Source organism: Cyanistes caeruleus, unplaced genomic scaffold (assembly GCF_971803275.1).
Source record: "Cyanistes caeruleus unplaced genomic scaffold, bCyaCae1.hap1.1 HAP1_SCAFFOLD_119, whole genome shotgun sequence".
Classification (NCBI taxonomy): Eukaryota; Metazoa; Chordata; class Aves; order Passeriformes; family Paridae; genus Cyanistes; species Cyanistes caeruleus.
The window spans coordinates 562,876-693,000 of NW_028255918.1; the positions used below are offsets into that span (position 1 = coordinate 562,876).

Genomic DNA, 130,125 nt, shown 5'->3' on the forward strand with positions numbered 1-130,125 from the left:
AATCCAGAAAAAATCCCACAAAATACTTTACATTTTCTCAAAATCCCACAAAATTCCAGAAAAAATCCACAAAATTCCAAAAAAGTCCCAAGAAATTCCAGAGAAATTCCAAAAACTTCCAAAAATACCACAGAATATCCTACATTTTCTCAAAATCCCACGTCTGATGGACTGACATTTCAAAAAACAAACACCTAAGGAAATTGAAGCTGCTGGAGGCTGAGAGGAGTTTTTCTCCTGGCCCATAAGAGGCCATTTCTGAGAAGTGCCAGCAGTTTTGCCCATTGCAAAGTGCCATCAAGCTGGGAACAGCACTTGAAGCCCTAAGGCCGGCAATTTCTCTTGGCTCTCTTTGCTTTGCGCCTTTTGAAGAGGTAGCAGGGCTCGGCTTCAGCCTCCTTCCCCCCAGGCCAGCCAAGGCCACGGGAGGGGAGCGGGGCTGGCCGCAGCTCTGCGCTTCCCGGGGAGGATGGAGACTGGCAAGTGCCAGGAGCCCCTTCTCAGAGGCTTGGCTGGGCCTTGCACAGCGGGGCTGCCGGGCCAGGCCGCTCCCTGCCTGGCCTGCACTTTGTGCCGCTGCTCAGTTTCACCACAGGCTGCCACTAAAGGCAGGGAAAGATAGCAGCTTGCAGCTTTGTGCTCAGATAATGGCCACACTCCCCACAGCAGCCATGGGGAAAAATCATCTGTGTTCCTGAATGCCAACAATTTCAGCAGATTTTACTGGAATTTTGTGGGATTCTCTGGAATTCTGTGGGATTTTGAGAAGGGTTGAAGAATTTTGACGGACTTTTCTTAGATTTTGTGGAAATTTGTTGAGATTTTGTGAGATGTTTCTGGAATTTGTTTGATGTTTTCTGGAATTTTGTAGGATATTGAGTAGATTTTGTGGGATATTTATGGAATTTTGTGGAAATTTCTGTGGGATTTCTGGGATTTTGAGGAGACTTGAAAAATTTTGAGGGATTTTTCTTAGATTTTGTGGAAATTTGTGGACATTTTGTGGAATTTTGAGAAAAATTAGTGAATTTTGTGGGATTTTTCTGGAATTTTGTAGGAATTGGTGGAGAATTGGTGGTATGTCTCTGGAATTTGGTAGGGACTTCAGAACATTTAGTGAATAGTGTGGGATTTTTCTTCAATTTTCTGGAATTTTCTTAGATTTTTTGGAAATTGGAGGAGATTTTGTGGGATGTTTCTGGAATTTTGTGGGATTTTTCTGGAATTTTGTGGGATTTTGAGAAAATTTAAAGAATTTTCTGGGATGCTTCTGGAATTTGTTGGGGTTTTTTTGGAATTTTGGGAAATTTTCTGGAATTTTGTAAGATTTTGAGGAAATTTGAAAAATTTTGAGGGATGTTTCTTAGATTTTGGGGGAATTGGTGGAGATTTTGTGAGATGTTTCTGGACTTTTTGAGATTTTTAAGGAAATTTTAAGAATTCTGTGGTATGTTTCTGGAATTTTGTGGGATTTGTGAAGAGACTTGAAGAATTTTGTGAGACTTTTCTTAGATTTAGTGAGAATTTCTGGGGATTTTGTGGGATTTTTCTGGAATTTAGTGCGATTGTGAGGAAATTTGAAAAAAATTTTGAGGGATTTTTCTTAGATTTTGAGGAATTTTTTGTGGATTTTGTGGGATGTTTATGGAATTTGGTAGAATTTTGAGGGAATTGGAGATTTTGTGAGATGTTTCTGGAATTTTTGGTATTTTAAGAAAATTTTAAGAATTCTGTGGTATGTTTCTGGAATTTTGTGGGATTTTTTTTGGAATTTTGTGAAATTTTCTGGAATTTTGTAGGATTTTGAGGAAATTTGAAGAATTTGGAGGGATTTTTCTTAGATTTTGAGGGAATTGGTGGAGATTTTGCGAGATTTATGGAGAGTCAGTTTGATGTTTTAGGAATTTTGTGGGATATTGAGTAGATTTTGTGGGATATTTTCAGAATTTTGTGAGATTTTTGTGGGATTTGTGGCATTTTGAGGAGACTTGAAGAATTTTGAGCGATTTTTCTTAGATTTTGCAGAAATCTGTGGGATTTTTCTGGAATTTTGTGGGGCTTTTAAAGAATTTTGTGGAATTTTGAGGAGACTTGAAAAATTTTGAAGGACTTTTCTTAGATTTTGTGGGAGTTGGTTTAGATTTTTTGGGATGTCTCTGGAATTTGGTAGGGTTTTGAGAAGATTTAGGGGATTTTGTGGGAATTTGAGGAGATTTTGTTGTATATTTCAGGAATTTTGTGAAATAATGAGAAGATTTAGTGAATTTTGTGGGATTTTTCTTGAATTTGGTGGTCATTTGAGGACATTTTGTGGGATATTTCTGGAGTTTCGTAAGGTTTTGAGAAGATTTATTAAATTTTGTGGGATTTTCCTGGAATTTTGTGGGGCTTTTTAAGAATTTTGTGGGGTTTTGAGGAGACTTGAAGCATTCTGAGGGATTTTTATAGAATTTTTTGGAAATGTGTGGAGATTTTCTGGGATGTTTCTGGAATTTGGTAGAATTTTGAGAAGATTTAGGGAATATTGTGGGATGTTTCTGGAATTTTGTGGGATACTGAGAAAATTTTAAAAATTTTGTGGGATGGTTTTTGAATTTTTGTGGAGATTTGTGTAGATTTTGTGGGATGTTTCTGGAATTTGGTAGTGTTGTGAGAAAATTTAGGGAATTTTGTGGGATTTACCGGGAATTTTGTGGGGCTTTTCAAGAATTTTGTGGGATTTAGAGGAAATGAAGAATTTTGACAGATTTTTCTGGAATTTTGTGGAAATTTGTGGAGATTTTGTGAGATGTTTCAGGAATCTGGTAGGGTTTTGAGAAAATTTAGGGAATTTTATGGGATTTTTCTGTAATTTTCTGTGGCGTTTCAAGATTTTAGTTTGATTTTTCCATAATTTTGTGGACATTTGTGGACATTTTGTGGGATGTTGCTGGAATTTGGTAGGATTTTGACAAGACTTAGTAAATTTTTTGGGATGTTTCAGGAATTATTTGGGATATTGAGATTTAGGGAAATTTGAGGGATTTTTCTGTTTGATTTTGTGGGAATTGGTAGACATTTTATGAGATGTTGCTGGAATTTTGTGGGATATTGAGGAGATGTGAGGAAATTTGTGGGATTTTTTCCATAATTGTGTGGACATTTTTGGACATTTTGTGGGATGTTGCTGGAATTTGGAAGGGTTTTGAGAAGATTTAGGGAATTTTGAGGGATTTTTCTGGATTTTTGTGTGGCTTTTCAAGAATTTTGAGCGATTTTTCTTAGATTGTGTGAAAATTGGTGGAATTTTTGTGAGATGTTTCTAGAATTTTGAGGGATATTGAAAAGATTTAGGGAAATTTGTGGGATTTTTCCGAAATTGTGTGGACATTTGTGGACGTTTGTGGACATTTTGTGGGATGTTGCTGGAATTCGGCAGGGTTTTGAGAAGATTTAGGGAGTTTTGTGGGATATTTTTTGTACTTTTGTGGGTCTTTTTAAGAATTTTGAGGGTTATTGTGGAAATTTGTGGACATTTTGTGAGAAATTGCAGGAATTCGGTAGGGTTTTGAGAAGATTTCCAGAATTTTGTGCTATTTTTTTAGCATGTTGTGGAATTTTCAGGAATCCTGTGGGATTTTGAGGAGATTTGAAGAATTTGAGGGATTCTTCTTAGTTTTTGTGGAAATTGGTGGAGATTTTCTGGGATGTTTGCAGAATTTTGTGGATTTTTGTGGAATTTTGTGGGATTTTGATGAGACATTGACATGGTTTTAAAGCTGAAATTAAATAACTACTAGAAAACGTAGTTACTTTTTGCTGTGAGATAGGGATTAGAACAAGAGCAAAACAGGCTTAAAACTTCAAAGGAATAAAGAAAGTTTATTAACAAATCTACAAGAATAAGAACACCAGAATAAACCTCCAGAAAACCCCTTTATCCCCCACTACCCAACCATTCTCTTGTTCACATGATAACATAGGGACAAAAAACTTTGGAGCTTTGGTGTTTAAAACACTCCCAATTCCTGTTAGAGTCTTTTCATCAGACTTCGTAGAGAAACAGAAGTCTTTTTCTGCTAATCTATGGAGTTTTTCACACAAAAACCATTTCTGTTACAGTTTTCTATTTTCCTGATGCCAGCTGCCCAGAAATCCTGTCAGCAGTTCACTCCTCCCATTTCACATCACTCTGAGGTGTGTATGGGTCAATGAGTCTAGGGGTGTCATTTTAAGGATGAGTTATTCAAAGGCAGAAGTTCTCTGCATCTGTCTCTGTGAGCTTCCCTGGAAACAGAAGTTTTCTCTTTGCCTCTCAAGGCCGCAAATCTTCAACTATTACTTCTCCCCGCTCTGTTCCAGCACCTCACTGTATCACAATTACTCCACCTCTTGCTGAAAATCCACACTTTGAACACTCCATTCCTCCCAATATATCCTGTCATGAATTAAAGGAGTTTTTTCAGGACCTTATTATCCATCCCCGTAGCTTTAACAGAAAAATATTTCAGCTTAATTAAAGCATCTCCTTATTCTCTACCTCTTCTGAAGCTTAATTCTTTTCTTTACTGTCTCTAATAGTTTATAAAGTCTCTTTACATGTTGATTCCTCTCTTTTTCTCTCTCTGGGTAAAAGGATTAATCTGCAAGTCTCATCTGGGTAATGAAAAGGTTAAAATCTTGCCCAGGCTTTGTAGATGGTTCTGTGATCTCTGCCGGAGCAGCGGCTGGAGCTGTGTGCGCTGGAAGATTGTTCATGGCTGCTCTGGAGAGTGTGGTCACTGTCTCGGCCCGCCGCAGCTCAGGAGCTTTTTCTTTCTTTCCTGGGCAGTCTGTGGTGAATTCAGTCGCAGCAAAAAGTGCAGCCGAGCCAGGGAGCGGCCTGGCCCGGCCAGAGCCCGGGGCAAGCCCCGCAGGCCCCATCTCCCGGCCGGGAGCCGCGGCAGGCCCAGCCCAGCCCCTGCCCGGGCCGCATGGGCTGGGCCGGGGACGGGAAGCCAGCTGGAGCTCAGTTACCTTTCACAGCCAGCAAACCAAGAGACAAAGAAATTCCCAGCCTTAGGGCTTAAGTGCTGTTCCCAGCTTGATGGCACTTTGCAGTGCTTAAAACTGCTGTCAATTCTTAGAAATGGCCAGCTGTTGGCGAGGACACAAACTCCCATCAGCCGCCAGCAGTTTGAACTTCCTTAGGTGTTTCTCTTTGTTTTCTTCATTGCCAATCAATCACAAAACCCTACCAAATTCCAGAAACATCCCACAAAATCCCCACAAATGCCACAAAATGCCAGAAAAATCCCTCAAAATTCTTCAGCTCTCCTCAAAATCCCACAAAATCCCATAAAAATCCCACAAAATTCCCTAAATCTTCTCAAAAGTCTACCAAATTCCAGCAACATCCACCAAAATGTCCTCAAATGTCAAAAAAATTCAACAAAAATGCCCTAAAATTCCCTAAATATCCTCAAAATCCCACAAAATTCATGAAACATCTCACAAAAACTCCTCAATTTTCCACAAAATTCCAGAAAAATCTCTTAAAATTCTTGAAAAATCCCACAAAATTCCCAAAGAATCCCAAAAAATTACCTAAATCTTTTCAAAACCCTTCCACATTCCAGAGACATCCCACAAAACCTACACAAAAATCCACAAAATTTCAGAAAAATCCTGCAAAATTCCCTAAATTTTCCCAATACCCTAACAAATTCCAAAAACATCCCACAAAATCTACAGAAATGCCAATATTTTTGAAAAATCGTACAAAATTACCGCAGCTACTCAAAATCCCAAGAAATTCTTGAAAAGCTTTAGAATATTCCAGAAAAAATCCTACAAAATTCCCTAAATCATCTCAATATCCCAGAAAATTCTAGAAACAACCCAGAAAATCTCCACAAATGTCAAAAAAATTCAAGAAAAATCCCACAAAATTCCCTAAATCTTCCCAGAACCATACCAAACTCCAGAAACGTCCCACAAAATCTAAACCAACTCCCACCAAATCTAAGAAAAATGCCTCAAAATTCTTCAAGTCTCCTCAAAATCTCACAAAATTCTTGAAAAGCCCCCAAAAATTCCAGAAACATCCCACAAAACTCCCTAAATCATCGCAAAACCCAACCAAATTCCAGAAACATCCCACCCAATCTCCACAAATTTCCACAAAATCTAAGAAAATAGCACAAAATTCTTCATGTCTCCTCAAAATCCCTGAAAATTCCAGAAAAAGTCCCACAAAATTCCCTAAATCTTCTCAAAAACCTACCAAATTCCAGAAACATCCCACAAATTTCCACATTATTCAACAAAAATCCCACAAAATTTTTCAAGTCTCCTCAAAATTCCAGAAAATAGCAGAAAATTGCACATTACAAAAAAAATCCCACAAAATTCCTGCAACATCTCACAAAACCTCCACCAATTTCCACAAAATTCAAGAAAAATCCCTCAAATTCTTCAAGTCTCCTCAAAATCCTACAAAATTTTGGAAAAGTCCCACAAAATTCCAGAAACATCCCACAAAACTCTCGAAATCTTCTCAAAACCCAACCAAATTCCAGAACCATCCCACCCAATCTCCACAAATTTCCACAAAATCTAAGAAAATACCTCAAAATTCTTCATGTCTCTCCAAAATCCCTGAAAATTGCAGAAACATCCCACAAAATCTCCACACATTTCCAAAAAATCTAAGAAAATCCTACAAAATTGAAGAAAAATCCCACACTATTCTCTAAATGTTCTGAAGTCCCTACCAAATTCCAGAGACATCCCACAAAATCCCCACAAATTTCCACCAAATCTAAGAAAAATCCCACAAAATGCTTCAAGTCTCCTCAAAATGTTTCAAGATTCCAGAAAAAGTCCCACAAAATTCCCTAAATCTTCTCAAAGCCCTACCAAATTGCAAAAACATCCCACAAAATCTCCACAAATCTCCAGAAAATTCAAGGTAATCCATCAAAAATCTTCACGTCTCCTCAAAATCCCACAAACATCCCACCAAAATCCCACAAAATCTCCTCAGTATCCCACAAAATTTTAGAAAAATTCCACAAAATTCCAGAAAAATCCCACAAAATTCCCTCAATCTTCTCAAAACCCAACCAAATTCCTGCAACATCTCACAAAATCTCCACCAGTTTCCACAAAATTCAAGAAAAATCAATCAAAATTCTTCACATCTCCTCCAAATTCCACAAAATTAAAAAGAAATTCCGCAAAATCTAAGAAAAATCCCACAGAATTCTTCAAGTCTCCTCAAAATCTCACAAAATAGCAGAAAATTCCACAACATTAGAATAAAATATCACACAAAATTCAAGAAACATCCCACCAGCACTCCACAAAATTCCACAAAATCTAAGAAAAATCCCACAAAATTCTTCGTCTCCACAAAATCCTTCAAGATTCCAGAAAATTCACACAAAATTTTCTAAATCTTCTCAAAACCCTTCCAAATTTTAGGAACATCCCACCAAATCCCCACAAATTTCCACAAAATTCAAGGAAAATTCATCAAAATTCTTAAAGTCTCCTCAAAATCCCACAAACATCCCAAAAACATCCTACCAAAATCTGACAAAATATATCCAATAACCCACAAAATTTTTTCCTGCAATCTTCTCAAAACCCTACCAAATTCCAGAAACGTCCCACAAAATTTCCTCCAATTTCCAAAAAATCTAAGAAAATTCCAGAAAATTGAAGAAGAAAAACCCCACACTATTCCCTAAATGTTCTGAAGTCCCTAGCAAATTCCAGAAACATCCCACAAAATCCCCACAAATCTCCACAAAATTCACAGAAAATCCATCAAAATTCTTCACATCTCCTCCAAATCGCACAAAATAGCAGAAAATTGCACAGCATTACAAAAAAAAATCCCACAAAATTCCAGAGACATCCCACAAAATCTCCACAAAATCTAAGAAAATAGCACAAAATTCTTCATGTCTCCCCAAAATCCCAGAAAATTCCAGAAACATCCCACAAAATCTCCTCCAATTTCCAAAAAATCTAAGAAAATTCCAGAAAATTGAAGAAAAATCCCACACTATTCCCTAAATGTTCTGAAGTCCCTACCAAATTCCAGAGTCATCCCACAAAATCTCCACCAATTCCTACAAAATTCCAGAAAAATCCCACAAAATTCACTAATTCTTCTCAAAATTCCTCAAAATGTCCACAAATTTCCACAAAATCTAAGAAAAATCCCCCAAAATTTTTCAAGTCTCCTCCAAATCCCACAAAATTCCAGAAAATCCCACAGAATTTCAGAAAATCCCACAAAATTCCAGTAAAATCTGCTGAAATGGTTGGCATTCAGGAACACAGATGATTTTTCCCCATGGCTGCTGTGGGGAGTGTGGCCATTATCTGAGCACAAAGCTGCAAGCTGCTATCTTTCCCTGCCTTTAGTGGCAGCCTGTGGTGAAACTGAGCAGCGGCACAAAGTGCAGGCCAGGCAGGGAGCGGCCTGGCCCGGCAGCCCCGCTGTGCAAGGCCCAGCCAAGCCTCTGAGAAGGGGCTCCTGGCACTTGCCAGTCTCCATCCTCCCCGGGAAGCGCAGAGCTGCGGCCAGCCCCGCTCCCCTCCCGTGGCCTTGGCTGGCCTGGGGGGAAGGAGGCTGAAGCCGAGCCCTGCTACCTCTTCAAAAGGCGCAAAGCAAAGAGAGCCAAGAGAAATTGCCGGCCTTAGGGCTTCAAGTGCTGTTCCCAGCTTGATGGCACTTTGCAATGGGCAAAACTGCTGGCACTTCTCAGCAATGGCCTCTTATGGGCCAGGAGAAAAACTCCTCTCAGCCTCCAGCAGCTTCAACTTCCTTAGGTGCTTCTCTTTGTTTTCTGAAATGTCAACCCATCAGACGTGGGATTTTGAGAAAATGTAGGATATTCTGTGGGATTTTTGTGGAGGTTTCTGGAATTTCTCTGGAATTTTTGGGGATTTTGATGAGATTTAGGTAATTTTGTGGAATTTTTCTGGAATTCTAGAGGATTTTGAGGAGATTTAAATAATTGTGTGGGATTATTCGGGAATTTTCTGGAATTTTGAGGAGGTGTATGGCATTTTTTAGAATTTTTGTGGAATTTTGTGGGATTCATCTGGAATTTTGCAGGATTTTGGGGAGATTTAAATAATTTTGTGTGATTTTGAAGAGGTTTATGGAATTTTGTAAGATTTTTGTGGAATCTTATGGGATTTTGAGGAAATGTATGGAATTTTTGAAACTTTTCTAGAATTTTGTGGAAATTTTCTAGATTTTTGTGGAAATTTTGAGGAGATTTAAATGATTTTGTGGGATTTTGATGAGATTTAGGTTATTTTGTAGAATATTTCTGGAATTCTAGAGGATTTTGAGGAGATTTAAATAATTTTGTGGGATTATTTGGGAATTTTCTGGAATTTTGAGGAGATGTATTGCATTTTTTAGAATTTTTGTGGAATTTTGTGCGATTCATCTGGAATTCTGCAGGATTTTGGGGAGATTTAAATAATTTTGTGGGATTTTGAAGAGGTTTAGGGAATTTTGTAAGATTTTTGGGGAATCTTATGGGATTTTGAGGAAATGTATGTAATTTTTGGAATTTTTCTAGAATTTTGTGGAAATTTTCTAGATTTTTTGTAAAATTTTGAGGATATTTGAATGATTTTGTGGGATTTTTGTGGAATTTTGTGGAATTTCTCTAGAATTATTTTGGATTTTGATGGAATTTTGTGGATTTTTTCTGGAATTTTGTGGGATATTGAGAAAATATAAAGTATTTTGTGGGATTTTTTCTGTATTTTTGTAGATTTTATGAAAATCTGAAGAATTCTGTGGGATTTTTGTAGAATTACGTGGGATCTTTGTGGAATTCTTGGGATTTTTGTGTCATTTTATCAGAGTTTACTGCAATTTTGTGGAATTTTTCTTGAATTCTGTGAGATTTTTGTAGAATTTTATCAGATTTTACTGGAGTTTTGTGAATTTTTGGTGGAATTTTGAACATTTTTTGTGGAATTTTGTGGGATTTTGAAGAGACTTAAGGAATTCTGTGAGATTTTCCTGGATTTTTGTGAACTTTTGTGGGATTTTTGTGGAATTTTTCTGGAATTTTGTGGAATTTTGAGAGAATTTCAATATTTTTGTGGAATTCTTTTGGAATTTTGTAGGGTTTTTTTGAATTTTATGCAATTCTGAGAAAATTTAGGGAATAACAAGGAATTTTGAGGTGATTTGGGAAACCGTGAGATTTTTCTGAAATTTTGTGAGGACTTTGAGGAGATTTAGGGAATTTCATGGAATTTTTTCTGGAATTTTGTGGGATTTTGTAAAGATTTGGGGAATTTTGTGGGATTTTTGTGGGATTTTTGTGGAACTTTGAAGGATTTTTCTGGAATTTTGTGGTTTTTTTCTGGAATTTTGAGGGTTATTTCTGGCCGTCTGTGGAAACTGGAGGAGATTTTGTGGTATAGTTCTGGAATTTGCTGGGATTTTGAATAGATTTAGGGAATTTTGTGGAGTTTTTCTGGAATTCTGTGGTATTTTGAGGAGATTTCAAGAATTTTGAGGGATTTTGGTTCGATTTTGTGGGAATTTGAGGAGATTTACGGAATTTTCTTGGGTTTTTTGTGGAATTTTGTGGAGTTTTTCTAGAATGTTGAGGAATTTAAAGAAAAATTAGAGAATTGTGGGATTTTCCAGTACTTTTTGTGGAATTCTTCTGGAATTTTGTGGACTTTTTCTGCAGTTTTGTGTATTTTTTCTGCAATGTGTGGGATTTTTGTAGGAATTTTTTCAGATTTTACTGGAATTTTGTGGGATTTTTTTATTAATGGAGAAGACAGTGAATATTTTGCCAAACCTCCTTTCAAACAACAAAACTTGGGGCAGCACGACAGAAAAGAAGAAAAGAAAATCTTCCCCAGTTAGAACAGAGCCAGAGTCCCACCATTTCCCCCTCCACTTTCATTTCTTTTCTCCATTTAGAGGCAAACCTTCCATCTCCAAAAGCTTCCATCTCTCACTTCCTGATGCCGTTTGCCACCCTTTAGCCTCGACCCCCACGGATCTGAGTGCTGTCCATGTGGGGCTGGGGATGCTCAGCCTGGAAAGAGAAGGGGCTGGGGAGGCCTCCCTGCAGCTCTAGGAAAGATGGGCACAGAGAGGAGAAGGCTTTCAACTGCAGGAGTGAGATTGAAGTTGGATCTAATGCAGCTGCTCTTTTCCACTCCGGCTGCTGGGCCACTGGCCCAGGCTGGGCACAGAGGCTGGGGATGCTCCATCCTTGGCAACATCCAAGGCCAGCTGGGAGCAGGGCTCTGAGCAACCTGTTCTGGGGGAAGATTGCTCAGCTTGGAACAAGATGGTCTTTAGGGTCCCTTCCAAGCCCAAGCACCCAGGGATTCCATCATTCTAGCATCTCCCTTGTCCACTTCAGCCTGGGCCTGGGCTCCTGGCACTGATGTCACAGTGCACGCTCCAGCTAGAACTTCCAGCATCCAGCAACGGCCACAACACAACCCTTGGCTCCTTGTGTCAGCACGCTCTTCACCCTGCTCCAGGCCTACCCCTGTCACCTTGTTGTCACCTGCTCCCTCATACCCCCAGCAGTCCCAAAAGCTCCCCGTTGAGTGCATTTTGCTCTCCATCCCTGCAGGATGTCTGCATTTGCTCCAAAGAAGGTATGGTACTATTCCACGGAGGTGGACACCCCGCAGCTGCCTGGCTGGGCTGGAGCTCTGTGGGATAGTGTGGGAAAGGGACCCCACTGGGAGATTTTGCTACCTCTGCAGGCTGTCACAGACACAGAGGAGGAGATGGAGGTGGATACACAGATGGATACCGAAGAGAAAATGGAAGTGGATGGAGAGAACACCAGAGAGGAAGAGATGGATGTGGATGTGGATCAGACGGAAGTAGAAATGGAGGTGGACATGGAAGAGCACATTGAGGAGATGGATATTGATGTAGAAGACGAGGTGGAGGACATGGTGTTGGGATGAAGACCCATGCCAGCAGCAGAACAGGCAGGTGCTCCCCACAAGCAGAGTGGGTCCCCTGCTGCCAGCCTGGGGCTGGGCTGGGCACTCCCTGCTCAGGGACACGCTAGCCCATGCACTGGATTCTGCTGGCCATCCCTGGCCTGGCCTGGGCTTGCTTTGGGCCACACAAGCCCTGTTCCAGTGCCTGGGCCACAGCCCCCAGCCCCAGCCAGCCTCACTTCTGGCAGCAGAGTCCCACTGTGCCAGTGTCCCAGCCTGGCAGCACATGGAACACCCCTCCATGCCTGACTGCACTGACCGTGCTACTTGTTTTTCTTCCAGGACTGAGGCACATCCCGGACACAGATGCCACCCTGCTGTATATACGTTTTACAGTTGTTGTGTTCTGATAGACGTTTTAGGATTTGCTTAAGTGTTCTGTAAATACGTTTCATGTAGTTTTGTTAGATATGTTCTTAGGTAAATAGGTTCTATAGTTTATTGTTGTTGTTGTTACCAAGGCTTGGATGTCCCTGCGGGAGCTGGCACAGCCACCCCAGGAGTGGGCTCCCTGTGCACAGGGGGTCCCACTGACAGAGCTCACCCTCTCCTTGCAGTTTCTCTCACACACTTGGTAGCTGGAGGGGCAAATCCCAGTGGGCCCTGTCCCATGGCATCCCACATGGGAGCAGGGCTCAGCCTCATCCATGGCTCTTCCCTGGCTAGCCCCAGGGCTAAGGAGGCTGCACTGGGCTGTGGGCAGCCTGCTTCCTGGGCACCCTGAGGGGCTGGAGCCAGCCTGGAGGGAGCCTCAGCACAGGGGCCTCTGGCCCACATGCACCAAGATTTCCTTTGGAAACCCCCTCTGTCACCACACTCTGCTACAAGCACCACATCAATTGTTCCTCCTAGTTAAAGGGGAGACCTTAATTGGCACAAATTTGTCCCTTGGACTTTCTAGCAAAGCATATGTCAGCACTTGTAATCCCTGTTCTGCACTCCCTGCTCGGGCACCAAAACATTGGAACCTGCCAGAACATCTTGAATTAGCACCAACCTGCAGAGAGCTACAGGGGGAGAACAACCCCCAACCACACAGGGACATTGATGGGCTGGGGCAGAGCTGAAACTAAAGTATTTTAATGCCAAGAGACAGGATTTTTTATTGCTGAATTCATTCTCCCAGGACAAGAATGAAAGCTTTGTCTCCTCACCTGCCACACATGTCTATTGCCAAGTTTTGCTTCTGGGTTACGACTGATTTTTATTCATCTCTTCACAACTCTGATGCTCTTCCTGCCTAAGGTACAGAGATGATATTTCAGATATTTCAGAGCCAGGTGAGCTCAGCACAGCTTGTGCAACACGCAGAATTTCCAGACCCACAGATTCAGGCCATGCAAACTGATACTTTTTCATCTCTGTGCAAAGATCACTGCAAGGATGTCAGTGATGTACCACACACTGCTCAGAGCTGTCCCTTCTATCCAGCTCTCCCCAGTCACTTCACACACTTCACTCCAAGCACTTTCTGATAGAGTTCAGTAGCACATGGGATTTCATTCTGGCTTTTCTTCCTTTTCTCCTGAGCTGTCTCCAGACACAGTGTGTGGGCACTGCAGCAGCACGAACGTGGCACCTCCCTGACACAGAGATTCATGTCACAACTTTTCATCCAAAGCAGCAAAGAAATGATTCCCACTGGCTCCCACACGGCTCCCTGGCAACTTTGTGCTGCTGCAGCTCCAGCACCAGCCCTGGTGCACAGCAATTTCAGGAGGAGACACACCAAAGGAATCAGCCATTCCCAGAGAAGAAACATCTGTTTGCATGGCCCAAATCCCCACAACACTGCAGACTGTGCTGACCCTGCACACTCTGCATTTGCACTTCAGCCTCTGTGCCTCACTTTTCCTCTCACTAAAGTCCCCCCAGTTTCCCTCATGCTCACATTCCCAAGAGAATTCAAAGCAGCATTAGGAGCAGGGAGAGATGATGGGAGCTGTCCCAAGGCTCAACAAAATTTCTCAGGCCTGACAATTCTAGCCAAGGACAGAGGAAAAACCTGCATGGAAGAGGTGTGAAATCAAAGCAGTCATCAAATTTAGGTAGAATGAGAGAAGTTGAAGAGGTTTTCAATGTTTGCAACAAGATTAGCAGCTCCAGGCACAGGAGGGATGCGACATTTTCCCCACTGTAACAACTCTGGGATGCAAATTGCATCTCAAATCCTTCTCCCCAGCTCTGGGACTTGTTCAGCCACCACCATGGTGCTGAATTTTTCAAGCAAAGTGGAAGCTGGTCAGAGAGGTGGCTTGCAAATAAAAATCACAAAGGACAGCTTGGAAGCAGCAGCCAGAGCCAAGAGAGGCAGAGCCTGGCCCTGGGGTGCAGCACAATGTTGTGGTTTAGATTTGCTAATTTCGTTTCCCGGCCAACGCACCAAATAAATGTCATGGTTTTAAAGCAGTAGCTAAAAAATTACTAGAAAACTTACTTACTTCTTGCTGTGAGATGTGGATTAGAACAAGGTCAAAACAGGCTTAAAACTTAAAAGGAATAAAGAAAGTTTATTAACAGAACTACAAGAATAAGAACACCAGAAAAAACTTCCAGAAAACACTTTTAACCCCCACTACCCAACCATTCTCTTGTTTACATGACAACATAGAGACAAAAAACTTTGGAACTTTGGTGTTTAAAAGAGTCCCAATTCCTGTTAGAGTCTTTTCATCAGACTTTGTATAGTAAAAGAAGTCTTCTGCTAATCTATGGAGTTTTTCACACGAAAACCATTTCTGTTATAGTTTTCTATTTTCCTGATGCCAGCTGCCCAGAAATCTGTCACCGGTTAACTCCTCCCATTTCACATCACTCTGAGGTGTGTACGGGTCAATGAGTCGAGGGATGTCATTTTTAAGGATGAGTTATTCAAAGGCAAAAGTTCTCTTCATCTGTCTCTGTGAGCTTCCCTGCAAACAGAAGTTTTCTCTTTGCCTCTCAAAATGCATCAAATCTTCAACTATTACTTCTCCCCGCTCTGTTACAGCACCTCACTGTATCACAATTACTCCACCTCTTGCTCAAAATCCACCCTTTGAACACTCCATTCCTCCCAATATACTTTGTCATGAATTAAAGGAGTTTTTTCAGGACACTATTGTCCATCCCCATAGCTTTAACAGACAAATATTTCAGCTTATAAAGCATCTCCTTATTCTCTCTTCCCCATCTAAAACTTAACTCTTTTCTTCACTGTTTTCGATGGTTTTATCATGTCTTCTTCATGTTATCTCTCTCTCTCATCCTTCTCTCTCTCTCAGAAAAAGAGTAATCTGCAAGTCTCATCCAGGTAGTAAAAGAGTTAAAGTCTTGGAAAGCTGCAGATGTTGATGGTGTCAGGTTTCAGTTCAGCAGCAGAAACTGCAAACCAAGCCAGGCCGGCCGGCTCCGTTTCTCCCCCCCCGCCCTCTGCGGCCTTGTCCGGCCTGGAGGGGGGAGGAGGCCGAGACAGAGCCTGTTACCTCGTCAGAAGCCAGAAACCAAAGAGAACAAGAGAGCCCTGGCTTTACATCTCAAGGTGGTGTTCACAAGTTGATCTCACTTTTCAATGGTCAAAACTGCTGTCAGTTCTTAGAAATGACCAATAATTGGTCACAAGAAAAGACTCCCATCAGCCTCTCGCAGCTTCAACTTCCTCCCAGCTCCCAAAGCTGTCTTAAAGGTAAAGTCACCCCATGACACACCTGTCTTCCAAAACAAAGACAGATGGGGAGTTTCTCCATCTTCCTTACCTTTGCAGGGCCGGTAGAGGTCTTGGTTCCCCATGCTCTTTTTGTGGGGCTTTTTGTGTCTGTCCCCCTCCACTATGGGGGGGCTCGAGTTGTGTCTGTGCCCCTCCGACTTAGGGGGACAGGGGATATTTGCTGCCCCCTTTCTGCTTCTGGGAAGCCTGTGCGGGCTCTTTGTCCCCCTCTGATTTGGGGGGTGCCAGTGTTGTCACCATCCTGGCAGCCCCAAACCGCTCTTTGACCTTTTCCAGACCAAGGGTGTTCTCTGTCCCGTTGCAATTTGCGGGGCTGGCACAGGCACAATTCCCCTCCTCTTTGGGGGGGCTGGCAGTCTCCCCTTCCCACTCGCACTTGGGGGCTACTCTGGGCCCCATTAATCTCTTATTTTGGGGGGGCTGGGTATTTATCTCCCTTCAGTTTGGGGGGCCCAGGGATCGTCTCCATCCTCCTCCAGTTTTGAGGGGCCTGGGAGTAGTCTCTGCCTCTCACCGATTTGGGGGGACTGGTGCAGGCTCCACCCCCCTCTGATTTTGAGGGACAACCTGGAGGAAAGGCATCAAAAGCTTGACAAAGGCTGAAGGGAACGCTCTGATTACCCCTTTTGCCAAGAGGTTCCCTTAGCTGAAGTTGCTAACAAGGACCAGAATTGCCAGCCCGCAGTGGCTTTCGGGTTGTTTTATTTCCTGGGCCCTCAGTCCTGCGTGGGACACGGGAACTGGGTGCTGCAGAGGCTGCGGCAAGGCATCAGAAATGCCCGCCCAACACCCAAGGATGGTAGAAGATCTGCTGCAGCACTGGCCGATCCATGGGGTGCTTGGACAAACACCAGCGGATCAGATGCTGGCACTCTGGGGAGAGAAGGCAGAAAGCAGCACTCACTTGCAGAAGGCTCCTGCCCAGCTGCTCCCAGCGCCTGCAGAAGCCGGGCCACGCTGCGTGTGCTCGGAGCTGCCCTGGGCGGGAGAGCGGCACGGCAGGATAAGCCGTGGCCTTGATTGGGAGGTGGCCCCTGCCTGGACCCACCACCACTGTTTGGCATCCCCGGGCCCGCCGTGCTGGGCCTTGCACGCTGAGCCCACGCCCGCTGCCTGCGGCCATGTCCCACCCTCGGCCCCGGCCATATCCCTGCTTGCCACAGCCCGCTCTGTCCCACTGTCCCCACTCACTCACCAGCTCGTCCCACGGCAGGACCGTGTCCTGGGCCACGCACTTGATGGCCACCTGCAAGCCGTGGAGAGAGGGGGGCTGAGCTCAAGCCTGGCTCCAGGACACTTGCTGCTCCTCCACCTGCTCCTGAGATGGCTCCCCTGGATCGGGCTGGGCTCCCACTTCAACCTGTGGGCTTTCCCTGGCCATATCAGTGGTCAGGGCTGCACCTGTGCTGTTGAGGTCCAAGGGTCCAAGGGAGCTGGGAGACCTGTCCCTGGGCTCTGCACCTTCTGCAGGCTGACAGGTCTGGCTGAGCCTCTCCGAGGGATGGAGGCTGTCAGAGATAGCAGAGGCTCCGTGCACGATGGGCATTCTCTGACAGCCTGAGCTTCTTGCATGGGTGGCAGGTGTTTTCTGCTGTGCCATCCTTGCAAGGGTTGAGGCTCTCCCAGGGATGGTGAATCTTGCTGGGAGCAGCCTCCTGAAGGGATGGCGGCTTCTGGAGGAGCTGGGCGAGCCATAGCAGGGCACGTGGCCTCACTTCATCAGCTTCTCCAGTTCTTTCCACATCGCCTGCCACATCCCAAAGAAGAGCGGCACAAATGTCCCATTGTGTGCCCAGTGCTGGATCATCACTTCCTGCAGCTCTAGGGCCACTGCCACGCAGGGACTGCAGCTGCAGGAGCTCTCCAGAGGGCTTGCGGGAGCACCTGGCCACTTGTGAAGGGTCGCCCAAGGCCTGGAGAACCTGGGAGCTGCAGGGGCTGCTCAGTTCCTCCATGAGCCTCTGGGCCTAACCCTGGGGTGCTTCCATCTCCTCCTCATCTGCTGTCTCCGTGGTTTCCAGTGGCCAATGGCCCACCAGCCACAGCAACCAGCAGCAGGACAAGTGCAGGCATCGGGATGCCACCGTCACACATGGCTACGGCACGTCCCATGGTGACTGCACTGGCAGCTGCGGGGGCTGGCCCGGTTTATATAGGGCTGGCGTGGTGATGTCACAGTGCTGTGGCCAGGACAGCTGTGTGACATCATGGCCCTGCATCACCCCAGCGCTCAGCTCCTTTGTGACATCACGGCCCCACCCAATTCAGGGGTCACACAACCGGCTCATCCCTGAACATGAACATGGCCGGGAAAAGCCTGGAAATAAGAACCGGAGCTCAGCCCCTTGCAATGAATCCTTCCCTGGAGCAAGTGGCAGCACATCAGGAAGAGTGCTGCTGCCACCTGTGTCAAGCCCCAGCTCCCAGAATGCTGCAGCGGCACCAACTTCAAACAACCACTACCCTGTGCCAGAGAAGATCCCCCAGAGACAAAGGGAGGTGAAGTTCCTCTGTCTCTGGGGAGATCTCCTGAAATGGCTGGCGAGGACTGCAAGAGTTTTTTCTTAGCAGCTCACCAACTTCTGCAGAGCCTCTGTTGTAAATCAATCAGGATATTCCAAAGAGCACTCATTCTTGTCCCACTGCTCTGGTTTTGACTGCCATAGGGTTCCTTTCTTCCCAATAGCTGGCACATGCTGCGTTTGGATTCAAGATGGGAATGCTGTGGTTCAGTCAGGGGTGGTTTGTTTTCTGCTGAGGAGGGCTTGCCCTTTTCCAGGACTTTGCAGTGTCCCTTGGTATAATGCATGTTTTCCACTGGGAAGGGATGGGTGAGATGCAAAGAGGGATGGAAAGAATGCATTAGAAAACCTGTACAGTGTCTGTGTTTATCAGGTGACCATCCACATCCTGGAAGGGGATGATTTAATTTCTATATTTTTTAAATAAATGTATTTAACAAGTCAATTTTTATTGTGCCTCACATTTTTGGCCACCTTCGTCTCCAGCTGAGCTTTCACTGCACCAAATTTCTTGCTACAGTGGCAAGAAGCATCTCTGTATTCTTCTCCTGACCTTCATTCCTTGTCCTCTACCCGTCCCATCCCGCACCAGGGAGCGGGGACCTTCCTGGGGCAGATGCAGGAGGATATCCAGGACAGTCCTTGCCTGGGACGGGTGTCAAGGAGATCCAGGAGGGTTCAGTGTCCAGCTCTAAGTCCTGGGACACCCTGTGCCGTGCTCCCAACAGCCCCGATTTTCAGGAAGGAGCCACAGCAGCCTCCTGGCCATCCATGGATTTTTCTCCCAGGAATTCGCTGTGGAGCTTGTTTCTGTTTTCCTGCTCTTTGTGAGCTCCTGTCCACATGGCATGGAGCTGGAAGAGGTGGGAGGGGGCAGAACACACAGCTGGGGAACTCTTGAGGGCTGCTGTGTCACTGGCACCCTGCTTTCCTCCTCTCCTTTCGTGTAGCTGTGGGCCGGGACGGAGCATTTTTCTGGGGGAGCTCCCGGTGCCCTGGATCCCTGCCCTGAAAGGGGAGGGCCTAGAGCCGGCATCTCTGCCCTGCCCCACGCAGCCAGGCTGTCCCACAGAGCTCCTGCAAAGCCCTGCTCCTGCCCGCCAGGACATTAATTAGCGAGGTTTTAATGAGGGAGGAAGGAACGGCGTTCATTAGGGAGGGGATGGCGGGGAGCCGCTCCGAGCCGAGGGGGCGAGGCCTGAGCGGGGGGGGCGGGGCCAGCGCTGAGGGGAAAAAGGGCGGCAAAAGGCTCAGCCCTGCTGAGGGGAAACGTCGGGAAGGAGAAGACAGAGTGAAATTGTTGGGGAAAAGGGAGACACGCACCCCGAACGGTGGCTGGGGAAAGCTCCATACACTGCAGCCTGCATAGCCCAGCCCCAAACCCAGGGGAAGCCATGGCTAAAATCCAGGATAAACAGTGCTGAGGATCCAAGGAATCAGAGCCATGATCCGTGTGGAGAGTGTCCCTGACAGGAGGAACGTAAATGGAAGTGAGCGAGGCTGGGGCAGGAGGGTCAGAGCGAGCAGAGAAGGGGGAGCCTCTGTCCATGGCAAGGCCCAGGGCAGCCCTGTCCTGGCAGGTGGGCAGGGAGTGGATCCTTGAGCTGCTGCATGTTTGTGCTGCTTTCGCTGAACCGGGAACCCCCTCATTGCCCGGGGGGAGCTGGTGGCAGTGGGGAGTGGGAGAGGAAAGAAGCGGAACACAAGGATCTGTCCTACAGCCACATGGACTGCAATGTTCATGGGCTGTGCCAAATGGCTGCCCTGTTGGGAACAGAACCAGAAACCTCCACCTAATTTACTGCTCTAGGGAAAGAAAAAATTCCCAACTTTAATTCCAGGGAGGATAATTTAATATCTCCTTGGCATCTGGAGATCTATTACCTGAATCCAGTCATGAGTTTCCTTCAGGTCTTCACCCTCAGGACCAGTTAAAAGACAGTGGGGTTAAACTCTTTCCCACTTGTTAAATCTGGATCATCCCGTTCTGTGAGGGACTTTCTTGGTTGCCACAGCCTTAACTTGCTGTGAGGCTTTAAGGATTAGAGAGCCTCCTACTCTCCTCACTTACCATTAAAGCCGTGGCTGCACAAGTTTACAAACAATGGGGCCACCTCTTGCCAAGTGGTCTAACATTTTAGAAAAAGGGGCCATTGGTCTTCAAGAACTGCCCTGTGGTGTTCCTGCACTAGAACTCCTTTGGCCTGCTTCTGTTCAACACCCACATAAAATTCAAATTCTTTTTCCCTGTTTGGAAGGGCTAGGGCAGGTTCTTCAGTTCATCTGCTGTTTGAGACTTCAAAATTCTGACAGTAGTTTTGCCCATTGAAAAGTGACATCAACCTGTGAACACCACCCTTTAAAAGTTACTCCCGGGAATTTCTCTTTCTCTTTGGTTTCTGGCTTTTGAAGAGGTCACAGGGCTCTGGTTCATCCTCTCCCCGCCAGGCTGGACAAGGGCACGGGGGGAGCAGGGCTGGCCGGAGTTCTGTGGTTCCCGGCGGGGGATGGAGACTGTGAAGTGACAGGAGCCCCTTCCCAGAGGGAAGTACTCCCATCTGTACTACTGGACTGCCCTGACTGTCAATCGTTGACTTCTTCAAAGGGTCATTGCTAAACAAAACCTTGGTTTTGCCTGCTGACATTGCTGGTCAGGTGGTGTCCCAGGAGATGCTCTTGATGGTTTCCTCTTTTCCTGGTCATGGCACTGGAGGAGGTCCAGGCCCAGGTGATGCCACTGAAGGAAATGTGCCCTCATCCCAGGGACGCTCAACACGGACTCCCCCAGCCCCTCAGTGCCCCGCTGCTGGTCACAGCAGCCCCTGCCTGGCTCCTGCCACCCACACTCTGGTCAGCCCTGCCTGCTCCTGGACATGGGGCTCAGCCAGGGCTGGTGCTGTGTGGGCTTTGCTGGTGGTACCAGCTGGACACTGGGGTGAGAGCTCCATCTCTTTATTGGAACAGAAGAGCTGTGCTGGGCCCTGCCCTGGCAGGAGGGACCCACCTTCAGTCCAGGCCACAGAGCAGGGCGGGTCCCTTCAGGGACACAGGGCCTTGCTGTGGGTGGTGGCAGCATCTGCACAGCAGCAAGCTGGTAATGCAGCTGTGCCAGGGACATTGGGCGAGGGCATGGAGATGTGAAATGTGTGGTGCAGGTGTCCCTGAGGGAGGTGTTTGGCCTTTCTTGTGAAGCTGCAGAGGGGCACCTATTGAGAGAGGAGATGGCTGAGGTCCCAGCTGCAGCTGGCACACAGGGACCCTCCTGCACAGCGGGGGATTCTCACTGTGCTCAAAGATTCCCTCTGAAGCCTAAGAGGGGAGCTTGTCAGAAGTCCCAAAAAATATCTGGGGAAAGGTCTTAGGTTAGTTGTTGAGACTAGGTACAAATCTCCAGCGGGAAAAGAGCCTCTCCAGTAGGCTGGGTGTTTTGGGGTGTCTTAGTTCTTCCTAGAATAAAGATCACCAATTTAATGCAATTTCAGTTTTTATTCTAGAAGTGTAAAAATGTTCCAAGTTTTTCTGAATTCTAAAACTACCTTGAAAAATCCTGAACTACTATGGAAATAATCAAAAAAATATTTGTAGATTTCTTTCTACAAAAAATATTTCTAAATATTTCTAAAAGTTTCAAATTTCTAAGAATGAAAAGCAGAGACAAAACGTGGTTGCCTTTTCAGAATTCTAAAACTAATTTGAAAAATACTAAACAACTATGGAAATTGGGAAGAAATATTTGGGGTTTACTTTCTACCAATAATAATTCTAAAGAGTTCTAAAATTTCTAATTTCTACAAATGAAAAACAAAGATGACGTGGTACCCCATGCCCAGCTGCTGCCTGCCCAGCCAAGGCTGTGGCCAGCCAAGCAGCTGTGCCAGTGCTGGTGGTACCAGCCAGAGCCCAGAGCAGAAGCCCAAAGGTGTTGCTCAAGCCCTTCCCTGGCAGGAGGGGCCCACATTCAGGCCTGGCCAGGCACCAGGGCCAGCACCTGCAGGGACAGAGGGTCCTGTTCTGGGTGGTGGCGGCGCAGCAATAAACTGATAATGCAACTGTGGCAGGGACAACGGACACTGGCTTGCAGATGGAGGATGACAGGTGCAGGTCTCCCAGACTAACGTGTTTGGCAGGACATCTGGAGGTGCAGAGGTGCTCCTGTGGAGAGAGGAGGTGGCTGAGGCCCCCAGCTGCCGCTGGCACGCAGGGACCCTCCTGCACAGCAGGGCCCAGAGCGGCCAAGGCTCCCCAGCACGGCTGGAGCTGCTGGCACAGCTTGGCCCAGCTGGACAGCTGCCCCTCAAGGCCCTGGCGAGCAGGGGATGGCTCTGGGCAGGGTCCCTGGCCAGGAGCGGGCCCCAGAGCGCCTCTGCCTTTCAAGGGCAATCTCGTCCCCGCTCTTTCTCCTGCCCACCTTGCTTTGCCTCTGCCCGCTGCTCCTGGGGCTGCTCTTGGCCAGGCAGCCTCAGTGGCAGCCAGCACTGGCTGCAGCCCCAGCGGGCTCCCCAGGACAAGGCCCAGCAATTAAGAGGCCAATGAAAGGCCTGGGCAGCAGCAGAACTCTTGGCAGAGTTATTTGGACAACCACTGACTATCTACAGGTCCACAGCAGCCTCACTGGGAATGTTTCTATTCTACAATAGACTTTCAAAAGAAGCTGTTTGAGGGAAAGATGAACAAAACACTCACCGTTTTCTCTTCCAGCAATACCAGATTCCAACACCGCATAAAACGAGTACATGCACCAAACAAATCAGGCCTGCCATTACTTCTGGCCAACAGCGTGTTCCCTGACAGAAACCTCTTCTGATGTCCTTCTGGAAATTGGGAACACGTGTTGTGGTGCTGGCTGCATCTGTGGGAGCAATGGGCAGTGAGAGCCCGTGCTGTGCTGTGCTGCTGAGCTGGCAGCATGGTGGGAATGTCCAGGATGTTCTCTGTTTCCCCCAGAGCTGGGGCCTGCAGGCACCTTGTTGGCCCTTGGCACAGGCTGTGCCACCCAACAAAGACCAGAAGGCCGGGAGCAGAGCCCGGGGGACAGCACAGCCGCTTGGGCAGTGGCTCCTACCAGGGACACAGGCCAAACCCATCCCTGAGCAGCCACTGCCACCCCTGAGCCTCCCTTCTCCATGACATCTCCCCCAGCCCAAGGGGACAGAGCCAGGCCCTGTCAGGGACCAGTGCAGCCCCTGCCCAGTTGGGAGCCAGGGCTGGCTGTGGCCCTGGGCTCGTGGCAGGGCTCCCGCTCGGGGCTGCTCCTGTGCCTCGGGCCTCTGGGCGCTCACGGCTACCTCTGGGAGCAGCTGCACTGGGATAGATGTTGGTGCATGAGTCCCATTTCCCAGGAGCTGGAAACGAGCTCCAGAGGCCTGGAAGCCGAGGTGCCTCCAGCTTTGGCTGCTGCTGGGTCATGCAAGGGCCAGCCCTAGGGGAAGAGCTGCTGGCACACAGCCCCGCCAAGGACTGAGCCCAGCACAGCAATTACCTCCTGTGTCTGGGCCTGTGCCTGGCATCGCCTTCTTTCCTGCCAATGAGCCACTGCTTCCTCTGGGAACCGTCTCCACCTGCATGGTCTTTTGGTCCATCCCTTGAGAAAGGAAGAGGCACAGCTGAACCAGATGGAGAAGTTCTTGATTTGGGTGCTGGCATTTTCAGGACCTCATGCTTGTCAAATACGGGGATAAGGTTCAAAAAATGCCTTGGCTTTTGGGCCAGGGCCAGGGCCCTCCCTCCTCCAAAAAGCTGCCAATTCTGAGGAGTAGTGAGGGGATTGTGCAGGGTGAGGGCACACACGTGCACGGCTCTGTCCTGACACCTGCAGCGATGCTGCCCTGGCTGAGCTTTGGGCTCTGAGCTGGCAGCTCTCCCAGAGGGAAAGGCCTTCACCTACCCTCGCCATCTCCCAGAGCCTCAGTCCTGGACGTGGGTTGGGAAGCCAGATCACCTTCACCAGGAGGCTTGGCTGCAAGGAAAGGCAGGACAGAAGAGCTCCCGTGGCTCTGTAGGAGATCCTCAGGCTCCCTGGGGCTGGCAAAGGAGCTGCGCAAGGCACAGCCCTGGGCCCAGCCCCTTCCCTCTCTGCTCCTCTCCGTGGCTGCACAGAGCACATGGAAGGAGACACTGGCATTGCACACAGGTAGAAGATTGACAGCTAAATGCTCCTTCCTCCCACTGACAGCGATGCTGGGGGATCACTCAGGGCTCCAGAAGGGAGCAGGGCAAGGCTTCCAGAATCCTTCAGCCCTGAGATTATGTTAAGGGATATGGCATATGAGTGAACTCTTGCCACCTTGACATTATTCCATCAGGAAAAGCACATTGAGAACTTGCCTCGAGCATTCTCCAAGTCTTGCCAGCTGTCATCTAGCCGGGCTTCCAGATAATCCATGTCCTGATCCCAGTCTAGAAGCCAGTACAGATCAGAGCCACGTCCATGGTGCGCTGGGATCCACTTCTGCCTTGGGGTAGTGGGCACTGCAAGGGGTTTGGGTTAGATCGTGAGTACCAGATGTCGATGGACATGGCCAAAGCTGCAGAGGGGCCTGGGGAGCTCTGGGCTGGCTCTGATCACTCTCCACCCTCTTTGCAGGCCCTGTGCAACATCCCTGGTGGGGGGTGACAGGGCCAGAGCAGGGGTCCTGGCTGTTGAGTCTCAGGAGAAGGCTGAGGGACATGGACCCACCTTGTCCTCCCTGCAGCATTTCCTTCAGCATTTGCCTCATGGGTTTTGATGGCACATGGGGTTTCTGGTGTCCTGCAGCTTTGTTCTTTCCACTTGGAGGACCTTAAGAGAAAACAGTTCCCCTTTGCAGGAATGGATCCCAGAAAACCAGTGCTCAGCCTGTGGGGTCAGGAGGGACACACCACTCACCCCTGTGATGGGAGCCGGGCTTGCGTACAGTTACCAACCCAGGAGCTGGGAAAGTCCTTGCTGCAGACACACCTGTAGACACACACTCAACAGCCACAGAAGCTTCTGTCACCTCTGCTCATCTGCACAGGCAGCACTGAGCCATGGGAGAGGTGAGGGGAACGCGATGGGCGAGGGCACACACGTGTATGTCTCTGTCCTGACACCTGCAGTGGTGCCAGGACATTGAAACTGCTTATTCTGCCAGGAAAGGACCATTGAGAACTTACCTCCAGCATTTCTCAAGTGTTTCAAGCCATCATCCAGCAGGGCCTCTGGATAATGCAAGTTGTGATTCCAATCTAGAAGGGAGCCCAGATCAGAACCCTGCCATGGTGTGCTGAGATCCCCTTCTACTTTTGACAACTGGGCACTGCAAGGGTGTCGGGTAAGACCCTGGGTACCAAATGTTAGAGGACAATGGCCAAAGCTGCACAGGGGCCAGAGGACCTCTGGGTTGGTATCTTGTCACTCTCCAAGCTCTTTGCAGTCCCTGTGCAACATCCCTGGAAGAGATGTCTGTATGGATGCTAAATCTGAACCACAGTGCCTGTACAAATTGCAGGCCGCATGGCTCCTCCGGCTGCCTGAGAAAGTATCCTGGGAAAAATATGAGAAGGAATTAAGACAATTCTCAGGGACACTAAACAGCCTTGCAGGTGTTGTTTTGCAGTCTCTTGTTTTCCCTTGCAGGAGGGAGTCAGAGGGGTAGAGTGCCCCTGACCAATGATGGTGATGTAGCACTTTGTTAACCAATAAGAGTTTCCTTTCTGTACTTTCCACGTATCTGTCTATAAGACAGGCCTGAAGCAATAAACTAAGGAATTCTCATGTTGTGACTCCCCTGAGAGTCCCGTGTCGTTCTTTCTTGCCGTTCCCAATTGGAACGACATCTGGTGACCGCCGACGTGAAGTTGAACCGACCCCCGAGGTCCGGTAACCCGACATAAACTGCAGCCGACCCCCGAGGTCAGAAAGCAACCGACGTGACTTCTGCTAATCCCCTGAGGGTAAGCAGCGAGCGGGAAAAAGCCAGCCCTTCCCCCTAGAGGGGTAAGTGGAATTCTTCCGGGCTTTCCTAGAGGAAGCTGGTTCTGGAAACCAGCGGGATAGTGGAGACCTGCCGGTGAGCGGGCTTGGAACGGCCTGTCTTGGTGAAGCAGAGCTCAAAATCCCGGGTCTGAGCCGATAGCGTGTGCATAATTGCATTCGCGGAGCCGCCAAGATAAAGTCCTCATAATGGGGAACTGTACTTCAGCTGATGAACAGCTTGCCTACCTTGCATGGCAGGATGCCCTGCCCTGCATGGGACTCAGTGTTTCTGAAGATGCCATGCGTGCTTTATTTCAGTGGGTGAAAGAGCAAGGTTTTGATATAACTATGGACAATGCCTTTGATCTCGAGACTTGGTCGTCGATAGGTGACTATTTATGGTCGGAATTGACTAACGGAGATACCAGCGTGGGTGGCCTGGCGGCCACCTGGGGAGCGCTTTTTAAAGCGCTGAAACGGAGCCAGTCTGAGGACAGTGAAACTGGGAGGAGAAACTTTGATGCCGAACGTTCCTCCGTTGTACAAGATAAGGGACCGGGAGATGAAACCGTAGATGAGCTGCATAGTGCTCTTTTAGCTCTGCCCAGACCTTCAGATGACTTTAGCGGCGAGCGGGAGCAATCTACAGCCCGAAAATCTCCCTCTCCAGAGAGGTTTGAGCGGCCGCCATCCGCGGAGCTTGGCGCGCGAGCTTTGCCAACGGGAAAGCGGCAGGAAAGCAGAGACTGCCCGCCTCCGCCTGTGCCACCCGCAGAGCCTCCGCCGGCGCCAAAAGCGCCACCGCCAGCCACCGCAGAACCTCCTTTCTCCAGCCCCTCCACGCTGGCCGAGCTTCTTCCTTCTGTGCCGCGAACAGAAGCGCAGACATCCCCGCTGCGGCCCGTCAGCGCGGCGGGGGAGGGGGAGAGAGTCAGCGCTCAACTCCCCCGCGCCCGGCGCGCGGGGAGCCGCTGGAGAGTCCGAGCGCAGCTCCGAAACACGGCGGGCCGCCGCCGCCGCCGGGGGGGGGAGGGGCCCACCCAAACAGACCCCCCGTGTACCAACGCGGCGGGGCACGCAGCTCCCCCCGGCAGAAAAACGGCGGGGGGGACCGGCGGCTTCGCTCGCCCCGCACGTGCGCGAACCAATCCCCCCGGTACCAACGCGGCGGGGCGCGCGGCTTCCCCTGGCAGAGGAGCGGCGGGGGGAAGGAAAACAACAACCTCGCCTTCCCCCTGCGCCTGCCCGCTGCCGCCGGCCGCGAGAACCCCGAAAAACCCGAACTCAAGCCCAGATCTGGGGCCGGGGCCAGGCCCGTGGCAGGCATCGCCCCCCCCGCGCGTCCGAAGCACCGGCGAGAAAGCGCGGGGCGGGGGGCCGGCGAACCTCGCTCGCCCCGCGCGTGCGCAAGACGGCTCGCCCTCACGCTCCCCCCGCGCTCCAGCGGGGAGGCGCGGGAGAGAGAGAGAGCGCTTGCCGTGCTGCGCTCTCAATCTGAGCTCTAGCAGCGGCCCCCTTGCACCCATAAAGGTGGCGGGGGGAGAGAAAGACAACGGCGGGCCACTCCACCGGGACCTTCTGCATCGATCCGAGGAGATGCCTCAATGAGTCCGTCGGCTCCAGTGGCCTGAGCCGTGCCAGCATCCATTCAGTCCTGCAGTCCCTGCGGGACCCAAACTTACTCACTAATTTGTATCTTTTAAATTTTGTGTTTACAGAACTGACAAACAGCCGTGAAGAGATGGTAACTTCAAATTCCCTAAACCTTCCTGAAATTCATGAACTACTGTTCAAACCCGACGAACAACAGGAACAACAATAAAAACTTTATAAATCCCTCAAAAATCCCTCAATTGTATTTGAAAAAAGAAAATAAAAAAAAGCGGGATAAGAAGAGGGGATCAAAGCAGCATAAATTGCATATAAATTGCATTGTGCATTGTTTTTATCACTTTAGTGTTCTTTCAAACTACTCTATTGACATGTTAGACTGTCAATTCGAACAGACTAACAATGTTGTATATAGTTTTGTATAGTGTGTGTATTAATTCACTGAATTAGAAATATTAGACTCAACCATCAAGTCCTTGCAAAGAGAACAAATCCTAAATACCAAAACATAAACCAAAATTCTAAATTAATTCTACATCAGCATCCATTCAAAGTTCTAGCAAAAAACCTCTTGAGCTGTGTTTGTTCTTTATTCTACAAGGGCCCAGTAGAATATAGAACAAACACTGCTTTTTTATTTAACAGAAAAGGGTGAGTTATGGATGCTAAATTTGAACCAGAGTGCCTGTAGTTATTACAGGCCACATAGCTCTCAGGCCTGACTGAAGGCTAGCCTGAGAAATTCATGAGAAAGAATTAAAACAATTCTCAGAGATACTAAACAGCCTTGCAGGTGTTGTTTTGCAGCCTGTTGTTTCTCCTTGCAGGAGAGAGTCAGGGGGGGCAAAGTGCCCCTGACCAATGATGGTGATGTAGCACTTTGTTAACCAATAAGAGTTTCCTTTCTGTACTTTCCACGTATCTGTCTATAAGACAGGGCTGAAGCAATAAACTGGGAATTCTTATGTCGTGACTCCCTTGAGAGTCCATTGTCGTTCTTTAAAGCCGTTCCCAATCGGAACGACAGTTTTGAGAAAATTGAGAGAATTTTGTGAATTTTTTCTGGAATATTCTAAGGATTTTCATGAATTGTGTATGATTTTGAAGAGCTGTGGGAATTTTGTGTGATTTTTCTTCAATATTATGGGCATCTGTGGAGATTTTATGGGATGTTGCTGGAATTTGGTAGGGGTTTGGGAAAATGTAGGGAATTCTGTGAGATTTTCCTGGATTTTTGTGGGGCTTTTCAAGAATTTTGTGAGATTTTGAGGAGACTTGAAGATTTTCGAGGCATTTTTCTTAGATTTAGTGGGAGTTAGTTTAGATTTTGTGGGATGCTTCTGGAGTTTGGTATGGTTCTGGGAAGATTTAAGGAATTTTGTAGGATTTTTCTTGAATTTTTTTGACATTTGTGGAGATTTTCTGGGTTGTTTCTAGAATTTTCTGGGATATTGAGATGATTTAGGGAATTTTGTAGGATTTTTTCTGGAATATTCTAAAGCTTTTCAAGAATTTCTTGGGATTTTGAGGAGCTGTGGGAATTTTGTAGGATTTTTCAAAAATATTGGCATTTCTGTAGATTTTGTGGGATGTTTTCGGAATTTGTTAGGGTATTGGGAAAATTTAGGGAATGTTCTAGGATTTTTCTGAAATTTTGTGGATTTTTGTGTAGGTTTTGTGGAATGTCTCTGGAATTTGGAAGGGTTTTGAAAAGATTTAGGTAATTTTTTGGGATTCTTTAGGAATTTTGTGGGATGTTTCAAGAATTTTGTGGGATTTTTCTGGAATTTTATGGAAAATTGAGGAGTTTTTGTGAGATGTTTCATGAATTTTGGGGGATAAGGAGGATATTTAGGGAATTTTAGGGCATTTTTGTTGAATTTTTTTGACATTTGAGGACATTTTGGTGGATGTTGCTGGAATTTGGTAGACTTTTGAGAAGATTTAGGGAATTTTGTGGGATTTTTATGGGATTTTGTGGGATTTTGAGGAGAGCTGAAGAATTTTGAGGGATTTTTCTGGCATTTTGTGGCATTTGTGGGGATTTTGTGGGATGTTTCTGGAATTCGGTAGGGTTTTGTGATTGATTGGCAATGAAGAAAACAAAGAGAAACACCTAAGGAAGTTAAAACTGCTGGCGGCTGATGGGAGTTTGTCTCCTCGCCAACAGCTGGCCATTTCTAAGAATTGACAGCAGTTTTAAGCACTGCAAAGTGAGATCAAGCTGTGAACAGCACTTAAGCCCTAAGGCTGGGAATTTCTTTGTCTCTTGGTTTGCTGGCTGTGAAAGGTAACTGAGCTCCAGCTGGCTTCCCGTCCCCGGCCCAGCCCATGCGGCCCGGGCAGGGGCTGGGCTGGGCCTGCCGCGGCTCCCGGCCGGGAGATGGGGCCTGCGGGGCTTGCCCCGGGCTCTGGCCGGGCCAGGCCGCTCCCTGGCTCGGCTGCACTTTTTGCTGCGACTGAATTCACCACAGACTGCCCAGGAAAGAAAGAAAAAGCTCTTGAGCTGCGGCGGGCTGAGACAGTGACCACACTCTCCAGAGCAGCCATGAAGAATCTTCCAGCGCACACAGCTCCAGCCGCTGCTCCGGCAGAGATCACAGAACCATCTACAAAGCCTGGGCAAGATTTTAACCTTTTCATTACCCAGATGAGACTTTCAGATTAATCCTTTTACCCAGAGAGAGAAAAAGAGAGGAATCAACATGTAGAGAGACTTCATAAACTATAAGAGGCAGTAAAGAAAAGAATTAAGCTTCTGAAGAGGTGGAGAATAAGGAGATGCTTTATAAGCTGAAATATTTTTCTGTTAAAGCTATGGAGATGGAGAATAGTGTTCTGAAAAAAACTCCTTTAATTCATGACAGAGTATATTGGGAGGAATGGAGTGTTCAAAGGGTGGATTTTGAGCAAAAGGTGGAGTAATTATGATATAGTGAGGTGCTGGAACACAGAGGGGAGAAGTAATAGTTGAAGATTTGAGGCCTTGAGAGGCAAAGAGCAAACTTCTGTTTCCAGGGAAGCTCACAGAGACAGATGAAGAGAACTTTTGCCTTTGAATAACTCATCCTTAAAAATGACACCCCTAGACTCATTGACCCATACACACCTCAGAGTGATGTGAAATGGGAGGAGTGAACTGTGACAGATTTTTTTCCAGGCAGCTGGCATCAGAGAAATAGAAAGCTGTAACAGAAATGATTTCTTGTGGAAAAACTCCATAGATTAGCATAAGAAGACTTCTGTTTCTCTACAAAGGGTGATGAAAAGACTCTAACAGGAATTGGGACTGATTTAAACACCAAAGTTCCAAGTTTTTTGTCCCTATGTTGTCATGTGAACAAAGGAATGGTTGGGTAGTGAGGGATAATGGAATTTTCTGGAAGTTATTCTGGTGTTCTTATTCTTGTAGTTTTGTTAATAAACTTCCTTTATACCTTTTAAGTTTTAAGCCTGTTTTGCTCTTGTTCTAATCCACATCTCACAGCAAGAAGTAAGTAAGTTTTCTAGTAATTTTTTAGCTACTGCTTTAAAACCATGACATTTATTTGGTGCGTTGGCTGGGAAACGAAATTAGCAAATCTAAACCACAACATTGTGCTGCTCCCCAGGGCCAGGCTCTGCGTCTCTTTGCTCTGGCTGCTGCTTCCAAGCTGTCCTTTGTGATTTTTATTTGCAAGTCACCTCTCTGACCAGCTTCCACTTTGCTTGAAAAATTCAGCACCATGTGGGTGGCTGAACAAGTCCCAGAGCTGGGGGGAAGGATTTGAGATGCAATTTGCATCCCAGAGTTGTTACAGTGGGGAAAATGTCACATCCCTCCTGTGCCTGGAGCTGCTAATCTTGTTGCAAACATTGAAAACCTCTTTAGCTTCTCTCATTCTACCTAAATTTGATGACTGCTTTGATTTCACACCTCTTTCATGCAGGTTTTTCCTCTGTCCTTGGCAAGAATTGTCAGGACTGAGAATTTTGGTCGAGCCTTGGGACAGCTCCCATCATCACTCCCTGCTCCTAATGCTGCTTTGAATTCTCTTGGGAATGTGAGCATGAGGGAAACTGGGGGGACTTTAGTGAGAGGAAAAGTGAGGCACAGAGGCTGAAGTGCGAATGCAGAGTGTGCAGGGTCAGCACAGTCTGCAGTGTTGTGGGGATTTGGGCCATGCAAACAGATGTTTCTTCTCTGGGAATGGCTGATTCCTTTGGTGTGTCTCCTCCTGAAATTGCTGTGCACCAGGGCTGGTGCTGGAGCTGCAGCAGCACAAAGTTGCCAGGGAGCCGTGTGGGAGCCAGTGGGAATCATTTCTTTGCTGCTTTGGATGAAAAGTTGTGACATGAATCTCAGTGTCAGGGAGGTGCCACGTTCATGCTGCTGCAGTGCCCACACACGGTGTCTGGAGACAGCTCAGGAGAAAAGGAAGAAAAGCCAGGATGAAATCCCATGTGCTACTGAACTCTATCAGAAAGTGCTTGGAGTGAAGTGTGTGAAGTGACTGGGGAGAGCTGGATAGAAGGGACAGCTCTGAGCAGTGTGTGGTACATCACTGACATCCTTGCAGTGATCTTTGCACAGAGATGAAAAAGTATCAGTTTGCATGGCCTGAATCTGTGGGTCTGGAAATTCTGCGTGTTGCACAAGCTGTGCTGAGCTCACCTGGCTCTGAAATATCTGAAATATCATCTCTGCACCTTAGGCAGGAAGAGCATCAGAGTTCTGAACAGATTAGTGAAAATCAGTCGTAACCCAGAAGCAAACCTTGGCAATAGACATGTGTGGCAGGTGAGGAGACTGAAAGCTTTCATTCTTGTCCTGGGAGAATGAATTCAGCAATAAAAAATCCTCTCTCTTGGCATTAAAATACTTTAGTTTCAGCTCTGCCCCAGCCCATCAATGTCCCTGTGTGGTTGGGGGTAGGTTCTCCCCCTGTAGCTCTCTGCAGGTTGGTGCTAATTCAAGATGTTCTGGCAGGTTCCAATGTTTTGGTGCCCGAGCAGGGAGTGCAGAACAGGGATTACAAGTGCTGACATTTGCTGTGCTAGAAAGTCCAAGGGACAAATTTGTGCCAATTAAGGTCTCCCCTTTAACTAGGAGGAACAATTGATGTTGTGCTTGTAGCAGAGTGTGGTGAAAGAGGGGGTTTCCAAAGGAAATCTTGGTGCATGTAGGCCAGAGGCCCCTGTGCTGAGGCTCCCTCCAGGCTGGCTCCAGCCCCTCAGGGTGCCCAGGAAGCAGGCTGCCCGCAGCCCAGTGCAGCCTCCTTAGCCCTGGGGCTAGCCAGGGAGGAGCCATGGATGAGGCTGAGCCCTGCTTCCATGTGGGATGCCATGGGACAGGGCCCACTGGGATTTGCCCCTCCAGCTACCAAGTGTGTGCAGAGAAACTGCAAGGAGAGGGTGAGCTCTGTCAGTGGGACCCCCTGTGCACAGGGAGCCCACTCCTGGGGTGGCTGTGCCAGCTCCCGCAGGGACATCCAGCCCTGGGAACCTGGAGCGAGTGGAAAGCACAACTTTGCAAATGTGCCCGAGGCAAATGCAAAGAGACCTGGGGTGTGAAAAACAAAGAATGTTTATTTGTAGAAGAAAAGGAACAAGAATGAACTACACAACATATTTACATTGTAAGAATATTGGTAACAACAACAACAAACTATAGAACCTATTTACCTAAGAACATATCTAACAAAACTACATGAAACGTATTTACAGAACACTACAGCAAACTCTAAAACGTCTATCAGAACACAACAACTGTAAAACGTATATACAGCAGGGTGGCATCTGTGTCCGGGATGTGCCTCAGTCCTGGAAGAAAAACAAGTAGCACGGTCAGTGCAGTCAGGCATGGAGGGGTGTTCCATGTGCTGCCAGGCTGGGACACTGGCACAGTGGCACTCTGCTGCCAGAAGTGAGGCTGGCTGGGGCTGGGGGCTGTGGCCCAGGCACTGGAACAGGGCTTGTGTGGCCCAAAGCAAGCCCAGGCCAAGCCAGGGATGGCCAGCAGAATCCAGTGCATGGGCTAGCGTGTCCCTGAGCAGGGAGTGCCCAGCCCAGCCCCAGGCTGGCAGCAGGGGACCCACTCTGCCTGTGGGGAGCACCTGCCTGTTCTGCTGCTGGCATCGCTCTTCATCCCTACACCATGTCCTCCTCCTCGTCTTTTACATCAATATCCATCTCCTCAATATTGTCTTCCACGTCCACCTCCATTTCTTCCTCTGTCACATCCACATCCACTTCCATCTCTTCCTCTCCCGTCTCCTCTCCATCCACTTCCATTTTCTCTTCAGTATCCATCTGTGTATCCACCTCCATCTCCTCCTCTGTGTCTGTGCCAGCCTGCAGAGGTAGCAAAATCTCCCAGTGGGGTCCTTTTCCCACACTATCCCACAGAGCTCCAGCCCAGCCAGGCAGCTGCAGGCTGTCCACCTCCGTGGAATGGTACCATACTTTCTTTGGAGCAAATGCAGACATCCTGCAGGGATGGAGAGCAAAATGCACTCAACGGGGAGCTTTTGGGACTGCTGGGGGTATGAGGGAGCAGGTGACAACAAGGTGACAGGGCTAGGCCTGGAGCAGGGTGAAGAGCGTGCTGACACAAGGAGCCAAGGGTTGTGTTGTGGCCGTTGCTGGATGCTGGAAGTTCTAGCTGGAGCGTGCACTGTGACATCAGTGCCAGGAGCCCAGGCCCAGGCTGAAGTGGACAAGGGAGATGCCAGAATGATGGAATCCCTGGGTGCTTGGGCTTGGAAGGGACCCTAAAGACCATCTTGTTCCAAGCTGAGCAATCTTCCCCCAGAACAGGCTGCTCAGAGCCCCGCTCCCAGCTGGCCTTGGATGTTGCCAAGGATGGAGCATCCCCAGCCTCTGTGCCCAGCCTGGGCCAGTGGCCCAGCAGCCTGAGTGGAAAAGAGCAGCTGCATTAGATCCAACTTCAATCTCACTCCTGCAGTTGAAAGCCTTCTCCTCTCTGTGCCCATCTTTCCTAGAGCTGCAGGGAGGCCTCCCCAGCCCCTTCTCTTTCCAGGCTGAGCATCCCCAGCCCCACATGGACAGCACTCAGATCCGTGGGGGTCGAGGCTAAAGGGTGGCAAACGGCATCAGGAAGTGAGAGATGGAAGCTTTTGGAGATGGAAGGTTTGCCTCTAAATGGAGAAAAGAAATGAAAGTGGAGGGGAAAATGGTGGGACTCTGGCTCTGTTCTAACTGGGGAAGATTTTCTTTTCCTCTTTTCTGTCGTGCTGATTGATGTATTGTTGTTTGAAAGGAGGTTTGGCAAAATATCCATTGTCTTCTCCACTAATAAAAAAATCCCACCAAATTCCAGTAAAATCTGACAAAATTCCCACCAAAATCCCACAAAATGGCGGAAAAATCCCACAAAATTCCCTAAATTTTGTTTCAATCCCACAAATTGCAGGAAAAATTCCACAAAATTGCAGAAAATATCCACAAAATTCCAGAAGAATTCCACAAAAATTAATGAAAAATCCCATAATTCTTTAATTTTTTATTAAATCCCACAACATTCTAGAAAAAATGCACAAAATTCCACAAAAAAACCAACAAAATTCCCTGAATCTCCTCAAATTCCCACAACTAAACTCCAAACTCCATCCAACAAAAATCCCTCAAAATTCTTGAAATGTCCTCAAAATCCCACAAAATTTCAGAAAATGCCACAAAATTCCTGAAAACATTCAAAAAGTTCCACAAATAATCCACAAAATTCGACAAAAAACCTTAACTAAATTCTCTAAATTACCTCAAATTCAAACAAAATTCCAGAAAAACTGGTCAAAATTCCCTAAATCTACTCAAAATCCCAGCAAATTCCAGAACTATACCACAAAATCTCCTCTAGTTTCCACAGACGGCCAGAAATAACCCTCAAAATTCCAGAAGAAATCCACAAAATTCCAGGAAAGCCTTCAAAGTTCCAGAAAAATCCCATGGTTTCACAAATCGCCTCAAAATTCCTCAAAATTCCCTACATTTTCTCAAAATTGCATAAAATTCAAAAAAACCCTACAATAATTCCACAAGAAGTCCACAAAAATATTTAAATTTTCTCAGAATTCCACAAAATACCAGAAAAATTCCACAGAACTCCAGTAAAATTTGATAAAATTACAGAAAAATCTCACAGAATTAAAAAAAAAAATTCCACAAAATTGCAGTAAAATCTGATAAAATGACACCAAAATCCCAAGAATTCCACAAAATCCCATGTAATTCTACAAAAATGCCACAGAATTCTTCAAATTTTCATAAAATCTACAAAAATCCAGAAAAAATCCCACAAAATACTTTACATTTTCTCAAAATCCCACAAAATTCCAGAAAAAATCCACAAAATTCCAAAAAAGTCCCAAGAAATTCCAGAGAAATTCCAAAAACTTCCAAAAATACCACAGAATATCCTACATTTTCTCAAAATCCCACGTCTGATGGACTGACATTTCAAAAAACAAACACCTAAGGAAGTTGAAGCTGCTGGAGGCCGAGAGGAGTTTTTCTCCTGGCCCATAAGAGGCCATTGCTGAGAAGTGCCAGCAGTTTTGCCCATTGCAAAGTGCCATCAAGCTGGGAACAGCACTTGAAGCCCTAAGGCCGGCAATTTCTCTTGGCTCTCTTTGCTTTGCGCCTTTTGAAGAGGTAGCAGGGCTCGGCTTCAGCCTCCTTCCCCCCAGGCCAGCCAAGGCCACGGGAGGGGAGCGGGGCTGGCCGCAGCTCTGCGCTTCCCGGGGAGGATGGAGACTGGCAAGTGCCAGGAGCCCCTTCTCAGAGGCTTGGCTGGGCCTTGCACAGCGGGGCTGCCGGGCCAGGCCGCTCCCTGCCTGGCCTGCACTTTGTGCCGCTGCTCAGTTTCACCACAGGCTGCCACTAAAGGCAGGGAAAGATAGCAGCTTGCAGCTTTGTGCTCAGATAATGGCCACACTCCCCACAGCAGCCATGGGGAAAAATCATCTGTGTTCCTGAATGCCAACAATTTCAGCAGATTTTACTGGAATTTTGTGGGATTCTCTGGAATTCTGTGGGATTTTGAGAAGGGTTGAAGAATTTTGACGGACTTTTCTTAGATTTTGTGGAAATTTGTTGAGATTTTGTGAGATGTTTCTGGAATTTGTTTGATGTTTTCTGGAATTTTGTAGGATATTGAGTAGATTTTGTGGGATATTTATGGAATTTTGTGGAAATTTCTGTGGGATTTCTGGGATTTTGAGGAGACTTGAAAAATTTTGAGGGATTTTTCTTAGATTTTGTGGAAATTTGTGGACATTTTGTGGAATTTTGAGAAAAATTAGTGAATTTTGTGGGATTTTTCTGGAATTTTGTAGGAATTGGTGGAGAATTGGTGGTATGTCTCTGGAATTTGGTAGGGACTTCAGAACATTTAGTGAATAGTGTGGGATTTTTCTTCAATTTTCTGGAATTTTCTTAGATTTTTTGGAAATTGGAGGAGATTTTGTGGGATGTTTCTGGAATTTTGTGGGATTTTTCTGGAATTTTGTGGGATTTTGAGAAAATTTAAAGAATTTTCTGGGATGCTTCTGGAATTTGTTGGGGTTTTTTTGGAATTTTGGGAAATTTTCTGGAATTTTGTAAGATTTTGAGGAAATTTGAAAAATTTTGAGGGATGTTTCTTAGATTTTGGGGGAATTGGTGGAGATTTTGTGAGATGTTTCTGGACTTTTTGAGATTTTTAAGGAAATTTTAAGAATTCTGTGGTATGTTTCTGGAATTTTGTGGGATTTGTGAAGAGACTTGAAGAATTTTGTGAGACTTTTCTTAGATTTAGTGAGAATTTCTGGGGATTTTGTGGGATTTTTCTGGAATTTAGTGCGATTGTGAGGAAATTTGAAAAAAATTTTGAGGGATTTTTCTTAGATTTTGAGGAATTTTTTGTGGATTTTGTGGGATGTTTATGGAATTTGGTAGAATTTTGAGGGAATTGGAGATTTTGTGAGATGTTTCTGGAATTTTTGGTATTTTAAGAAAATTTTAAGAATTCTGTGGTATGTTTCTGGAATTTTGTGGGATTTTTTTTGGAATTTTGTGAAATTTTCTGGAATTTTGTAGGATTTTGAGGAAATTTGAAGAATTTGGAGGGATTTTTCTTAGATTTTGAGGGAATTGGTGGAGATTTTGCGAGATTTATGGAGAGTCAGTTTGATGTTTTAGGAATTTTGTGGGATATTGAGTAGATTTTGTGGGATATTTTCAGAATTTTGTGAGATTTTTGTGGGATTTGTGGCATTTTGAGGAGACTTGAAGAATTTTGAGCGATTTTTCTTAGATTTTGCAGAAATCTGTGGGATTTTTCTGGAATTTTGTGGGGCTTTTAAAGAATTTTGTGGAATTTTGAGGAGACTTGAAAAATTTTGAAGGACTTTTCTTAGATTTTGTGGGAGTTGGTTTAGATTTTTTGGGATGTCTCTGGAATTTGGTAGGGTTTTGAGAAGATTTAGGGGATTTTGTGGGAATTTGAGGAGATTTTGTTGTATATTTCAGGAATTTTGTGAAATAATGAGAAGATTTAGTGAATTTTGTGGGATTTTTCTTGAATTTGGTGGTCATTTGAGGACATTTTGTGGGATATTTCTGGAGTTTCGTAAGGTTTTGAGAAGATTTATTAAATTTTGTGGGATTTTCCTGGAATTTTGTGGGGCTTTTTAAGAATTTTGTGGGGTTTTGAGGAGACTTGAAGCATTCTGAGGGATTTTTATAGAATTTTTTGGAAATGTGTGGAGATTTTCTGGGATGTTTCTGGAATTTGGTAGAATTTTGAGAAGATTTAGGGAATATTGTGGGATGTTTCTGGAATTTTGTGGGATACTGAGAAAATTTTAAAAATTTTGTGGGATGGTTTTTGAATTTTTGTGGAGATTTGTGTAGATTTTGTGGGATGTTTCTGGAATTTGGTAGTGTTGTGAGAAAATTTAGGGAATTTTGTGGGATTTACCGGGAATTTTGTGGGGCTTTTCAAGAATTTTGTGGGATTTAGAGGAAATGAAGAATTTTGACAGATTTTTCTGGAATTTTGTGGAAATTTGTGGAGATTTTGTGAGATGTTTCAGGAATCTGGTAGGGTTTTGAGAAAATTTAGGGAATTTTATGGGATTTTTCTGTAATTTTCTGTGGCGTTTCAAGATTTTAGTTTGATTTTTCCATAATTTTGTGGACATTTGTGGACATTTTGTGGGATGTTGCTGGAATTTGGTAGGATTTTGACAAGACTTAGTAAATTTTTTGGGATGTTTCAGGAATTATTTGGGATATTGAGATTTAGGGAAATTTGAGGGATTTTTCTGTTTGATTTTGTGGGAATTGGTAGACATTTTATGAGATGTTGCTGGAATTTTGTGGGATATTGAGGAGATGTGAGGAAATTTGTGGGATTTTTTCCATAATTGTGTGGACATTTTTGGACATTTTGTGGGATGTTGCTGGAATTTGGAAGGGTTTTGAGAAGATTTAGGGAATTTTGAGGGATTTTTCTGGATTTTTGTGTGGCTTTTCAAGAATTTTGAGCGATTTTTCTTAGATTGTGTGAAAATTGGTGGAATTTTTGTGAGATGTTTCTAGAATTTTGAGGGATATTGAAAAGATTTAGGGAAATTTGTGGGATTTTTCCGAAATTGTGTGGACATTTGTGGACGTTTGTGGACATTTTGTGGGATGTTGCTGGAATTCGGCAGGGTTTTGAGAAGATTTAGGGAGTTTTGTGGGATATTTTTTGTACTTTTGTGGGTCTTTTTAAGAATTTTGAGGGTTATTGTGGAAATTTGTGGACATTTTGTGAGAAATTGCAGGAATTCGGTAGGGTTTTGAGAAGATTTCCAGAATTTTGTGCTATTTTTTTAGCATGTTGTGGAATTTTCAGGAATCCTGTGGGATTTTGAGGAGATTTGAAGAATTTGAGGGATTCTTCTTAGTTTTTGTGGAAATTGGTGGAGATTTTCTGGGATGTTTGCAGAATTTTGTGGATTTTTGTGGAATTTTGTGGGATTTTGATGAGACATTGACATGGTTTTAAAGCTGAAATTAAATAACTACTAGAAAACGTAGTTACTTTTTGCTGTGAGATAGGGATTAGAACAAGAGCAAAACAGGCTTAAAACTTCAAAGGAATAAAGAAAGTTTATTAACAAATCTACAAGAATAAGAACACCAGAATAAACCTCCAGAAAACCCCTTTATCCCCCACTACCCAACCATTCTCTTGTTCACATGATAACATAGGGACAAAAAACTTTGGAGCTTTGGTGTTTAAAACACTCCCAATTCCTGTTAGAGTCTTTTCATCAGACTTCGTAGAGAAACAGAAGTCTTTTTCTGCTAATCTATGGAGTTTTTCACACAAAAACCATTTCTGTTACAGTTTTCTATTTTCCTGATGCCAGCTGCCCAGAAATCCTGTCAGCAGTTCACTCCTCCCATTTCACATCACTCTGAGGTGTGTATGGGTCAATGAGTCTAGGGGTGTCATTTTAAGGATGAGTTATTCAAAGGCAGAAGTTCTCTGCATCTGTCTCTGTGAGCTTCCCTGGAAACAGAAGTTTTCTCTTTGCCTCTCAAGGCCGCAAATCTTCAACTATTACTTCTCCCCGCTCTGTTCCAGCACCTCACTGTATCACAATTACTCCACCTCTTGCTGAAAATCCACACTTTGAACACTCCATTCCTCCCAATATATCCTGTCATGAATTAAAGGAGTTTTTTCAGGACCTTATTATCCATCCCCGTAGCTTTAACAGAAAAATATTTCAGCTTAATTAAAGCATCTCCTTATTCTCTACCTCTTCTGAAGCTTAATTCTTTTCTTTACTGTCTCTAATAGTTTATAAAGTCTCTTTACATGTTGATTCCTCTCTTTTTCTCTCTCTGGGTAAAAGGATTAATCTGCAAGTCTCATCTGGGTAATGAAAAGGTTAAAATCTTGCCCAGGCTTTGTAGATGGTTCTGTGATCTCTGCCGGAGCAGCGGCTGGAGCTGTGTGCGCTGGAAGATTGTTCATGGCTGCTCTGGAGAGTGTGGTCACTGTCTCGGCCCGCCGCAGCTCAGGAGCTTTTTCTTTCTTTCCTGGGCAGTCTGTGGTGAATTCAGTCGCAGCAAAAAGTGCAGCCGAGCCAGGGAGCGGCCTGGCCCGGCCAGAGCCCGGGGCAAGCCCCGCAGGCCCCATCTCCCGGCCGGGAGCCGCGGCAGGCCCAGCCCAGCCCCTGCCCGGGCCGCATGGGCTGGGCCGGGGACGGGAAGCCAGCTGGAGCTCAGTTACCTTTCACAGCCAGCAAACCAAGAGACAAAGAAATTCCCAGCCTTAGGGCTTAAGCTGCTGTTCACAGCTTGATCTCACTTTGCAGTGCTTAAAACTGCTGTCAATTCTTAGAAATGGCCAGCTGTTGGCGTGGAGACAAACTCCCATCAGCCGCCAGCAGTTTGAACTTCCTTAGGTGTTTGACTTTGTTTTCTTCAATGCCAATCTATCACAAAACCCTACCAAGTTCCAGAAACATCCCGCAAAATCTACCAAAAATCCAGAACATTCCAGAAAAATCCCTCAAAATTCTTCAGCTCTTCTCAAAATCCCACAAAATCCCTTAAAAATCCCACAAAATTCCCTAAATCTTCTCAAAAGTCTACCATATTCCAGAAACATCCACCAAAATGTCCTCAAATGTCAAAAAAATTCAAGAAAAATGCCATAAAATTCCCTAAATATCCCCCTTATCCCACAAAATTCTTGAAACTTCCCACAAGATTCCCAAAGAATCCCAAAAAATTACCTAAATCTTTTCAAAACCCTTCCACATTCCAGAGACATCCCACAAAACCTACACAAAAATCCACAAAATTTCAGAAAAATCCTGCAAAATTCCCTAAATTTTCCCAATACCCTAACAAATTCAAAAAACATCCCATAAAATCTATACAAATGCCAACATATTTGAATAATCCTAAAAAATTCCCAGAGCTCCTCAAAATCCCAAGAAATTCTTGAAAAGCCTTAGAATATTCCAGAAAAAATCCTACAAAATTCCCTAAATCATCTCAATATCCCAGAAAATTCCAGAAACAACCCAGAAAATCTCCACAAATGTCAAAAAAATTCAAGAAAAATCCCACAAAATTCCCTAAATCTTCCCAGAACCATACCAAACTCCAGAAACATCCCACAAAATCTAAACCAACTCCCACCAAATCTAAGAAAAAATGGCTCGAAAATCTTCAAGTCTCCTCAAAATCCCACAAAATTCTTGAAAATCCTTAGAATATTCCAGAAAAAATTCACAAAATTCCCTAAATTTTCTCAAAACCCTACAAAAATCTGGAACCATCCCACCAAATCTCCACAACTGCCCACAAAATCTAAGAAAAATCCCTCAAAATTTTCATCTCTTTTCAAAATCCCTCAAAATCTCTTAAAGATCCCCAAAAATTCCAGAAACATCCCACAAATACCCTAAATCTTCTCAAAATTCTACCAAATTCCAGCAACATCCCACAAAATGTCCTCAAAAGTCCACAAAATTCAAGAAAAATCCCACAAACTTCCATAAATCTCCTCAATATGCCAAAAATTCTTGAAATATCCCACAAAATCTCCACAAATGCCCCCAAAATCCAAGAAAAATCCCTCAAAATTCTTCAAGTCTCCTCAAAATCCCATAAAATTTTGGAAAAGTCCCACAGAATTCTAGAAACATCCCTCAAAACTACCTAAATCATCGCAAAACCCAACCAAATTCCAGAAACATCCCACCCAATCTCCACAAATTTCCACAAAATCTAAGAAAATACCCTCAAAATTTTTCAAGTCTCCTCAAAATCCCAGAAATCCCACAGAAATTTCCACAAAATTCCATAAATATCCCACAAAATCTACTCAATATCCTACAAAATTCCAGAAAACATCAAACAAATTCCAGAAACATCGCACAAAATCTCAACAAATTTCCACAAAATCTAAGAAAAGTCTGTCAAAATTCTTCAAGTCTCCTCAAAATCCCACAAAATTCCCTAAATCTTCTCACAACACTACCAAATTCCAGAAACATTCCATAAAATCTACACAAATCTCCAAAAAATTCAAAAAACATCCCACAAAATTCCCTAAATTTTCTCACTATCCCACAAAATTCCAGAAACATGCCACAATATTCCTTAAATCTTCTCAAAATTCTACCAAATTCCAGAAATATCCCGCAAAATCTCCACAAATTTCCACAAAATTCAAGAAAAATCCCTCAGAATTCTTCAAGTTCCCTCAAAACCCCACAAAATTTTACAAACATCCCACAAAATTCCACAAAAAATCCCACAAAATTCCCTAAATCTTCCCAAACCCCTACCAAATTCCAGAAACATCCCACAAAATCTACACAAATGACCACAAAATCCCATAAAAATCCCACGAAATTCCCACAGCTCCTCAAAATCCCACAAAATTCTTGAAAATCCCCACAAAATTCCAGAAAAATCCCACAAAGTTCCCTAAATCTCCTCATTATCCCACAAAATTCCAGAAACATCCCACAAAATCTCCACCAATTTCCACAAAATCTAAGAAAAATCCCTCAAAATTCTTCATGTCTTCTCAAAATCCCACAAATACCACAAAAAATCTCACAAAATTCTGTAAATATCTTACAAAATCTACTCAATATCCCACAAAATTCCAGAACATCAAACAAAATTCCAGAAACATCTCACAAAATCTCAACAAATTTCCACAAAATCTAAGAAAAAACTCATAAAATTCTTCAAGTCTCCTCCAAATCCCACAAAATTCCAGTGAAATCGGATGAAATTGTTGGCATTCAGGAACACAGATGATTTTTCCCCATGGCTGCTGTGGGGAGTGTGGCCATTATCTGAGCACAAAGCTGCAAGCTGCTATCTTTCCCTGCCTTTAGTGGCAGCCTGTGGTGAAACTGAGCAGCGGCACAAAGTGCAGGCCAGGCAGGGAGCGGCCTGGCCCGGCAGCCCCGCTGTGCAAGGCCCAGCCAAGCCTCTGAGAAGGGGCTCCTGGCACTTGCCAGTCTCCATCCTCCCCGGGAAGCGCAGAGCTGCGGCCAGCCCCGCTCCCCTCCCGTGGCCTTGGCTGGCCTGGGGGGAAGGAGGCTGAAGCCGAGCCCTGCTACCTCTTCAAAAGGCGCAAAGCAAAGAGAGCCAAGAGAAATTGCCGGCCTTAGGGCTTCAAGTGCTGTTCCCAGCTTGATGGCACTTTGCAATGGGCAAAACTGCTGGCACTTCTCAGCAATGGCCTCTTATGGGCCAGGAGAAAAACTCCTCTCAGCCTCCAGCAGCTTCAACTTCCTTAGGTCTTTGTTTTTTGAAATGTCAGTCCATCAGACGTGGGATTTTGAGAAAATGTAGGATATTCTGTGGTATTTTTGTGGAAGTTTTTGGAATTTCTCTGGAATTTCTTAGGACTTTTTTGGAATTTTGTGGATTTTTTCTGGAATTTTGTGGGATTTTGAGAAAATGTAAAGTATTTTGTGGGATTTTTTCTGGATTTTTGTAGATTTTATGAAAATTTGAAGAATTCTGTGGCATTTTTGTAGAATTACATGGGATTTTGTGGAATTCTTGGGATTTTTGTGTCATTTTATCAGATTTTACTGCAATTTTGTGGAATTTTTCTTGAATTCTGTGAGATTTTTGTAGAATTTTATCAGATTTTACTGGAGTTTTGTGGATTTTTTTGTGGAATTTTGAACATTTTTTGTACAATTTTGTAGAATTTTGAAGAGACTTAAGGAATTCTGTGAGATTTTCCTGGATTTTTGTGAACTTTTGTGGGATTTTTGTGGAATTTTTCTGGAATTTCGAGGAAATTTGAGAAAATTTCAATATTTTTGTGGAATTCTTGTGGAATTTTGTAGGGGTTTTTTTGAATTTTATGCAATTTTGAGAAAAATTTAGGGAATTTCGAGGAAATTTGAGGCGATTTGGGAAACCGTGAGATTTTTCTGAAATTTTGTGGATTTTTTCTGGAATTTTGTGGGATATTGAGAAATTGTAAAGTATTTTGTGGGATTTTTTCTGGATTTTTGTCAGATTTTATGAAAATTTGAAGAATTCTGTGGCATTTTTGTAGAATTACGTGGGATTTTGTGGAATTCTTGGGATTTTTGTGTCATTTTATCAGATTTTACTGCAATTTTGTGGAATTTTTCTTGAATTCTGTGAGATTTTTGTGGAATTTTGTCAGATTTTACTGGAGTTTTGTGAATTTTTGGTGGAATTTGGAACATTTTTTGTGGAATTTTGCGGGACTTTGAAGAGACTTAAGGAATTCTGTGAGATTTTCCTGGATTTTTGTGGACTTTTGTGGGATTTTTGCGGAATTTTTCAGGAATTTTGTGGAATTTTGAGAAAATTTCAATATTTTTGAGGAGTTCTTGTAGAATTTTGTAGGATTTTTTTTTGAATTTTAAGCAATTTTGAGAAAATTTAGGGAATATCGAGGAATTTTGAAGTGATTTGGGAAACCGTGGGATTTTTCTGAAATTTTGTGGATTTTTTCTGGAATTTTGAGGGTTATTTCTGGCTGTCTTTGAAAACTGGAGGAGATTTTGTGGTATAGTTCTGGAATTTGCTGGGATTATGAGTAGATTTAGGGAATTTTGTGAAGCTTTTCTGCAATTTTGTGGGAATTTGAGGTAATTTAGAGAATTTAGTTACTTTTTGTAGAATTTTGTGGATTATTTGTGGAATTTTCTGAAATTTTGTGGGATTTTCAGGAGATTTCAAGAATTTTGAGGGATTTTTGTTGGATGGAGTTTGGAGTTTAGTTGTGGGAATTTGAGGAGATTCAGGGAATTCTGTTGGGGTTTTTTGCTGAATTTTGTCCATTTTTTCTAGAATGTTGTGGGATTTAAAGAAAAATTAAAGAATTATGAGATTTTTCATTAATTTTTATGGAATTTTTCTGGAATTTTGTGAATTTTTTCTGCAATTTTGTGGATTTTTTCTGCAATTTGTGAGATTTTAACCAAGTTTAGGGAATTTTGTGGGATTTTTCTGCCATTTTGTGGGATTTTTGTGGGAATTTTGTCAGATTTAATTGGAATTTTGTGGGATTTTGAGGTAATTTAGAGAATTTAGTTACTTTTTGTAGAATTTTGTGGATTATTTGTGGGATTTTCTGAAATTTTGTGGGATTTTCAGGAGATTTCAAGAATTTTGAGGGATTTTTCTTGGATGTTGTGGGAAATTGAGGAGATTTAGGGAATTTTGTTGGGTTTTTTTTCGAATTTTGTGCATTTTTTCTAAAACTTTGTGGGATTTAAATAAAAATTAAAGAATTATGAGATTTTTCATTAATTTTAATGGAATTTTTCTGGAATTTTGTGGATTTTTTCTGCAATTTTGTGGAATTTTTTCTGCAATTTGTGGGATTTAAACAAAATTTAGGGAATTTTGTGGGATTTTTGTGCCATTTTGTGGGATTTTTGTGGGAATTTTGTCAGATTTAATTGGAATTTTGTGGGATTTTGAGGTAATTTAGAGAATTTAGTTACTTTTTGTAGAATTTTGTGGATTATTTGTGGAATTTTCTGAAATTTTGTGGGATTTTCAGGAGATTTCAAGAATTTTGAGGGATTTTTCTTGGATGTTGTGGGAATTTGAGGAGATTTAGGGGAATTTTGTTGGGTTTTTTGTGGAATTTTGTGCATTTTTTCTAGAATGTTGTGGGATTTAAAGAAAAATTAAAGAATTATGAGATTTTTCATTAATTTTTATGGAATTTTTCTGGAATTTTGTGGATATTTTCTGCAATTTCGTGGATTTTTTTCTGCAATTTGTGGGATTTTAACAAAATTTAGGGAATTTTGTGGGATTTTTCTGCCATTTTGTGGGATTTTTGTGGGAATTTTGTCAGATTTTGCTGGAATTTTGTGGGATTTTGAGGTAATTTAGAGAATTTAGTTACTTTTTGTAGAATTTTGTGGATTATTTGTGGGATTTTCTGAAATTTTGTGGGATTTTCAGGAGATTTCAAGAATTTTGAGGGATTTTTGTTGGATGTTGTGGGAATTTGAGGAGATTTAGGGAATTTTGTTGGGTTTTTTGTGGAATTTTGTGCATTTTTTCTAGAATGTTGTGGGATTTAAATAAAAATTAAAGAATTATGAGATTTTTCATTAATTTTTATGGAATTTTTCTGGAATTTTGTGGATTTTTTCTGCAATTTGTGGGATTTTAACAAAATTTAGGGAATTTTGTGGGATTTTTCTGCCATTTTGTGGGATTTTTGTGGGAATTTTGTCAGATTTTACTGGAATTTTGTGGGATTTTGAGGTAATTTAGAGAATTTAGTTACTTTTTGTAGAATTTTGTGGATTATTTGTGGAATTTTCTGAAATTTTGTGGGATTTTCAGGAGATTTCAAGAATTTTGAGGGATTTTTCTTGGATGTTGCGGGAATTTGAGGAGATTCAGGGAATTTTGTTGGGTTTTTTGTGGAATTTTGTGCATTTTTTCTAGAATTTTGTGGGATTTAAAGAAAAATTAAAGAATTATGAGATTTTTCATTAATTTTTATGGAATTTTTCTGGAATTTTGTGGATTTTTTCTTCAATTTTGTGGATTTTTTCTGCAATTTTGTGGAATTTTTTCTGCAATTTGTGGGATTTTAACAAAATTTAGGGAATTTTGTGGGATTTTTCTGCCATTTTGTGGGATTTTTGTGGGAATTTGTCAGATTTAATTGGAATTTTATGGGATTTTGAGGTAATTTAGAGAATTTAGTTACTTTTTGTAGAATTTTGTGGATTATTTGTGGGATTTTCTGAAATTTTGTGGGATTTTCAGGAAATTTCAAGAATTTTGAGGGATTTTTGTTGGATTTTGTGGGAATTTGAGGAGATTTAGGGAATTTTGTTGGGGTTTTTTGCTGAATTTTGTGCATTTTTTCTAGAATGTTGAGGGATTTAAATAAAAATTAAAGAATTATGAGATTTTTCATTAATTTTTATGGAATTCTTCTGGAATTTTGTGGATTTTTTTCTGCAATTTTGTGGAATTTTTCTGCAATTTGTGAGTTTTTAACAAAGTTTAGGGAATTTTGTGGGATTTTTCTGCCATTTTGTGGGATTTTTGTGGAAATTTTGTCAGATTTTACTGGAATTTTGTGGGATTTTGAGGTAATTTAGAGAATTTAGTTACTTTTTGTAGAATTTTGTGGATTATTTGTGGGATTTTCTGAAATTTTGTGGGATTTTCAGGAGATTTCAAGAATTTTGAGAGAATTTGTTGGATGTTGTGGGAAATTGAGGAGATTTAGGGGAATTTTGTTGTTTTTTTGGTGGAATTTTGTGCATTTTTTCTAAAACTTTGTGGGATTTAAAGAAAAATTAAAGAATTATGAGATTTTTCATTAATTTTTATGGAATTTTTCTGCAATTTTGTGAATTTCTTCTGCAATTTTGTGGAATTTTTCTGCAATTTGTGAGATTTTAACAAAATTTAGGGAATTTTGTGGGATTTTTCTGCCATTTTGTGGGATTTTTGTGGGAATTTTGTCAGATTTTGCTGCAATTTTGTGGGAATTTGAGGTAATTTAGAGAATTTATTTACTTTTTGTAGAATTTTGTGGATTATTTGTGGGATTTTCTGAAATTTTGTGGGATTTTCAGGAGATTTCAAGAATTTTGAGGGATTTTGGTTCGATTTTGTGGGAATTTGAAGAGATTTACGGAATTTCTTGGGTTTTTTGTGGAATTTTGTGCATTTTTTCTAAAACTTTGTGGGATTTAAAGAAAAATTAAAGAATTATGAGATTTTTCATTAATTTTTATGGAATTTTTCATTAATTTTTATGGAATTTTTCTGCAATTTTGTGGAATTTTTCTGCAATTTGTGAGATTTTAACCAAGTTTAGGGAATTTTGTGGGATTTTTCTGCCATTTTGTGGGATTTTTGTGGGAATTTTGTCAGATTTTACTGGAATTTTGTGGGATTTTGAGGTAATTTAGAGAATTTAGTTACTTTTTGTAGAATTTTGTGGATTATTTGTGGGATTTTCTGAAATTTTGTGGGATTTTCAGGAGATTTCAAGAATTTTGAGAGAATTTGTTGGATGTTGTGGGAAATTGAGGAGATTTAGGGGAATTTTGTTGGTTTTTTTCTGGAATTTTGTGCATTTTTTCTAAAACTTTGTGGGATTTAAATAAAAATTAAAGAATTATGAGATTTTTCATTAATTTTTATGGAATTTTTCTGGAATTTTGTGAATTTTTTCTGCAATTTTGTGGAATTTTTTCTGCAATTTGTGGGATTTTAACAAAATTTAGGGAATTTTGTGGGATTTTTCTGCCATTTTGTGGGATTTTTGTGGGAATTTGTCAGATTTTACTGGAATTTGGTGGGATTTTCTGAAATTTTGTGGGATTTTGAGGAGATTTCAAGAATTTTGAGGGATTTTGGTTCGATTTTGTGGGAATTTGAAGAGATTTACGGAATTTTCTTGGTTTTTTTGTGGAATTTTGTGCATTTTTTCTAGAATTTTGTGGGATTTAAAGAAAAATTAAAGAATTATGAGATTTTTCATTAATTTTTATGGAATTCTTCAGGAATTTTGTGGATTTTTTCTGCAATTTTGTGGAATTTTTCTGCAATTTGTGGGATTTTAACCAAGTTTAGGGAATTTTGTGGTGTTTTTCTGCCATTTTGTGGGATTTTTGTGGGAATTTTGTCAGATTTTGCTGGAATTTTGTGGGATTTTGAGGTAATTTAGAGAATTTAGTTACTTTTTGTAGAATTTTGTGGATTATTTGTGGAATTTTCTGAAATTTTGTGGGATTTTCAGGAGATGTCAAGAATTTTGAGGGATTTTTCTTGGATGTTGTGGGAATTTGAGGAGATTCAGGGAATTTTGTTGGGGTTTTTTGCTGAATTTTGTGCATTTTTTCTAGAATGTTGTGGGATTTAAAGAAAAATTAAAGAATTATGAGATTTTTCATTAATTTTTATGGAATTTTTCTGGAATTTTGTGGATTTTTTCTGCAATTTTGTGGATTTTTTCTGCAATTTTGTGGAATTTTTTCTGCAATTTGTGGGATTTTAACAAAGTTTAGGGAATTTTGTGGGATTTTTCTGCCATTTTGTGGGATTTTTGTGGGAATTTTGTCAGATTTAACTGGAATTTTGTGGGATTTTGAGGTAATTTAGAGAATTTAGTTACTTTTTGTAGAATTTTGTGGATTATTTGTGGGATTTTCTGAAATTTTGTGGGATTTTCAGGAGATTTCAAGAATTTTGAGGGATTTTTGTTGGATGTTGTGGGAATTTGAGGAGATTCAGGGAATTTTGTTGGTTTTTTTGTGGAATTTTGTGCATTTTTTCTAAAACTTTGTGGGATTTAAATAAAAATTAAAGAATAATGAGATTTTTCATTAATTTTTATGGAATTTTTCTGGAATTTTGTGGATTTTTTCTGCAATTTTGTGGATTTTTTCTGGAAAATTTATTACCTAAATAAAAATATTACTGGAAAATTTATTAAATAAATAAAAATATTACTGGAAAATTTATTTATTACTTAAATAAAAATATTACTGGAAAATTTATTAAATAAAAATATTAATGGAAAATTTATTACTTAAATAAAAATATTACTGGAAAATTTATTAAATAAAATATTACTGGAAAATTTATTACTTAAATAAAAATATTACTGGGAAATTTATTACTTAAATAAAAATAATTTATTACTTAAATACAAATATTACTGGAAAATTTATTACTTAAATAAAAATATTAATGGAGAATTTATTACTTAAATAAAAATATTAATGGAAAATTTATTAAATAAAAGTATTAATGGAGAATTTATTACTTAAATAAAAATATTACTGGAAAATTTATTACTTAAATAATTTATTACTTAAATAAAAATATTCCTGGAAAATTTATTAAATAAAAATATTAGTGGTAAATTTATTTCTTAAATAAAAATATTACTGGAAAATTTATTATTTAAATAAAAATATTACTGGAAAATTTATTACTTAAATAAAAATATTACTGGTAAATTTATTACTTAAATAATTTATTACTTAAATAAAAATATTACTGGAAAATTTATTACTTAAATAATTTATTACTTAAATAAAAATATTAGTGATAAATTTATTACTTAAATAAAAATATTACTGGTAAAGTTATTTTTAAAATAAAAATATTAGTGGGAAATTTATTACTTAAATAAAAGTATTAGTGGAAAATTTATTACTTAAATAATTTATTACTTAAATAAAAATATTACTGGAAAATTTATTTTTAAAATAAAAATATTAGTGGTAAATTTATTTCTTAAATAAAAATATTACTGGAAAATTTATTATTTAAATGAAAATATTACTGGAAAATTTATTACTTAAATAATTTATTACTTAAATAAAAATATTACTGGAAAATTTATTACTTAAATAAAAATATTCCTGGAAAATTTATTAAATAAAAATATTACTGGAAAATTTATTACCTAATTAAAAAATTACTGGAAAATTTATTTATTAAATAAAAATATTAGTGGTAAATTTATCCCCGAGCCTCAGGTCTTGGTTCTGGCGGATCCCAGATCCCAGCGGATCCCGATCCCAGCAGATCCCGATCCCAGTGGATCCCAGCCGATCCCGGCCGATCCCCTCCCAGCCAATCCCCGATCCCAGTTCCCAGCGGATCCCAGCCAATCCCAGCAGATCCCAATCCCAGCAGATCCCAGCCCTGCAGATCCCAGTCCCGCCCCTCCCAACCCCAGCAGATCCCGATCCCTGCAGATCCCAGATCCAGCAGATCCCAGCCCCAGCAGATCCCAGATCCCGGATCCCAGCAGATCCCAGATCCCATCCCAGCAGATCCCAGATCCCAGCAGATCCCAGCTCCAGCAGATCCCAGCTCCAGCAGATCCCATCCCAGCAGATCCCAAATCCAGCAGATCCCAGCTCCAGCAGATCCCATCCCAGCAGATCCCAGCCCTGCAGATCCCAATCCCAGCAGATCCCGATCCCAGCAGATCCCAGTCCCAGCGGATCCCATCCCAGCAGATCCCAGCTCCAGCAGATCCCAGCCCAGCAGATCCCAGCTCCCAGCAGATCCCAGCCCAGCAGATCCCATCCCAGAGGACCCCAGTTCCTGAAGATCCCGGATCCAGCAGATCCCAGAACTCCGGATCCCGGCCATGGCAGATCCCAGATCCCAGCCGATCCCAGATCCGGTGGATTCCGGCCCCAGTGGATCCCAGCCCTGCGGCTCCTGTCCCCAGCGGATCCCAAGCCCGGTGGATCCCAGCAGATCCCAGCCCCAGCTCGGCCCCGTTGCCCCCGGATCCAGTGGATCCCGGCCCTGCAGATCCCAGATCCCAGCCCCAGGAGGTTCCGGCCCCAGCAGATCCCGGCTCCGGTGGCTCCCGGATCCAGTGGATCCCAGCCTGGCCTTTCCCAGCATCACCAGATCCCCGCAGATCCCAGAGATCCCAGTTTGGGATCCCCCCCCCCCAGCCCCCACAGACCTGGGATCCAGCAGATCCCGGCCCTGCCCCTCCCGACCGGAATGGATCCCGGATCCAGTGGATCACACCCCATCAGATCCTGAATCCAGGAGGGTTTGGATCCAGCGGATCCCGGCCCCAGCCGATCCCAGTTCCGGTGGATCCCATCCCAGCAGATCCCGGATCCAGCAGATCCCAGTTCCAGTGGATCCCGTGCCGGAAGATCCCCGGACCCAGCGGATCCCGGATCCAGCAGATCCCGGCCCCCCCGGACCTGGTTTGGGGTTCTGGGATCTGCCAGATCCGGGATCCAAAGGGCTCGGGATCCGTTCCTGAAGATCCCAGCGGATCCCGTTTCTGGTGGATCCCGGACCCAGCGGATCCCGGCTCCAGCAGATCCCGGCTCCAGCGGATCCCGGCTCCAGCAGATCCCGGCCCCAGCAGATCCCGGCCCCAGTGGATCCCAGGCTGAGCTCCCAAGCCCAGCCGATCCCAGCTCTGGATCCAGCCCAGCTCTCCCCAGCGGATCCCAGGCCCCTCTTTCCTGGGCCGCACCAGATCCCAGATCCCAGCAGATCCCAACCCCGCCCCTCCCAAGCTCAGCGGATCCCAGCCCTGCAGATCCCAGATCCCAGCAGATCCCGGATCCAGCAGATCCCAGCCCCAGCAGATCCCAGCCCTGCAGATCCCAGATCCCAGCAGATCCCGGATCCAGCAGATCCCATCCCAGCAGATCCCAGATCCCAGCAGATCCCAGCCCAGCAGATCCCAGATCCCAGCAGATCCCAGCCCTGCAGATCCCAGATCCCAGCAGATCCCAGCTCCAGCAGATCCCAGCCCCAGCAGATCCCAGCTCCAGCAGATCCCAGATCCAGCAGATCCCAGCCCCATCAAATCCCAGCTCCAGCAGATCCCAGCCCCAGCAGATCCCGGTGCCTCAGCTCCCGGATCCGGCAGATCCCAGCTGGGAGCTCAGCGGATCCAGCGGATCCCAGATCCCGGCTCCAGCGCGTTCTGTGCCAGAAGATCCCGGTTCGGTGGATCCCATCCCGGCAGATCCTGGATCCAGTGGATCCCGTGCCAGCAGATCCCGACCTCGTGTATTCCCAGCCCAGCCGATCCCGGATCCCAGCCGATCCCAGCAGATCCTGGATCAGCGGATCCCAGCCGATCCCAGCGGATCCCGGATCCCAGATCCCAGCAGATCCCGGATCCCAGATCCCAGCAGATCCTGGATCCAGCCGATCCCAGCCTATCCCAGCAGATCCCAGCTGATCCCAGCAGATCCCAGTCCCGCCCCTCCCAACCCCAGCGGATCCCTGGACCCAGCAGATCCCAGATCCCAGCCGATCCCAGCCCCAGCTCGCCCCGTTGCCCCCGGATCCAGTGGATCCCAGCCTTGCAGCCCCAGCAGATCCCGGCTCCAGTGGCTCCCGGATCCAGTGGATCCCAGCCTGGCCTTTCCCAGCATCACCAGATCCCCGCAGATCCCAGAGATCCCAGTTTGGGATCCCCCCCCCCAGCCCCCACAGACCTGGGATCCAGCAGATCCCGGCCCTGCCCCTCCCGACCGGAATGGATCCCGGATCCAGTGGATCACACCCCATCAGATCCTGAATCCAGGAGGGTTTGGATCCAGCGGATCCCGGCCCCAGCCGATCCCAGTTCCGGTGGATCCCATCCCAGCAGATCCCGGATCCAGCAGATCCCAGTTCCAGTGGATCCCGTGCCGGAAGATCCCCGGACCCAGCGGATCCCGGATCCAGCAGATCCCGGCCCCCCCGGACCTGGTTTGGGGTTCTGGGATCTGCCGGATCCGGGATCCAAAGGGCTCGGGATCCGTTCCTGAAGATCCCAGCGGATCCCGTTTCTGGTGGATCCCGGACCCAGCAGATCCCGGCCCCAGTGGATCCCAGGCTGAGCTCCCAAGCCCAGCCGATCCCAGCTCTGGATCCAGCCCAGCTCTCCCCAGCGGATCCCAGGCCCCTCTTTCCTGGGCCGCACCAGATCCCGGATCCCGGATCCCAGCAGATCCCGGCCCCGCCCCTCCCAAGCTCAGCGGATCCCAGCCCTGCAGATCCCAGATCCCAGCAGATCCCGGATCCAGCAGATCCCATCCCAGCAGATCCCAGATCCCAGCAGATCCCAGCCCAGCAGATCCCAGATCCAGCAGATCCCAGCCCCAGCAGATCCCAGATCCAGCAGATCCCAGCCCCAGCAGATCCCAGCCCCAGCAGATCCCGGTGCCTCAGCTCCCGGATCCGGCAGATCCCAGCTGGGAGCTCAGCGGATCCAGCGGATCCCAGATCCCGGCTCCAGCGCGTTCTGTGCCAGAAGATCCCGGTTCGGTGGATCCCATCCCGGCAGATCCTGGATCCAGTGGATCCCGTGCCAGCAGATCCCGACCTCGTGTATTCCATCCCCAGCTGATCCTGGATCCAGCCGATCCCTTCCCGGCTGATCCCAGCCGATCCCGGATCCAGCTGATCCCAGATTCAGCCGATCCCAGCGGATCCTGGATCCGGCTGATCCCAGCCTATCCCAGCCGATCCCGGATCCCAGCGGATCCCAGATCTCATATCCCAGTGGATCCCAGATCCCAGCCGATCCCAGCTGATCCCAGCCAATCCCAGTCAATCCCAGATCCCGGCCAATCCCCTCCCAGCCGATCCCAGTGGATCCCAGATCCCAGCCGATCCCGGATCCCGGATCCCGAATCCAGCTGATCCCCTCCCAGTGGATCCCAGCCAATCTCAGCCGATCCCTGCCCAGCCGATCCCGGATCCCAGCCGATCCCCAGTGGATCCCGGATCCCGGCTGATCCCAGATTTCGGCCGATCCCAGCTGATCCCAGCCGATCCCAGATCCCAGCAGATCCCAGATCCGGTGGATCCCGGCCATGGCAGATCCCAGATCCCAGCCGATCCCAGATCCGGTGGATTCCGGCCCCAGTGGATCCCAGCCCTGCGGGTGCTGTCCCCAGCGGATCCCAAGCCCAGGGGATCCCAGCAGATCCCAGCCCCAGCTCGGCCCCGTTGCCCCCGGATCCAGTGGATCCTGGCCCTGCAGATCCCAGATCCCAGCAGATCCCAGATCCCAGCAGATCCCAGCTCCAGCAGATCCTGGATCCAGTGGATCCCAGACCAAGCAGATCCCAGATGCAGGAGATCCCAGGTCCACCAGGTCCCAGTTCTGGTGGATCCCGTCCTGACAGATCCCGGATCCAGGAGATCCCAGCCCTGCCCCTCCCGGCCTGAATGGATCCCGGATCCAGTGGATCCCAGGCCCCTCTTTCCTGGGCCCCACCAGATCCCATATCCACTCGATCCCGGCCCCAGCGGATCCCAGCGGATCCCAGCGGATCCCAGCGGATCCCAGCCTCCCGTCCCAGGGGCCCGGGGGCTCCCAGATCCACTGGATCCCAACAGGAAGGGATCCCGGGCAGATCCCAGGCCCCCACACCCTTCGTGTCCCGGATCCAGCAGATCCCAGCTCCAGCAGATCCCGGATCCAGCAGATCCCAGCCCCATCAGATCCCAGATCCCAGCAGATCCCAGCTCCAGCAGATCCCAGATCCAGCAGATCCCAGCCCCAGCAGATCCCAGCCCTGCAGATCCCGGTGCCTCAGCTCCCGGATCCGGCAGATCCCAGCTGGGAGCTCAGCGGATCCAGCGGATCCCAGATCCCGGCTCCAGCGCGTTCTGTGCCAGAAGATCCCGGTTCGGTGGATCCCATCCCGGCAGATCCTGGATCCAGTGGATCCCGTGCCAGCAGATCCCGACCTCGTGTATTCCCAGCCCAGCCGATCCCGGATCCCAGCGGATCCCAGATTCAGCCGATCCCAGCCGATCCTGGATCCCAGCCGATCCCAGCAGATCCCAGCTGATCCCAGCCGATCCCAGATCTCATATCCCAGTGGATCCTGGATCCAGCTGATCCCAGCTGATCCTGGCCAATCCCAGATCCCATCCGATCCCCTCCCAGCCGATCCCAGTGGATCCCAGATCCCAGCCGATCCCAGATCCCGGATCCCAGCCGATCCCAGCCGATCCCAGTGGGTCCCAGATCCCGGCTGATCCCGTCCCAGCCGATCCCAGGTCCCAGATCCCAGATCCCAGTGAATCCCGGATCCAGCCGATCCCAGCCGATCCCAGATCCCAGCCGATCCCAGCTTATCCCGGCCGATCCCCTCCCGGCCGATCCCATCCCAGCCAATCCCAGTGGATCCCAGCCGATCCCGGCCGATCCCAGCCGATCCCAGCCAATCCCGGCCGATCCCCTCCCAGCCGATCCCAGATCCCAGCCGATCCCAGCCAATCCCAGCGGATCCCAGTGGATCCCGGCCGATCCCAGCCGATCCCCTCCCAGCCAATCCCAGCGGATCCCAGCAGATCCGGGCCGATCCCCTCCCAGCCGATCCCCGATCCCAGATCCCAGCTGATCCCAGATCCCAGTGGATCCCAGCCAATCCCAGCCGATCCCAGCCAATCCCAGCCGATCCCAGCAGATCCCAGCCAATCCCAGCCAATCCCAGTGGATCCCAGCCAATCCCAGTGGATCCCAGCCGATCCCAGCCGATCCCCTCCCGGCCGATCCCCCCCCCCCGGCCCGGCTGGGAATTCCCAGCTCCCAACGATTCCCGTCCCAACTCAGCCCCACCCCCACCAATCCCCTCATTAGCATCTCATTTGCATAACAACCCCTTCATTGCCTCTCCTAAACACCACCAGAGCCCCTCCCCGAACCCCTCATTTACATCTCATTTGCATAAATGCTTTTTAATATCCCCCAAACTCCCCAAGGACCCGTTGAGCAGCCGTCCTGTGGCCCTCATTAGCATCTCATTTGCATAATGACCCACGAAGTTCCCCCAAACCTCTCCAGAGATCCTCCCATGCCTCCCATTAGCATCTCATTTGCATAAATCCCCCATATTCCTCCCAGTACCCCTGCAGAGAGCATCTTCTTCCCCTCATTAGCATCTCATTTGCATAAATGCCCCACATTCCTCCCAGGACACCTGCCAAGACCAATTACAGACCCTCATTAGCATCTCATTTGCATAAGAACGTCTACATTTCCCTCCAAGAACACTGTCCCAAGACCCTCCCTGTACCCCTAATTTGCATCTCATTTGCATAAATGCGCCTTCATCATCCCCAGATCCTCAGGGGGTCCCTGAAGAAACCGCCCAGTGCCCCTCATTAGCATCTCATTTGCATAAATCCCCCATATTCCTCCCAGGACCCTTGCAGAGACCATCTTCATCCCCTCATTAGCATCTCATTTACATAAATCCCCCATATTCCTCCCAGGAGCCCTGCAGAGACCATCTTCATCCCCTCATTAGCATATCATTTACATAAATCCCCCATATTCCTCCCGGGATCCCCGCAGACACCATCTTCATCTCCTCATTAGCATCTCATTTGCATAAAGACACCCCCCCCCCCCCCCCAAATCCAAACCAACCAATCAGGACACGGCACCATCAGATCCACCAATCCCCATTGGCCGCCTCGACCTGGCCCCGCCTACCGCCGCCATCTTGGGGGCGTGGCCTCAGCACCGGTGGCCATTTTGGGGCGTGGCTTTATTTTGATGGCCATCTTGGGGGCGTGGCCTTTATTTCGGTGGCCATCTTGGGGGCGTGGCCTTTGACCTGGCGGCCATTTTGGGGGGCGTGGCTTTAAGCTGGCAGCCATCTTGGGGGATGCGGCCTTTATTTCAGCGGCCATCTTGGGGGCGTGGCTTTGGAGCCGGTGGCCATCTTGGGGGGCGTGGTCTCAGCATCATTCCGGGGGCGTGGTCTGCGCCTTGTCGGCCATCTTGGTGGGCGTGGCCTGTGCGTTGTCCGCCATCTTGGTGGGCGTGGCCTGTCTCAGGAAGCCGCCTCCAGGTCCCCCATGGAGAAAGTTCCGGTGTCTTCCCCCGGGCTCAGCCCCCGCCACCGAGAACCTCCTGGATCGGGGTGAAAATCCAACATTTTGGGCAAAAAAAGATCAATTTTGGGAGGAAAAAACCTGATTTGGGGGTGGGAAAAGGGATTTGGGGTTCATTGAGGGGTTTTTTTGGGGTGAAAAATGGAGATTTTGGAGCTAAATTGGGGATTTTGGCATTGAGGGGAGAGGTTTGGCGATAAAATGAAATAATTTGGGGGGGAAATGGGAAATTCGGGATGAAATCGGCGATTTTGGGGTAAAAAACGGAATTTTGAGGTTAAAATGAGGATTTGGGTGGGGCAAAATCAAAGATTTGGGCGGAAAATGGGGAATTTTGGGGGAAAGAAAGGGAATTTTGGGTCTGAAAATTTTGGGGAATGTGGGGGTGGAAGGGCTGAGTTTGGGAGGAAAACCAAAGATTTGGGGTGAAATTGGGGATTTTTGGGGGGAAAATTTGGGGATTTGGGCAATTTGTGAACAAAATGGGCAATTCGGGGGCAAAACTGGCAATTTTAGTCAAAAATGAGAAAATTGGGGTGAGAAGAGCCAAATTTTGGGGCTTAAAGGGGAATTTTAGGGGAAAAGAGGAGAAAAATTGGGAGAAATTTGGAATTTTGGGGGAATTTGGGGCAAAATGGCCGAGTTTTGGACAAAAGGGGACAATTGGAGGGTCAAAATCGACGATTTGGGGGGAAAAAATGTGAATTTTTGCACTGGAATGGGAAAATTTGCATCAAAATGGGGCGAAAAAAACCAATTCTGGGGTAAAATGGGCAGATTTGGGTTAAAATCTGGGATTTTAAGGAAATTTGGGCTCAAAATGTGAGATTTGGGGTCCAAATGTGAAATTTGGGGCAAAATGTTTAATTTTTTTGGCTAAAAGTGACGATTTTGGTATCGAAATGGGTAATTCGGGGGTAAAAATGGAGAAATTTGGGTTAAAACGGGAGATTAGGGGAAGATTTGAAGTCAAAAAGGGGAATTTTGGGGTAAAAGGGTGAAGTTTTGGGCAGAAAGGGACGATTTTTGGGTCAAAAATGGGGTTTTTTGGGAAAATTTGGGGTCAAAATGGGGAATTTGGGGTCAAAAAACTCATTTTTTTTAGACTAAAATGGGGAATTTGTGGGGAATTCAGAGATCAAAAAGAATTTGAGAGCAAAAGGGACAAATTTGGGTTAAAAAAATGACAATTTGAGGTAAAAACGGGAAATTTGTGGGCAAAAGGGGCAATTTTGGGACTAAAAGGGAGGGTTTGGGGATCAAAATCCGATTTTGGGGTCAAAATGGGGAATTTGGGGTAAAATTGGTTTTAAAACAGGAGATTTGGGGGGATTTGGGGATCAAAATGGGAGAATTTGGGGCAAAATGATCAATTTTTGAACTGAACTGGAGAAATTTGGGTCAAAAAGGGAACTTTGGGGACAGTTTTGGGGTCAAATTGGGAAATTTCGGGCAAAATAAGTGAATTCTGGAATAAAATTTAGAACTTTGGGTCAAAATGGACAATTTGGGGACAAAAGGGTCTTTTTTTGGGCTAAAATGGGAAAATTTGGGTTAAAATGGGAAAATTTGGGTTAAAATGGGAAATTTGAAAGCGGTTTTGGGATCAAAGTGGGGGAATTTGGGATTAAAATGGGAAAATTTGGGTTAAAATGGGAAAATTTGGGTTAAAATGGGAAATTTGAAGTCAGTTTTGGGATCAAAGTGGGGGATTTGGGATTAAAATGGGAAAATTTGGCTTAAAATGGGAAAATTTTGGATTAAAATGGGAAAATTTGGGCTAAAATGGGAAAATTTGGGTTAAAATGGGAAATTTGAAGTCAGTTTTGGGATCAAAGTGGGGAATTTGGGATTAAAATGGGAAAATTTGGGTTAAAATGGGAAAATTTGGGTTAAAATGGGAAAATTTGGGTTAAAATGGGAAATTTGAAGGCGGTTTTGGGATCAAAGTGGGGGAATTTGGGATTAAAATGGGAAAATTTGGGTTAAAATAGGAAAATTTGGGATTAAAATGGGAAAATTTGGGTTAAAATGGGAAATTTGAAGTCAGTTTTGGGATCAAAGTGGGGAATTTGGGATTAAAATGGGAAAATTTGGGATTAAAATGGGAAAATTTGGGTTAAAATGGGAAAATTTGGGTTAAAATGGGAAAATTTGGGTTAAAATGGGAAATTTGGGTTAAAATGGGAAATGTGGGTTAAAATGGGAAAACTTGGGTTAAAATGGGAAATTTGGGTTAAAATGGGAAAATTTGGGTTAAAATGGGAAAATTTGGGTTAAAATGGGAAATTTGAAGGCAGTTTTGGGATCAAAGTGGGGAATTTGGGATTAAAATGGGAAAATTTGGGTTAAAATGGGAAAATTTGGGTTAAAATGGGAAATTTGGGGTCAGTTTTGGGATCAAAGTGGGGAATTTGGGCTAAAATGGGAAAATTTGGGTTAAAATGGGAAATTTGAAGGCGGTTTTGGGATCAAAGTGGGGGATTTGGGATTAAAATGGGAAAATTTGGGCTAAAATGGGAAAATTTGGGTTAAAATGGGAAATTTCAAGGCAGTTTTGGGATCAAAGTGGGGAATTTGGGATTAAAATGGGGAAATTTGGGTTAAAGTGGGAAAATTTGGGTTAAAATGGGAAAATTTGGTTAAAATGGGAAATTTGAAGGCAGTTTTGGGATCAAAGTGGGGAATTTGGGATTAAAATGGGAAAATTTGGGTTAAAATGGGAAATTTGGGGCAAAATGTTTAATTTTTTTGGCTAAAAGTGACGATTTTGGTATCGAAATGGGTAATTTGGGGGTAAAAATGGAGAAATTTGGGTTAAAACGGGAGATTAGGGGAAGATTTGAAGTCAAAAAGGGGAATTTTGGGGTAAAAGGGTGAAGTTTTGGGCAGAAAGGGACGATTTTTGGGTCAAAAATGGGGTTTTTTGGGAAAATTTGGGGTCAAAATGGGGAATTTGGGGTCAAAAACCTCATTTTTTTTAGACTAAAATGGGGAATTTGGGGTGAATTCAGAGATGAAAATGAATTTGAGAGCAAAAGGGAAAAATTTGGGTTAAAAAAATGACAATTTGAGGTAAAAACAGGAAATTTGTGGGCAAAAGGGGCAATTTTGGGACTAAAAGGGAGGGTTTGGGGATCAAAATTCGATTTTGGGGTCAAAACGGGGAATTTGGGGTAAAATTGGTTTTAAAACAGGAGATTTGGGGGGATTTGGGGATCAAAATGGGTGAATTTGGGGCAGAATGATCAATTTTTGAACTGAACTGGAGAAATTTGGGTCAAAAAGGGAACTTTGGGGACAGTTTTGGGGTCAAATTGGGAAATTTGGGGCAAAATAAGTGAATTCTGGAATAAAATTTAGAACTTAGGATTAAAATGGACAATTTGGGGACAAAAGGGCCTTTTTTTGGGCTAAAATGGGAAAATTTGGGTTAAAATGGGAAATTTGAAGGCGATTTTGGGATCAAAGTGGGGAATTTTGGATTAAAATGGGAAAATTTGGGATTAAAATGGGAAAATTTGGGTTAAAATGGGAAAATTTGGGTTAAAATGGGAAATTTGAAGTCGGTTTTGGGATTAAAATGGGAAAATTTGGATTAAAATGGGAAAATTTGGGTTAAAATGGGAAAATTTGGGTTAAAATGGGAAATTTGAAGGCGGTTTTGGGATCAAAGTGGGGGAATTTGGGATAAAATGGGAAAATTTGGATTAAAATGGGAAAATTTGGGTTAAAATGGGAAATTTGAAGGCGGTTTTGGGATCAAAGTGGGGAATTTGGGATTAAAATGGGAAAATTTGGGTTAAAATGGGAAAATTTGGGTTAAAATGGGAAAATTTGAGATTAAAATGGGAAAATTTGGGTTAAAATGGGAAAATTTGGGATTAAAATGGGAAAATTTGGGTTAAAATGGGAAATTTGAAGGCAGTTTTGGGATCAAAGTGGGGAATTTGGGATTAAAATGGGAAAATTTGGGATTAAAATAGGAAAATTTGGGTTAAAATGGGAAAATTTGGGTTAAAATGGGAAATTTGAAGTCAGTTTTGGGATCAAAGTGGGGAATTTGGGATTAAAATGGGAAAATTTGGGTTAAAATGGGAAAATTTGGGTTAAAATGGGAAAATTTGGGATTAAAATGGGAAATTTGAAGGCAGTTTTGGGATCAAAGTGGGGAATTTGGGATTAAAATGGGAAAATTTGGGATTAAAATGGGAAAATTTGGGTTAAAATGGGAAAATTTGGGTTAAAATGGGAAATTTGAAGGCAGTTTTGGGATCAAAGTGGGGAATTTGGGATTAAAATGGGAAAATTTGGGTTAAAATGGGAAAATTTGGGTTAAAATGGGAAAATTTGGGTTAAAATGGGAAAATTTGGGTTAAAATGGGAAATTTGGGATTAAAATGGGAAAATTTGGGTTAAAATGGGAAAATTTGGGTTAAAATGGGAAATTTGAAGGCGGTTTTGGGATCAAAGTGGGGAATTTGGGTTAAAATGGGGAAATTTGGGATTAAAATGGGAAAATTTGGGATTAAAATGGGAAAATTTGGATTAAAATGGGAAAATTTGGGATTAAAATGGGAAAATTTGGGTTAAAATGGGAAATTTGAAGTCGGTTTTGGGATTAAAATGGGAAAATTTGGATTAAAATGGGAAAATTTGGGTTAAAATGGGAAAATTTGGGTTAAAATGGGAAATTTGAAGGCGGTTTTGGGATCAAAGTGGGGAATTTGGGATTAAAATGGGAAAATTTGGGTTAAAATGGGAAAATTTGGGTTAAAATGAAAAATTTGAAGTCAGTTTTGGGATCAAAGTGGGGAATTTTGGGATTAAAATGGGAAAATTTGGGTTAAAATGGGAAATTTGAAGGTGGTTTTGGGATCAAAGTGGGGGAATTTGGGATTAAAATGGGAAAATTTGGGTTAAAATGGGAAAATTTGGGTTAAAATGGGAAATTTGAAGGCGGTTTTGGGATCAAAGTGGGGAATTTGGGATCAAAATGGGAAAATTTGGGTTAAAATGGGAAATTTGAAGGCGGTTTTGGGATCAAAGTGGGGAATTTGGGATTAAAATGGGAAAATTTGGGTTAAAATGGGAAAATTTGGGTTAAAATGGGAAATTTGAAGGCGGTTTTGGGATCAAAGTGGGGAATTTTGGATTAAAATGGGAAAATTTAGGTTAAAATGGGAAATTTGAAGTCAGTTTTGGGATTAAAATGGGAAAATTTGGGTTAAAATGGGAAAATTTGGGTTAAAATGGGAAATTTGAAGGCAGTTTTGGGATCAAAGTGGGGAATTTGGGATTAAAATGGGAAAATTTGGGTTAAAATGGGAAAATTTGGGTTAAAATGGGAAAATTTGGGTTAAAATGGGAAATTTGGGATTAAAATGGGAAAATTTGGGTTAAAATGGGAAAATTTGGGTTAAAATGGGAAATTTGAAGGCGGTTTTGGGATCAAAGTGGGGAATTTGGGTTAAAATGGGGAAATTTGGGTTAAAATGGGAAAATTTGGGATTAAAATGGGAAAATTTGGATTAAAATGGGAAAATTTGGGTTAAAATGGGAAAATTTGGGTTAAAATGGGAAATTTGAAGGCGGTTTTGGGATCAAAGTGGGGAATTTGGGATTAAAATGGGAAAATTTGGGTTAAAATGGGAAAATTTGGGTTAAAATGAAAAATTTGAAGTCAGTTTTGGGATCAAAGTGGGGAATTTTGGGATTAAAATGGGAAAATTTGGGTTAAAATGGGAAATTTGAAGGTGGTTTTGGGATCAAAGTGGGGGAATTTGGGATTAAAATGGGAAAATTTGGGTTAAAATGGGAAAATTTGGGTTAAAATGGGAAATTTGAAGGCGGTTTTGGGATCAAAGTGGGGAATTTGGGATCAAAATGGGAAAATTTGGGTTAAAATGGGAAATTTGAAGGCGGTTTTGGGATCAAAGTGGGGAATTTGGGATTAAAATGGGAAAATTTGGGTTAAAATGGGAAAATTTGGGTTAAAATGGGAAATTTGAAGGCGGTTTTGGGATCAAAGTGGGGAATTTTGGATTAAAATGGGAAAATTTGGGTTAAAATGGGAAATTTGAAGTCAGTTTTGGGATTAAAATGGGAAAATTTGGGTTAAAATGGGAAAATTTGGGTTAAAATGGGAAATTTGAAGGCAGTTTTGGGATCAAAGTGGGGAATTTGGGATTAAAATGGGAAAATTTGGGTTAAAATGGGAAAATTTGGGTTAAAATGGGAAAATTTGGGTTAAAATGGGAAATTTGGGATTAAAATGGGAAAATTTGGGATTAAAATGGGAAAATTTGGGTTAAAATGGGAAATTTGAAGGCACTTTTGGGATCAAAGTGGGGAATTTGGGATTAAAATGGGAAAATTTGGGTTAAAATGGGAAAATTTGGGTTAAAATGGGAAATTTGAAGGCAGTTTTGGGATCAAAGTGGGGAATTTTGGGTTAAAATGGGAAAATTTGGGTGAAAATGGGAAATTTGAAGGCGGTTTTGGGATCAAAGTGGGGAATTTGGGATTAAAATGGGAAAATTTGGGATTAAAATGGGAAAATTTGGGTTAAAATGGGAAATTTGAAGGCGGTTTTGGGATCAAAGTGGGGAATTTTGGATTAAAATGGGAAAATTTGGGTTAAAATGGGAAAATTTGGGATTAAAATGGGAAAATTTGGGTTAAAATGGGAAATTTGAAGGCGGTTTTGGGATCAAAGTGGGGAATTTGGGATTAAAATGGGAAAATTTGGGTTAAAATGGGAAATTTGAAGTCGGTTTTGGGATCAAATTGGGTCAATTTGGGATTAAAATGGGAAAATTTGGGTTAAAATGGGAAAATTTGGGTTAAAATGGGAAAATTTGGGATTAAAATGGGAAAATTTGGGTTAAAATGGGAAATTTGAAGGCGGTTTTGGGATCAAAGTGGGGAATTTGGGATTAAAGTGGGAAAATTTGGATTAAAATGGGAAAATTTGGGTTAAAATGGGAAATTTGAAGGCGGTTTTGGGATCAAAGTGGGGGAATTTTGGGTTAAAATGGGAAAATTTGGGTTAAAATGGGAAAATTTGGGTTAAAATGGGAAATTTGAAGGCGGTTTTGGGATCAAAGTGGGGAATTTGGGATTAAAATGGGAAAATTTGGATTAAAATGGGAAAATTTGGGATTAAAATGGGAAAATTTGGATTAAAATGGGAAATTTGAAGGCGGTTTTGGGATCAAAGTGGGGAATTTGGGATTAAAATGGGAAAATTTGGGATTAAAATGGGAAAATTTGGGTTAAAATGGGAAAATTTGGGTTAAAATGGGAAAATTTGAGATTAAAATGGGAAAATTTGGGTTAAAATGGGAAATTTGAAGTCAGTTTTGGGATCAAAGTGGGGAATTTGGGTTAAAATGGGAAATTTGAAGGCGGTTTTGGGATCAAAGTGGGGGAATTTGGGATTAAAATGGGAAAATTTGGGTTAAAATGGGAAAATTTGGGTTAAAATGGGAAAATTTGAGATTAAAATGGGAAAATTTGGGTTAAAATGGGAAAATTTGGGATTAAAATGGGAAAATTTGGGTTAAAATGGGAAATTTGAAGGCGGTTTTGGGATCAAAGTGGGGAATTTGGGATTAAAATGGGAAAATTTGGGTTAAAATGGGAAAATTTGGGTTAAAATGGGAAAATTTGGGATTAAAATGGGAAAATTTGGGATTAAAATGGGAAAATTTGGGTTAAAATGGGAAATTTGAAGGCGGTTTTGGGATCAAAGTGGGGGAATTTGGGATCAAAGTGGGGAATTTGGGTTAAAATGGGAAAATTTGGGTTAAAATGGGAAAATTTGGGTTAAAATGGGAAAATTTGGGATTAAAATGGGAAAATTTGGGTTAAAATGGGAAATTTGAAGGCAGTTTTGGGATCAAAGTGGGGAATTTGGGTTAAAATGGGAAAATTTGGGTTAAAATGGGAAAATTTGGGTTAAAATGGGAAATTTGAAGGCGGTTTTGGGATCAAAGTGGGGAATTTGGGATTAAAATGGGAAATTTTGGATTAAAATGGGAAAATTTGGGATTAAAATGGGAAAATTTGGGTTAAAATGGGAAAATTTGGGTTAAAATGGGAAATTTGAAGGCGGTTTTGGGATCAAAGTGGGGAATTTGGGATTAAAATGGGAAATTTGGGGTCAAAACCAGAAGTTTTGGACTAAAATAGAGAAATTTGGGTTAAATTTGTTGGTTTGGGGGCAGAATTTTCGATTTTTGGACTGACAGGGAAATTTTAGGGTTAAAATGGGCGATTTTGGGGGTGGGGTCAAACTCCTCCCCTCCCCCACTGACCCCGCCTCTTCCGGCACAGACAAGCAGCCAATAGGAGCCCGAGGAGCAGCGAGGCCACGCCCACTGCGGTGCCGACGACCAATGGGAGGAGCTCGAACTGAGCTGAGGGTGAGAAACCCCCCCCAAAAAAACCTGGGTCAATAAATACCCAAAAAACCCCAAAACTTCCCCAAAAAATCCACCTGGATCAGCAAAAAAACCCCAAAATCCCCAAAAATTTACTCAAAAAAATCACTTGGGGTCAGCAAATTCTCAAAAAATCTGAATTTTCACCCCCCCAAAAAAATCCCTGGGTCAGGAAATATCCTAAAAACCCCAAAATCGCCCCCAAAAAAAACCTTGGGTCAGCAAATTTCCCGCTAAAAAAAAAAACAAATAAAAATAATAAAAAATAAAGCTTAAAAAAAACCCAAATCCTCCCAAAATTCCCCCAAAACCTCTTAAAATCTCCCTCCAAAAAATCCCAAAATCCCCAGAGGTCAATGAAAAACCCCAAAAATTCCCCTAAAAGGTTCCAGATCCCCAAAGCCTCCTCAAAAACCCCTAAAACCCCCAAAATTTCACCCCCAAAACCAACCCCTGGGTCAGCAAACAACCCAAAAACCCCAAAACCACCCCAAAAACCCCAAATCACCCCAAAAACCAACCCCAGGTACAGCAAACACTCCAAAAACCCCAAAATCACCCCAAAAACCCCAAAACCACCCCAAAAACCCCCAAATCACCCCAAAAACCAACCCCAGGGTGAGCAAACACCCCAAAAACCCCAAAACCACCCCAAAAACTCCTCTGGGTCAGCAAACACCAAAAAAAACGGAAAATCACCCCAAAAACCCCAAAACCACCCCAAAAAATCCCCTCAGAATCAGCAAAAACCCCGAAAAACCCCAAAATCACCACAAAAACCAACCTGAGGGTAAGAAAACACCCCAAAAACCCCAAAATCACCCCAAAAACGCCAAAACCACCCCAAAAACCCCAAAACCACCCCAAAAACCAACCCCGGGGTCAGCAAAAACCCCCAAAGCCCCAAAATCACCCCCAAAATAACCCAAAATCAGCCCAAAAACCAACCCCAGGGACTCCAAAAACCCCCAAAACCCCAAAATCACCCCAAAAAATCCCTCTGGGTCAGCAAACACCCCAAAAACCCCAAAGCCACCCCAAAAAATCCCCTCTGAATCAGCAAAAACCCCGAAAAACCCCAAATCACCCCAAAAACCAACCTCAGGGTAAGAAAACACCCCAAAAACCCCAAAATCACCCCAAAAACCCCAAAACCACCCCAAAAACGGCAAAACCACCCCAAAAACCCCAAAACCACCCCAGAAATCCCAAAACCACTCCAAAAACCAACCCCAGGGTCAGCAAACACCCCAAAAACCCCAAAACCACCCCAAAAACCAACCCCAGGGTAAGAAAACACCCCCAAAACCCCAAAACCACCCCAGAAAAACCCTCTGGGTCAGCAAATACCCCAAAAACTCCAAAACACCCCAAAAATCCCAAAACCACCCCAAAAACCCCAAAACCACCCCAAAAACCAACCCCAGGGTCAGCAAACACCCCAAAAACCCCAAAACCACCCCAAAAACTTCAAAACCACCCCAAAAACCAACCCAAGGTCAGCAAACACCCCAAAAACCCCAAAAACACCCCAAAAACCCCAAAACCACCCCAAAAACCCCAAAACCACCCCAAAAACCCAAAAACCACCCCAAAAAATCCCCCAATGGTCAGCAAACACCCCAAAAACCCAAAAACCACCCCAAAAACCCCAAAACCACCCCAAAAACCAACCCCAGGGTCAGCAAACACCCCAAAAACCCCAAAACCACCCCAAAAACCCCCAAACCACCCCAAAAAACAACCCCAGGGTCAGCAAACACCCCAAAAACCCCAAAACCACCCCAAAAACCCCAAAACCACCCCAAAAACCCCCAAACCAACCCAAAAACCAACCCCAAGGTCAGCAAACACCCCAAAAACCCCAAAACCACCCCAAAACCCCCCAAACCACCCCAAAAACCCCAAAACCACCCCAAAAACCAACCCCAAGGTCAGGAAACACCCCAAAAACCCCAAAACCAGCCCAAAAACCCCAAAACCACCCCAAAAACCCCAAAATCACCCCAAAAAACAACCCCATGGTCAGCAAACACCAAAAAACCCCCAAAACCACCCCAAAAACCCAAAACCACCCCAAAAACCCCCAAAACCACCCCAAAAACCAACCCCAGGGTTAGGAAACACCCCAAAAACCCCAAAACCACCCCAAAACCACCCCAAAAACCTCAAAACCACCCCAAAAACCCCAAAACCACCCCAAAACCCCCCAAACCACCCCAAAAACCCCAAAACCACCCCAAAAACCAACCCCAAGGTCAGGAAACACCCCAAAAACCCCAAAACCAGCCCAAAAACCCCAAAACCACCCCAAAAACCCCAAAACCACCCCAAAAACCAACCCCAGGGTTAGGAAACACCCCAAAAACCCCAAAACCACCCCAAAACCACCCCAAAAACCTCAAAACCACCCCAAAAACCCCAAAACCACCCCAAAACCCCCAAAACCACCCCAAAAACCCCAAAACCACCCCAAAAACCAACCCCGGGGTCAGCAAACACCCCAAAAACCCCAAAATCACCCCAAAAACCCCAAAACCTCCCCAAAAACCCCCAAATCACCCCAAAAACCCCAAACCACCCCAAAAACCCCCAAAAACGCCCAAATTTTGGACGTCCCCAAAATCCCCCCACCCCAAATTTTGGGAGTGGTCAGTGGGTGTGGTCATCGGGGTGGGCGTGGCCATTTTGGGGTGTGGTCATTGGGATGGGTGTGGCCATTTGGGGTGTGGTCATTGGGGTGGGTGTGGCCATTTGGGGTGTGGTCATTGGAGTGGGTGTGGTCACTGGAGAGGGCGTGGCCACTTTGGGGGTGTGGTCATTGGGGTGGGTGTGGCCATTTGGGGTGTGGTCATTGGGGTGGGTGTGGCCATTTGGGGTGTGGTCATTGGAGTGGGTGTGGCCCTTTGGGGTGTGGTCATTGGGGTGGGCGTGGCCACTTTGGGGGTGTGGTCATTGGGGTAGGAGAGGCCATTTGGGGTGTGGTCATTGGGGTGGGTGTGGCCATTTGGGGTGTGGTCATTGGAGTGGGTGTGGCCATTTGGGGTGTGGTCATTGGGGTAGGAGAGGCCATTTTGGGGTGTGGTCATTGGAATGGGTGTGGCCATTTGGGGTGTGGTCATTGGAGTGGGTGTGGCCCTTTGGGTGTGGTCATTGGGGTGGGTGTGGCCATTTGGGGTGTGGTCACCGGAGAGGGCGTGGCCACTTTGGGGGTGTGGTCATTGGGGTGGGTGTGGCCATTTGGGGTGTGGTCATTGGGGTGGGTGTGGCCATTTGGGGGCGTGGCCATTTTGGGTGTGGTCATTGGGGTGGGTGTGGCCATTTGGGGGCGTGGCCATTTTTGGGTGTGGTCACTGGGATGGGCGTGGCCATTTTGGGGTGTGGTTATAGCGGTGTGCGTGGCCATTTTGGGGTGTGGCCATTTTATGGTGTAGTCATTGGGGTGGGTGTGGCCATTTGGGGGCGTGGCCATTTTTGGGTGTGGTCATTGGGGTGGGCGTGTCCATTTAGGGGTGGCCATTGTGGTGGTGTGGTCATTGGGGTGGGTGAGGCCATTTGGGGCGTGGCCATTTTTGGGCGTGGTCAATAGAAGGGGTGTGGTCATTAGGGTGGATGTGGCCATTTCGGGGTGTGGGCATTTTGGGGTGTGGTCTCTGGGATGGGCGTGGCCATTTTGGGTGTGTCCATTTTGGGGTGTGGTCATTTGAGTGGGTGTGGCCATTTGGGGTGTGGCCATTTCGGGGTGGGTGTGGCCATTTGGGGTGTGGTCATTGGGGTGGGTGTGGCCATTTGGGTGTGTGGCCATTTGGGGTGTGGTCATTGGGGTGGGTGTGGCTGTTTGGGGTGTGGTCATTGGAGTGGGTGTGGCCATTTGGGGTGTGGTCATTGGGGGTGTGTGGCCATTTGGGGCTTGGCCATTTTTGGGCGTGGTCAATGGAAGGGGTGTGGTCATTGGAGTGGGCGTGGCCATTTTGGGTGTGTCCATTTTCGTGGTGTGGTCATTGGGATGGGTGTGGCCATTTTGGGGCGTGGCCATTTTGGGTGTGGTCGTTGGGGTGGGCATGGCCCTTTTAGGGGTTTGGTCACTGGAATGGGCGTGGCCATTTGGGGGTGTGGTCACTGTGATGGGCGTGGCCTTTTCATCCCCCACCTACCCCTGACCTCCACAGCCACGCCCCGGCTGGGCGGAGCCTCCAGCCAGGCCCCGCCCACCTCCTCCTCCACCCGGCAGCTGAAATTCCCGGCGAATTCCCGGGAAATCCGCGGGAAAAGCAGCTCGGAGCCGTCCCCGCCGATGACGTCACCCATGACGTCACCGGTGCCCGGCGTCACCTCGGCGCCGTCGCGGAAGAAGCGGAAGCGGCGCCGGAAGTCGTTGCGGGGCGCGGCGCAGGTCAGGCGCAGCCGGTGGCCGGTGGCCACCACGCCCGAGAGCGGCTCCACGGACAGGACGGGAGGAGGACACGGATCTGGGGTGGGGGGAAAACAAAAAGAAATCGGGGAAAATCCTCGGAATCGTCGATTTTTTTTCCCGCCCGGGTGGGATTTGTGGGAAAAAGGACGAAAAATGACCCAAAAATTCGATGTTTTGGAGGTGGGAATGGAGAAGATGGAGAAGAACCACAAGGTTTTTCCCAAAATCCCATTTTTTTTGGCCAAGAGGACATTGGGAACCACCCAGATGGTCCTGGAGGTGCCACCATGATCCTGGTCAGGTTGGACTTGGATTGGGTCAAAACCAGCTAAAAATGGTCCAAAAATGAACATTTTTGGGACTGGATGAGGTGGGAATGGAGAAGATGGAGAAGAACCACAAGGTTTTTCCCAAAATCCCAATTTTTTGGGGGGCTGGAGGATGTTTGGAACCACCCAGATGGTTCTGGAGGTGCCACCATGACCCTGGTCAGGTTGGACTTGGATTGGGTCAAAAATGGCCTAAAAATGGTCCAAAAATGAACATTTTTGGGTCTGGATGAGGTGGGAATGGAGAAGATGGAGAAGAACCACAAAGTTTTTCCGAAAATCCCGATTTTTTTTGGCCAAGAGGACATTGGGAACCACCCAGATGGTTCTGGAGATGCCACCATGACCCTGGTCAGGTTGGGAATGGATTTGGGCCAAAGAAGGCCTAAAAATGGTCCAAAAATGAACATTTTTGGGACTGGATGAGGTGGGTATGGAGAAGATGGAGAAGAACCACAAGGTTTTACCAAAATCCCGATTTTTTTGGCCAAGAGGACATTGGGAACCACCCAGATGGTTCTGGAGGTGCCACCATGATCCTGGTCAGGTTGTGATTGGATTTGGGCCAAAAACAGCTAAAAATGGTCCAAAAATGAACATTTTTGGGACTGGATGAGGTGGGTATGGAGAAGATGGAGAAGAACCACAAGGTTTTACCAAAATCCCGATTTTTTTGGCCAAGAGGACATTGGGAACCACCCAGATGGTTCTGGAGATGCCACCATGACCCTGGTCAGGTTGGGAATGGATTTGGGCCAAAGAAGGCCTAAAAATGGTCCAAAAATGAACATTTTTGGGACTGGATGAGGTGGGAATGGAGAAGATGGAGAAGAACCACAAGGTTTTTCCCAAAATCCCATTTTTTTTGGCCAAGAGGACATTGGGAGACACCCAGATGGTTCTGGAGATGCCACCATGACCTTGGTCAGGTTGGACTTGGATTGGGTCAAAAACAGTTAAAAATGGTCCAAAAATGAACATTTTTGGGACTGGATGAGGTGGGAATGGAGAAGATGGAGAAGAACCACAAGGTTTTTCCCAAAATCCCGATTTTTTTGGCCAAGAGGACATTGGGAACCACCCAGATGGTTCTGGAGGTGCCACCATGATCCTGGTCAGGTTGTGATTGGATTTGGGCCAAAACCAGCTAAAAATGGTCCAAAAATGAACATTTTTGGGTCTGGAAGAGGTGGGAATGGAGAGGATGGAGAAGAACCACAAGGTTTTTCCCAAAATCCCAATTTTTTGGGGGGCTGGAGGATGTTTGGAACCACCCAGATGGTTCTGGAGGTGCCACCATGACCTTGGTCAGGTTGTGATTGGATTTGGGTCAAAAACGGCCTAAAAATGGTCCAAAAATGAACATTTTTGGGTCTGGATGAGGTGGAAATGGAGAAGATGGAGAAGAACCACAAGGTTTTTCCCAAAATCCCATTTTTTTTGGCCAAGAGGACATTGGGAACCACCCAGATGGTTCTGGAGGTGCCACCATGACCCTGGTCAGGTTGGGGATGGATTTGGGCCAAAGAAGGCCTAAAAATGGTCCAAAAATGAACATTTTTGGGACTGGATGAGGTGGGAATGGAGAAGATGGAGAAGAACCACAAGGTTTTACCAAAATCCCGATTTTTTTGGCCAAGAGGACATTGGGAACCACCCAGATGGTTCTGGAGGTGCCACCATGACCCTGGTCAGGTTGGACTTGGATTGGGTCAAAAATGGCCTAAAAATGGTCCAAAAATGAACATTTTTGGGTCTGGATGAGGTGGGAATGGAGAAGATGGAGAAGAACCACAAAGTTTTTCCGAAAATCCCGATTTTTTTTGGCCAAGAGGACATTGGGAACCACCCAGATGGTTCTGGAGATGCCACCATGACCCTGATCAGGTTGGGAATGGATTTGGGCCAAAGAAGGCCTAAAAATGGTCCAAAAATGAACATTTTTGGGTCTGGATGAGGTGGAAATGGAGAAGATGGAGAAGAACCACAAGGTTTTTCCCAAAATCCCATTTTTTTTGGCCAAGAGGACATTGGGAGACACACAGATGGTTCTGGAGATGCCACCATGACCTTGGTCAGGTTGGACTTGGATTGGGTCAAAAACAGTTAAAAATGGTCCAAAAATGAACATTTTTGGGACTGGAAGAGGTGGGAATGGAGAAGATGGAGAAGAACCACAAGGTTTTTCCCAAAATCCCAATTTTATTGGCCAAGAGGACATTGGGAACCACCCAGATGGTTCTGGAGGTGCCACCATGAGTTTGGTCAGGTTGTGATTGGATTTGGGCCAAAAACAGCTAAAAATGGTCCAAAAATGAACATTTTTGGGTCTGGAAGAGGTGGGAATGGAGAAGATGGAGAAGAACCACAAGGTTTTTCCCAAAATCCCGATTTTTTGGGGGGCTGGAGGATGTTTGGAACCACCCAGATGGTTCTGGAGATGCCACCATGATCCTGGTCAGGCTGTTATTGGATTTGGGCCAAAAACAGCTAAAAATGGTCCAAAAATGAACATTTTTGGGACTGGATGAGGTGGGAATGGAGAAGATGGAGAAGAACCACAAGGTTTTTCCCAAAATCCCAATTTTATTGGCCAAGAGGACATTGGGAACCACCCAGATGGTTCTGGAGGTGCCACCATGACCCTGGTCGGGTTGGGCTCGGATTGGGTCAAAAACAGCTAAAAATGGTCCAAAAATGAACATTTTTGGGACTGGATGAGGTGGGAATGGAGAAGATGGAGAAGAACCACAAGGTTTTTCCCAAAATCCCAATTTTTTTTTGGTTGGAGGATGTTTGGAACCACCCAGATGGTCCTGGAGATGCCACCATGATCCTGGTCAGGTTGTGATTGGATTTGGGCCAAAAACAGCTAAAAATGGTCCAAAAATGAACATTTTTGGGACTGGATGAGGTGGGAATGGAGAAGATGGAGAAGAACCAGAAGGTTTTTCCCAAAATCCCAATTTTTTTGGCCAAGAGGACATTGGGAACCACCCAGATGGTTCTGGAGGTGCCACCATGATCCTGGTCAGGTTGTGATTGGATTTGGGCCAAAAAAGGCCTAAAAATGGTCCAAAAATGAACATTTTTGGGACTGGAAGAGGTGGGAATGGAGAAGATGGAGAAGAACCACAAGGTTTTTCCCAAAATCCCGATTTTTTTTGGCCAAGAGGACATTGGGAACCACCCAGATGGTTCTGGAGATACCACCATGATCCTGGTCAGGTTGTGATTGGATTTGGGCCAAAAACAGCTAAAAATGGTCCAAAAATGAACATTTTTGGGTCTGGAAGAGGTGGGAATGGAGAAGATGGAGAAGAACCACAAGGTTTTTCCCAAAATCCCGATTTTTTGGGGGGCTGGAGGATGTTTGGAACCACCCAGATGGTCCTGGAGGTGCCACCATGACCCTGGTCAGGTTGGGCTAAGATTGGATCAAAAAGGCCTAAAAATGGTCCAAAAATGAACATTTCTGGGACTGGATGAGGTGGAAATGGAGAAGATGGAGAAGAACCACAAGGTTTTTCCCAAAATCCCATTTTTTTTGGCCAAGAGGACATTGGGAACCACCCAGATGGTTCTGGAGATGCCACCTTGATCCTGTTTGGGTCAGAATTGGGTAAAAAATGCCTAAAATTGGCCCAAAATTCAATGTATTGGAGGTGGGAATGGACAAAATGGAGAAGAAGCTCCCAAAATTTCCTCCAAATCTCAATTTTTGTCAATTGGAGAAGGTTGAGATCCATCCAGAGAGTCCTGGAGGTCCCACCATGAGTTTGGTTGGGTTGGGATTGGATTGGGTCAAAAATGGATTAAAAATGGACCCTGAAATCTCAATGTTTGGGGAAAAATGGGGAAAACCCATTGAAATTGTAATTTTTGGATATTCAGGAGGAGATTTGGGGTCATGACCCCACCAAACCCAACCCTGACCAAACCAAACCCAACCAAACCCAACCAAACCCAAACCAAACCCAACCAAACCCAACCAAACCCAACCAAACCCAACCAAACCAACCCCGACCCAACCAAACCAAACCAAACCCAACCAAACCCAACCAAACCCCACCAAACCCAACCAAACCCAACCAAACCCAAACCAAACCCAACCAAACCCAACCAAACCCAACCAAACCCAACCAAACCCAACCAAACCCAACCATGACCCCACCAAACCCAACCCTGACCCCACCAAACCCAACCAAACCCAACCAAACCCCACCAAACCCAACCAAACCCCACCAAACCCAACCAAACCCCACCAAACCCAACCAAACCCAACCATGACCCAACCAAACCCAACCAAACCCAACCAAACCCAACCCTGACCCCACCAAACCCAACCATGACCCAACCAAACCCAACCAAACCCAACCCTGACCCCACCAAACCCAACCAAACCCAACCAAACCCCAACCAAACCCAACCATGACCCAACATCGTCACCTCAACCTCCTCCAAACCCAACCCTGAGGTGTCTCCATGCCCCAATATCCTGGATTTTCCCCCCAAAATCACCTTTGACGATGACCTGGACGGCGTCGCTGGGGTAGGACGCGATCCACCGGCCCTCGGTCATCTCCTCGTAGCGGCAGCTGAAGTTCCCCGTCTGGTTCTGGCCGCTCTTCTCCACCCTCAGCCGGACACCAGAACTTCCAGAACCTTCCCAGATCCCAGCGGTGACCTCCAGGTCCTCCTGGAAGATCCCAAATCTCCTCTCGGCATCGCCGGGCGGCGCCTGGCAGGAGAAGACCAGGGGCTGCCCTTCCACGGTGATGCTGGAGGGCGTCACCGTCAGCCTGGGTGGGGTTGGACGATCTGGTGGGAGGAGAAGACACGAAGTCAACGTTGGATGAACAAGGAGGAGTTTTGGGGAGAAAAGCGGCCAAATTGGACCAAAACTCAACGTTGGGATGGATTTTGGAGGGAAAAAATTCTCCAAGTTGGTGGAAAAGTCAACTTAGGGTGGAAGAGTCAATGATGGATCTCATCAGGGATGGATTTTGGGATAAAAACGTCCCAAATCAGCCAAAACTTCAACGTTTTGGTCAACTGGGATGAATTTTGGGGATAAAAATGCCCCAGTTTGGTGGAAAAGTCAATGTTGGACCTCAATGAGGATGAATTTTGGGTGAAAATCACCCCTTTGGACCAAAACTCAAGATTTTGGTCAATTTGAGATAAATTTTGGGATAAAAACCCCCCAAAATCCAAAATTTTGGTCAATTTGAGACAAATTTTGGGATCAAACCACCCCAAATCCCCAAATTTTGGTCAAAAAGGACAGATTTTGGAATCAAAAAGCCCAAATTGGACACAAAATCCAAAATTTTGGTCAATTTGAGACAAATTTTGGGATCAAAACCACCCAAATCCCAAAATTTTGTCCAATTTGAGATCAATTTTGGGATAAAAATGCCCCAAATCCCAACATTTTGGCCAATTTGAGATCAATTTTGGGATAAAAAGTCCCCAAATCCCCAAATTTTGGTCAAAAAGGACAAATTTTGGGATCAAAACCACCCCAAAATCCAAAATTTTGGCCAATTTGAGATAAATTTTGGGATGAAAAATCCCAAAATTGTACACAAATTCCAACATTTTGGTCAACTTGAGACAAATTTTGGGATCAAAACCTCCCAAAATCCAAAATTTTTTATCAATTTGAGATAAATTTTGGGATAAAAATGCCCAAATTGGACATAAAAATCAAAATTTTGGTCAATTTGAGACAAATTTTGGGATCAATACCCCCCAAAATCCAAAATTTTGGTCATTTTGAGATAAATTTTGGGATAAAACCACCCCAAATCCAAAAATTTTGGTCAATTTGAGACAAATTTTGGGATCAAAAATGCCAAAATTGGACACAAATTCCAACATTTTGGTCAATTTGAGACAAATTTTGGAATCAAAGGTCCCCAAATCCCAAAATTTTGGTCAAAAAAGGACAAATTTTGGGATAAAAATGCCAAAATTGGACACAAGTTCCAACATTTTTGGTCAAAAAGGACAAATTTTGCGATCAAAACCCTCCCAAAATCCAAAATTTTGGTCAATTTCAGATAAATTTTGGGATCAAAACCACCCAAAATCCCAAAATTTTGGCCAATTTGAGACAAATTTTAGGATAAAAATGCCAAAATTGGACACAAATTCCAACATTTTTGGTGAAAAAGGACAAATTTTGGGATCAAAAAGCCAAAATTGGACACAAAATCCAAAATTTTGGTCAACTTGAGACAAATTTTGGGATAAAAAACGTCCAAATCTGAAAATTTTGTCCACTTTGAGATAAATTTTGGGATCAAAATGAACAAATTCCAACATTTTGCCCAATTTGAGATAAATTTTGGGAGTAAACCAGCCCAAATCCTAAAATTTTGGTCAAAAAAGGACAAATTTTGGGATCAAAACCACCCAAAATCCCAAAATTTTGGTCAATTTGAGATAAATTTTGGGATAAAAATGCCCAAATTGGACACAAATTCCAACATTTTGGTCAATTTGAGACAAATTTTGGGATAAAAAGTCCCCAAATCCCAAAATTTTGGTCAAAAAAGGACAAATTTTGGGATCAAAACCACCCCAAAATCCAAAATTTTGGCCAATTTCAGATACATTTTGGGATAAAAATGCCAAAATTGGACACAAATCCCAACATTTTGTCCAATTTGAGATAAATTTTGGGATTAAAAAGCCCAAATTGGACACAAATTCCAACATTTTTGGTCAAAAAGGACAAATTTTGGGATCAAAGCACCCCAAATCCCCAAATTTTGTCCAATTTGAGATAAATTTTGGGATCAAAATTCTCAAATTGGACATAAAATTCAAAATTTTGGTCAATTTGAGCTAAATTTTGGGATCAAAACCGTCCCAAATCCCAAAATTTTGGCCAATTTGAGATAAATTTTGGGATCAAAAATCCCAAAATTGGACACAAATTCCAACATTTTGGTCAACTTGAGACAAATTTTGGAATCAAAGGTCCCCAAATCCCAAAATTTTGGTCAAAAAAGGACAAATTTTGGGATCAAAAAGCCCAAATTGGACACAAATTCCAACATTTTTGGTGAAAAAGGACAAATTTTGGCATCAAAACCACCCCAAAATCCCAAATTTTGGTCAATTTGAGATAGATTTTGGGATAAAAAGTCCCCAAATCCCAAAATTTTGGTCAAAAAGGACAAATTTTGGGATCAAAACCACCCCAAAATCCAAAATTTTGTCCAATTTGAGATAAATTTTGGCATCAAAACCTCCCAAAATCCAAAATTTTGTCCAATTTGAGACAAATTTTGCTATCAAAGCCGCCCCAAATCCCCAAATTTTGATCAAAAAGGACAAATTTTGGTATCAAAACCCCCCAAAATCCCAAATTTTGTCCAATTTGAGCCAAATTTTGGTACCAAAACCCCAAATTTCGATCACTTTTATTTCTCAACCCCCGCCAACCTCGGACGTTGATGACCACGGCCCGGCTGGCCGGCGAGCGGACGTCGCCGCGTCCCGGCCGGAGAACGGTGTAGGAGCAGGTGTGGAAGCCACCGTCCCTGCTGCCGGTGACGTTGAAGGCGTGGCTGAAGCTCCTCCTGGAGCTCCTGACGTCCGTCACCCAGCCGGACGTCCCCGAGAAACGGAAACCTCGGATCCGCCCGCCCGGCGCCGGCGCGGCGCAGGTGATGGACACGGTGTCGCCGATCAGGAACTCGGGTTTGAGGGGCGTCACCGAGATGTTGGGGGCGGGGGGAGGGAGATCTGGGGCTAAAAAGGGTGAAAATGGTCAAAAATTGCATTTTTTGGAGGTGGGAATGGAGAAGACGGAGAGGAACCACCCAATTTTGCCCAAAATCCCCAATTTTTTGGAGTCTGGAGAAGGTTTGGGATCTCCAAGATATTTGGGGTGGTGGGACGGAGATCTGGGGCTAAAAAGGGTGAAAACGGTCAAAAATTGAGGTTTTTGGAGGTGGAAATGGAGAAGATGGAGAAAATGGTGAAGAACATCTCAGTTTTGCCCAAAAATCCCCAATTTTTTGGAGTCTGGAGAAGGTTTGGAATCACCCAGAAGGTCCTGGAGGTTCCACCAAGCCAGGGGAGATTTTGGGGTTTGAATTGGGTCAAAAAAGCCCAAAAATGGTCAAAAATTCGATTTTTTGGAGGTGGGAATGGAGAAGATGGAGAGGAACCACCCAATTTTGCCCCAAATCCCCAATTTTTTGTGTGTCTGGAGAAGGTTTGGGATCATTGAGATGTTTGGGGTGGTGGGACGGAGATCTGGGGCTAAAAAGGGTGAAAACGGTCAAAAATTGAGGTTTTTGGAGGTGGGAATGGAGAAGATGGAGAAGATGGTGAAGAACATCTCAGTTTTCACCAAAAATCCCCAATTTTTTGGAGTCTGGAGAAGGTTTGGTGTCACCCAGAAGGTCCTGGAGGTTCCACCAAGCCAGGGGAGATTTTGGGGTTTGGATTGGGTCCAAAAAGGGTGAAAACGGTCAAAAATTGAGTTTTTTGGAGGTGGGAATGGAGAAGATGGAGAAGATGGTGAAGAACATCTCAGTTTTCACCAAAAATCCCCAATTTTTTGTGTGTCTGGAGAAGATTTGGCGTCACCGAGATGTTGGGGGCGGGGGGAGGGAGATCTGGGGCTAAAAAGGGTGAAAATGGTCAAAAATTCCATTTTTTGGAGGTGGGAATGGAGAAGACGGAGAGGAACCACCCAATTTTGACCAAAATCCCCAATTTTTGGTGTGTCTGGAGAAGATTTGGGATCATTGAGATGTTTGGAGTGGTGGGACGGAGATCTGAGGAAGAAAAATGGGTCCAAAAAGGGCAAAAACGGCCAAAATTCCATTTTTTGGAGGTGGGAATGGAGAAGATGGAGAAGATGGTGAAGAACATCTCAGTTTTCACCAAAAATCCCCAATTTTTTGTGTGTCTGGAGAAGATTTGGTGTCACCGAGATGTTGGGGGCGGGGGGAAGGAGATCTGGGGCTGAAAAGGGTGAAAATGGTCAAAAATTGAGGTTTTTGGAGGTGGGAATGGAGAAGATGGAGAGGAACCACCCAATTTTGCCCAAAATCCCCAATTTTTTGGAGTCTGGAGAAGGTTTGGAGTCACCCAGAAGGTCCTGGAGGTTCCACCAAGCCAGGGGAGATTTTGGGGTTTGAATTGGGTCCAAAAAGGGCAAAAATGGTCAAAAATTGCATTTTTTGGAGGTGGGAATGGAGAAGATGGAGAGGAACCACCCAATTTTGCCCAAAATCCCCAATTTTTTGGAGTCTGGAGAAGGTTTGGAATCACCCAGAAGGTCCTGGAGGTTCCACCAAGCCAGGGGAGATTTTGGGGTTTGAATTGGGTCAAAAAAGCCTAAAAATGGCCCAAAATTCCATTTTTTGGATGTGGGAATGGAGAAGATGGAGAAGATGGTGAAGAACATCTCAGTTTTCACCAAAAATCCCCAATTTTTTGTGTGTCTGGAGAAGATTTGGTGTCACCGAGATGTTGGGGGTGGGGGGAGGGAGATCTGGGGCTAAAAAGGGTGAAAATGGTCAAAAATTGAGGTTTTTGGAGGTGGGAATGGCGAAGATGGAGAAGATGGTGAAGAACATCTCAGTTTTCACCAAAAATCCCCAATTTTTTGGAGTCTGGAGAAGATTTGGGATCATTGAGATGTTTGGGGTGGTGGGACGGAGATCTGGGGAAGAAAAATGGGTCCAAAAAGGGCGAAAATGGCCAAAATTGCATTTTTTGGATGTAGGAATGATGAAGATGGAGAAGATGGTGAAGAACATCTCAGTTTTGCCCAAAAATCCCCAATTTTTTGGAGTCTGGAGAAGGTTTGGAATCACCCAGAAGGTCCTGGAGGTTCCACCAAGCCAGGGCAGATTTTGGGGTTCGAATTGGGTCCAAAAAGGGTGAAAATGGTCAAAAATTGCATTTTTTGGAGGTGGGAATGGAGAAGATGGAGAGGAACCACCCAATTTTGCCCAAAATCCCCAATTTTTGGGAGTCTGGAGAAGGTTTGGAGTCACCCAGAAGGTCCTGGAGGTTCCACCAAGCCAGGAGAGATTTTGGGGTTTGGATTGGGTCCAAAAAGGGTGAAAATGGTCAAAAATTGCATTTTTTGGAGGTGGGAATGGAGAAAATTGGGTAAAAAGTCCAGGTTTTGCCCAAAATCCGGATTTTTGGGGGAATTTTTGCGTTACCTGAAGGCGTCGCCCACGGGAGGGAAACTGGAAAAAATGGGAAAAATGGAAATGGTGAAAAAAAATGGGGAAAAAATGGGGGAAATTGGGAAAATTGGGGAAAATTGGGGAAAATTGGGAAGGGAAAATTGGGATGAAAAGGAAGGAAAATGGGAAAAATTGGGAAAAAAGGGGAAAAATGGAGAAAAATTGGGGAAAATTGGGGAAAATTTGGGAAAAATTGGGAAAATTTGGGAAAAATTGGGGAAAATTGGGGAAAATTGGAGTAAAATTGGGAAAAATTTGGGAAAAATTGGGGAAAAATTGGGGAAATTGGGGTAAAATCGGGGAAAATTGGGGGAAATGGGGAAAATTGGGGGAAATTGGGAAAATTGGGGAAAAATGGGGAGGGAAAATTGGGAGGAAAAGGAAGGAAAATGGGAAAAATTGGGAAAAAAGGGGAAAATGGATAAAAATTAAGAAAAATTGGGGAAAATTGGGGAAAAATGGGGGGAAATTGGGGAAAAATGGGGAAAATTGGGAAAAAATTGGGGAAAAAATTGGGAAAAAAATTGAGAAAAATTGGGAAAAATGAGGAAAATTGGAGTGAAATTGGGAAAAATTGGGGAAAATTTGGGAAAAATTGGGAAAAATTGGGGAAAAATGGGGAAAAATGGGGAAAAATGGGAAGGGAAAATTGGGATGAAAAGGAAGGAAAATGGGAAAAATTGGGGAAAAAGGGGGAAAATGGGGAAAAATGGGGGGAAATTGGGGGAAATTTGGGAAAAATTGGGGAAAATTGGGAAAAATGGGGAAAAATATAGAAAAAAAAATTGGGAAAATTGGGGAAAAAATTGGGAAAAATGAGGAAAATTGGAGTAAAATTGGGAAAAATTGGGAAAAATTGGGGAAAATTTGGGAAAAATTGGGGGAAATTGGGAAAAATATTGAAAAAAATTGGGAAAAATGAGGAAAATTGGAGTAAAATTGGGAAAATTTGGGGAAAATTTGGGGGAATTTGAGGGAAAATTGAGAAAAATTCGGAAAAATTGGGAAAAGTGGGATGGGGAGGAAGAGGAGGAAGAGGAGTTGGGAAAATGGGGATGGAATTGGAGGGGAAATGGGGAAAAATGGGAAAAATTGGTGAAAATTGGGAAAAATTGGGAAAAAATGGGGAAAAATGGGGAAAAAATTAAGAAAAATGTGGGAAAATAGGGAAAAATGGGGAAAAATTGGGAAAAAATGGGGAAAAAGGGGAAAAAATTGGGAAAAAATGGGGAAAAATTGAGAAAAAATGGGGAAAAATGGGGAAAAAAGGGGAAAAATTGGGAAAAATTGGGGGAAAATGGGGAAAAAATAAGAAAAAATGGGGAAAAATGGGGAAAAATGGGGAAAAAATGGGGAAAAATGGGGAAAAATGGGGAAAAATGGGAAAAAATGGGGGAAAATGGGGAAAAATGGGGAAAAATTGGGAAAAAATGGGGAAAAATGGGAAAAAATGGGGAAAAATGGGGAAAAATGGGGAAAAATGGGGAAAAATGGGGATAAAGGGGGAAAAATTGGGAAAAAATGGGGAAATGGGATGAGGAGGAGGAGGAGGAGGAAGAGTTGGGAAAATGAGGAGAGAATTTGGGGGAAAATGGGGAAAAATTGGGAGAAATTGGGAAAAATTGGGAAAAAATTGGGAAAAATTGGGAGAAATTGGGGAAAAATTGGGAAAAAATGAGGAAAAATGGGGAAAAATGGGGAAAAATGGGAAAAATGGGGGAAAATTGGGAAAAAATGGGGAAAAATTGGGAAAAATGGGGAAAAATGGGGAAAAATGGGGAAAAAATTGGGAAAATGGGAAAAAATGGGGAAAAATGGGGAAAAATGGGGAAAAAATGAAACAAAAATGGGGAAAATTGGGAAAAAATGGGGAAAATTGGGAAAAAATGGGGAAAAATGGGGAAAAAGGGGGAAAAATTGGGAAAAATTGGGGGAAATGGGATGAGGAGGAGGAGGAGGAGGAAGAGTTGGGAAAATGGGGAGAGAATTTGGGGAAAAATGGGGAAAAATTGGGGAAAATTGGGGAAAATTGGGGAAAAATTGGGGAAAATTGGGGAAAAAATGGGAGAAATTGGGAAAAATTGGGAAAAAATGGGGAAAAATTGGAAAAAAATGGGGAAAAATGGGGAAAAATGGGGAAAAATGGGGAAAAATGGGGGAAAATTGGGAAAAAATGGGGAAAATTGGGAAAAAATGGGGGAAAATGGGGAAAAATTGGGAAAAATTGGGGAAAAAGGGAGAAAAATTGGGAAAAATTGGGGGAAATGGGATGAGGAGGAGGAGGAGGAGGAAGAGTTGGGAAAATGGGGAGGGAATTTGGGGAAAAATGGGGAAAAATTGGGAAAATTGGGGAAAAATGGGAAAAATAGGGGAAAATTGGGGAAAATTGGGAAAAAATGGGGAAAAATGGGGAAAAATGGGAAAAAATTGGGAAAAATTAGGGAAAATTTGGGAGAAATTGGGAAAAATTGGGAGAAATTGGGAAAAATTGGGAAAAAATGGGGAAAAATCGGGAAAAAATTGGGAAAAATGGGACAATTGGGGGAAAATTGGGGGAAAATTGGGGAAAATTGGGGGAAAATGGGGAAAAAAGGGGGAAAAATGGAAAAAAATGGGGAAAAACGGGGAAAAAATGGGGAAAAATGGGGAAAAATTGGGAAAAATGGGGAAAAATGGGGAAAAATGGGGAAAAATTGAGGAAAAATGGGGAAAAAGGGGGAAAAAAGGAAAAAATGGGGAAAATGGGATGAGGAGGAAGAGGAGGAGGAAGAGTTGGGAAAATGGGGATGGAATTTGGGGAAAAATGGGGAAAATGGGTTAAAATTGGGGGAAAATTGGGAGAAATTGGGAAAAATTGGGGAAAATGGGGAAAAATTGGGAAAAATTGGGGAAAAATGGGGAAAAAATGGGGAAAAATGGGGGAAAATTGGGAAAAATGGGAAAAAATGGGGGAAAATTGGGAAAAAATGGGGAAAATTGGGGAAAATTGGGGAAAAATGGGGAAAATTGGGGAAAAATGGGGAAAATTGGGATAAAAGAGGAGGAGGAAGAGGAAGAAGAGGCCTCACCAAGGAGAGCGATGAAGGTCGGCAGCTCCATGGCCGTGTCCTCTCCTTGTCCCCTCCCTGTCCCCTCCCTGTCCCCTCCCGGTCACGTGACCCCGAAAGTGGCGGGAAAAGGGGAAGCGGCCCCAAAATGCGATGGAAGTTGCGCAATGGTGACGTCAGCGGCCGGAGGTGACTCAGGGGCGGCTTCTGGGGACATTCGGGGACATTGCGGGGGTGGGGGATGGGAGGGGTTGGTTTGGGGGGGGGATGGGGGTTTGGGGGTGGGGGAGGTGGAGGTGGCACCAGGGTTGGGGACACTGAGGGAAGGTGACACCAGGGAGGTGACACCAATGAAGGTGGCACCAGGGTGAGGGTGGCACCAGGGTTGGGGACACTGAGGTGACACCGAGGGTGGCTCCAGGGTTGGGGACACTGAGGTGACACCGAGGGTGGCACCAGGGTTGGGGACACTGAGGTGACACCGAGGGTGGCACCAGGGTTGGGGACACTGAGGTGACACCGAGGGTGGCACCGGGGTTGGGGACACTGAGGTGACACCGAGGGTGGCACCAGGGTTGGGGACACTGAGGTGACACCGAGGGTGGCTCCAGGGCTGGGGACACTGAGGGAAGGTGGCACCAGGGAGGTGACACCAGGGAGGGGACACTGAGGGGAGGGTGGCTCCAGGCTTGGGGACACTGGGCTGTAGCTGGAGTTTAGGGCGGGTTTAGGTCAGGTTTAGGGCAGTTTTAGGGTGGGTTTTAGGGCAGGTTTAGGTCAGGTTTAGGGCAGTTTTAAGGAGGTTTTAGGGCGGTTTTTAGGGCAGGTTTAGGGCAGGTTTAGGGCAGTTTTAGGGCAGTTTTAAGTCGGGTTTTAGGGCGGTTTTAGGTCGGGTTTTAGGTTGAGTTTTAGGGTGGTTTTAAGGCAATTTTAGGGCGGTTTTAGGGCAGTTCTGGAGTGAGTTCAGGGCGGTTTTAGGTCGGGTTTTAGGTCGGGTTTTAGGGTGGTTTTAGGTCGGGTTTTAGGGTGGGTTTAGGTCAGGCTTGAAAGAGGTTTTAAGTCGGTTTTAGGATGGTTTTTAGGGCAGGTTTAGGGCAGTTTTAGGTCAGGTTTTAGAGTGGGTTTAGGGTGGTTTTAGGTCGGGTTTTAAAGAGGTTTTAGGGTGGTTTTAGGGTGGTTTTAGGTCAGGTTTTAGGGCGGTTTTATGGCGGTTTTTAAGGCGGTTTTAAGTCAGGTTTTAGGGCAGTTTTAGGGCGGGTTTAGGGCGGTTTTAGGTCAGGTTTAGGGCAGTTTTAAGGAGGTTTTAGGGTGGTTTTTAGGGCAGGTTTAGGGCAGGTTTAGGGCAGGTTTAGGGCAGTTTTAGGGCAGTTTTAAGTCGGGTTTTAGGGGGGTTTTAGGTCGGGTTTTAGGTCGAGTTTTAGGGTGGTTTTAGGGCAATTTTAGGGCGGTTTTAGGGCAGTTCTGGAGTGAGTTCAGGGTGGGTTTAGGTCGGGTTTTAGGTCAGGTTTTAGGGTGGTTTTAGGTCGGGTTGTAGGTCGGGTTTAGGGTGGTTTTAGGTCGGATTTTAGGGCGGTTTCAGGGCAGTTTTAGGGTGGTTTTAGAGTGGTTTTTAGGTCGGGTTTTAGGGTGGGTTTAGGTCAGGCTTTAAAGAGGTTTTAAGTCGGTTTTTGGAAGGTTTTTAGGGCAGGTTTAGGGCAGTTTTAGGTCAGGTTTTAGAGTGGGTTTAGGGTGGTTTTAGGTCGGGTTTTAAAGAGGTTTTAGGGTGGTTTTAGGTCGAGTTTTAGGGTGGTTTTAGGGTGGTTTTAGGGCGGTTTTAGGGCAGTTTTAGAGTGAGTTCAGGGCGGTTTCAGGTTGGGTTTTAAGTCGGGTTTTAGGGTGGTTTTAGGGCGGTTTTAGGGCAGTTTTAGGGCAGTTTTAAGTCGGGTTTTAGGGTGGTTTTAGGGCAGTTTTAAGTCGGGTTTTATGGTGGTTTTAGGTCAGGTTTTAGGGCAGTTTTATGGCCGTTTTTAAGGCGGGTTTAAGTCGGTTTTAGGGCAGGTTTAGGCCGGGTTTAGGGCGGTTTTAAGTCAGGTTTAGGGCAGTTTTAGGGTGGGTTTTAGGGCAGGTTTAGGTCAGGTTTAGGGCAGTTTTAAGGAGGTTTTAGGGCAGTTTTAAGTCGGGTTTTAGGTCGGGTTTTAGGGTGGTTTTAGGGCAATTTTACGGCAGGTTTAGGGCAGTTTTAGAGTGAGTTCAGGGCGGTTTTAGATCAGTTTTAAGTCGGGTTTTAGGGTGGATTTAGGGCGGTTTTAGGGCAGTTTTAGGTTGGGTTTTAGAGTGGGTTTAGGGTGGTTTTAGGTCGGGTTTGAAAGAGGTTTTAGGGTGGTTTTAGGGCAGTTTTAAGTCGGGTTTTAGGGTGGTTTTAGGTCAGGTTTTAGGGCGGTTTTATGGCCGTTTTTAAGTCGGTTTTAAGTCAGTTTTAGGGCAGTTTTAGGGCGGGTTTAGGGCGGTTTTAGGGCGGTTTTAAGGAGGTTTTAGGGCGGTTTTAAGTCGGGTTTTAGGTCGGGTTTTAGGGTGGTTTTAGGGCAGTTTTAGACTGAGTTCAGGGCGGTTTTAGGTCGGGTTTTAGGGTGGTTTTAGGATGGTTTTTAGGGCAGGTTTAGGGCGGGTTTAGGTCAGGTTTAGGTCAGGTTTTAAAGAGGTTTTAGGGTGGTTTTAGGTCAGGTTTTAGGGCGGTTTTATGGCCGTTTTTAAGGCGGTTTTAAGTCGGTTTTAGGGCGGTTTAGGGCGGGTTTAGGGCGGTTTTAGGTCAGGTTTAGGGCAGTTTTAAGGAGGTTTTAGGGCGGTTTTAAGTCGGGTTTTAAGTCGGGGTTTAGGGTGGTTTTAGGGCAATTTTAGGGCGGTTTTAGGGTGGTTTTTGGGAAGTTTTAGAGTGAGTTCAGGGCGGTTTTAGGTCGGGTTTTAGGTCGGGTTTTAGGTTGGGTTTAGGGCAGTTTCAGGGCAGTTTTGAGGTGGTTTTAGGTCGGGTTTTAGGTCGGGTTTTAGGGTGGGTTTAGGTCAGGTTTAGGTCAGGTTTAAGGCGGTTTTAGGTCGGGTTTTAGGGCGGGTTTAGGTCAGGTTTAGGTCAGGTTTTAAAGAGGTTTTAGGGTGGTTTTTAGGTCAGGTTTTAGGGCGGTTTTATGGCCGTTTTTAAGGCGGTTTTAAGTCAGGTTTAGGGCAGGTTTAGGGCGGGTTTAGGGCGGTTTTAGGTCAGGTTTAGGGCAGTTTTAAGGAGGTTTTAGGGTGGTTTTTAGGGCAGGTATAGGGCAGGTTTAGGGCAGTTTTAGGGCAGTTTTAAGTCGGGTTTTAGGGCGGTTTTAGGTCGGGTTTTAGGTCGAGTTTTAGGGTGGTTTTAGGGCAATTTTAGGGCGGTTTTAGGGCAGTTCTGGAGTGAGTTCAGGGTGGGTTTAGGTCGGGTTTTAGGTCAGGTTTTAGGGTGGTTTTAGGTCGGGTTGTAGGTCGGGTTTAGGGTGGTTTTAGGTCGGGTTTTAGGTCGGGTTTAGGATGGGTTTAGGTCAGGCTTTAAAGAGGTTTTAAGTCGGTTTTAGGAAGGTTTTTAGGGCAGGTTTAGGGCAGTTTTAGGTCGGGTTTTAGAGTGGGTTTAGGGTGGTTTTAGGTCGGGTTTTAAAGAGGTTTTAGGGTGGTTTTTAGGGCAGGTTTAGGGCAGTTTTAGTGTGAGTTCAGGGCGGTTTTAGGTTGGGTTTTAAGTCGGGTTTTAGGGTGGTTTTAGGGCAGTTTTAGGGCGGGTTTAGGGCGGTTTTAAGTCGGGTTTTAGGGTGGTTTTAGGTCAGGTTTTAGGGCAGTTTTATGGCCGTTTTTAAGGCGGGTTTAAGTCGGATTTAGGGCAGTTTTAGGGCGGGTTTAGGGCGGTTTTAGGTCAGGTTTAGGGCGGTTTTAAGGAGGTTTTAGGGCAGTTTTAAGTCGGGTTTTAGGGCGGTTTTAAGGAGGTTTTAGGGCGGTTTTAAGTCAGGTTTTAGGGCAGGTTTTAGGGTGGTTTTAGAGTGAGTTCAGGGCGGTTTTAGGTTGGGTTTTAAGTCGGGTTTTAGGGTGGTTTTAGGGTGGTTTTAGGGCGGTTTTAGGGCAGTTTTAGGGCAGATTTAAGTCGGGTTTTAGGGTGGTTTTAGGTCAGGTTTTAGGGCGGGTGTATGGCCATTTTTAAGGCAGTTTTAAGTCGGTTTTAGGGCGGGTTTAGGGCGGGTTTAGGGCGGGTTTAGGACGGGTTTTAGGGCAGTTTTAGGGCGGTTTTAAGTCGGGTTTTAGGGCGGTTTTAAGTCAGGTTTTAGGTCGGGTTTTAGGGTGATTTTAGGGCAATTTTAGGGCGGTTTTAGGGTGGTTTTTGGGAAGTTTTAGAGTGAGTTCAGGGCGGTTTTAGGTCGGGTTTTAGGTCGGGTTTTAGGTTGGGTTTAGGGCAGTTTCAGGGCAGTTTTGAGGTGGTTTTAGGTCGGGTTTTAGGTCGGGTTTTAGGTCGGGTTTTAGGGTGGGTTTAGGTCAGGCTTTAAAGAGGTTTTAAGTCGGTTTTAGGAAGGTTTTTAGGGCAGGTTTAGGGCAGTTTTAGGTCGGGTTTTAGAGTGGGTTTAGAGTGGTTTTAGGTCAGGTTTTAAAGAGGTTTTAGGGTGGTTTTAGGGCCGGTTTAGGGCAGTTTTAGTGTGAGTTCAGGGCGGTTTTAGGTTGGGTTTTAAGTCGGGTTTTAGGGTGGTTTTAGGGCAGTTTTAGGGCGGGTTTAGGGCAGTTTTAAGTCGGGTTTTAGGGTGGTTTTAGGTCAGGTTTTAGGGCGGTTTTATGGCCGTTTTTAAGGCGGGTTTAAGTCGGTTTTAGGGCGGATTTAGGGCGGGTTTAGGGCGGTTTTAGGTCAGGTTTAGGCAGTTTTAAGGAGGTTTTAAGGCGGTTTTATGTTGGGTTTTAGGTCGAGTTTTAGGGTGATTTTAGGGCAATTTTAGGGCGGTTTTAGGGCAGTTTTAGAGTGAGTTCAGGGCTGTTTTAGGTCAGTTTTAAGTCGGGTTTTAGGGTGCATTTAAGGTGGTTTTAGGGCAGTTTTAGGGCAGTTTTAAGTCAGGTTTTAGGTCGGGTTTTAGGGTGGTTTTAGGTCAATTTTAGGGTGGTTTTAGGGCAGTTTTAGAGTGAGTTCAGGGCGGTTTTAGGTCGGGTTTTTGGGCGGGTTTAGGTCAGGTTTAGGTCAGGTTTTAAAGAGGTTTCAGGGTGGTTTTAGGTCGGGTTTTAGGGCGGTTTTATGGCCGTTTTTAAGGCAGTTTTAAGTCGGTTTTAGGGCAGGTTTAGGGCGGGTTTAGGACGGGTTTTAGGTCAGGTTTAGGGCAGTTTTAAGGAGGTTTTAGGGTGGGTTTAGGGCAGTTTTAGGGTGGTTTCAAGGCAGTTTAGGTCAGGTTTAAGGGCAGTTTTAGGACGGTTTTTAGGACGGTTTAGGGCGGTTTTAGGTTGGGTTTTAGGTCAGGTTTTAGAGCCGTTTCAGGGCAGTTTTTGGGCGGTTTTAGGTTGAGTTTAGGGCAGGTTTAGGGCAGTTTCAGGGTGGGTTTAGGGCAGTTTTAAGGTGAGTTTAGGGTGAGTTTAGGGTGGTTTTAAGTCAGGTTTTAGGGCGGTTTCAGGTCGGGTTTTAGGTCCGGTTTTAGTGCGGTTTTAGGTCAGGTTTTAGAGCAGTTTCAGGGCAGTTTTAGGTCGGGTTTTAGAGCAGTGTTAGAGCAGTTTCAGGGCAGTTTCAGGGCAGTTTTAGGTCGGGTTTTAGGTCAGGTTTTAGGTCAGGTTTTAGGGCGGTTTTAGGGTGAGTTTAGGGTAGGTTTAGGGCAGTTTCAGAGTGGGTTTAGGGTGGTCTTAGGTTGGGTTTTAAAGAGGTTTTAGGGTGGTTTTAGGGTGGTTTTAAGGCCGTTTTAGAGCCGTTTTTCGGGTGGTTTTACGGTGGTTTTAGAGTGGTTTTTAGGTCAGGTTTTAGGGCAGTTTTAGATCTGGTTTAGGGCAGTTTTAAGTCAAGTTTTAGGGTGGTTTCAGGGCAGTTTTAGGTCGGGTTTTAGGGCGGTTTTAGTGCAGTTTTAAGGAGGTTTTTGGGTGGTTTTAGGGCCGTTTTAGGTCAGGTTTTAGGGTGGTTTTAGGTCGGGTTTTAGGGCAGTTTCAGGGCAGTTTTAAGGCGGTTTTAGGTTGGGTTTTTGGGCGGTTTTAGGTCAGGTTTTAGGGCAGTTTTAGGTCGAGTTTTAGGGTGGTTCTAAGGTGAGTTTAGGGTGAGTTTAGGGCAGTTTTAAGTCAGGTTTTAGGGCGGTTTTAGCTCAGTTTTAGGGTGGTTTTTAAGGCAGTTTTAGGGCGGTTTTAGGGTGAGTTTAGGGGAATTTTAGGGTGGTTTTAGGACGGTTTCAGGGTGGTTTTGAGTCAGGTTTAAGGGCAGTTTTAAGGTGGTTTTTAGGACTGTTTTAGGGCAGGTTTTAGGACGGTTTTAGGGTGGTTTTAGGGTGAGTTTAGGGCGGTTTTAGAGTGGGTTTAAGTTGGTTTTAGGGCAGGTTTAGGAAAGTTTTTAGGACACTTTTAGGGCTGTTTTAAGGCAGTGTTAAGATGGTTTTTAGGGCGTTTTTATGGCGGTTTTTAAGGCAGTTTTTGGATGGTTTTTAGGGCAGGTTTTAGGGTGGTTTAAGCTCAGTTTTAGGGCAGTTTTTAAGGCAGTTTTAGGGTGGTTTAAGCTCAGTTTTAGGGCGGTTTTAGGGCGGTTTAAGCTCAGTTTTAGGGCGGTTTAAGCTCAGTTTTAGGGCGGTTTTAGGGCGGTTTAAGCTCAGTTTTAGGGCGGTTCTTAAGGCAGTTTTAGGGCGGTTTAAGCTCAGTTTTAGGGCAGTTTTTAAGGCAGTTTTAGGGTGGTTTAAGCTCAGTTTTAGGGCGGTTTTAGGGTGGTTTAAGCTCAGTTTTAGGGCGGTTCTTAAGGCAGTTTTAGGGTGGTTTAAGCTCAGTTTTAGGGCAGTTTAAGCTCAGTTTTAGGGTGGTTTAAGCTCAGTTTTAGGGCGGATTTAAAGGCAGTTTTAGGGTGGTTTTAGGATGAGTTTAGGAGAATTTTCGGGCGGTTTTAGGTCCGGTTTATGGTGGTTTTTAGGTCGGGTTTTAGGGTGGGTTTTGGGCTAGTTTAAGGCAGTTTCAGGGCAGTTTTAGGTCGGGTTTTAGGGTGGTTTTTGGGTGAGTTTAAGGAGGTTTCTGGGCAGTTTTAGGCCGGGTTTTAGGCCAGGTTTAGGGCAATTTTAGGGCGGTTTCAAGGCAGTTTTAGGGCGGTTTTTACGGCTCAATTAGGGTGGGTTTAGGGCGGTTTTAAGGTGAGTTTAGGGCAGTTTTAAGTCGGGTTTTAGGGCTGTTTTAGGGTGGTTTTAGGTCAGGTTTTAGGCTGGGTTTAGGTCAGGTTTAGGGTGGTTTCAGGGCAGTTTTGAGGTGGTTTTAGGGTGGTTTTTAGGGCAGTTTTTGGGCTGTTCTAGGGCGGGTTTAGGGCAGTTTTAAGCTGAGTTTAGGGTGAGTTTAGGGCAGTTTTTGTTCAGGTTTCAGGGTGGTTTTAAAGGCAGTTTTAGGGCAGTTTTAGGGTGGTTTTAGGGCGGTTTTAAGTCAGGTTTTACGGTGAGTTTAGGGCAATTTTAGGGTGGTTTTAGGGCGGTTTTAACGAGGTTTTAGGGCAGTTTTAAAGAGGTTTTAGGGTGGTTTTAGGGTGGTTTTAAGGTGGTTTTAGGGTGGTTTTAAGTCAGGTTTTACGGTGAGTTTAGGGCAATTTTAGGGCGGTTTTAAGGCAGTTTTAAGGAGGTTTTAGGGCAGTTTTAGGGCAGCTTTAGGGCAATTTTAGGGCAGCTTTCAAGGCAGTTTTAGGGTGAGTTTAGGGGAATTTTAGGGCGGTTTTAGGGCATTTCTTACGGCAGTTTTAGGGCGGTTTTTAGGGCGAGTTGAGGGCAGATTTAGAGTGGGTTTAGGGTGGTTTTAGGTCGAGTTTTAGGTCAGGTTTTAGGGCGGTGTTAGGGTGAGTTTAGGGGAATTGTAGGGTGATTTTTGGGCGGTTTTAGGGCAGTTTTAGGTCGGGTTTTAGGGCGGGTTTTGGGTGATTTTAGGGCGGTTTTAGGGCAGTTTTAGGCCGGGTTTTAGGCCAGGTTTAGGACAATTTTAGGGCGGTTTCAAGGCAGTTTTAGGGTGGTTTTTAAGGCTCAATTAGGGCGGGTTTAGGGCGGTTTTAAGGTGAGTTTAGGGCAGTTTCAGGGTGGGTTTAGGGTGGTTTTAGGGTGGTTTTAAGGAGGTTTTAGGGCAGTTTTAGGGAAGTTTTAGGGTGGTTTTAGGGCGGTTTTAGGGTGGTTTTAGGGTGGTTTTAAGTCAGGTTTTACGGTGAGTTTAGGGCAATTTTAGGGCGGTTTTAAGGCAGTTTTAAGGAGGTTTTAGGGCGGTTTTAGGGCGGTTTTAGGGCAGCTTTAGGGCAATTTTAGTGCAGCTTTCAAGGCAGTTTTAGGGTGAGTTTAGGGGAATTTTAGGGCGGTTTTAGGGCATTTCTTATGGCAGTTTTAGGGCGGTTTTTAGGGCGAGTTGAGGGCAGATTTAGAGTGGGTTTAGGGTGGTTTTAGGTCGAGTTTTAGGTCAGGTTTTAGGGCGGTGTTAGGGTGAGTTTAGGGGAATTGTAGGGTGATTTTCGGGCGGTTTTAGGGCAGTTTTAGGTCGGGTTTTAGGGCGGGTTTTGGGTGATTTTAGGGTGGTTTTAGGGCAGTTTTAGGCCGGGTTTTAGGCCAGGTTTAGGACAATTTTAGGGCGGTTTCAAGGCAGTTTTAGGGTGGTTTTTAAGGCTCAGTTAGGACGGGTTTGGGGCGGTTTTAAGATGAGTTTAGGGCGGTTTTAGGGTGGTTTTTAGGGCGGTGTTTAATGTGGTTTTAGGGCAGTTTAAAGGTGAATTTAGGGCAGATTTAAGGCCTTTTTAGGACAGTTTTTAGGGCGGGTTTAGGGTGGTTTTAGGACGGTTTTAAGGTGGTTTTAGGGCAGTTTTAGGGCAGATTTTAAGGTGGTTTTTAAGGCGGTTTTAGGGTGAGTTTAGGGGAATTTTAGGGTGGTTTTGGGTTGGTTTTAGGGTGAGTTTAGGGCGGTTTTAGGGGAATTTTAGGTTGGTTTTAGGGTGGTTTTTAAGGCTCATTTACAGCGGTTTTAGGGCAGTTTTAGGTTGGTTTTAAGGTGAGTTTAGGGCAGTTCCAGGGTGGTTTTAGGGTGCATTTTAAGGCGGATTTTAAGACAGTTTTAGGGTGTTTTTGGGGCAGTTTTAAGGCGGTTTTTAAAGTCAGTTTTAGGGCAGGTTTAGGGTGGATTTTAGGTCAGGTTTTAGGGTGAGTTTAAGGCAGTTTTAAGGCAGTTTTTAAGATGGTTTTTCAGTGGTTTTAGAGCAGTTTTAGGTCGGGTTTAGGGCTGGTTTTAAGGCAATTTTAGGGCGGTTTTTAGGGTGGTTTTAGGGTGAGTTTAAGGCAGTTTTAATGCGGGTTTAGGGTCCTTTTAGGTCGGGTTTTAAAGAGGTTTTAGGGTGGTTTTAAGACGGTTTTAGGGTGGTTTTTATGGCGGTTTTAAGATGGTTTTTCAGTGGTTTTAGAATGGTTTTTAGGCCGGGTTTAGGGCTGGTTTTAAGGCAATTTTAGGGCGGTTTTTAGGGCAGGTTTAGGGCAGTTTTAGAGTGGGTTTAGGGTGGTTTTAAGTCAGGTTTTAAAGAGGTTTTAGATCAGTTTTAGGGTGGTTTTTAAGTCAGTTTTGGTGTGGTTTTAGGGTGAGTTTAGGGGAATTTTAGGGCAGTTTTAGGGCGGTTTTTAGGTCAGGTTTTAGGTCGGTTTTAGGGTGAGTTTAGGGGAATTTTAGGACAGTTTTAAGGAGGTTTTTAGGGCAGTTTTTAGGTCGGGTTTAGGGTGGGTTTAGGGTGGTTTTAGGGAGGCTTTTAGGCTGGGTTTTAGGGCAGTTTTAGGGCGGTTTTTAGGTCAGGTTTTAGAGCGGTTTTAGGGTGAGTTTAGGGGAATTTTAGGACAGTTTTAAGGAGGTTTTTAGGGCAGTGTTTAGGTCGGGTTTAGGGCGGTTTTAGGGTGGCTTTTAGGCTGGGTTTTAGGGCAGTTTTAGGGTGGTTTTAAGGTGAGTTTAGGCCAGGTTTTAGGTCAGGTTTTAGGGTGAGTTTAAGGGAATTTTAGGACAGTTTTAAGGAGGTTTTTAGGTCGGGTTTAGGGTGGGTTTAGGGCAGTTTTAGGGCGGCTTTTAGGCTGGGTTTTAGGGCAGTTTTAGGGTGAGTTTAAGGGAATTTTAGGGCAGTTTTAGGGCGGTTTTTAGGTCAGGTTTTAGGTCGGGTTTTAGGGCAGTTTTAGGGTGGCTTTTAGGCTGGGTTTTAGGGCAGTTTTAGGGTGGCTTTTAGGCTGGGTTTTAGGGCAGTTTTAGGGCGGTTTTTAGGTCAGGTTTTAGGGCGGTTTTAGGGTGAGTTTAGGGGAATTTTAGGACAGTTTTAAGGAGGTTTTTAGGGCAGTGTTTAGGTCAGGTTTAGGGCGGTTTTAGGGCGGCTTTTAGGCTGGGTTTTAGGGCAGTTTTAGGGTGGTTTTAAGGTGAGTTTAGGCCAGGTTTTAGGGCGGTTTTAGGGTGAGTTTAGGGGAATTTTAGGACAGTTTTAAGGAGGTTTTTAGGTCAGTGTTTAGGTCGGGTTTAGGGCGGTTTTAGGGCGGTTTTAAGTCAGGTTTTAGGGCAGTTTTAGGGTGGTTTTAAGGTGAGTTTAGGGCAGTTTTAGGGCGGTTTTTAGGTCAGGTTTTAGGGCGGTTTTAGGGTGAGTTTAGGGGAATTTTAGGGCAGTTTTAAGGAGGTTTTTAGGTCAGGTTTTAGGTCGGGTTTAGGGTGGGTTTAGGGCGGTTTTAGGGTGGCTTTTAGGCTGGGTTTTAGGGCACTTTTAGGCTGGGTTTTAAGGTGAGTTTAGGGCAGTTTTAGGGCAGTTTTTAGGTCAGGTTTTAGGGTGAGTTTAAGGAAATTTTAGGACAGTTTTAAGGAGGTTTTTAGGTCAGTGTTTAGGTCGGGTTTAGGGTGGGTTTAGGGCAGTTTTAGGGTGGCTTTTAGGCTGGGTTTTAGGGCAGTTTTAGGGCGGTTTTAGGGTGAGTTTAGGGGAATTTTAGGGCGGTTTTAAGGAGGTTTTTAGGTCAGTGTTTAGGTCGGGTTTAGGGCGGTTTTAGGGCGGTTTTAGGCTGGGTTTTAGGGCAGTTTTAGGGTGGTCTTAAGGTGAGTTTAGGCCAGGTTTTAGGGCGGTTTTAAGGTGAGTTTAAGGGAATTTTAGGACAGTTTTAGGGCGGTTTTTAGGTCAGGTTTTAGGTCGGGTTTAGGGAGAATTTAAGATGTGTTTTGGGGTGGTTTTAGGGCGGTTTTAGGGTTGTTTTAAGTGGTTTTTAGATCCGATTTAAGGAGGTTTTAGGGTGGGTTTGGGGTGGTTTTAGGGCAGTTTTTGGGTGGTTTTAGGGCAGTTTTTGGGTGGTTTTAGGGCAGTTTTTGGGTTGTTTTAGGGCAGTTTTTGGGTGATTTTAGGGCAGTTTTTGGGTGGTTTTAGGGCAGTTTTTGGGTGATTTTAGGGCAGTTTTTGGGTGGTTTTAGGGCAGTTTTTGGGTGATTTTAGGGCAGTTTTTGGGTGATTTTAGGGCAGTTTTGGGTGATTTTAGGGCAGTTTTTGGGTGATTTTAGGGCAGTTTTTGGGTGGTTTTAGAGCAGTTTTTGGGTGATTTTAGGGCAGTTTTTGGGTGGTTTTAGAGCAGTTTTTGGGTGATTTTAGGGCAGTTTTTGGGTGGTTTTAGAGCAGTTTTTGTGTGGTTTTAGGGCAGTTTTTGGGTGATTTTAGGGCAGTTTTTGGGTGATTTTAGGGCAGTTTTGGGGTGATTTTTGGGCAGTTTTTGGGTGGTTTTAGGGCAGTTTTTGGGTGATTTTAGGGCAGTTTTGGGGTGATTTTAGGGCAGGTTTTGGGTGATTTTAGGGCAGTTTTTGGGTGATTTTAGGGCGATTTTTTGGGTCGGGTCAGGTGCGGGGTGGGGGTTGGGTCACGTGACTCCCCCCAGCCCCAAAATTCAAAACTCTGGGTGCCCCAAATCCCCCCCCCCCCAAATGTTCCGAAAAATGCACCAAAAACGGACGAATTCCAAAAAATTTCAGGTGTTCCGGAACCTTCCGGTGATCCGGAACCTTCCGGTGATCCGGAACCTTCTCTTCTTCCGGAACCTTCTCTTCTTCCAGAACCCTCAGGTGACCCAAAATGCCCCAAATTCCTCCCAGGACCCCCCCCCCCAAACTCCAAAATCCCTCCCAGGACCCCCCCAAATTCCCCCCTCCAGGACCTCCCCTCCCCCACCCCACCCCTCCCCCCCAATCTCCCCTTCCAGGACTTCCCCTCCCCCACCCCACCCCTCCCCCCCAATCTCCCCCTCCAGGACCTCCCCTCCCCCACCCCTCCCCTCCCCCACGAACTCCCGAGGCCGAGGCGCTGCCCCACCCCCCCCAAAACCCCTCCCCCACCCCCCAAACCCCTCCCAGGACCCCCCAAATTCCCCCTCCAGGACCTCCCCTCCCCCACCCCCCCAAAACCCCTCCCCCACCCCCCCCAGACTCCCCCTCCAGGACCTCTCCCACCCCCAAAACCCCCCCAAATCACCCAAACTCCCCCAGCCCCGCCCCTCCCCTCCCCCACAAACTCCCGAGGCGCTGCCCCACCCCCAAACCCCTCCCCCACCCCCCAAAACTCCCCCTCCAGGACCTCCCCCCACCCCTCCCCCACCTCCCAAAACTCCCCCTCCCCTCCCCCACTCCCCCACATCCCTCTGAGGACCCCCCAGATTCCCCTTCCAGGACCGCCCCTCCCCCACCCCACCCCCCAGAACCCCTCCCCCACTCCCCAAATTCCCCTTCCTGGACCGCCCCTCCCCCACCCCGCCCCTCCCCCTCCCCGCCCCTCCCCCAGTCACTCCCGAGGCGCCGCCCCTCCCCCACCCCCACCCCCGCCCCTCCCCCACTCACTCCCGAGGCGCCGCCCCTCCCCCACCCCCACCCCCGCCCCTCCCCCACTCACTCCCGAGGCGCTGCCAAAGCTCCGAGGCCGCTTTATAAAAAGGGGGGAGGGGGGAGGGGGAGGAGAGGGGGTGGGGGAGGGGCGCCCCTCCCCCCCTCCCCTCCCCTCCCCCCCAATATCAACATATGTACAGGTGGGGGGAGGGGCATGTACAGCTTATTTACACCCCCCCACACGGGGGGGGGGAGGGGGGATTTACACGGGTGGGGGAGGGGCTGGGGGGTGGGGGAGGGGCGGAGACCCCTCCCCCTTTTCCCTCACCGCCCCTCCCCCATCCCCTTTCCTCACCCCTCCCCCACCCCCCGAGTTTCTACAAGAAACAGCCCCAAAAAAACGGGGGGAAAACAAAAAAAAAGCGATTGGGGGAGGGGCGGTGACGTCACGGCTGGGGGGGGCGGGGACGTCACGGCTGGGGGAGGGGCGGTGACGTCACGGCTGGGGATGGGGCGGTGACGTCACGGCTGGGGAGGGGCAGTGACGTCACGGGTGGGGAGGGGATGTGACGTCACGGGTGGGGAGGGGATGTGACGTCACGGGTGGGGGAGGGGAGGTGACGTCACGGGTGGGGGAGGGGAGGTGACGTCACGGTTGGTGTGGTGACGTCACGGCTGGGGGAGGGGCGGTGACGTCACAGGGTGGGGGAGGGGAGGGGTCGAACGCCGAGCCCGGTGGCCAAAAACTGATCTTGGTGGCCAAAACTTGACCCTGGTGGCCAAATCCCGACCTTGGTGGCCAAGAACTGACCCTGGTGGCCAAATTCTGACCCCGGTGACCAAAACCTGACCATGGTGGCCAAATTCCAACCCTGGTGGCCAAATTCTGACCCTGGTAGCCAAACACTGTCCCTGGTGGCCAAAAACCTGACCCTGGTGGCCAAACACCGACTCTGATGACCAAACCCCACCACGGTGGTCCCCAGGCCCACCAATGATGGTTTTGGTGTCCCCAAAGCCACCAATGATGGTTTTGGTGTCCCCAAGCCCACCAATGATGGTTTTGGTGGTCACCACGATGGTTTTGGTGGTCACCACGGTGTCCCCAAGCCCCCCAGGGTGTCCCCAAGCCCCACCAATGATGGTTTTGGTGTCCCCAGGCCCCCCGAGGTCAGTTGAGCGTGCCGCGGCAGCTCTCGGTGCGGCACAGGCACGGGATCTTGGTGTCCCCAAAGCCACCAATGATGGTTCTGGTGGTCACCACGATGGTTTTGGTGTCCCCAAAGCCACCAATGATGGTTTTGGTGTCCCCAAGCCCCACCAATGATGGTTTTGGTGTCCCCAGGCCCCCCGAGGTCAGTTGAGCGTGCCGCGGCAGCTCTCGGTGCGGCACAGGCACGGGATCTTGGTGTCCCCAAAGCCACCAATGATGGTTTTGGTGGCCACCACCGTGTCCCCAAGCCCCCCAGGGTGTCCCCAAGCCCCCCAGGGTGTCCCCAAGCCCCCCGAGGTCAGTTGAGCGTGCCGCGGCAGCTCTCGGTGCGGCACAGGCACGGGATCTTGGTGTCCCCAAAGCCACCAATGATGGTTCTGGTGGTCACCACGGTGGTTTTGGTGGTCACCACGATGTCCCCAAAGCCACCAATGATGGTTTTGGTGGTCACCACGCTGGTTTTGGTGGCCACCACGGTGTCCCCAAGCCCCCCAGGGTGTCCCCAAGCCCCCCGAGGTCAGTTGAGCGTGCCGCGGCAGCTCTCGGTGCGGCACAGGCACGGGATCTTGGTGTCCCCAAAGCCACCAATGATGGTTTTGGTGGCCACCACGGTGTCCCCAAGCCCCCCAGGGTGTCCCCAAGCCCCCCGAGGTCAGTTGAGCGTGCCGCGGCAGCTCTCGGTGCGGCACAGGCACGGGATCTTGGTGTCCCCAAAGCCACCAATGATGGTTTTGGTGGCCACCACGGTGTCCCCAAGCCCCCCAGGGTGTCCCCAAGCCCCCCGAGGTCAGTTGAGCGTGCCGCGGCAGCTCTCGGTGCGGCACAGGCACGGGATCTTGGTGTCCCCAAAGCCACCAATGATGGTTTTGGTGGCCACCGCGATGTCCCCAAGCCCCACCAATGATGGTTCTGGTGTCCCCAAGCCCACCAATGATGGTTTTGGTGGTCACCACGATGGTTTTGGTGGTCACCACGATGGTTTTGGTGGTCACCACGGTGTCCCCAAGCCCCCCAGGGTGTCCCCAAGCCCCCCGAGGTCAGTTGAGCGTGCCACGGCAGCTCTTGGTGCGGCACAGGCACGGGATCTTGGTGTCCCCAAAGCCACCAATGATGGTTTTGGTGGTCACCACGATGGTTTTGGTGGTCACCACGGTGTCCCCAGGCCCCCCGAGGTCAGTTGAGCGTGCCGCGGCAGCTCTCGGTGCGGCACAGGCACGGGATCTTGGTGTCCCCAAAGCCACCAATGATGGTTTTGGTGGTCACCACGATGGTTTTGGTGGTCACCACGGTGTCCCCAAGCCCCCCAGGGTGTCCCCAAGCCCCCCAGGGTGTCCCCAAGCCCCCCGAGGTCAGTTGAGCGTGCCGCGGCAGCTCTCGGTGCGGCACAGGCACGGGATCTTGGTGTCCCCAAAGCCACCAATGATGGTTTTGGTGGTCACCACGCTGGTTTTGGTGGTCACCACGGTGTCCCCAAGCCCCCAACGGTGTCCCCAAGCCCCTCCAATGATGGTTTTGGTGTCCCCAAGCCCCCCGAGGTCAGTTGAGCGTGCCGCGGCAGCTCTCGGTGCGGCACAGGCACGGGATCTTGGTGTCCCCAAAGCCACCAATGATGGTTTTGGTGGTCACCACGATGGTTTTGGTGGTCACCACGGTGTCCCCAAGCCCCCCGAGGTCAGTTGAGCGTGCCGTGGCAGCTCTCGGTGCGGCACAGGCACGGGATCTTGGTGTCCCCAAAGCCACCAATGATGGTTCTGGTGGTCACCACGGTGTCCCCAAGCCCCCCACGGTGTCCCCAAGCCCCCCAGGGTGTCCCCAAGCCCCCCGAGGTCAGTTGAGCGTGCCGCGGCAGCTCTCGGTGCGGCACAGGCATGGGATCTTGGTGTCCCCAAAGCCACCAATGATGGTTTTGGTGGCCACCATGATGGTTTTGGTGGTCCCCAAGCCCACCAATGATGGTTTTGGTGGCCACCATGGTGTCCCCAAGCCCCCCGAGGTCAGTTGAGCGTGCCGCGGCAGCTCTCGGTGCGGCACAGGCACGGGATCTTGGTGTCCCCAAAGCCACCAATGATGGTTTTGGTGGTCCCCAAGCCCACCGTGATGGTTTTGGTGGTCACCACGCTGGTTTTGGTGGCCACCAGGGTGTCCCCAAGCCCCCCGAGGTCAGTTGAGCGTGCCGCGGCAGCTCTCGGTGCGGCACAGGCACGGGATCTTGGTGTCCCCAAAGCCACCAATGATGGTTTTGGTGGTCACCACGATGGTTTTGGTGGTCACCACGGTGTCCCCAAGGCCCCCAGGGTGTCCCCAAGCCCCACCAATGATGGTTTTGGTGGTCACCACGCTGGTTTTGGTGGTCACCACGATGTCCCCAAGCCCCACCAATGATGGTTTTGGTGTCCCCAAGCCCCCCGAGGTCAGTTGAGCGTGCCGCGGCAGCTCTCGGTGCGGCACAGGCACGGGATCTTGGTGTCCCCAAAGCCACCAATGATGGTTTTGGTGTCCCCAAGCCCACCAATGATGGTTTTGGTGTCCCCAAGCCCACCAATGATGGTTTTGGTGGTCACCACGATGGTTTTGGTGGCCACCAGGGTGTCCCCAAGCCCCCCGAGGTCAGTTGAGCGTGCCGCGGCAGCTCTCGGTGCGGCACAGGCACGGGATCTTGGTGTCCTCGATGGGGAACTTGTAGTCGTAGGTGATCTCCTCGTTGACGCCGATGGGCTGCTTGGAGTAGATGACGATCTTCTTCTGCGCCTCGATGGTGATCACCTTGGCGTAGCAGTTGGGCTGCGGGGCACCGGGGGGGTCACCGGCGGGGCTGGGGGGGATCAGGGGGCTCCCAGGGGGGCTTGGGGGTCCCAGGGGTCTCTTGGGGGTCCCAGGGGGATCTTGGGGGGCTCTCAGGGGGTCTCTTGGGGGGCTTTTGGGGGTCCCAGGGGGGGCTTGGGGGGCTCAGGGGGGTCCCAGGGGGGCTTGGGGGGGATCAGGGGGGTCCCAGGGGGGCTTGGGGGGGATCAGGGGGGTCCCAGGGGGGGCTTGGGGGGCTCAGGGGGGTCCCAGGGGGTCTTGGGGGGCTCTTGGGGGTCCCAGGGAGGTCTTGGGGGGCTCTCAGGGGGTCCTTGGGGGATCTTGGGGGGCTCTTGGGGGTCCCAGGGGGGGCTTGGGGGGCTCAGGGGGGTCCCAGGGGGGGCTTGGGGGGCTCAGGGGGCTCTTGGGGGTCCCAGGGGGATCTTGGGGGGCTCTCAGGGGGTCTCTTGGGGGGCTTTTGGGGGTCCCAGGGGGGGCTTGGGGGGCTCAGGGGGGTTCCAGGGGGGCTTGGGGGGGATCAGGGGGGTCCCAGGGGGGGCTTGGGGGGCTCAGGGGGGTCCCAGGGGGGGCTTGGGGGGGATCAGGGGGGTCCCAGGGGGGGCTTGGGGGGCTCAGGGGGGTCCCAGGGGGGCTTGGGGGGCTCAGGGGGGTCCCAGGGGGGGCTTGGGGGGCTCTTGGGGGTCCCAGGGAGGTCTTGGGGGGCTCTCAGGGGGTCCTTGGGGGATCTTGGGGGGCTCTTGGGGGTCCCAGGGGGGTTCTTGGGGGGCTCTTGGGGGTTCTTGGGGGGCTCTTGGGGGGCTCAGGGGTCTCTTGGGGGTTCCAGGGGGGTCTTGGGTTCCTTGGGGGGCTCTTGGGGGCTCTCAGGGGGTCCTTGGGGGGTCTTGGGGGTCTTGGGGGTTCTTGGGGGTCCCAGGGGGATCTTGGGGGGCTCTCAGGGGGTCCTTGGGGGGCTCTTGGGGGGGCTCAGGGGTCTCTTGGGGGTTCTTGGGGGTCCCAGGGGAGTCTTGGGGGTCCCAGGGGGGTCCCAGGGGGGCCTTGGGGGGTTCTTGGGGGGCTCTTAGGGGGCTCAGGGGGATCTAGGGGGGCTTTTGGGGGGTCCCAGGGGGGTCTTGGGGGTCCCAGGGGGATCTTGGGGTCCTTGGGGGGTCTTGGGGGTCTCTTGGGGGGCTCAGGGGGATCTTGGGGGTCCCAGGGGGATCTTGGGGGGGCTCAGGGGTCTCTTGGGGGATCTTGGGGCGCTTTTGGGGGGTCCCAGGGGTCTCTTGGGGGTCCCAGGGGGGTCTTGGGGGGCTCTCAGGAGGTCCTTGGGGGGCTCTTGGGGGTCCCAGGGGGTCCTTGGGGGGTCTTGGGGTCCCAGGGGGATCTTGGGGGTCCCAGGGGGGTCTTGGGGGTCCCAGGGAGGTCTTGGGGGGCTCAGGGGGCTCCCAGGGGGATCTTGGGGGGGCTCAGGGGTCTCTTGGGGGTTCTTGGGGGGCTCTTGGGGGTCCCAGGGGGGGCTTGGGGGGTCCCAGGGGGGGCTTGGGGGGCTCAGGGGGATCTTGGGGGGCTCAGGGGGGTCCCAGGGGGGTCTTGGGGCTCTCAGGGGGATCTTGGGGGTCCCAGGGGGTCCTTGGGGGGTCTTGGGGGTCCCAGGGGGATCTTGGGGGTCCCAGGGAGGTCTTTGGGGGCTATCAGGGGGTCCCAGGGGGATCTTGGGGGGCTTTTGGGGGGTCCCAGGGGGTCTTGGGGTCCTTGGGGGGCTCTTGGGGGGCTCTCAGGGGGTCCTTGGGGGGTCTTGGGGGTCCCAGGGGGGGATCTTGGAGGGGCTCAGGGGTCTCTTGGGGGTTCTTGGGGGGCTCAGGGGGGTCTTGGGGGGCTCAGGGGGATCTTGGGGGGTCTTGGGGGGCTCAGGGGGATCTTGGGGGGCTCAGGGGGGTCCCAGGGGGGTCTTGGGGCTCTCAGGGGGATCTTGGGGGTCCCAGGGGGGTCTTGGGGGGCTCTCAGGAGGTCCTTGGGGGGCTCTTGGGGGTCCCAGGGGGTCCTTGGGGGTCCCAGGGGGTCCTTGGGGGCTCTTGGGGGTCCCAGGGGGCTCAGGGGCGTCCCAGGGGGATCTTGGGGGGTCCCAGGGGGGTCTTGGGGGGCTCTCAGGGGGTCCCAGGGGGGGCTTGGGGAGTCCCAGGGGTCTCTTGGGGGTCCCAAGGGGGTCTTGGGGGTCCCAGGGGGGTCTTGGGGGGCTCTCAGGGGGTCCTTGGGGGATCTTGGGGGGCTTTTGGGGGGTCCCAGGGGTCTCTTGGGGGTCCCAGGGAGGTCTTGAGGTCCTTGGGGGGCTCTCAGGGGGTTCTTGGAGGGTTCTTGGGGGTCCCAGGGGGGGCTTGGGGGGCTCAGGGGGATCTTGGGGGGCTCTCAGGGGGTTCTTGGGGGGCTCTTGGGGGGTTCTTGGGGGTCCCAGGGGGGCCTTGGGGGGCTCTTAGGGGGCTCAGGGGGATCTAGGGGGGCTCCTGGGGGGCTCAGGGGGGTCTTGGGGTCCTTGGGGGGCTCTTGGGGGGCTCTTGGGGGGCTCTTGGGGGGCTCTTGGGGGGCTCAGGGGGCTCCCAGGGGGCTCTTGGGGGTCTCCTGGGGGTTCTTGGGGGGCTCTTGGGGGGCTCAGGGGGGTCCCAGGGGGGTCTTGGGGGTCGCAGGGGGGTCTTGGGGGTCCCAGGGGGCTCTTGGGGGGCTCTCAGGGGGTCCTTGGGGGATCTTGGGGGGCTTTTGGGGGGTCCCAGGGGGGCTCAGGGGGGTCCCAGGGGGGCTCAGGGGGTTCTTGGTGGGCTCTTGGGGGGCTTTTGGGGGGTCCCAGGGGGGTCTTGGGGCTCTCAGGGGGATCTTGGAGGTCCCAGGGGGGGCTTGGGGGGCTCTCAGGGGGTCCTTGGGGGGCTCTCAGGGGGTCCTTGGGGGGCTCTCAGGGGGTCCTTGGGGGGTCTTGGGGGTCTCTTGGGGGGTTCTTGGGGGGGCTCAGGGGTCCTTGGGGGGCTCTTGGGGGGCTCAGGGGGATCTTGGGGGGCTTTTATGGGGTCCCAGAAGGTCTTGGGGGTCCCAAGGGGCTCTTGGGGGGCTCAGAGGGATCTTGGGGGGCTCTCAGAAGGTCCTTGGGGGGCTCTTGGGGGGTTCTTGGGGGGCTTTTGGGGGTCCCAGGGGTCACCATGGGGTCACTCCGGGGTCCCAGGGGTCACTGGGGGGTCATTTGGGGTCCCAGGGGTCACTCAGGGGTCACTGGGGGGGTCCCCGTGGGGTCACTGGGGGGTCACCCAGGGGACACTGGGGGGTCACTGGGGGGGTCCCTGTGGGGTCACTGGGGGGTCCCCGTGGGGTCACCGGGGGTCAGTGGCGGTCACTGGGGGGTCCCCGTGGGGTCACTGGGGGGGTCCCCGTGGGGTCACCCAGAGGTCCCCGTGGGGTCACTGGGGCGTCACCCAGGGGTCACCCGGGGGTCACTGGGGGGGTCACCATGGGGTAACTGGGGGTCAGCGGTGGTCACTGGGGGGGTCCCCGTGGGGTCACTAAGGGGTCACCCAGGGGTCACTGGGGGGTCACCCAGGGGTCAGCGGGGGTCACTGGGGGGGTCCCCGTGGGGTCACTGGGGGGGTCACCCAGGGGTGACCGGGGGTCAGTGGCGGTCACTGGGGGGGGGTCCCTGTGGGGTCACTGGGGAGGGTCACTGGGGGGTCACCCAGGGGTCCCCGTGGGGTCACTGGGGGGGTCACCGTGGGGTCACCGGGGGTCAGTGGCGGACACTGGGGGGGGTCACACAGGGGTCAATGGGGGGGGTCCCCGTGGGGTCACTGGGGGGGTCACCCAGGGGTCACCGGGGGTCACTGGGGGGTCACCCAGGGGTCTCTGGGGGGGTCACCCAGGGGTCACTGGGGGTCAGTGGTGGTCACTGGGAGGGTCACTAAGGCGTCACTGGGGGGGTCCCCGTGGGGTCACTGGGGGGGTCACTGGGGGGTCACCGTGGGGTCCCCCAGGGATCACCAGGGGAGTCACTGTGGGGTCACCGGGGGTCAGTGGCGGACACTGGGGGGGTCACCCGAGGGTCCCCGTGGGGTCACTGGGGGGGGTCACTGGGGGGGTCACCCAGGGGTCACTGGGGGGGTCACTCGGGGGTCACCGTGGGGTCACTGGCGGTCACTCACGGTGCAGCAGTGGTTGATGAAGCGCGCCAGGTTCCCGCACTTGGTGGCGTCGATGATGGTGTCGTGATCGACCCGGAAAAGATAACTGCTGCCAATCCCCTGCTGGGCATAGCGCTTCTCCCGCATGTCTGCCACCACCTGAGTGACCACAGAGTGACCACTGAGTGACCACTGAGTGACCACTGAGTGACCACTGAGTGACCACACACTGATCACAGGTCACTGCTGCCAATCCCCTGCTGGGCATAGCGCTTCTCCCGCATGTCTGCCACCACCTGAGTGACCACAGAGTGACCACTGAGTGACCACTGAGTGACCACTGAGTGACCACAGTGACCACACACTGATCACAGGTCACTGCTGCCAATCCCCTGCTGGGCATAGCGCTTCTCCCGCATGTCTGCCACCACCTGAGTGACCACAGAGTGACCACTGAGTGACCACTGAGTGACCACTGAGTGACCACTGAGTGACCACTGAGTGACCACTGAGTGACCACTGAGTGACCACTGGGTGACCACAGTGACCACAGGGAGGGGAGGAATGGGTCTCATGGTCACCATGTAGAGAAAGGTGGCCAAAGGCCATCAATGGTGGCCAAAGGTCAGCAGAGGTCACCAAAGGCCATCAATGGTGGCCGAAGGTCAGCAGAGGTCACCAAGGGCCATCAATGGTGGCCAAAGGTCAGCAGAGGTCACCAAAGGCCATCAATGGTGGCCAAAGGTCAGCAGAGGTCACCAAAGGCCATCAATGGTGGCCAAAGGTCAGCAGAGGTCACCAAGGGCCATCAATGGTGGCCAAAGGTCAGCAGAGGTCACCAAAGGCCATCAATGGTGGCCAAAGGTCAGCAGAGGTCACCAAAGGCCATCAATGGTGGCCAAAGGTCAGCAGAGGTCACCAAGGGCCATCAATGGTGGCCAAAGGTCAGCAGAGGTCACCAAAGGCCATCAATGGTGGCCAAAGGTCAGCAGAGGACACCAAGGGCCATCAATGGTGGCCAAAGGTCAGCAGAGGTCAGCAAAGGCCATCAATGGTGGCCAAAGGTCAGCAGAGGTCACCAAAGGCCATCGGAGGTGACCAATGTCCATCAGAGGTCACCAAAGGTCATCAGAGGTCACCAATGGTCAGCGGTGGTGGCCAAAGGTCAGCAGAGGTGACCAAAGGTCAGAAAAGGTGGCCAAAGGCCATCAGAGGTCATCAAAGGTCAGCAGAGGTCACCAATGGTCAGCGGTGGTGGCCAAAGGTCAGCAGAGATCAGCAGAGGTGGCCGAAGGCCATCAGAGGTCACCAAAGGTCACCAATGGTGGCCAAAGGTCACCAGAGGTCATCAGAGGTGACCAAAGGTGGGCTGGGATGGCCAAAGGTCAGCAGAGGTGGCCAAAGGTCATCAATGGTGGCCAAAGGTCAGCAGAGGTCACCAAAGGTCACCAGAGGTCACCAAAGTCCATCGGAGATGGCCAAAGGTCAGCAGAGGTCACCAAAGGCCATCAATGGTGGCCAAAGGCCATCAGAGGTCACCAAAGTCCATCAGAGATGGCCAAAGGTCAGCAGAGGTGACCACAAAAGGTTTGGGGTGGCCAAAGGCCATCAGAGGTCACCAATGGTCAGCGGTGGTGGCCAAAGGTCAGCAAAGGTGACCAAAGGTCATCAGAGGTCACCAAAGGTCAGTGGTGGTGGCCAAAGGCCATCAGAGGTCACCAAAGGCCATCAGAGGTCACCAATGGTCAGCGGTGGTGGCCAAAGGTCACCAGAGATCAGCCAAGGTCACCAAAGGCCATCAAAGGTGGCCAAAGGTCATCAGAGGTCACTGAAGGTCATCAAAGGTCACCAAAGGCCAGCAGAAATTAGCAATGGTCAGCAGAGGTGGCCAAAAGCCAGCAGAGGTGCCCAAAGGTCACCAGAGGTCACTGAAGGTCATCAGAGGTCACCAATGGTCACCAAAGGTCACCAGAGGTCACCAAAGGTCAGCAGAGGTGGCCAAAAGCCATCAAAGGTGGCCAAAGGTCACCAGAGGTCACTGAAGGTCATCAGAGGTCACCAAAGGTTAGAAGAGGTGGTGAAAGGCCATCAATGGTGGCCAAAGGCCATCAGAGGTCACCAAAGGCCATCAGTGGTGGCCACAGGTCAGCAGAGGTCATCAGAGGTCACCAAAGCTGAGCTGGGGTGGCCAAAGGTCAGCAGAGGTCACCAAAGGTCATCAGTGGTGGCCAAAGGTCAGCAGAGGTCACCAAAGGTCAGGAGAGGTCACCAAAGGTCACCAAAGGTCAGCAGAGGTCACCAAAGGTCACCAGAGGTGACCGAAGTCCATCAGAGGTGACCAAAACACAGAAGGACACAGGGGGTGACACAGGTGACACACAGGTGACACTGAGGAGGTGACACAGGTGACACAGGAGGTGACAGTGAGGTGACACAGGTGACACACAGGTGACACACAGGTGGTGACACAGGTGACACAGGTGACACACAGGTGGTGACACAGGTGACACAGGAGGTGACACACAGGTGACACAGAAGGACACAGGTGACACACAGGTGACACTGAGGAGGTGACACAGGTGACACACAGGTGACAATGAGGTGACACAGGTGACACACAGGTGACACACAGGTGACACAGGTGACACACAGGTGACACACACAGGTGACACAGGTGACACAGGTGACACTCACCTGTCGGATGTTCTGCCCCACGTACTCGATGACCCACAGGGGTTTGGTGACACAGGGGGTGACACAGAAGGACACAGGTGACACAGGTGACACAGGTGACACAGGTGACACAGGTGACAATGAGGTGACACAGGTGACCCTCACCTGTCGGATGTTCTGCCCCACGTACTCGATCACCCACAGGGGTTTGGTGACACAGATAACACAGGGGTTGACACAGAAGGACACAGGTGACACAGGTGACAATGAGGAGGTGACACAGGTGACACAGGAGGTGACAATGAGGTGATAATGAGGTGACACAGGTGACAATGAGGTGACACAGGTGACACTCACCTGTCGGATGTTCTGCCCCACGTACTCGATCACCCACAGGGGTTTGGTGACACAGGGGGTGACACAGAAGGACACAGAAGGACACAGATAACACAGGGGGTGACACAGGTGACAATGAGGTGACAATGAGGTGACACAGGGGGTGACACAGGTGACAATGAGGTGATAATGAGGTGACACAGGGGGTGACACAGGTGACAATGAGGTGATAATGAGGTGACACAGGTGACACACAGGTGACACACAGGTGACAGTGACCCTGACCTGTCGGATGTTCTGCCCCACGTACTCGATGACCCACAGGGGTTTGGTGACACAGATAACACAGGGGTTGACACAGGTGACACAGGTGACACAGGTGACACAGGTGACAATGAGGTGACACAGGTGACCCTCACCTGCCGGATGTTCTGCCCCACGTACTCGATGACCCACAGGGGTGACACAGATAACACAGGGGGTGACACAGGGGTTGACACAGAAGGACACAGGTGACACAGGTGACAATGAGGAGGTGACACAGGTGACACACAGGTGACACAGGTGACAATGACCCTCACCTGTCTGATGTTCTGCCCCACGTACTCGATGACCCACAGGGGTTTGGTGACACAGAAGGACAGAGGTGACACAGGGGGTGACACAGGTGACAATGAGGTGATAATGAGGTGACACAGGAGGTGACAATGAGGTGACACAGGTGACACAGGTGACAATGAGGTGACAATGACCCTGACTCACCTGCCGGATGTTCTGCCCCACGTACTCGATGACCCACAGGGGTTTGGTGACACAGATAACACAGGGGTGACACAGGGGTTGACACAGAAGGACACAGGTGACACAGGTGACAATGAGGAGGTGACACAGGTGACACACAGGTGACAATGAGGTGACAATGACACTCACCTGTCGGATGTTCTGCCCCACGTACTCGATGACCATCTCGTCGGCCGCGATGGGCTCCATGGCGAACAGCCCCCACTCGTGGATCCGACTGCGCCCGAAGCGGAGCCGCTTCTTCCGGAACTGTCCGGGGACACCGGGGTCACCGAGGGGTCACCGTGGGGTCACACCGGGGTCACCGCGGGGTCACACCGGGGTCACCAGGGGCGGGGACACCGGGGTCATCGAGGGGTCACCGCAGGGTCACACCGGGGTCACCAGGGGTGGGGACACGCGGGGTCACACCGGGGTCACACCGGGGTCACACCGGGGTCACCAGGGGCAGGGTCACAGCGGGGACACCACGGGGTCACACCGGGGTCACACCGGGGTCACCAGGGGCGGGGTCACAGCGGGGACACCACGGGGTCACACCGGGGTCACCAGGAGAGGGGACACACAGGGACAGCGGGGTCACACCGGGGTCAGCGGGGTCACACCGGGGTCACCAGGGGCGGGGTCACAGCGGGGTCACAGCGGGGTCACAGCGGGGTCACCAGGGGCGGGGTCACAGCGGGGTCACCACGGGGTCACAGCGGGGTCACCACGGGGTCACCAGGGGTGGGCACACGCGGAGTCACACCGGGGTCACACCGGGGTCACACCGGGGTCACCAGGGGCGGGGACACCGGGGTCACCGAGGAGTCACCGCGGGGTCACAGCGGGGACACACGGGGTCACCGCAGGGTCACACCGGGTGGGGACACCGGGGTCACCGCAGGGTCACACCGGGGTCACCGCAGGGTCACACCGGGGTCACCGCGGGGTCACCAGGAGAGGGGACACACGGGGTCACCGCGGGGTCACCAGGAGAGGGGACACTGGGGTCACAGCGGGGTCACAGCAGGGTCACCAGGGGTGGGGACGCGCGGGGTCACACCGGGGTCACACCGGGGTCACCGCGGGGTCACACCGGGGTCACCGCGGGGTCAGCGGGGTCACCAGGAGAGGGGACACACGGGGTCACCGCGGGGTCACCAGGAGAGGGGACACCGGGGTCACAGCGGGGTCACAGCGGGGTCACAGCGGGGTCACACCGGGGTCACAGCGGGGACACACGGGGTCACCGCGGGGTCACAGTGGGGTCACAGCGGCGGGGTCACCGCAGGGTCACACCGGGGTCACAGCGGGGTCGGGGCGGGGACACCACGGGGTCACAGCGGGGTCACAGCGGGGTCAGCAGGGACACGCGGGGTCACCACGGGGTCACCACGGGGTCACCGCGGGGTCACACCGGGGTCACCGCGGGGTCACACCGGGGTCACCGCGGGGTCACCGCGGGGTCACCACGGGGTCACCGCAGGGTCACAGCGGGGTCACAGCGGGGTCACACCGGGGTCACCAGGGGCGGGGTCACACAGGGACAGCGGGGTCACACCGGGGTCACAGCAGGGTCACACCGGGGTCAGCGGGGTCACACCGGGGTCACCAGGGGCGGGGACACACAGGGACAGCGGGGTCACACCGGGCTCACCGCGGGGTCACAGCGGGGTCACACACACCGGGGTCACCGCGGGGTCACAGCGGGGTCACCGCGGGGTCACCAGGGGCGGGGACACACAGGGACAGCGGGGTCACAGCGGGGTCACAGCGGGGTCACCAGGGGCGGGGTCACAGCGGGGTCACAGCGGGGTCACCAGGGGCGGGGTCACAGCGGGGTCACAGCGGGGTCACCAGGGGCGGGGTCACAGCGGGGTCACCACGGGGTCACCAGGGGTGGGCACACGCGGAGTCACACCGGGGTCACACCGGGGTCACCAGGGGCGGGGACACGTGGGGTCACCACGGGGTCACAGTGGGGTCACAGCGGGGTCACACCGGGGACACACGGGGTCACCACGGGGTCACACCAGGGTCACAGCGGGGTCACCATGGGGTCACCAGGGGCAGGGACACGCGGGGTCACCTCAGGGTCACCCCGGGGTCACCCCGGGGTCACCACGGGGTCACCAGGGTCAGCGGGGTCACACCAGGGTCAGTGGGGTCACACCAGGTGGGGACACGCGGGGTCAGCGGGGTCACACCGGGGTCACTGGGGTCACCACGGGGTCAGCGGGGTCACACCAGGGTCAGTGGGGTCACACCGGGGTCAGTGGGGTCACACCGGGGTCAGTGGGGTCAGACCGGGGTCACCAGGGGTAGGGACACACGGGGGACAGCAGGGTCACCACGGGGTCACCACAGGGTCACCACGGGGTCACCGGAATGTGTCACCAAGAGGAGGGGACACGGGGGGGACATCGGGGTCAGGGAGGTGTCACCGGGGTGTCCCTGGGGTGTCACCAGGGTCAGAGGTGTCACTGGGGTCGGGGAGGTGTCACCAGGGTGTCCCCACGGTGTCATCAGGGTGTCACCATGGGTCACTGAGGTGTCACCAGGGTGTCACCGCGGTGTCACCAGGATGTCACTGGGGTCAGGGAGGTGTCACCAGGGTGTCCCCACGGTGTCACCAGCGTGTCACCATGGGTCACTGAGGTGTCACCAGGGTGTCACCGTGGTGTCACCAGGGTGTCACCGAGGTCAGGGCGGTGTCACCAGGATGTCACCGTGATGTCACCAGGGTGTCACCAGGGTCAGAGGTGTCACTGGGGTCGGGGAGGTGTCACCAGGGTGTCACCGCGGTGTCACCAGGGTGTCATGGGGGTCAGAGGTGTCACTGGGGTCGGGGCGGTGTCACCAGGGTGTCACTGCGGTGTCACCAGGGTGTCACCGAGGTCAGAGGTGTCACTGGGGTCAGGGCGGTGTCCCCAGGGTGTCACCGCAGTGTCACCAGGGTGTCACCGTGGGTCAGAGGTGTCACTGGGGTCGGGGAGGTGTCATCGGGGGTCAGGGCGGCGTCACCAGGGTGTCACCATGGTGTCACCAGGGTGTCACGGGGGTCAGAGGTGTCACAGGGCTCGGGGAGGTGTCACCACGGTGTCCCCGTGATGTCACCAGGATGTCACCGTGGGTCAGAAGTGTCACTGGGGTCAGAGAGATGTCATCGGGGGTCACTGCGGTGTCACCAGGGTGTCACGGGGGTCAGAAGTGTCACTGGGGTCGGGGAGGTGTCACCAGGGTGTCCCCACGGTGTCACCAGGGTGTCACCATGGGTCACTGAGGTGTCACCAGGGTGTCACCAGGGTGTCACCGTGGGTCAGAGGTGTCACAGGGCTCAGGGACGTGTCCCCACGCCGTCCCCGTGCTGTCCCCGCGGTGTCCCAGGGCTCAGGGAGCTGTCCCCGCGCTGTCCCCAGGGTGTCACGGGGCTCGGGGAGGTGTCCCCGTGCCGTCCCCGCGCTGTCCCCAGGGTGTCACAGGGCTCGGGGAGGTGTCCCCAGGGTGTCCCCAGGGTGTCCCAGGGCTCAGGGAGGTGTCCCCGCGCTGTCCCCACACCGTCCCCGCGGTGTCACAGGGCTCAGGGAGGTGTCCCCAGGGTGTCCCCGCGCTGTCCCCAGGGTGTCACAGGGCTCAGGGAGGTGTCCCCAGGGTGTCCCAGGGCTCAGGGAGGTGTCCCCAGGGTGTCCCCGCGCTGTCCCCAGGGTGTCCTGGAGCTCAGGGAAGTGTCCCCAGGGTGTCCCCAGGGTGTCCCAGGGCGCAGGGAGGTGTCCCCAGGGTGTCCCCGTGATGTCCCCAGGGTGTCCCAGGGCTCAGGGAGGTGTCCCCAGGGTGTCCCCAGGGTGTCCCAGGGCTCAGGGAGGTGTCCCCAGGGTGTCCCCGTGATGTCCCCAGGGTGTCCCAGGGCTCAGGGAGGTGTCCCCGTGATGTCCCAGGGCTCAGGGAAGTGTCCCCGCGCTGTCCCCGCGCCGTCCCCGCGGTGTCACAGTGCTCAGGGAAGTGTCCCCAGGGTGTCCCGGGGCTCGGGGAGGTGTCCCCAGGGTGTCCCCAGGGTGTCACAGGGCTCAGGGAGGTGTCCCCGTGATGTCCCAGGGCTCAGGGAAGTGTCCCCGCGCTGTCCCCGCGGTGTCACAGTGCTCAGGGAAGTGTCCCCAGGGTGTCCCGGGGCTCGGGGAGGTGTCCCCAGGGTGTCCCCGCGCTGTCCCCGCGCCGTCCCCGCGGTGTCACCTTGAGCTGGTTGAGTTTCAGCAGGTCGCTGTCCGGCAGCGCGGCCGAGCCGATGGCGCTGAGGAGGCGCCGCTGCTCCGAGCGCCGCTCCGAGAGCACCCGGTTGGGACCCTGGGGGGTTGGGGACATCCTGAGGGGTTTGGGGACATCCTGAGGGGGTCTGGGGACACTCAGGGGCTCCGAGCGCCGCTCTGAGAGCACCCGGTTGGGACCCTGGGGGGGTTGGGGACACTCAGGGGGGTCTGGGGACACTCAGGGGGGTTTGGGGACATCCTGAGGGGGTCTGGGGACATCCTGAGGGGTCTGGGGACATCCTGAGGGGTCTGGGGACACCCAGGGGGGTTTGGGGACACTCAGGGGCTCCGAGCGCCGCTCCGAGAGCACCCGGTTGGGACCCTGGGGGGGTCTGGGGACATCCTGAGGGGTTTGGGGACATCCTGAGGGGGTCTGGGGACATCCTGAGGGGGTTTGGGGACATTCAGGGGGGTTTGGGGACACTCAGGGGGGTCTGGGGACACTCAGGGGGGGTTTGGGGACACTCAGGGGGGTTTGGGGACATCCTGAGGGGTTTGGGGACACTCAGGGGGGGTCTGGGGACACTCAGGTGAGTTTGGGGGTCCCAGGTGGGTTTGGGGGTCCCGGGTGAGTTTGGGGGTCCCGGGGGTCTCACCTGAGTGTCGGGGGGTCCGTTGGGGTGGGGTCTGGGGGCAGGGCAGGGCCACAGGTAGCGGGGGCGGGGCAGGGTTTGGGGGTCCCAGATGAGTTTTGGGGTCCCAGGTGAGTTTTGGGGTCTCACCTGAGTGTCGGGGGGTCCGTCGGGATCCAGTCGGGGGGCGGGGCAGGGCCGCAGGTAGCGGGGGCGGGGCAGGGATTCGGGGTCCCAGGTGAGTTTGGGGGTCCCAGGTGAGTTTGGGGTGTATTTTGGGGGTCTCACCTGAGTGTCCGGGGGTCCATCAGGGTCGGGTCTGGGGGCGGGGCAGGGCCGCAGGTAGCGGGGGTGGGGCAGGGATTGGGGGTCTCAGATCGGTTTGGGGGTCCCAGGTGAGTTTTGGGGTCTCACCTGAGTGTCGGGGGGTCTGTCGGGATCCGGTCGGGGGGTGGGGCAGGGCCGCAGGTAGCGGGGGTGGGGCAGGGATTGGGGGTCCCAGGTGAGTTTTGGGGGTCCCAGGTGAGTTTTGGGGGTCTCACCTGTGTATCTGGGGGTCCGTCGGGGTTGGGCCGGGGGGCGGGGCAGGGCCGCAGGTAGCGGGGGCGGGGCAGGGATTGGGATGGGGGGCAGGTAGCGGGGGTGGGGCAGGGTTTGGGGGTCCCAGGTGAGTTTTGGGGGTCCCAGGTGAGTTTGGGGATGTTTTGGGGGGTCCCAGGTGAGTTTTGGGGGTCCCGGGGGTCTCACCTGAGTGTCCGGGGGTCCATCGGGGTCTGGCTGGGGGGCGGGGCAGGGCCGCAGGTAGCGGGGGTGGGGCAGGGATTGGGGGTCCCAGGTGGGTTTGGGGGTCCCAGGTGAGTTTGGGGTGTATTTTGGGGGTCTCACCTGTGTATCCGGGGGTCCGTCGGGGTCGGGCCGGGGGGCGGGGCAGGGCCGCAGGTAGCGGGGGCGGGGCAGGGATTGGGACGGGGGGCAGGTAGCGGGGATGGGGCAGGGATTGGGGGTCTCAGATCGGTTTGGGGGTCCCAGGTGAGTTTTGGGGGTCTCACCTGAGTGTTGGGGGGTCCGTCGGGGTCGGGCCGGGGGGCGGGGCAGGGCCACAGGTAGCGGGGGTGGGGCAGGGTTTGGGATGGGGGGCAGGTAGCGGGGGTGGGGCAGGGTTTGGGGGTCCCAGGTGAGTTTGGGGGTCCCAGGTGAGTTTGGGGATGTTTTGGGGGTCCCGGGGGTCTCACCTGTGTATCCGGGGGTCCGTCGGGGTCGGGTCTGGGGGCGGGGCAGGGCCGCAGGTAGCGGGGGTGGGGCAGGGTTTGGGACGGGGGGCAGGTACCGGGAGTGGGGCAGGGTTTGGGGGTCCCAGGTGGGTTTGGGGGTCCCAGGTGAGTTTGGGGGTCCCGAGGGGATTTTGGGGGTCTCACCTGAGTGTATCCGGGGGTCCATCGGGGTCGGGCCGGGGGGCGGGGCAGGGCCGCAGGTAGCGGGGGTGGGGCAGGGATTGGGATGGGATGGGACAGGGATGGGTTTGGGGGTCCCGGGTGAGTTTGGGGGTCCCAGGTGAGTTTTGGGGTCTCACCTGAGTGTCCGGGGGTCCGTCGGGGTCCGGCCGGGGGGCGGGGCAGGGCCGCAGGTAGCGGGGGTGGGGCAGGGTTTGGGATGGGATGGGACAGGGATGGGTTGGGGGGTCCCAGGTGAGTTTGGGGGTCCCAGGGGTATTTTGGGGGTCCCAGGGGTCTCACCTGTGTATCGGGGGGTCCGTCAGGGTCGGGTCTGGGGGCGGGGCAGGGCCGCAGGTAGCGGGGGTGGGGCAGGGTTTGGGGGTCCCAGGTGAGTTTGGGGGTCCCAGGTGAGTTTGGGGGTGTTTTGGGGGTCCCAGGTGAGTTTGGGGTGTATTTTGGGGGGTCTCACCTGTGTATCCGGGGGTCCGTCGGGGTCGGGTCTGGGGGCGGGGCAGGGCTGCAGGCAGCGGGGGTGGGGCAGGGTTTGGGGGTCCCAGGTGAGTTTGGGGGTCCCGGGTGAGTTTGGGGGTGTTTTGGGGGTCCCAGGTGAGTTTTGGGGTCTCACCTGTGTATCCGGGGGTCCGTCAGGATCGGGTCTGGGGGCGGGGCAGGGCCGCAGGTAGCGGGGGTGGGATTGGGATGGGGGGCAGGTACCGGGAGTGGGGCAGGGCTTGGGGGTCCCAGGTGAGTTTGGGGGTCCCAGGTGAGTTTGGGGTGTATTTTGGGGGTCTCACCTGTGTATCTGGGGGTCCGTCGGGGTCCGGTCTGGGGGCGGGGCAGGGCCGCAGGTAGCGGGGGTGGGGCAGGGTTTGGGGGTCCCAGCTGGGTTTGGGGGTCCCAGGGGTCTCACCTGTGTATCTGGGGGTCCATCAGGATCGGGTCTGGGGGCGGGGCAGGGCCGCAGGTAGCGGGGGTGGGGCAGGGATTGGGATGGGATGGGACAGGGATGGGTTTGGGGGTCCCAGGTGAGTTTGGGGGTCCCAGGTGAGTTTTGGGGCCTCACCTGTGTATCCGGGGGTCCATCGGGGTCCGGCCGGGGGGCGGGGCAGGGCCGCAGGTAGCGCGCTTTCTCCCTGCGGCTGATTGGGTAATAGCCCTCGCTGCGGGCGCTGCCCGTGCGGTGCTCGCGGCTCTGCGGCCACCGGCGGCGCCGGCGCGGGCTGCGGCTGCGGGTGACTGCGGGGACACCAAAATGGCACCAAAGGTCACCGAAACGGCACCAAAACGGCACCGAAACAGCATCAAAGTGTCACCCAAAGGTCACCAAACTGTCACCGAAATGGCACCACAGTGTCACCGAAACGGCATCAGAGAGTCACCAAAGTGTCACCGAAACGGAACCAAATGGCACCCAAATGTCACCGAAATGGCACCAAAGTGTCACCCAAACGGCATCAAAGAGTCACCAAAGTGTCACCCAAACGGCATCAAAGTGTCACCAAAACGGCACCCAAATGGCACCGGAACGGCACCGAAATGTCACCAAAGTGTCACCCAAATGTCACCGAAATGTCACCAGAACGGCACCAAAGTGTCACCGAAACAGCATCAAAGTGTCACCAAAGTGTCACCCAAATGGCACCCAAATGTCACCGAAACGGCACCAGAACGGCACCCAAATGTCACCAAAGGGTCACCAAACTGTCACCAAAATGACACACAAATGTCACCGAAACGGCACCGAAACGGCAACAAAGTGTCACCCAAAGGTCACCAAACTGTCACCGAAACGTCACCAAAGTGTCACCAAACTGTCACCAAAGTGTCACCACAGTGTCACCCAAACGGCACCCAAATGTCACCAAAATGGCAGCAAAACAGCACCCAAATGTCACCAAACTGTCACCAAACTGTCACCAAAACGGCACCAAAGCGTCGCCAGAGTGTCACCGAAATGTCACCGAAATGTCACCAAACTGTCACCGAACTGTCACCAAACTGTCACCGAAATGTCACCGAACTGTCACTGAAATGTCACCGAAATGTCACCAAACTGTCACCGAAATGTCACCAAAATGTCACCGAAATGTCACCGAAATGTCACCAAACTGTCACCGAAATGTCACCGAAATGTCACCGAAATGTCACCGAAATGTCACCAAAATGTCACCGAAATGTCACCAAACTGTCACCGAAATGTCACCGAAATGTCACCAAACTGTCACCAAACTGTCACCGAAATGTCACCAAAATGTCACCGAAATGTCACCAAACTGTCACCAAACTGTCACCGAAATGTCACCGAAATGTCACCAAACTGTCACCAAACTGTCACCGAAATGTCACCAAACTGTCACCGAAATGTCACCAAACTGTCACCGAAATGTCACCGAAATGTCACCGAAATGTCACCGAAATGTCACCGAAATGTCACCAAACTGTCACCGAAATGTCACCGAAATGTCACCAAACTGTCACCAAACTGTCACCGAAATGTCACCGAAATGTCACCAAACTGTCACCAAACTGTCACCAAACTGTCACCGAAATGTCACCAAAATGTCACCGAAATGTCACCGAAATGTCACCGAAATGTCACCGAAATGTCACCAAACTGTCACCGAAATGTCACCGAAATGTCACCGAACTGTCACCGAAATGTCACCGAAATGTCACCGAAATGTCACCGAAATGTCACCAAACTGTCACCAAACTGTCACCGAAATGTCACCGAAATGTCACCGAAATGTCACCGAAATGTCACCGAAATGTCACCAAACTGTCACCGAAATGTCACCAAACTGTCACCGAAATGTCACCAAACTGTCACCGAAATGTCACCGAAATGTCACCAAACTGTCACCGAAATGTCACCAAACTGTCACCGAAATGTCACCGAAATGTCACCGAAATGTCACCGAAATGTCACCAAACTGTCACCGAAATGTCACCAAACTGTCACCCAAATGTCACCGAAATGTCACCAAACTGTCACCGAAATGTCACCAAACTGTCACCGAAATGTCACCAAACTGTCACCGAAATGTCACCGAAATGTCACCAAACTGTCACCAAACTGTCACCGAAATGTCACCGAACTGTCACCGAAATGTCACCAAACTGTCACCGAAATGTCACCGAAATGTCACCGAAATGTCACCAAACTGTCACCGAACTGTCACCGAAATGTCACCGAAATGTCACCAAACTGTCACCGAAATGTCACCGAAATGTCACCGAAATGTCACCAAACTGTCACCGAAATGTCACCGAAATGTCACCGAAATGTCACCAAACTGTCACCGAACTGTCACCGAAATGTCACCGAAATGTCACCAAACTGTCACCGAACTGTCACCGAAATGTCACCGAAATGTCACCAAACTGTCACCGAAATGTCACCGAAATGTCACCGAAATGTCACCAAACTGTCACCGAAATGTCACTATTGACCTCAATGACCCCGATGACCCCAGTGACCCCAGTGACCCCAATGACCCCGATGACCCCAGTGACCCCAATGACCCCAGTGACCCCTCCCAGTGACCCCAGTGACCCCTCCCAGTGACCCCAGTGACCCCTCCCAGTGACCCCAGTTCCCCCCATTACCGGTGTGGTGCACCCAGTGGGTGTCGTTGAGCCAGTGACCCCAATGACCCCAATGACCTCAATGCCCCCAATGACCCCAATGACCCCAGTGACCCCGATGACCCCAGTGACCCCAATGACCCCAATGACCCCAGTGACCCCAGTGACCCCAGTGACCCCAGTGACCCCAATGACCCCAGTGACCCCAGTGACCCCAGTGACCCCAGTGACCCCTCCCAGTGACCCCAGTGACCCCAGTGACCCCAGTGACCCCAATGACCCCAGTGACCCCAGTGACCCCAGTGACCCCCATTACCGGTGTGGTGCACCCAGTGGGTGTCGTTGAGCCAGTGACCCCAGTGACCCCAGTGACCCCAATGACCCCAGTGACCCCTCCCAGTGACCCCAGTGACCCCGATGACCCCAGTGCCCTCAATGACCCCAATGACCCCAGTGACCCCAATGACCCCAGTGACCCCAGTGACCCCAGTGACCCCGATGACCCCAGTGCCCTCAATGACCCCAATGACCCCAGTGACCCCAATGACCCCAGTGACCCCAGTGACCCCAGTGACCCCAGTGACCCCCGATGACCCCGATGACCCCAATGACCTCAACGACCCCAGTGACCCCAGTGCCCTCAATGACCCCAATGACCCCAGTGACCCCAATGACCCCAGTGACCCCAATGACCCCGATGACCCCAGTGACCCCAGTGACCCCAATGACCCCGATGACCCCAATGACCTCAACGACCCCAGTGACCCCAGTGCCCCCATTGACCCCAGTGACCCCAATGACCCCGATGACCCCAGTGACCCCAGTGACCCCAATGACCCCAGTGACCCCAGTGACCCCTCCCGGTCAGGATTACCGGTGTGGTGCACCCAGTGGGTGTCGTTGAGCCAGTGACCCCAGTGACCCCAATGACCCCAGTGACCCCGGTGACCCCAGTGACCCCAGTGACCCCAGTGACCCCAATGACCCCAGTGACCCCAATGACCCCAATGACCCCAATGACCCCAATGACCCCAGTGACCCCAGTGCCCCCGTTACCGGTGTGGTGCACCCAGTGGGTGTCGTTGAGCCAGTGACCCCAATGACCCCGATGACCCCGATGACCCCGATGACCCCAGTGACCCCAGTGACCCCAGTGACCCCTCCCAGTGACCCCAGTGACCCCCGTTACCGGTGTGGTGCACCCAGTGGGTGTCGTTGAGCCAGGGCGCGGCGCCGTCGTTCTGCAGCAGCCGCTCGTAGGTGAGGCGCAGGAATCGCGCGTCCTCGGCGTCCAGCCCCGCGCTCCAGATGTCGTACAGGATCGTCATCTGCTCGAACTCGCTGCGCGGCGCGAAGCTCGCCGCGTCACCGGCGTCACCGGTGTCACCGTCACCGGGGGTGGCGGCGGCTCCTCGCGGCCGCAGCCAGCGCCGCCTGTCGTCGTCGCCGTCGCTGTCGCCGCTCGAGGACGCGCGGCGCCACGCCCGGTGCCGCTTCCTCCTCCTCCTCCTCCTCCGCCATGATGACGACGATGACGACGATGACGACAACGATGACGATGATGATGATGATGATGATGAGGAGGAGGGGGTCTCCTCCTCGTCCCCTCCCCCACCTCCGGGCTCGGCCACCACCTCCTCGGGGGCTTCCAGCACCTCGGGCCGGGGCGGGGGCGGCGACTTGGGTGGGGGCAGGGCGTAGTTGTGCTCCAGCAGCAGCGGGGGCGGGGGCGGGGGTGGGGGAAAGGCTGGGGGTGGGGGAGGGGCGGTTTGGGCGGGGGGAGGGGCGAGGGCGATGGCGGCCAGCACGGCCAGGTCCCCTCCCCCCCCGGTGCCGGCGGCCCCGTTTTGGGGGGGGGTCCTGGCCAGCTCCAGCAGGGTGGAAGCCCCCAGGTGCTCGGCGGGGGGGCGGGGGGGGCGGCGGGGGCGGGGGGAGGGGAGGGGTGGGGGAGGGGAGGGAGGGGGAGGGGGGAGGAGGAGGAAGGCGGGCTCCGCCCCTGCCCCGCCCCCTGCCCCGCCCCCTGCCCCGCCCCCCCAGCTCTTGACCAGCGAGGCGTGGTCGGCCGGGAGGTTGGAGACGGGGCGTGGCTGGGGGGGGAGGGGCGCGGCGGGGGGGGGAGGGGCGGCGCGGGGGGGCTCTCGGCGGCGCGGGGGGGGAGGGGGGGGTTTGGGGGAGGGGGCGGGGGGAGGGGGAGGGGCAGGGGGTGCGGGCGGGGGAGGGGGGCTGGGCGGGGGAGGGGGGGGCGCCTCGGCCTTGCGGCGTTTTTTGGGGGGGGGGAGGAGGGGGATGGGCGAGGAAGGGCGGGGAGGGGGGGGAGGGGCTGTGGAGACAAAAATGGGGAGGGGGAGGGGTCAGACCCCCCCCAAAATCTGGGGTCAGACCCCCCAAAATCTGGGGTCCGACCCCCCAAAATCTGGGGTCAAACCCCCAAAATCTGGGGTCCGACCCCCCAAAATCTGGGGTCAAACCCCCCCCCAAAATCTGGGGTCAAACCCCCCAAAATCTGGGGTCAGACCCCCCAAAATCTGGGGTCAGACCCCCCCCAAAATCTGGGGTCAGACCCCCCAAAATCTGGGGTCAAACCCCCCCAAAATCTGGGGCCAAACCCCCCAAAATCTGGGGTCAAACCCCCCCAAAATCTGGGGTCAGACCCCCCCCCAAAATCTGGGGTCAGACCCCCCCAAATCTGGGGTCCAACCCCCCAAAATCTGGGGTCAGACCCCCCAAAATCTGGGGTCAAACCCCCAAAATCTGGGGTCCAACCCCCCAAAATCTGGGGTCAGACCCCCCCCCAAAATCTGGGGTCAGACCCCCCCAAATCTGGGGTCCAACCCCCCAAAATCTGGGGTCAGACCCCCCAAAATCTGGGGTCAAACCCCCAAAATCTGGGGTCCAACCCCCCAAAATCTGGGGTCAGACCCCCCCCCAAAATCTGGGGTCAGACCCCCCAAAATCTGGGGTCAGACCCCCCAAAATCTGCGGTCAAACCCCCCCCAAAATCTGGGATCCGACCCCCCAAAATCTGGGGTCAGACCCCCCAAAATCTGGGGTCAAACCCCCCAAAATCTGGGGTCAGACCCCCCAAAATCTGGGGTCAAACCCCCCCAAAATCTGGGGTCAGACCCCCCCCAAAATCTGGGGTCAAACCCCCCCCAAAATCTGGGGTCAGACCCCCCAAAATCTGGGGTCAAACCCCCCCAAAATCTGGGGTCAGACCCCCCAAAATCTGGGGTCCGACCCCCCAAAATCTGGGGTCAGACCCCCCCCCAAAATCTGGGGTTCGACCCCCCCAAAATCTGGGGTCAGACCCCCCCCCAAAATCTGGGGTTCGACCCCCCCAAAATCTGGGGTCAGACCCCCCAAAATCTGGGGCCAAACCCCCCAAAATCTGGGGTCAGACCCCCCCAAAATCTGGGGTCAAACCCCCCAAAATCTGGGGTCCGACCCCCCAAAATCTGGGGTCAGACCCCCCAAAATCTGGGGTCTGACCCCCCAAAAAATAAATGGTGGGGGAGGGGCTTACCCGGTTTGGGCTGGGGGGGCCGGGGGGGCTCCGGGGGCTCTTCGGCCTCGTCCGAGGAAGAGGAGGAGGAGGAGGAGGAGGAAGATGAGGAGGAGGAGGAGGTGGGGGAGGGGGGCTCTGAGGAGCTGCTGGAGGCGCTGCCCCCCCTTCCCCCTCCCCCACCCTCCCCTTCCTCCTCCTCCTCCTCCTCGGACAGGGAGAACTTGGAGGAGCCTTCGGCCTCGTCCCCCTCCTCTTCTTCCTCCTCCTCTTCCTCCTCTTCTTCCTCCTCTTCTTCCTCTTCTTCTGCGGGGGGAGGGGCAGAGGTCAATGCAGGGGCCCCTCCCCCACAGCAAAGGAAACCCCCCCTCCCCGGAATTGACGGCAGGGGACCCCGAAATTCGTCCCAAAATCCCCCAAAATTCGTCCCAAAAATCCAAAATTCGTCCCAAAATTCATCCCAAAATCCCCCAAAATTCATCCCCAAATCGCCCTAAATTCATCCCAAAATCCCCCAAAATTCATCCCAAAATCCCCCAAAATTCATCCCAAAATTCATCCTAAAATCTCCAAAATTCATCCCAAAATTCATCCCAAAATCCCCCAAAATTCATCCCAAAATTCACCCCAAAATCTGCCAAAATTCATCCCAAAATTCCCCAAAATTCATCCCAAAATTCATCTCAAAATCCCCCAAAATTCATCCCAAAATCTCCAAAATTTGTCCCAAAATTCATCCCAAAATTCATCCCAAAATTCATCCCAAAATTCATCCCAAAATCCCCAAAATTCATCCCAAAATTCACCCCAAAATCCCCCGAAATTCGTCCCAAAATTCGTCCCAAAATTCATCCCAAAAGCTCCAAAATTCATCCCAAAATCTCCCAAAATTCATCCCAAAATCCCCCAAAATTCATCCCAAAATCTCCCAAAATTCGTCCCAAAATTCATCCCAAAATTCATCCCAAAACTCCCCAAAATTCGTCCCAAAATTCGTCCCAAAATCCCCCAAAATTCATCCCAAAATCTCCCAAAATTCATCCCAAAATCTCCAAAATTCATCCCAAAATCTCCAAAATTCATCCCAAAATTCATCCCAAAATTCCCCAAAATTCGTCCCAAAATTCGTCCCAAAATCCCCCAAAATTCGTCCCAAAATCTCCAAAATTCATCCCAAAATCCCCCAAAATTCATCCCAAAATCCCCCAGAATTCAACCCAAAATCCCCCAAAATTCATCCCAAAAATCCAAAATTTGTCCCAAAATTCATCCCAAAATTCGTCCCAAAATCTCCCAGAATTCCTCCCAAAATCTCCTAAAATTCATCCCAAAATTCGTCTCAAAATCCCCCAAAATTCATCCCAAAATTCATCCCAAAATCCCCCAAAATTCGTCCCAAAATTCGTCCCAAAATCCCCCAAAATTCATCCTAAAATCCCCAAAATTCATCCCAAAATCCCCCAAAATTTCCCTCCAAATCCCAAATTTTCCCCCAAAATCCCCCCCAAAATCCCAAAATCTCCCCAAAATTTCCCCCAATCCCCGAATTTCCCCCAAATTTCCCTCCAAATCCCCCCAAAATCCCCTCAAATCCCCAAATTTCCCCCCAAAATCTCCCCAAAATTTCCCCCAAATCCCCGAATTTCCCCCCAAAATCTCCTCCAAATTTCCCCAAATCCCGGAATTTCCCCCCAAAATCTCCCCAAAATTTCCTCCAAATCCCCAAATTTTCCCCCAAATTTCCCCCCAAATTTCCCCAAATATCCGAATTTCCCCCCAAAATCTCCCCCAAATTTCCCCAAACCCCCCAAAATCTCCCCCAAATTTCCCCCAAATCCCCAAATTTCCCCCAAATTTCCCCCCAAATCCCCCCAAAATCCCCTCAAATCCCCAAATTTCCCCCCAAAATTCCCCCCAAATCTCCCCCAAATCCCCAAATTTCCCCCAAATTTCCCCCCAAAATCTCCCCCAAATCCCCAAATTTCCCCCCAAATTTCCCCAAATTTCCCCAAACCCCCCAAAATCTCCCCCAAATTTCCTCCAAATCCCCGAATTTCCCCCCAAAATCCCCCCAAATTTCCCCCAAATCCCCAAATTTCCCCCAAATTTCCCAAAATCCCGGAATTTGCCCCCAAAACGCGCCCCACATTTTCCCCCAAATCCCCAAATTTCCCCCAAAATTTCCCGCCAAAATCCCCCCAAACCCCCAAAAATCCCCCCCAAATTTCCCCAAACCCCCAAAAATTCCCCCCAAAATCCCCCCAAATTTCCCCCAAATCCCCGAATTCCCCCCAAATTTCCCCCCCAAATCCCAAAATCCCCCAAATTTCCCCCCAAATCCCCAAATTTTCCCCCAAAATCCCCCCAAACCCCCTCAAATCCCCCCCAAATTTCCCCCAAATCCAGAATTTCCCCCAAATTTCCCCCCCAAATCCCAAATTTTCCCCCAAAATCCCCCCCAAAATCCCAGAATTTCCCCCCAAAATCTCCCCCAATCCCCGAATCTCCCCCAAATTTCCCTCCAAATCCCCCCAAAATCCCCTCAAATCCCCAAATTTCCCCCAAAATCTCCCCAAAATTTCCCCCAAATCCCCAAATCTCCCCAAAATCCCGGAATTTCCCCCCAAAATCTCCCCCAAATTTCCTCCAAATCCCCGAATTTCCCCCCAAAATCTCCCCAAAATTTCCCCAATCCCCAAATTTCCCCCAAATTTCCCCCCAAAATCCCCCCAAACCCCCAAAATCTCCCCAAATTTCCCCAAATCCCCAAATTTCCCCCAAAATCTCCCCCAAATTTCCCCAAATCCCCGAATTTCCCCCCAAAATCCCCCAAATTTCCCCCAAATTTCCCCAAATCCCAGAATTTCTCCCCAAAATCCCCCCAACCCCCAAATTTCCCCCAAATTTTCCCCCAAAATCCCCCCAAATTTCCCCAAATTCCCAAATTTCCCCCAAATTCCCCCCCAAATTTCCCCAAACCCCCAAATCTCCCCCAAATTTCCCCAAACCCCAAAAATTCCCCCCAAAATCCCCCCCAAATTTCCCCCAAATCCCAAATTTCCCCCAAATTTCCCCCCCAAATCCCAAATTTTCCCCCAAAATCCCCCCCAAAATCCCAGAATTTCCCCCAAAATCTCCCCCCAATCCCCAAATTTCCCCCAAATTTCCCCCCCAAATCCCCCCAAAATCCCTCAAATCCCCAAATTTCCCCCCAAAATCTCCCCAAAATTTCCCCCAAATTTCCCCAAATCTCCCCAAAATCCCGGAATTTCCCCCCAAAATCTCCCCCAAATTTCCCCAAATCCCCAAATTTCCCCCCAAAATCTCCCCCAAATTTCCCCCAAATCCCCGAATTTCCCCCCAAATTTCCCGCAAAATCCCCTCAAATTTCCCAAATTTCCCCCCAAAATCCCCCCCAAAATCCCCTCAAATCCCAAAATTCCCCCCAAAATCCCCCCAAACCCCCCAAAATCTCCCCCAAATTTCCCCCCAAATCCCAGAATTTCCCCCAAAATCTCCCCCAAATTTCCCCAAATCCCCGAATTTACCCCCAAAATCTCCCCCAAATTTCCCCAAACCCCCCAAAATTCCCCCCAAATTTCCCCCAATCCCCGAATTTCCCCCCAGATTTCCCCAAACCCCCAAATTTCCCCCCAAATCCCCCCAAAATCCCCTCAAATCCCCAAATTTCCCCCCAAAATCCCCCCAAAATCCCCTCAAATCCCAAAATTCCCCCCAAAATCCCCCCAAACCCCCAAAATCTCCCCCAAATTTCCCCAAATCCCCGAATTTCCCCCCAAAATCCCCAAATTTCCCCCAAATTCCCCCCAAATCCCAGAATTTCCCCCAAATCCCAAAATTTCCCCCCAAAATCTCCCCCAAATTTCCCCAAATCCCCGAATTTCCCCCCAAAATCCCCCCAAACCCCCAAAATCTCCCCCAAATTTCCTCCAAATCCCCGAATTTCCCCCCAAAATCCCCCCCAAATTTCCCCCAAATCCCCGAATTCCCCCAAATTTCCCCCAAATCCCAAATTTCCCCCCAAATTTCCCCCCCAAATCCCAAATTTTCCCCCAAAATCCCCCCCAAAATCCCAGAATTTCCCCCAAAATCTCCCCCAATCCCCAAATTTCCCCCCAAATTTCCCCCCAAATCCCCCCAAAATCCCCTCAAATCCCCAAATTTCCCCCCAAAATCTCCCCAAAATTTCCCCCAAATTTCCCCAAATCTCCCCAAAATCCCGGAATTTCCCCCCAAAATCTCCCCCAAATTTCCCCAAATCCCCAAATTTCCCCCCAAAATCTCCCCCAAATTTCCCCCAAATCCCCGAATTTCCCCCCAAAATCCCCCCAAACCCCCCAAAATCTCCCCCAAATTTCCTCCAAATCCCCGAATTTCCCCCCAAAATCTCCCCCAAATTTCCCCAAATCCCAGAATTTCCCCCCAAAATCTCCTCCAAATTTCCCCCAATCCCCGAATTTCCCCCCAAATTTCCCCAAATCCCCAAATTTCCCCCAAATTTCCCCCAAATTTCCCCAAATCCCCCAAAATCTCCCCCAAATTTCCCCAAATTCCCAAATCTCCCCCCAAAATCTCCCCAAATTTCCCAAATCCCCGAATTCCCCCCAAATTTCCCCAAATCCCCGAATTTCCCCCCAAAATCCCCAAATTTCCCCCAAATTTCCCCCAAATCCTTGAATTTCCCCCAAAATCCCCCCCAAATTTCCCCAAATCCCAGAATTTCTCCCCAAAATCCCCCAAACCCCCAAATTTCCCCCAAATTTTCCCCCAAAATCCCCCCAAATTTCCCCAAATCCCCAAAATCTCCCCCAAATTTCCCCCAAATCCCCAAATTTCCCCAAATTTCCCAAAATCCCGGAATTTCCCCCCAAAACCGCCCCACATCTCCCCCAAATCCCCGAATTTCCCCCAAAATTTCCCGCCAAAATCCCCCCAAACCCCCAAAAATCTCCCCCAAATTTCCCCCAAATCCCCAAATTTCCCCCCAAAATCCCCCCCAAATTTCCCCAAATCCCCGAATTCCCCCCAAATTTCCCCCAAATCCCCAAATTTCCCCCCAAAATCTCCCCCAAATTTCCCCAAATCCCCCAAAATCTCCCCCAAATTTCCCCAAATCCCGGAATTTTCCCCCAAAATCTCCCCCAAAATCCCCCCCAAACCCCCCTCAAATCCCCGAATTTCCCCCCAAATTTCCCCAAATTTCCCCCAAATTTTCCCCAAATTTCCCAAATCCCGGAATTTCCCCCCAAATCCCCCCCCCGAGCCCCTCCCCCCTCACCCCTCTCCTCCGGGGGCCCCCTCCCCCTCCTGTCGCCGTCCCTGCGGCTCTGGGGGAGGGGCGGCCTCGCCCCTCCCCCTCCTCCTCCTCCTCCTCCTCCTCGGGGGCGGCCTCGGCCTCGGCCTCCTCCTCCTCCTCCTCCTGGGGGGCACAAAAGCGGGGGGGGGCAAAATTAGGGGGGGGGTCCCAAAAATCGGGGGCCCAAAATTGGGGGGGGGGTCCCAAAAAATCGGGGGGCCCAAAATTGGGGGGGGGGGCCAAAAAATCGGGGTGCCAAAATTGGGGGGGGGGGACAAAAAATCGGGGTGCCAAAATTGGGGGGGGGGCTCAAAATTGGGGGCCCAAAATTGGGGGGGGGCCCAAAATTGGGGGGGGCCCAAAAATCAGGGGGGTCCCAAAAATTGGGGGGGGGGCCCAATTAGGGGGGGGTCCCCAAAAATCGGGGGCCCAAAATTGGGGGGGGGGCTCAAAAATCGGGGGGCCCAAAATTGGGGGGGGCCCAAAAATTGGGGGCCCAAAATTGGGGGGGGGGGGGCAAAAAATTGGGGTGACAAAATTGGGGGGGGCACAAAATCAGGGGGGGGTCCCCAAAAATTGGGGGGGGGGGCAAAATTGGGGGGGTCCCCAAAAATTGGGGGGGTCCCAAAATTGGGGGGGGTCCCAAAATTTGGGGGGGGGGGCAAAATTAGTGGGGGGGGGTCCCCAAAAATCGGGGGCCCAAAAATGGGGGGGGGCCCAAAAAATCGGGGTGCCAAAATTGGGGGGGGGTCCCAAAATTGGGGGGGGGGTGCCAAAATTTGGGGGGGGGGGGCAATTAGGGGGGGGTCCCCAAAAATCGGGGGCTCAAAATTGGGGGGGGGTCCAAAAATCAGGGGGGTCCCAAAATAGGGGGGGGTCCCAAAAATTGGGGGGGTCCCAAAAATCAGGGGGGGGGTCCCAAAATTCGGGGGGGTGCCAAAATTTGAGGGGGGGGGACAATTAGGGGGGGGTCCCCAAAAATCGGGGGCCCAAAATTGGGGGGGGGCCCAAAAAATCGGGGTGCCAAAATTGGGGGGGGGGGCTCAAAATTGGGGGGGGGGCCCAAAAATCAGGGGGGGTCCCAAAATTGGGGGGGGGGGTCCCAAAAATTGGGGGCCCAAAATTGGGGGGGGGGCAAAAATCAGGGGGGGGGTCCCCAAAATTGCGGGGGGTCCCAAAAATAGGGGGGGGGGGTCCCAAAATTGGGGGGGGTCCCAAGTAGGGGGGGTCCCAAAGTCAGGGGAGGTCCCCAAATATCGGGGTCCCAAAATCAGGGGGGGCCCAAAAATCGGGGGGGGGGGCCCAGGGGGGGTCAGGGGGTGTCAATGGGAGGGTCAATGGGGGGGTCCCGGGGGGGGGGGTCAATGGGGGGTCCCGGGGGTCCCGGAGGGGTCAATGGGGGGGTCCCCAGGGGGGGTCCCAGGGGGGTCCGGGGTCCCGGGGGTCCCAGGGGGGGTCAATGGGGGGGTCCGGGGGGGGTCAATGGGGGAGTCCCAGGGGGTCCCGGGGGGGTCCCGGGGGGGTCAATGGGGGGGTCCCGGGGGTCCCGGGGGGGGTCCCGGGGGGGATCAATGGGGGGGTCCTGGGGGTCAGGGGGGTCCCGGGGGTCAGGGGGGGTCAATAGGGGGGTCCCAGGGGGGGTCAGGGGGGTCAATGGGGGGTCCTGGGGGTCCCAGGGAGGGTCCCGGGGGGTGTCAATGGGGGGGTCCCAGGGGGTCCCGGGGGGTCCCGGGGGTGTGGTAGGGGGTCAATGGGGGGGTCCCAGGGGGGGTCCCGGGGGGGCCAATGGGGGTCCCGGGGGGGTCAGGGGGG

General features: G+C 49.3%; 2 protein-coding genes and 1 long non-coding RNA gene across 3 annotated transcripts; all 3 read right to left on the reverse strand.

Annotated features, from left to right (window-relative positions):
* Window positions 1–24,558: 24,558 nt before the first annotated feature.
* On the reverse strand, window positions 24,559–25,171 carry LOC147646158 (uncharacterized). Its single transcript, XR_015281947.1, has 3 exons — window positions 25,100–25,171; window positions 24,911–25,012; window positions 24,559–24,702 (listed from the first exon to the last, which is right to left on the reverse strand). It is a non-coding gene; the product is annotated as an uncharacterized LOC147646158 (long non-coding RNA).
* Window positions 25,172–57,768: 32,597 nt separating this feature from the next.
* LOC111945877 (immunoglobulin superfamily member 1-like) lies at window positions 57,769–84,815 on the reverse strand. Its single transcript, XM_086873885.1, has 7 exons — window positions 84,716–84,815; window positions 81,621–81,647; window positions 78,871–79,179; window positions 75,931–76,230; window positions 70,821–71,135; window positions 66,541–66,642; window positions 57,769–58,238 (listed from the first exon to the last, which is right to left on the reverse strand). Exons 1-7 carry the CDS (start codon window positions 84,744–84,746, stop codon window positions 58,159–58,161), a joined length of 1,164 nt encoding a protein of 387 aa, XP_086730011.1. The 5' UTR covers window positions 84,747–84,815; the 3' UTR covers window positions 57,769–58,158.
* A 14,051-nt stretch (window positions 84,816–98,866) lies between these two features.
* On the reverse strand, window positions 98,867–121,631 carry LOC147646159 (histone-lysine N-methyltransferase SETD1A-like; the record flags this gene model as incomplete). The annotated part of the gene is made up of 6 exons (XM_086873881.1): window positions 98,867–101,660; window positions 105,830–105,967; window positions 109,748–109,867; window positions 113,828–113,938; window positions 116,970–117,142; window positions 120,684–121,631. Coding segments are annotated over 6 exons (1,664 nt in total), but the record flags the coding sequence as incomplete, so codon positions are not given.
* Window positions 121,632–130,125: the final 8,494 nt, after the last annotated feature.

Excerpts from the sequence above, each read along its gene's own strand:
- LOC111945877 (XM_086873885.1), bottom strand. The coding sequence starts at position 84,746 with ATGGAGCTGCCGACCTTCATCGCTCTCCTTG. Across the intron at positions 76,231-78,870 it reads CGTGGTCATCAACGTCCGAG|ATCGTCCAACCCCACCCAGG; the intron begins GTTGGCGGGGGT and ends TCCTCCCACCAG. Across the intron at positions 71,136-75,930 it reads CGTCCAGGTCATCGTCAAAG|ATCCGTGTCCTCCTCCCGTC; the intron begins GTGATTTTGGGG and ends CCCCCACCCCAG.